General features: G+C 36.6%; 6 protein-coding genes across 9 annotated transcripts; 1 reads left to right on the top strand and 5 right to left on the bottom strand.

Annotated features, from left to right (window-relative positions):
- Positions 1 to 27,472: 27,472 nt before the first annotated feature.
- LOC131803112 (UPF0489 protein C5orf22-like) lies at positions 27,473 to 29,277 on the top strand. The gene has a single exon (XM_059124141.1). It carries the CDS (start codon positions 27,701 to 27,703, stop codon positions 29,000 to 29,002), a length of 1,302 nt encoding a protein of 433 aa, XP_058980124.1. The 5' UTR covers positions 27,473 to 27,700; the 3' UTR covers positions 29,003 to 29,277.
- Positions 29,278 to 30,200: 923 nt separating this feature from the next.
- On the bottom strand, positions 30,201 to 31,266 carry LOC131803088 (spermatogenesis associated 6-like protein). Its single transcript, XM_059124056.1, has 4 exons — positions 31,155 to 31,266; positions 30,757 to 31,098; positions 30,424 to 30,701; positions 30,201 to 30,354 (listed from the first exon to the last, which is right to left on the bottom strand). The coding sequence occupies exons 1-4, from the start codon at positions 31,200 to 31,202 to the stop codon at positions 30,291 to 30,293; spliced, it is 732 nt and encodes a 243-aa protein (XP_058980039.1). The 5' UTR covers positions 31,203 to 31,266; the 3' UTR covers positions 30,201 to 30,290.
- Positions 31,267 to 31,371: 105 nt separating this feature from the next.
- On the bottom strand, positions 31,372 to 32,344 carry LOC131803087 (protein Gemin2-like). Its single transcript, XM_059124055.1, has 2 exons — positions 32,070 to 32,344; positions 31,372 to 32,007 (listed from the first exon to the last, which is right to left on the bottom strand). Exons 1-2 carry the CDS (start codon positions 32,307 to 32,309, stop codon positions 31,432 to 31,434), a joined length of 816 nt encoding a protein of 271 aa, XP_058980038.1. The 5' UTR covers positions 32,310 to 32,344; the 3' UTR covers positions 31,372 to 31,431.
- A 7,573-nt stretch (positions 32,345 to 39,917) lies between these two features.
- LOC131803095 (uncharacterized protein DDB_G0271670-like) lies at positions 39,918 to 111,924 on the bottom strand. The gene is made up of 5 exons (XM_059124107.1): positions 111,256 to 111,924; positions 97,456 to 97,757; positions 51,664 to 51,769; positions 48,008 to 48,325; positions 39,918 to 44,730 (listed from the first exon to the last, which is right to left on the bottom strand). Exons 3-5 carry the CDS (start codon positions 51,667 to 51,669, stop codon positions 43,600 to 43,602), a joined length of 1,455 nt encoding a protein of 484 aa, XP_058980090.1. The 5' UTR covers positions 51,670 to 51,769; positions 97,456 to 97,757; positions 111,256 to 111,924; the 3' UTR covers positions 39,918 to 43,599.
- Positions 75,222 to 78,204, bottom strand: LOC131803137 (uncharacterized). Its single transcript, XM_059124212.1, has 2 exons — positions 75,994 to 78,204; positions 75,222 to 75,924 (listed from the first exon to the last, which is right to left on the bottom strand). The coding sequence occupies exons 1-2, from the start codon at positions 78,202 to 78,204 to the stop codon at positions 75,652 to 75,654; spliced, it is 2,484 nt and encodes an 827-aa protein (XP_058980195.1). The 3' UTR covers positions 75,222 to 75,651.
- A 12,448-nt stretch (positions 111,925 to 124,372) lies between the features above and the next one.
- Positions 124,373 to 132,860, bottom strand: LOC101893134 (plexin-B). 4 transcript variants are annotated; one of them, XM_011292951.3, is made up of 3 exons: positions 132,682 to 132,860; positions 124,856 to 131,456; positions 124,373 to 124,794 (listed from the first exon to the last, which is right to left on the bottom strand). In XM_011292951.3, the coding sequence occupies exon 2, from the start codon at positions 131,315 to 131,317 to the stop codon at positions 124,901 to 124,903; it is 6,417 nt and encodes a 2,138-aa protein (XP_011291253.1). In that variant the 5' UTR covers positions 131,318 to 131,456; positions 132,682 to 132,860; the 3' UTR covers positions 124,373 to 124,794; positions 124,856 to 124,900. The 4 variants fall into 4 exon arrangements, with proteins under 4 accessions (XP_011291253.1, XP_011291256.1, XP_011291254.1 ...); XM_011292954.3 differs by lacking the exon at positions 132,682 to 132,860 and adding an exon at positions 131,559 to 131,746; XM_011292952.3 differs by lacking the exon at positions 132,682 to 132,860 and adding an exon at positions 131,569 to 131,746.
- Positions 132,861 to 133,231: the final 371 nt, after the last annotated feature.

Genomic DNA, 133,231 nt, shown 5'->3' with positions numbered 1-133,231 from the left:
CAAAATGTTGCTGCTGCGTTGGGTTTCTTTTCTTTTGTGAGATTTTTACAAATTACTAAAAACGAGAGTAAATCTTTTATTTAATTCTTTTCCATTTGTTTTGTAATGCGGTTTTGTGTTAATTTATGCAAATTTATTTTATTATGATTTGTGTTTTGTATATTTTTTGGTATTGAATTAAAATTTTTGTTTTGTTCAAAGGCACACCACACCAGAGAGCGAGAGCTACCATACGTCGCGTAGAAAACAAACCATCAACGACTACAGCCACGATTGAAGTGATTTTTATCCAATTCAATCCAACACTTTGCATTGTGTGGTGCTGGCTGTGTTGTGTAGCCTGCCGCCGCAGCAGCAGAAGCAGCAGAGCGAACAAACGATTGAGCAGCAGAGCTCCACAAAGCAGAGAGTTGAGAATAACAACAAAAAAGAAATTACCAAAGGCACACTCACATAACACTGATACCCATAACAATGGCATGGAGAGATGCCATATGGGTTCAATGTGGAAATCATAAAAATGCCCAAAATATACCATTTTCAGGGGGGTAAATAGTCAGTCATAGTCAGTACTATACATGACGTTGTTTTTCGGAATAACTAAATTTTAAAAGGACAATTTTGGAAACAGAAGAGAAGTTTATGTTGGAGAAGAACAACTTTGATGTATATTCGCTTGGAGAGAAGCAATTTATCAGACAAATGTGGTCTTCGGCGATTAGAACCTTTTCTTCCAGAAGGTGTAAGAATCATTATGTTTAAGCAAAAACATCCCTAATCCCCTCATCCGACAGCTGTTAAAATTATTACAGCGACAGCTCATTATATGGTTTACAAATATCCTGGCTTCATATGTATAACCAACTTCAGACTGCAGTCATTTCTAACCCACTCGTCCTTCAGCTATCAAAATTATTCCAGCGACAGCTCCTTATATTGTTTATAAACGTACAAAAGCATTTTGGTGAGAATTTTCCAGAAAAAAAGTTATTCGTGATGGAATTGAAAACCACAGGTGGCCATCGTTAGAGCACTCCAGCATTTAAATTTGAATAAATCTTTTGTTACCGTGATACTGGTAGCGTAGCCTGACGTCAAGGAAGTGGACAGAAGAAAACAGCAACATTAGCAGAAATGGTTCAAAAAGTAAAGAAGCAACTTGATCGAAAACCGCGTCGCAGTGGCCGAAAATGCCTCCTGAGCTGCACATATCGCAATATTCCATTTGGCAAATATTTAAAAATGAGCTCGGGGTAAAGCCATTGACATTCCAAAAAGTGCAAGAACTTATACCGCAACAGAAAGAAAATAGACTCTAAAGAGCTCAAGAGTTGCTTCGCTTGGCCGAAAGTGGTGAACTGCCGAATTTTGTTTTCTCCGATGAGAAAACATTCGTTGTCCAGCAGTTTGTAAACTTACTATATGATCGTGTTTATTTGCCAAAGAGGTCACCTGAAAATGTGCACCTTCGGTTGGCCACCAGAATTCAAGCGCCGGCCATGGTGATGGTGTGGGCCGCCATAACAGCCAATGACCGCTCTCCGCTCGTATTAATCGACCGTGGCATCAAAATAAATGTCGAAATATTCTGAAGGGTGTATTAAAGCCTTGGCCACGCAAACATTTTGGCCGCAGACCTTGGACATTCTAACAGGACTCAGCACGCCCCACCCAAGAATGGTTACAAAATGAGGTTCCTGGCTTCATTTTCAGCGCAGAATGGCCACCATAATCTGGAGTATTTTGGAAAGCAAGGTTGTTACTAAAAAATACCAAAGTGTCGATCACCTCAAGCTAGCGTCCGGGAATGGGCCAAAATACCGCAGAGCAACATTCGGGCAGCGTGTGACGGTTTCATTGGCCGTTTGAAGGCCATAATTCGTGCCAAAAGTGACCAATTCCAACAAATCAAAAACTATTCTAAGATTTGATGCTATTTCCGACATTTTTTGCTTTCATTCAATAAAATTTAAAAAAAAAAAATGTAAAAAGTTGGCGTTTGGTTTTGTTCCAGATTTTCTTTATCTCGCCCTGTATGTTTTCTTGTTCCTGTCATTCCATTTTCATTGCCTAAAATTTGTCCATTTATCCTTCCAGTGTTAGACAAGAACAGTATTCGAATATTTCCTCTACGAGATGAGAATCATAAAAGGAATAGTTTCCTTCAGACATACAGGACGACTTGAACAATTTTTCTGTGAGATAAGGATTGGTTTTGTCGACTTTTTCATTTTTTCAATTACTTTGGCAGTTAGAATCTGGAATCAGGAATTTTCCAACATCGACCAATTTTGCTGGATTATTCGAACTAACATTCCCAATTTATACGGCAACGCTGTCACAGCCACCAACACCACAACATAAGTGGAATTGTGCTGGCGTTTGTGGGGGAAAACGTTACTTTGTGAGAAGCAGGTAGGTACGAGATATGCTTGAATTTTCCACAAGCCGTTTCCCGTCGCCACACGAAAACACACAACTCTTTTTTTCAACAGTTTGTTTTTACAGAGCAGCTGATGTAGCTACATCTCAACTTGTTACTCTCTTGCTTCGGCTAGAATCTGATTACAACGCTGCCATACACACAACTTGTGTCCGTATCGGCGGCGACAAGTAAAAGTCTCCACTTATCGGTGGGGGCAACAACAAAAAAGGCACAGCATTTGTTCACCAACAACAAAACGAATACAACAACATTCTTTTTCATTCATTCAATTCGTTGAGATTCGTTGTGTTTTATTTGTTGTGAGTGCGCACGTGAGTCAGTGTGTGTGTGTGTGTGAGCAAATGATTTTGGTTCCTGTCATTCCATGAGATACATCATCCAATGTTACTCACAACCACCGCAGCAAGTATCTACTCCGTTGTGTATCTCATTTACATGCAGATGCATGGATACATACGTGATTTCAGTGGGATTCTCAGAGCAAGTGGTAGAGATTGAGAGCCGTTTGTTCTGAGATTGCCTTTTCTGCTCGCTCTCTCTCTCTCTCTCCTTTTCGTTCTCTGGCTCTCCTCCGTTGTGTGTATTGTTTGCGTTTTTGTATAAGTTCATTGATATTTTTCCTTATTGTTTGTGGCATTGTGTATGCGGGTGTATGTGTGTGTGTGCATGTGTGTGACAATTCATTGAAATTTTTCAAATCATTACACACAGATACTCTTTTGTCCGCTGCCAAAGTAAAGCAGAGTCTGTCTCATCATAACAGGTTTATTGTATACAAAAAAGGCAATGCACTGGGGGTTGCCACCCGTTCACACCGTGCCAATTGAATGGGGTTAATGAGGGAGAATAGATTGGAGACAATAACACAATTTTAGCTTTGGTTATTTCAGTAAAGTAAGTGTTAGAATTGTCTGATTTAAAAATAACGAACATTTTATATAGAAATCTGAAAAGTGTCTTCCGAAATAAGCTGTAATGGACTTTCCGATTAAAAATGTATTTTAATGACCAATAACTACATACTTATTTAGGTATTTCCTGCTGTTCAAACTTATTTTTTCGTATATAAATTCTATTTTGTCCCTTGGGCCTCCAGAATATCTTTTCCCCGTTTTCTAGCTACGCAGATGCAATTTACTTGGCACATTTTGATAACTCCCTTAAAATAAATTCATGTCCATTTAAATATGCGGATATTCGTCTCTTTTTTCCAGGAGCCTAAAAAGGGTCACTTTTGCCATCAAAAATTGGGAGCATTTTTTTTTTAGAAAAGGACCAATCAGAAGTTTTTCTGTAAGGGTATTTTTCTCTCCGAAGATTATTTTCTGGCTTATGGCAAAAAATAAACAATAAACCAAATAACATTTAAACTCTTCGATAACAAAATGTCAATAAATCGATTGGTCAAAAGTCGACCTACATATCCCTATTATAAACTTCGTTTATACTAAATTCTCTTTCTGGACCATAGAAAGCTATTCTTCCAAGCGAAAATTTGTAGGAGTATGAGTCACTTACGTGGTTACTCCATAAGGACTTCATCCTGTATCCCTTAAGGTGAGATCACATAAATGGCTTTTTGAATGGCTTAAGTCATCGTCTGGCTGACTTACTTCGATTTTGGCCCTACGCTCCGTTTTTCTTTTTCGAAGAAGTCAGCTGATGACATAAGCCAGTCAAAAAAGTCTTTTATGCATTCTCACATTTATCTTCTCTCTCTTCAAAACACCGTCAAAAACTTCCATTTGAGCATATATAAATGTCTACTTCTCCTTGGGTGTAGCAAATTTTTTCAGATAATCCAAACGGAATACCCCTTGAACTTTTAACAAGTCTAGTCCGCCAGAACATTCCCACACTTCTTCTATTAAAAAACTAGGCTCAAGTTCTAGTTTCTTCTATAAAAAAAGACTAGCCTCTAGTTCTATAGAAGCAATCTCCCCTTCATTAAGTCCCCACTCTTCTTTCTCTCCTGGGGAGTCATTTAAAAAAAATTGTATTTTATTGAAATCTAGCCATTCTACACCAAATTTCCTAACCTACCCCACTTTTATGGTAGTTTAAGAAACACTCCTCACTAATTTATCATTTTTGCCTAACCAAGCATAGCGCCCGGGTTAATATCCATCCACTTTGGAAATGTACATTCACTTGAAAACTTGAAGTGGCTTTCTAAATTATGTTCACCCGTTTGCCGTCAACCCCAAGCACTATTATCAAATGGGTATCAGCTCTTAGGCTCCCTGTGCCGCAGCTCTGGCAAGAACCTCTCTCTTGCTGAGGGGATACCGTGTAATTTCTAAAGGGGGAGAAGGTGTTTTGTCACTTCCTTATACAACAAACACAGATTCTGTCTTCTATTGAGGCTGTCACGATTTCGCTTGGTGGGCAGGAAAGAAAAATGTATCCTTCAACTTAAGATTGGTTGTCTGAGCCGTGGAGTGGAGTTCGTGCAAGAAAGCTTCCTTAAACACAGCATTTAGGGGGCTGCTGCGCTATACTTTGTGGCAGAGAGTTTACTGCCTACTCTCGCAAAAGAAAAGAATAGCAAAAAAACAACTCTATTTTGTTTTTCCTTGACTTTCTCTATTTTGGAGACCCAAAAACAAATTTAAATTTATATCCATGACCCTGATACTTCAAAAGCAAGGCAGCAGAAGCAGCAGCAAAAGAAAAAACTTTATCTCCAGAGCTGCTGTCACTGCCAGGAAAGCCAACGACAGTAGAAGGCAAGCTGGAAGGCGGCGGGCATGCGGGCAGCCTGGCCGAGGCAGCAGTAGTCCACAAACAAGGTGAACTTATTTCAAGGATATCAAAAACAAATACACGCGCGTGCACAAGTCTACAAAATAAGCACAATTTTGCTGACTTCGTTGTGTTACTGTTCTTTCGCTCTCGCTCTCTCTCCCTCTCTCTTTTTTCACTTTGTCTCTTGAATGCCCCCACGAAAAATCTATAAGTATTTTACGGAATTGTTGCTGTTGTAAAGGCATGTGCACGAATTTCCACAAAACAGCAAAAAAGTTTGGCGCAGACGCTCTACGGCATATCCTTGTTGGCAGCACACAACTCTCCACTCACACAAACAAGCGGGTGTCAGCAGCCTGGCCATAGCGAAACGCAAAACATCGCTAGCCCAACTGGGGAGCCGGGCAAGAGTCAGAACTTCGAACGCCAAGGTGGGCAAACGTACAGTATATACATACGTTTGTTGTAGAGTAAAATGCGAACACATACCTACACACATACGTATGTATATATATATATCACAGCGGTTGTGTGTAACTACGAATGCCCGAGTATTGGCCAAGAGCAAGTAAACACGAATTCATGAATGAAAAACCCACGCAGGACTTAAAAATAACACAAAACTACGATGAAATGTGTGAGTGTATGTGGCACAGAAAAGCAAAAAAAAAAAAAAACAAATCAGCAGCAGAAACCCACTTGGACGACGACGTATAACTACGTTTTGAGTTGGACGGGAGGACGATATCGCGGAGAGTTCGGACGGGTATATTTTTGTACATGCGAATCACATGGACGGACACACGCACACACACACACACACACACACCGAAATTTTGGCGTGAGTTGTACAAGTCGGATTTTCAAAAATAAACCACTCGAACTTGGTCAACAACATAGCCGTACTTGGAAGACAACAATTTTTGTGTGGGAGCCGTTTTAGCCGTTTTCAATAATATTTAATTTCTCTTTAATAGCAGTAGGTTATGAATTTTGCAGTGAGCACATACATACCAAGGTATTTACATATTTTCAGTTATTTATACACATTTATAGATGTGCTGCAAACTTTTCTACGGATCTTCGGTAGAATAGAAAACTTTCTGTTGTTCGGATTTTATTGCTAAAAGATATTCCATAGATTACATCTGTAGCCATTTTAATACGACTTCTAAGGATCTGAAGATGTCTTGAGCGGATTTCTGTGGAATAAGGGGTCAGAAAAATGAATGGAAGATCTCTACTGAGTTCATCTTACAAATGGAACATATAGAGTAGGGATACCTAGGTCGACTTTCGTTTAATCGACATATGCAACGTATAAAATGTTTTTTTTTTTATTTTTTCTGGTCCTTTAAAAAATCGATCTGTTGACACAAAATCGAAAAATGATCTGAAAATGTCATTAGAGAAATTCAGTTGAATAAGTGGTCAAAAGAATGAATAGAAGATCTCTATAGACTTCAGCTTACATATAGAACATATGGAGTAGGGATACCTAGGCCGAATTTCGTTTAATCGACGTATGTAACGTATAAAATGTTTTTAGTTGTGTTTGTTTCTTAAAAATATCTATCTGTTGACGAAAACATCGAAAAACTGTAGAAAAGAAATCGACTTTTGGTCTGGAAAGTAAAAAATGGGTTTCTAGTCGATTGGACGAAAATGATTGATAGAAAAGTCGACTTTTTTGTTGAAGGCAAAAGTAAAGCCCTGTTAAACAGGATGTGTAAGCCGAATGAAAAACTACCTTTGGATCGAAAAAACGTCAAAATTTGACAAGAAATCAGCTGATCTTATCGAACAACGTAATAGATAGACCATAGCTAAAACCGAAAAGTCTTACAATCAACCCGTGTCCTCGTGGAAAATTTTATAAAAATTTCCTATTTAGAGGGAAAGTTGTCTGGAGGAGCCTTCTATAAAAGTCCTCTACAGAAGGTTTCCCCACATTTCCATTAAAATCCCCTTAATAGTCCTCCTATACTTCAGCAGGCATTATTTTCTATTTATTCCTTTAAGAGGACTTTGAATCCTTTCCATTCCATATATGCCCTTTACAGAGTGAGATGAAAAAACCGCAACCAAATTCAGACTGCTGTCATTTCCAAGCCACTCGTCCGACAGCTGTTAAAATTATTCTTGTGACAGCTTATATATTGTTTACAAGCGTACAAAAGCAAAAGAATTTTCCAAAAAAAAGTTATTCGTGACGCAATTCACGAAATTTGGCCGGTTTTCCGGCCAAAATGCCGGTTTTCCGGCCAAATGCTCGTTAGAGCATTCCAGCATTTAAATGTGAATAAATCTTTTGTGTCTACTACCATCGCTCGTTACCGTGATACTGGTAGCGTAGCCCGACGTCAAAAATGTGGACGGAAGAAAACAGCAACATCAGCAGAAATGGTTCGAAAAGTAAAGAAGCGAGTTGATCGAAACCCGCGTTGCAGTGGCCGAAAAATGGCTCGTGAGCTGAACATTTTGCAATATTCTATTCGGCAAATATTGAAAAATGAGGGGTGCAGCGGGGTGAAGCCATTGAAATTCCAAAATGGGCAAGAACTTACACCGCAACAGAAAGAAAATATATTCAAAAGTGCTTAAGAGTTGCTTCGCTTGGCCGATAGTGGTGAACTGCCGAATAATGTTCTCTCCGATGAGAAAACATTCGTTGTCCAGTACTTGCCAAAGAGGTCAGCTGAAAATGTGCACCTTCGGTTGGCCATGGTGAGGGTGTGGGCCGTCATAACAGCCGATGGTCGCTCTCGGCTCGTATTAATCGACCATTCGCATTAGAATAAATGCCGAATATTATCGCGAAAATATTCTGGAGGGTGTATTAAAGCCTTGGGCACCCAAACATTTTGGCCGTAGACCTCGAACATTCCAACAGGACTCAGCACCATCGCACTCAGCACGCGCCACCCAAAAATGGTTACAAAATTAGACTCCTCGTTTCATTTCTAACGCACAATAGACACCAAAATCTCCGGATCCCAATCCGTTGGACTATTGTGTCTGGAGTATTTTGGAAACAAGTTTGGCACTAAAAAATAAGTGAGTGTCGATCACCTCAAGCAAGCGCTTTGCCGGAAATGGGCCAAAATACAGCAGAGCAATATTCGGGCAGCGTGTGTTTGATTGGCCGTTTGAAGGCCACAATTCGTGTCAAATTTGACCAATTCCAACAAATATAAGCTTATTCTAAATTTTGATGCTATTTCCGACATTTTTTGGTTTCATTCAATAAAACTAAAACCAAAAATGTAAAAATTAGGGCGTTTGACTTTGTTGCAGTTTTTTGATCTCACCCTGTATAAAAGCCCTCTCCATAAGTCTCCCCTTCCATGGATGTTCCCTTTCCATGTAAATCCTCATAATTGTCCTCCTATGTTTCAGCAGGCATTATTTTCTATTTATTCCAAGTCCATTCCTTTCCATTCCATAGATCTCCTTCCATTCTATTATATTCCAGTGATTTTCAGTTAGGAGGGCTTTTATTATACAGAATTCCTCATCTGAAGAGGCCTATTGTTCTATGGAAGTCAGATCAGAGGGTCTTGTATTCTAGCAAATGATTTTGTGTTATTCTAAAGTCCTCTCAGGGGACTTTCTGTTGTGTGAAAGTTCTAACGAAATGTTTTCTATTCCAGAGAAGTCCTCTCAATAGACCTCCAATTTTTACAAGAGTAATTAAATCTACCTAAAAAAGTAGGGACCTCATGGAGAATTTTGGAAGGGTCTCTGAGAGGCATTTCTAGTTTTTGCCAGCCACTTAGTTCCCTTGATAGAAACGGTCTATATGGGTCTCCCTTAATATGATATATTTTTAACTTGATGGGTAGAATGTAAGTCCCCATTTTTGGTGTAGGGTACAAAAATTAATATTTTTCACTTCTTTTTTCTCATTTACACTAAGTTCAGATTTTCACTACTTCTTTGCTATATTTTCAAAACCTACAATCATTTTTAATCAAGGCTAATGTGTGTTGGGCGAAAAATACCAGGTGGCTAGTCAGCCACCCTGTCCTCTTCGCCCATTCATTGGCGCAGTGGAAAAAAGACATAAAAGTTATTGGTATCTGGAGTATATAAATAGTAGATATGTATTTATGTATATATATGTGAAAATGTATCTCAACTCAAACGTACAGTTTGCTTGGTGGCTGTTTATGAATGAAAGAGAACTTGGCGTAGGAAGGTGGAATGAGGGCTCGACGGACAGGAGATTTACAAGTTACTATCAATGTGTACACCAAATAAAACGGAGACAAAACAGGAAAGAAAATAAAGGATGGGGACACTGAATCTCTACAATAAGATTATATTTTTTCTGTTATATCAAACAGGGTTTGATAATAATACATGGTATAATAAAAGAAGAATCTAAAAGGAGCACTTCTGAAGGTTTGTCCTAAAAGGAGAGAGAGAGCCAGAAGTCATCAATCAGTTTTGGGTTCAAAACCTGATTATAAATCATCAAAGCATTCTCAAACATTAGGTTTAGACCCCACTGGTACCCTCGAAGCCATGAGGATATTTTCGGTCTAGTGTCATTGGCACGTGCCTAGGGTAAAATTTTGACTTTTGAATCTCTCACATGTTCAGGTGTTTAATTGAAAGAGTATTTTTAGACAAGTCAAACAGAAAAGAAAACCGAGGCAAGAGCTGCCTACACATATGCTACACAAAACAGTTATTTTTAAATTTTTCCTCTTGAACGCTGTGTTGAATATATATATATATATATATATATATATATATATATATATATATATATATATATATATATATATATATATATATATATATATATATATATATATATATATATATATATATGTGTGTGTGTGGGCGCTGAAAGGAAAGTGGCACACCTTCAAGAGCAACCATAGATTACCTGCAAATGAATGAAATAAATTACACGGGCCGTGGGTGTGTGTGTGTGACAGAGTGAGAGTCGTTCATTCGTCCTTTTCAAAAGCAAAGGCGAGTGATAGGTCGGCAACGGCAAGGAGGGAGGGTTAGGAAGCCTGTAGTTATAGTGATTGTAGTAAAACTAACACCAAATGCACCATTGCCTGGTTCGGTGGCGAAAGGGGGGGAGCCGCCTGTCTTTCCAATGTCCTTGACGTGCACAGTCAAATATGCAATGAAATGGCTTTCATTTCTGCAATAGTTCAAGTTCAACCACGCCGAGACCATGTGCTGTGCTACTCCCTCGTGCACAAGGTTGGCGTGTGAGTGTATCTGTATTCGGTCGATACAAATGTTATGGCTTTAATGGCAATAAGTTTTGATGTGGATCGTCTACTTTTGCGGGTATGTCTGGGGATACTTTTGAAGGTTGTCAAAGAAAAAAATCCCAAATGGACTCTACTTGGATAGATCTCCTCAGAAGGGAGACATGAGTTACAATTAAAGGGAAGTCCTTTATAGAATACCAGTTATTAAATAATGGAAAGATGTTCTGTGTTTTGGATTACCTTTCTAGGAGAGAAGTCCCGTAAAGGCACGTTCTGAGGAAATCCTCTCAAGAGAATATATATTCTATACTATAGAATCTATAGAAATCATCTCATAATAAATTCTTGGAAAAATCTCTCAAGATAATTTTTGTTGTGTAGATGATTTTTATTGTATAGAAATTCTTCCTAGGGGTTTTCTTTTCTACATAAATTTGTCCAGGAGGTTATTTAGTTCTATAAAACTCGTCTCAAGAGCCGTACTGTTCTAGAGAAGTTATCCCAAGTTCTTCTAAGTTCTCTTCTATTCTAGAGAAGTACTCTCGAAACTCTGGAGGCCTTATCTTGTAGAGAAAAAACATTTATCTTTTGTTCTGGAGAAGTTCTCTAAACTGGTCCCACGTGCTGAGAGGTCTTCAATAGGCGTTCTGTTCTAAAGAAGTTTTCTCTACAGGTCTCCTCTTCACGAGAATTGTTCTCAAGTGTTCTTCTCTTTTAGAGAAATTCTGTCTAGAGACTCTCTTCCAGATAAGAGCTCTTAATATGCCTTATTTTCTAAATAGCTCTTCTTTTCTAAAGAAGCGCTCTTTAATGACCGTTTATTCTAGGAAAGTGCTCTATAGAGGCTTACATTTCTTGAGAAGTGCTCTTAAAAAGCATTCCGTTTTTTGAAAAGTATTCTCTAAAGGCCTACTCTTCAAAAAAGTGCTCTCGAGGGTTCATCTCTTCTAGAGAAATTTTCACAAGGGGCCTTCTATTTTGGAAAGTTCTCTCTAGAAGCTTTCCCTTCTAGAGAAGAGCACTTAAGAAGCCTTCTCTTCTAAAGAAGTCATCTCAAGAGATCTTATATTCTAGAGAAACGCTTTTTATAGGACTTCTCTTCTAGAAATGTGTTCTCTAGAGACCAACTTACTTTGAGGAGTGTTCATAAGAGGCGTTCTCTTCTTTCATGAAGCCTTCTCTTTTGGAGAAGTCTTTTCAAGAGGTTATCTCTCCTAGAGAAGAGACCTTTTAAGATACATTTTGTTTTATAAAGGTCCTCTTATGGTAACTTAAATTCGAGCCTTTATAGAGGCCCTTTTAGGAAGGATGTCCATTTATAGCCTAAATCCTCTCAATAGTTCTCCTAAACTTCAACAGGCATTATATTCCTCTCAAGAGACCTTTTCATTCCATAGAAATCCCGAAAAGTCCTCTCAGGAGGCCTTCTATAATATGAAAACTCACCCTCTCTCTATATATATTTTCTATGGAATGCATCTCATTAGGTCTTTTGTTTCATTGAAGACATCTCAGTTTGCCTTTTATTCCATCATAAGATTTTGTATTCTTTATAAGTTCTCTCAGTCTCCTGTAGTTCTATTCTCTATATAGACCCCCAAATTCTCCCAACAGTAATTGAATTCTATAGGGCAATTTCAAGAAGTGCAAGAATTGCTCTCTGTAGGTCATGTATTCTATAGACGTTCTCTCCTTCTCTAAAAGTCCTCTCATGTGGCCCTCTATTCCATACATATTCAATTCTATTGACGTTCTCTATGGGGACGTTTTTCTATAGAAGTTTTCCCTCATCAATGAAAGTTCTCTGAAGAGTCCTTTCGTCACATAGAAGTCTTCTTCAAAGAATATGTATTTATAGAAGTCCTATCAGGCCTTCTATTTTATTACTCTTTTGCTGTGACCTAGAATACTCTTTCAACTTGTTTCCAATGTTTACCTCCGATTGTACCCATGTCTACTCTCCTCAAAATAGAATTCTATCGAAAGAATACCAACGATACCCAACCTGTATTGTCATCCCCTGCCTGCCTTCACATCATTTTGAATATTCGCTCTTAACAAAAAACAAATATGTATGTCATACATGGAGAGGCTAAAATTCGTATTTCAAAAAACAAGTGTAGGGTGGCTGGTTGGTGATGTTTTAAGCGATACTCAAGACCCACACACAAAATACAAAAATAATATCAAACCGCCAACAACACCGTTAATGATTTGGCTCAAAAATACGACGACAGCGGCGATGACAACAACATCCAACAAGTTTGGTGGTGGCGGCAAACATACTCTCGTTCGCAAATACCCGCCGCTTTTCTAATAAATCAATACGAAATTTGAATTTCTACACTTGCGACAAGATTTCGTCGTTTGGCAATTCTTTCGATTCGATTCGTTTCGTTCATTCATTCATGACTTGTTCCAAACAAACTACACGTGCCTGCCTGCCTGCCTACCCGCAGAAAAAACACTCACATTCATCTGTTCATACGCGTAATTATGAATAACAGCTCTGACTCGAGTCTGAACGGGGTGTATACGAGTATGTGTGTATGTATGTCATTCGCTGTGGTATTGGTGACATCAACATTTTTGCATACCCACCGCATGTCATGCAGAGCACATTTGCTGCCCATACTGTAAAATCCCGCCTGGCAAACATGCATCCCGCCACGGCAAAGTGGAGCTGACTTACTCACTTGGCGAGCAGGTCAGCCAGTCACTTTGTGTTGGGTGATTGAATGACTGTTTCAAACACTCAGCCTGGCTGACGGACTGACTGGCCATTCACTTAGGCTTATGTGTGTGGATTATGCCAACGCATCCACAGCCAACCCCATACATCCGACCGACCGACCTACCGACCAACATCCGTTTGATGTGTTCATCGTGCCATTCGTGATGTATTTGTTTGTAAGCCATGTAATGACGATAATTCCGACAACAGTGGTGACGAAGACGACCAGGGCGTTGATGATGACGAACGAAGTGCGTTTCGCTGGCTATTAACACCCAAGTAAATCCCAGTCCGCTGTTGTGTCTCACTCTCTGTCAGATTGTAAGTCAAGCCAACAATGAATGGTGGAACGTTTGCAAATACCCTGGTTTGTTTTCAATTTTTTTTTTGTTTTTGGTGCTGAGGTTTGCTGATAATTTTTCGCTTTTTTTCTCTGTTCTTTTTATGAATGAAACCGGACTGGTTAACTGAGGTTCGTTCGCTCATACGTTTTGGCGGCTTTTCTTGTATTGATATGCAAATTAATTTGATTAAAACGGAAGTTTTTGACATTTACACTCTCCTCTTGCATGCATTCATTCCGACCAACCAACCAGTCATTCATCCATCCAGACATGCTTTTGCAAAACAGACACCAAAAAAGCACTCAGTGCTCAACTAAAGCTACAACAACGAACCCACTGCCCAGCGCTCAGTACTCGAACTAGATACAAAGCCGGCAATTGATTCGCCTACAACTTCCGGTAGAATTCCAAATAAATGTCATTTTTAATGCCATAAATAAAGTCAAATTGTCAACGGCAACAACCACAGCAACAACAACAACAATGAGAGAGAAAAAATACTACTAAAGTACTTCTAAAATAAGTTGTAGCTGAACGCTAGTCACTGGGTTACACGGCCAATGAAGAGTCAGACGGACAGACAGATTGATGGACTATTATGGCTGGTATGTCCGGTCTATGGGTTACGGAGAGGGAGGCGTAGTTTCAAATGCAAATCACAAAACAACAAATGTCAGTTTTAAATTCCAGTTTCAACTAATTATGTCTTGTTGAGTTCTTAGATTCTGTTTTTGTGTGAAGAAATATTTTTGGTGAAATTTAGTTCCGGTCTTTCAGAGGTATTGGGTGATTCCTTGCCTATTAGCGATTTTGGAGAGTTTATAGAAATGCCATAAAAATACTAGAGGAAGACACATTAAAATCAGCGTTAACTTCGATGTCAATGTTAAATCACAAAATGGGCAAACATTTTAAATACAGGGTGAGATAAAAAAACTGCAACAAATTAAAACGCGATAATTTTTAATTTTTTTTTAATTTTATTGAATGAAAGCAAAACATGTCAGAAATAGCTTTAAATTTTAGGGTAAAGGTGGGAATACATAAAGCGCTTATCTGGATGACTTAAGTCATCGGCTGGTTTCTTCGGAAATGAACAAAGGAGCATAGGAACAAAATCGAACTAAGTCAACCTAAAACTCCTTTGTTCACCTACGAAGAAACCAGCCGATGACTTAAGCCAGACAGATAAGCGCTTTATGTATTCCCACCCTAAATTTAGATTTGTTCAAATTGATAACCTTTGCCGCGAATTATGGCCTTCAAACGGCCAATGAAACCGTCACACGCTGCCCGAATGTTGCTCTGCGGTATTTTAACCCATTCCCGGCGAAGCACTTGCTTGAGGTGATCGACACTTTGGTATTTTTAGTGCCAACCTTGCCTTCCAAAATACTCCAGACACAACAGTCCAACGGATTGGTATCCGCAGATTTTGGTGGCCATTGTGCGCAGGAAATGAAGCGAGGAACCTCATTTTGTAACTATTCTTGGGTGGCGCGTGCTGAGGGCGATGGTGCTGAGTCCTGTTGGAATGTCCAAGGTCTGCGGCCAAAATGTTTGCGTGCCCAAGGCTTAAATAACCCCTCCCGAATATTTTCGCAATAATATTCGGCACTTATTCTGATGCTACGGTCGATTAATACGAGCGGAGAGCGACCATCGGCTGTTATGGCGGCCCACATCATCACCATTGCCGGCACTTGAGTTCTGGTGGCCAACCGAAGGTGCACATTTTCAGCTGACCTCTTTGCCCTCGTATTTACGATCCTTTTGTTTGTTTACAAACTGCTGGACAACGAATGTTTTCTCAGCAGAGAAAAACTAAATTCGGCAGTTCACGACTTTCGGCCAAGCGAAGCAACTCTTTAGCTCTTTTAAGTCTATTTTCTTTCTGTGGCGGTATAAGTTCTTGCACTTTTTGGAATTTCAATGGCTTTATCCCGAGCTAATTTTTCAGTAATTGCCGAATGGAATATTGGGATATGTTCAGCTCACGAGCCATTTTCGGTCACAGCGACGCGGGTTTCGATCAAGTCGTTTCTTTACTTTTCGAACCATTTCTGCTGATGTTGCTGTTTTCTTCCGTCCACTTCCTTGACGTCGGGCTACGCCACCAGTATCACGGTAACGAGCTATGGTACGAGACACGAAAGATTTATTCACATTTAAATGCTGGAGTGCTCTGACGATAGCCACTTGTGGTTTTCCAGCCAAATATCACACTATAGCGCTTGAATTCCATCACGAATAAATTTTTTTCTGGAAAGTTCTCACCAAAATGCTTTGGACGCTTGTAAAGAATATAATGAGCTGTCACTGACAGCAGTCTGAAGTTTGTTGCAGTTTTTTTCATCTCATCTGTATTTGTTCTTTTATGAAAAAGCAAGCCAATGATTTATTTCAGAAAGAAAATCTTAAGGTGCAGATACATAGAAGTTTTTTTAATGGCTAAAATCATCACCTGTCTTCTTCTTAAAAGAACACAGGAGTTTCAGGTTGACTTCGATCAATTTCGCTTTATAATTTATACTGGGCCTCCATGCACTCCTTGGTTCTTTTACAAAGCTTTCATCAGCATAAATATTTGATTTCTATGTTCTCACCTAGAATAACTCTTCTCCATCTCTTAGTTAAACAACTGCCAAAGTTTCTCTCCTGCTACGCTCTTTTTTAATGGGCTTTTAAGTTAGCAGACAACATCCAGGGAAATTTGGCAACATCTGTTACCACCTTCACATTTATTTGGCTCGTATAAATATGAAAAGTCGACCGAAAATATATGATATCCAAAATCGATTACAAAAGTCGATAAATCAAAAGTCGACCTATATATCCCTAACCTGGAATTCAGCGTTATAGTACGTTTACAATTTACTCGATTTAGTAACTGAGATGATTTAAAGCTAAAACAGATCAAAGATTGAAATCGTGTACTCAACATGAAAATACAACACTGTTGCCACTTTTAGCTGACAACAGTGTTGTTTTTCACATTTCGTGCAAGCAATAATGGCAACATTGTTGTATTCTCAAGCCAAAAGCACGATTTGCGCTTTGATTTCTTTAAGTTTTTATCTCCTCTCTTAATATCAAAATGTATATTCATTAGTATATCTAATGTATATATGACAAATCGGAGATGGGAATCCGTTTCAAATTAAGTTTAAATCTGATAAGGTAAATTGTAGAAAATGCTGAGCTGGATATTATTATTATTTTTTTTTTTATTTTTTTTTTAATTAAAACAATTCCCCCCATATGTCAAATTACCAATTAAAACTACCCAATTGGAACTTGATTAATTCATAAAAATAGGCCAAATGGCCTCAATTTGTGAATTATGTCCATAGTTGCATTAATTTTACGACTCCCAATACAACAGCTAATCACGTGGTTTTTCCTGTGACGTTGTTGCCATCGCCGTCGTCCCATCATCATAGAAAAAAAGTATTCCCCATCGACCGGAAGTTTTCACAAAATTTACATATCCGCACGCACCAAGCGACAACATTCGACGAATGTACTCACTTACACATGTATGCTTGAGTGTGTGTGTGTGTATGCATGTTTAGTTTGACACACCGATCATTTGAACTTCCATTTATTATGACAGATCATAGGAATTCCAAAGAAATTCCAAACGCCCATAGGCACAGTCATTCTTAATATATCCAATATTGTAATCATTGGCCACAAATTTGTCGTTTATATAAACCCCAGCCCTCCGCATGCCAAACCAAGCGCACACACCTTTTCCAATTAAATTTATTCATAATTAAATGAAAACAATTGAATCAATTCCCCCCTCTCTGTAAAACCACAAAATATGTCGGTGTTGTTGCTATTGAGTCATAAACGGCAATTTGCATTGCCATCGTAATTTTGTGATTGGTGTGGGGTCATGACTTTAAATAGAAATTGTATTAATTTCTAGTAATTGGGACGCCAACTTCCCTTTTCTAATATTTGCTCTTTTTCCAAAAATATCATCTTTAACGGAAATTGTGGGTTTGAAATGGTAACTGAATTTTAATTCTAAATTTAGATCGCTCTCTCCCTCTCTGTTCCTCACACAAAAATTATTTTCATTTTTGGAGAATTGCAAATATTTGACCTTGATTCTACGGATTCAGTTCATAGTTCCCATAATATTAGTTGTTCGGTTTGTATTTTCACCTTTTATTTTTACGTTGAGCCTCCTCCCACACCGCATCGCTGTGATTCATTTGGCCCCCCGAGTCTGTGGTTCATGTTATCAACACCTTGCGGCCAGAAAAAGAAAAGAAACGAAATAAAAACAACAAAACCCCCAAAAGATGGCAAGAACTGAACGAATTGTGTTGGCTGGCGTCTAAAATATTGAAAAATTCAAAGAATTTCCATCTCGCCAGCTATTCGGCGAACAGGTGATGATGTTGCGTGCAATGGCAATACGCTATGTAGACTCTGTACCAGGTATGGTAGAGGTGAGATATGAGAGGATTATGAGGGGAAATAAAGTAAATTTTGAAAATGTATAAAACGTAAATAAATGTAGAACACAAAATTTAGGGTCCCCAAACTGAATACTGATTTATAATAGAATTGCTAACAGTACGTTTACACTACAGTTATTTTCCCTAATAGGGATTTATTTGACAAATATACAATGGAAATGGAATTGGTAAATTGTAAATGTTTTATTAAACTGGAGTATACTTATTTTGAATGTTGCATGGCTTACTTTTCATATGGCCAAATCATCATGTAAACCTACTATTACATTTTATCCGATTATAGGGTGAGAATACATAAAACCCTTTTTTGATTGGCTTAAGTCATCGGTTGACGTCTTCGGAAATGAGCAGGGACTCGTAGGGTAAACAAGCATAAATGATGAGCTAAAATCGAACTAAGACAACCTAAAACTTATTTGTTTCTTTACGAAGAAACCAGCCGATGACTTAAGGCAGTGTTTGATGTATTCTCACCTTTAGTTTTGAAGAGCATACAAAAATAACCTCATGTAATCATATGTTTTCAATTTTTTTCCAAAATTATACATTTGTCAAAATCTCACTGTCAAAATGTATATTTCTAAATCTACTGTTTATACACAAGTCAGGAAAGGTACTATTTTCTATGCAGTTGAATTCTACAAGGTAAATTTTTCAAAATGCAGAGCTGCATTCTCATATATTAAATAAGGTTATTTTGTTAATGCTACCCTGATGATAAAGCGTTCCAAGATGGATGAAATTGATTAAATCCCTTCTATTTTGGTCTCATATTAAATTTGATATTCCTCTATTCTCTAAAAAGTTTTTTGCATACCCATTTCTAGCAAATTCTCCATGCCAACGTCCAAATTGTACTTCCAAAGGCGTGAAAATTTCCAATCACTCTTTCCATTCTTTCCTCAGCTAAAAAATATAAATATAGATTATTGAACGATTGAAATTCTTCATAATTTCCAATTCAGTGGCCAGCCGCCGAAGTGAAACATAAACAAAATATCTGTGAGTGGCGCTATGTATCATTTGTTTCGTGTTAAACGATTCTCATTACAAATCATTAGCAAAAATTCAACGAAATCGTTTTGAGTGACTGAATATTATTTCACACGTTCCTCTGATGAGTGATACTTGGCCGGCAAATCTTTGTGCGGCGTAATTTCATCAATGTTGATGAGTTTCATTCTGAGAAATTAGTTCATGTCAGATTTTTTATCAGAGTAGAGCGACATTTGGTAATAAATACAAAGTAAAAAATTGGAGGCCAATAGGTGAAGATACCCTTAAGACGAGAATACATAAAACGCTTTTCTGACTTCTTCTTAGTGGAACAAAGGAGTTTTAGGTTGACTTAGTTCGATTTTGACCCAAGGCTCCTTTGTTCTCTTCCGAAGAAGCCTGCCGACAACTTAAGCCAGTCAGAAAAGCGTTTTATGTATTCTCACCTTAAATGTGAGGGTACATAAGCAGCATGTCATATTTTGTGACATACCGTAAAGGGATGCCAGCGCTGCATTCGAATCTTGCCGTCGTTTTTCCTTATAATTTGACATTAGTATGATGTCAAGCTTCTTTTGTACCCAGACCTTAAATATGTTGCGTCAGCATTGCTACGATTCATGGTAGAAGAATACAGGTAGATACAGAACGCTTGGAAACATTTATATGTCAAAAATTTTAAAATGTTTTAACAAAAATAAGTGGATTTATGATATGCATTTTTATACAAATTTTACAAATATCAATGATGTTTTATTCAACATTTTCAATTTGAAAATTGATTTGACAGTTCATTGTCCCAGCAGCTGTGTCGATGCGACTACCTGTATTCTTCTACCATGCTACGAACTTAAAGTTTAAGGCTAGTTCACACATTATAATTTTTTGTATTTATCTTTATGATTTGTGTATTATATTTTAAGGCGCTACTAACAATTTTCATGGCGAAACTACAAAGATAGGTTAGCTTCGAAAGACATAGGAAAAATGCAACTCTGAAGCAGAGACTTAAGGTGAGAACACCAAAATAGCTTTTTTCACTGGCTTAAGTCATCGGCTGGTTTTTTCGTAGAAGAACAAAGGAGTTGTATGTTTACATAGTTCAATTTACGATCCTTCGATTTTGGTCATACGTTTCTTTGTTCTTTTTCGATGAAGCCAGCCGACGACTTAAGTCAGCCAAAAAAAGGGTTTTATGTATTCTCGCCTTAAACGAGGCAACAATTGGCTTAATTTTACAAAACATGAATGTAATCGAGGTAGAATTAAGAAGGTAAAATTATATATACATATGTTTAATTTTTTTTAATAATTGATTTGATAACATCTCGCTGTCAAAATATATATTTGTAATCCAAATCCATAAAAATTGGTATATGTATGCCTAGAATAGAGTATCCATATTTTATTTAAGAGACACCTGTAATTGTGCTATGGGGATGCTATAATTATATTACACCTATATAATGTTATGTGTAAACTGGCGTTAAGCCTTAGGCTGGAAATACATAAAGCGCATATTTGGCTGGCCTTAGTCATCGGCTGGCTTCTTCGTAGGTGAACAAAGGAGTTTTAGGTTGATTTAGTTCGATTTTGACCCTAGACTCCTTTATTCATTTCCGAAGAAGCCAGCCGACGACTTAAGCCAGACAGATAAGTGCTTTATGTATTCCCACCTTTATACTCTCATATGTAAAACATTAAACCTACGTTTTCAAAAATACAACACATATTCAGGGGTGTTATAGCAAAAATTATGAATTATATGAAAAATGTCTATTTTAACGTACACACGGAAATGGGTAAAAAAGTTATTAAATATCTTCATCATTTTTTGGTGGGTTTAAGTTATTTCTGGTGGATTTAAATTGTCAATATTATTGCATATACATCAAATAAATCTTCATAACAGCAGGTTAACTCGTCAGAAGGCTTTAATGTAAACATACTATTAGTTTAAGTCTTTAAACTTATTAAGATCACGTTTAGACTACTATATTCGCTCGATTTCAAATGTCAATTACGTAGCGTATACGTCACGTAAATCATATTCATAAATCCAATGGATATTAATGGAATTGACATTTGATATATAATGGATTTCGCTAAATCTAAACGTACTTTAATCCCAATTTTCACTTTGCCACAAATACTTCAAAATAAACCCCTGTTCTCCAACCCCCAACCTAAATACTCTATACACCTTCGTTCACACCGCACCCTTTTTCATCGGAATTCCCTCAAAATTCCTATGCACCCTGGATATTTCGAAAAACAAAGCTGACCACTTTTCTCTTTGTTTCTTGTTTGCAGAAATCACTTGGTGTTTGTCCAACACCAGACCGACCCATAATTGAACTCAACCTCAAAGGGAAAAAGAATCAAAATACCCTTAATTTTGTGCAACTTTGAGTATTTCTCTCTATTGTCGAATGGCTCTACAATATTGTGTATATCTGTGTCCATATGTCTCTCCGTAGAGCATATTCGGTTGTAGTAACAACGAACATCAATGAATCAATGTTGGAGAAGTTGAAAGTCCTCTTCTCCCTTCTCTGTGCTCCTGCAATAAAACGACAAACGGCCATTGAAGGAATTAACCGACCAACAACAAATGAATGGTTGTCTGGCTGGCAAGTTGGGTGAATAACAAAAGTGTTGACTTTGGTTGATTGACCAGGGCTTCGATGTTGTTTGTTCGTTCATTGTTCGTCCATATTTTGTGAATGGTTGGCTCGCTCGGTCGGTCAATTCACTAGAATGTTGAATGAAACTAATTGTCCGGGGCTAACTAAGGTTAAATGCGGAACTATTTACAATCACAATTGGATAAATGCATAAAGTATCCGACGCGGCGACACTCGCTCACTTACCAATACGCCTCAACTTGATTTGCTCCCCAAACGTTTGTGTGGTGTTGCGATCATTCATATTCACCCGGAGGAACTCAAAGTACATTATTGTTGTTTGTAGGTTCCATACAACAATAAAAATGTCATCATTGTATTTATAACTGTTCCATAGTCCACGAGAATATCTCCTCTAAGATTGTAGGCATTGCCTTTGTTTTTTGTGCTGCCATCTGGGGTGGGGGAAAGTATTGTTGTGGTTGTTGTTCGATGACAACATTTTAGTTTCAATTAGCAATAGTTGAGTTGTAGTGGCGACCAGTGACAGGGTGATGGCGTATATGGTGTAATTTCCGGTATACCTACTTACAGTAGCCATATAAAGCTCAAAAACTTTAATTGAATCACTTAAAATTGATTTGAGCACAAAATAGCAGCTATTGATGACTCAATTTTTGTTTAAAGAAATCTTTTGATTCTTTTGGTTTTGGAAATTTGACAATGATATATTAATAGAGTGGTGAGCCCAATGAATTTGCGTAAAGGCAGCCGATTGTGAAGGGGGTTTTGCGTTTCAGCAATGTATCCTTTGTGACCAAAAATATATTCCTATTCCTTTTGATTTCGGGTGTGTGTGTGCGTGCTCAAAACGCCCACACACAAAATTTATTTATGTCATGTTTTGGAATCTGTCTATAAGCATCGTATTATGGTTATGGGTGAAAAAGAGCTAACTCACATTGGCGAAATGACCCCAAAATAATTTTTAAACTTAAAATTAAAGCTATTCTGTATTTTCCGTATAAAAAAGTGTAAACACATTGATTGCACGGATTTTCCTCATGGTAGAAGAATATAGGTAGATGCATCAACGCTTGGGAAAATTAATATGTCAAAACTTTTACAGTGTTTTGTCAAAAATAAGTAGATTTTTATACGTTTTCTTATATGACGCAAATCGAAGGTTACAATGACAAATATTTTTCAACAATTTTCACAAATTTCAATACTTTTTCACTCAAGATTTTCAATTCCAAAATCGGTTTGACAGTTCATTGTCCCAACAGCTGTCTCGATGCGACTACCTACCTACCTGGTTCTACAAGGTTTATACTTTAACCTTAAATGTTTTTTCTACCATGGGCCGACATCTAAATTAGAGCACGTTTAGACTTCTAAATCCAGTCGACTTTAAATGTCAACCCCATAGCGTATACGTCACGTAAATCGTATTCATAAAACCAGTGGATATCATTTGACGTATACTTTTTGGAAATTACATTTGAGGTGGGGTGGATTTCGTTAGTCTTATACGCGTTTTACGAATATTCGTCATTAATTTGGCGTATAACAAGGAAATGAAATAGGTGTGGTTTTATAACGCAAAAGTCCTGTAAATTAGAGCGAGTAAAGAGAGCATTTCTGACAGTTGAGTTACTGAGAGTTTGTTTTATAACTCATAATTGCTGTTACAAGGTTGATCTAACAGGTAACCGCATCGGCGAATTGCTACAACAAAGCAACTTTTGTGGTCCCCTCAAATGTCAAAATTGGCATCTAAGGCGAAAAACATAGATTCGCCATGACATTTAAAGGTTGCGGCAAATTTGTTTCAACCAATCAGAAACGAGGTGTTTGTTTACATTTTATTTTGTGTGCCTCTCGTCGTAAACGAACGTCGCAATAAAAGTTTTTATTGTAAAACAAATAAGAGTAAAATAAGTATTAATTGTAGTATTGCGATATTTTTAAACCAAGAAACTTATAATGACTATATTTTACTGGTTTAAACCGAAAGTTTTCCGGAACTGCAAATGACAAGAGTCGAATTCTTGCACTACTTCCCGTGATGTGCTTTGGGAATCTTAGATGTTGAGGCTAACTTAATTCTTAAAGCTGCACTCCATTCTAACCTCCTTCCTTCATTTTCTTTTAATTTTTTTTACTTGTTTCACTCTAAACTTGCTCTTAAATTATTTGAAATATTATAAAAAGGTACTTTTAGGGAAGACAACATAAACAAATTTGTTGTTGCATTCATTTAGGGCGAATTCTTCATTACAACAATTTGTTTTGACATTTAATGGTGCCGTCAGCTGGGCTGATGCGATTACCTAGTACATCTACCTTGTGCTGTTAATTAAAGCGAGTAATGAGAGCAAATTTTACAGTTGAGTTAAAAAGAGTTTGCAAAATCTACCTAAAAAAATTACTTAGTTAAGGTGAGAATACATAAAACTCTTTTTTAATGGCTTAAGTCATTGACTGGTTTCTTCGGGAAAGAGCAAAGGTGTTTAGGGCCAAAATCGAACTAATTTGGCCTAAAACTCCTTTGTTCCTATACGAAGAAGCCAGCCGATGACTTAAGTCAGACAAAAAAGTCTTTTATGTTTTCTAGTTCTAAAGGTGGGAATACATAAAGCGATTATCTGGCTGACTTAAGTCATCGGTTGGCTTCTTCGGGAAAGAGCAAAGGAGTTTAGGGTCAAAATCGAACTAAGTTAGCCTAAAACTCCTTTGTTCCTATACGAAGAAGCCAGCCGATGACTTAGGCTGACTTAGGTTGACTTAGTTCGATGTTGTCCCTAGGCTCTTTTGTTCATATCCGAAGAAGCCAATCGATGACTTAAGCCAGCCAAATGTATTCTCACCTTAAGTCATGGCTTCTTCGTAATTGAGCAAAGGAATTTTAGGTTGACTTAGGCGTATAATTTATATTTGGTCACCTTACGCTCCTTTGTTCTTTTGCGAAGAAGCAAGCCGATGACTTAAGCCAGACAAAAAAGCGTTTTATGTATTCTCACCTTAATCCATCAATTCTGAGAAACAGCTGTCTTCTTATCGCGAATACCTACTATTTATATTTTAGATATTTCCCCCATTCCGACTTAGTCTCTTTGGCAAAAATATATTGCCTTAAAATAGAATGGTTTTGCATAAAACAAAATTGCTTCATTCTGAAATTGTTTAAATCACAACAACACTCCATGACTGACAGCGGGCGGGTAGGCAACTAGGGTAGGTAGTCGGTAGGTTCTCACTCCGATTTTTCGAATCACAATACCTAATGAAATGGAAAACCCACGCAAATTTCAACTTGGATAGAAACTTTTGATGTGTATTTTTGTCTTGGGTAAACAACAGTTAGACAGACGGTTTGTCTGACATTGGCACAACAGTGTTGTGTGTGTGTGTAACACATTGAATGTGAGAGAGCGACGACGCTCCCCTTAACACCCAGCCCCTGAGATTCAAACACCTATTCATCCATCAAGAACTGTTCTCAAAGGTCGTCGCCAAGTTTTCGTTTCGTTTTGTGCCTACCCCAAAACTTTCTTTGAAGTCAAGTAAATGATTTGTTTACCCCATACCCAGCGGGTAAACAACCCACCCTGGCCCCCTCCGGGTTATTAACGACGTTCGGGCGATAGTAATCACAAACTTGAAATACAGTTAACAAATTCTGCAAACAAAACAAAAACGAAACAATAAAAGCAACAATCACAAAATGCGAAAATGAGTAAAGAGCAGCAGAGCGCTGCAAAAGTGGGTATTCCAAGCTGTTAGAATACTACAAGGCAATAACAACAACAACAGGGAACAGGGTATGTATTTCCAAATATATAACTACCCAAAGCTAGACTGTGGGTGTTAAGCCCGTTCAAAGTAGATATGTAGTGGGTATATACGCTCGTAAGTAACAACGTCAACGCTGGGCACAGTAGCATCGGGTAACGCTGCTGGCGCAACTGAATTATGAATGAAACTTGTCTTTAAGTTTGTACTACGTGCACGCATACATACGTATGTGTGTAGTGTGGATTCCAGAACACCTACGCTTTTTGCCATTGTCTGACTCTTTGAAGCGAATTAGGGGGCATGATTGTGCGAGAGAGGGAATTGGAGGGTTTGCTTTTATATACAGCAATTTCATTACGTTACATACCCTACACACAAACACCACGCACAGAGCCCACATAGAAGTCCACCTACACAAAAATTTCCGTCCCAGCTATTATTCTTCTTCATCATCAAAGTAAGTTATGGTGAGTAAGGTCTGGGTGAAAAAAACGCTGGGCTATGTATGTTTGGAAATCTGTATTACTGCCGTTACTGTCTCCGTGCTGGGCTCGTCGTCTCATCCTTATGAATGGAGTTTTTTTTTTTTTTTTTTTTGTGGTGGGTGTTGTATTGATTTTCCGCTCGTTCTCTTTGGTGCGTGTGTATCCATGGGACACGTGCTTTTTTCTTAATTTCTGAGTGAGACTTTTCACAGAAAATGAAGAAGAGCAGGTGGAGGAAGTTATCTTTGCTTGAAAGTATGAAGGATTTAAAATGGATGAAATATATAATTTATTGTGAGAACCTAGTAAGCAAATAATTTTTAATAAAAATTTACGATTAATTTTTTTCTGCAAACTAAAAGAACATATCTGCGGCTGTCAGATATCTGAAAATACAAAACAATCAGTCATTTTGATAAAGAATCTAAATAAAGACAGAAAAAAACTCAAAATAAACCGTCATTTAAGAATTCAAGAATCGAACATCATAGAGAGGGGAAGGAAAGTATGTAGCAATTGTACCTGAGGAGTTTCGATTGGAAGTTGATATTGACCATTGCAAGATGTTAAGTCCAACTGATTCAAGGTAAGTTAAATCTCTTGTCACATTTCAAATGAACCCATATGTGGTAGGCTTATTGTATCCCATAGATTTGTCGAATTTGGTTAGGACCCTCAAAATACCAATAATTTTAGTGATACTTTTTTGTATTGAGTCACTCTCGAGATCGGATTTTTATTCAATGAGAGTCAAAATTATATCCAGTTCTTTTGAATAATAGAGCTGAAGTCTTTAACTACCCTACATCAGAAGGTACTGCTTGTGGGTGCTGTACCAAATGCTCGACCTGCCCTTAATCAAGAAGTGCAGAATGCTTCTAAAACCTTCAAATATCTTTTTTTGTTTTGGCTTTATTTCATTATTCTTAAAATGAAAATTCTGGAGCTCTTCTTCAGATGGGCGTTTTTTTTATAAATTGCGCCTAAATTTAGGGTTTTACGAAGATTTGTCATAATGGGTTTAATGAAAACATATTCAATGTAAATAAGATGTAAATTCTATACATTTTTAATATATTTAAGCAGCATTTTCCCAGGAGCCCAAATCAAAATACAGCTACTTACAATAAAAATAGACAATGCGGGCTATTATAATAGTTTTAATCATCTTATCATTCCATTAGGACAACCTAGCTAAATTGAATATTAGTTTTATTACTCTTTACTATTTAAGTGCCATTATTTTACTTTACATATAATTCATAGAAATTGATTGCTTTTTATTTCACTTCATTTATACTCTTAATATCTCTTCCTTTTCCTATTTATTTATTCTTTCATATTATAATTTTTTTTTATTTTGTTTCAAATGTAAATTAAATTTAACTCCAATCTATTTATACAATTTAAATACCCCAATGTTTTTTAACGCTTTCATGAACACTGCCACATGATACTAAATGTCAGTGTTACCACTTCGTTGTGTTAAACGATGACATCAAATGTCAATGTCTCACAAGAATGGCAAGGCGCAAAAATTTAATGGCAACAACGGTGAGACGAGATTCACAGTAATGAGTTCGTTTACCTGTGTGTGTTTTTTCCATTATTTTTTGGCAATGGTTTCATTGTCTGGCGCTTTTTAAAGTAGAAAAAAGTGTAAAATAAGCGCGCAAGTTATTGAAACATTTTGCTCTGGATATTCTAGCAACTCTTGAGAATTGTTAACGAGAATTTCGGAAAGATATCATTTTAAAAAGTGGGCCAAAGTAATATGGATTCAGCAGCGTTAGAGGAGAACAAACAATTGGAGGGAGAGTCGTCGTCGGCGGCGTCGAACAATCCAAAAAGTGAAAGTTTTAATGAGGAGCCAGAAAGTTCGGAAGAACCCCTCCGAAAGCGTAAAAAATCAGCAGACGAATCACAACAGGATGCCTTGGTTACTTCGACGGTGGGTTTGAGGCGTTTCAAACGCATACCCATTTTCATTGTCGACTATCATAACGATGTATTGGAATTTATATACCGGTGTCTGGCCTCAAGGCATTTGCCATTGGAAAACAATACCCTGCTACATTTCGATTCCCACCCCGACATGGTTATTTCGCGTGAAATACCTGCCAGTTCAGCCTACGACAAGGAGACCATGTTGGCTGAATTGAGCATTGAAAACTGGATTATGCCTGCTTGTTATGCTGGGCATTTCAATCGGGTCATTTGGGTTAAGAATTCCTGGTGCCACCAAATGCCCGAAGGCAAATACAACTTCAAAGTGGGTCACAAAGAGGATAAAATCAGTGTGGACTGTTGCCTAGACTATTTCATATCGGAAGGCAATTACTGCCAAACATCTGAATTGGAACAGCCACGTGATATGGAGTTGCATGTAATCAACAATGACACCGAAACTGTGCCCGATCCCAAGCAACTGTTGTCTTCGGAAGATGCTTTAAATTATATACTAGATATTGATTTGGATTTCTTTAGTACTTCGAATCCGTTTTTGGAAATCTACAAACATGCCAATTGCTACGAACAATTGCGTCAAATATTCCATTTTGAAAGTGCCACAGAATCAACAGCCGTGGGCACCACCGAAAAGAGGAAACTTCAGCTGGAAGCCTTAAAGGGTGTCTTTGAATATTTGGAAGAGAAACGTTCATTTGAAGGCATTGAAATGCCCGATCCAGATATTGTCAGCAAGGAGGTATTCGATCGCATTGTTGCCTTGGCAGAATCTCTACAAAAGTGCTATGCCGATGATGAAATCGATTGGCTTTTGATATTCGATTCGGGCAGTACCACAGACACCAATGGTCTACCTCATCACATCAGTACAGAAGCTGAATTGGAAACATATTATGGCCAATTCAAAAAGTTCCTTACCCAATTGCCCCACCCACCAGTTCTCATTACCATGGCCTGTTCAGCGGAGGATGACTATTGTCCACGCAATCAAGTGTCGTGCATACAAGAGAAGGTTGTCCAAATACTGAAGGAGGTATTTGGTGACAAGGTCCATGATAAACCGATTTTACATTACATGGATGATGAGTGGGATGTAATGCAGTTGTAAGACTACGATAGCAATTGAAAAGAGAACAAAATAACATAGAGATGGGACAGCACGTAAAGTTAAACAGGACTCATGCAGTTTATTTAATTACTGGAGGCAGGCACAATGCCCGATTATTAAATCCAGGCGACTGCAGTATTGTCTATTTTATATTAACAATTAATATATTATTATTATTTTATTTAGCCCCTAAGTTATGTATTATAAGTTATAAAATTTATAAAATTTTATTATGATGTAGGAATCAAATAAAATTTGATTCATTTTTGATTGTAGCCAGTAAATGATTATGATTACCAACATATTGACAAGGACAATGAGACTTTGCATACTATACAGATAGACATCAAACACCAACCAGATGCAGATGAACTTGACATTCATTTATTAATAAAACACGCCGAGAAACGGATATTAAAAAAAAAATTATATTGTTTATTGTTGTGCTGCCTATGACGTGTGGACGGACAATCACCCGTAAAATGTTGAAGAAAGCATTGCAGTCAGTGTGTATTGGTTAAGCTAACAATATTAGATGTGATTCACACAAATTTAATACGCAAAACACACTTTTCGATTTCTTTGGAAGTTCATTGACCGTCTTTTTGTCTATATCTTAGATGATAACTGGGTAGGCTGGCAGGCAGACAAATGATAAGTGCAATGTTTTAACAATCAGACTATTGTTTGGAATCGGCACAGGGAGGAAAGGCATAAATATGGGCAATGGGTGGTGTATTCAAATCTAATTTTGAAAGGAAATATATTGGATCTAATCACATTTGAGTCGGTAATTGTTCGGTATTATATGATAAGCATGTTTAATTGGCTAACCTTTGAAATGCAGTATGAATGGGCTGTTAAAATGTTTAGTTAGCAGAGTTTAGATGGCGAGAAGCTTCATAACTCGCCCAGTTTTACTTAACTTTGATTCTCTAGCTTTCGTATAAGGTATAAGCTTTCCAAGCATTGATTTTCATTGAGAAATCTTGGAACAAAACAATACTTCTTTAAAAATGTTAGTTTTTTGCCTTTCCTCTGCAAGAACAATAAAACAATTATTCCATATAAAATTTTTATTAGTTGTCTTTCCTATCTTTTGAAAACTTCCTTATACTGACGACATAGTTCACAGCAATCACCAGTCCCGTGTTGGATGTTGGATATATCCATACTTTGATCTTGAGCCAGGTCATAAATTCCCGCCGAAGTTTGGGTATTATTTGAAGAGCAACTGAAATGAATAGGACTTATTTTTTGAAGGTCCACACATCCACACCATTTATACTTACGTAGAAACAATTGATACTCTCCTTGAATTTGTATTGAAAAGAGGTTCGAAGGGTTTTGTACTGAAAACAAAAAATAAATAAATTTATAAAATTAATAAATGAATATCAAATATTGTGGCATATTCCTACCTCTTGCCGGAAAAATCTCTTGCATGACAAACAGGTTTCTGTTTACGTGGTCCATAGCGATCTAATTCGTCATAGGGTTCAGCATTTATTATACAAGGCCTTTGATAACAATGAGATTTAATATTGCAATTATGTTTCGTCGATTTGGGTGGTATGGTCAGTGGTTTGCGAGGATGACATGTAAATGATTTCAATTCCTCATTAAGATTTCCAACATTGAACACCTTATCCTTCACGAAAAAGTCGGCCGTTAATTCAACTTTTGGTGCAATTATACCCTGGAAGAAAAACAAAAAAGTTATGGAATTTTATTTACATAAAAGACAAACTTACCGGGAACGCTGTTGTTGTCTTCATCAGTAATTGTTTGGTATTATTATGGGGACAATGTAATTTCGGTTCCGATATTTGTAATAGATCCATGAGACTCCCTCTATAATATGCCAATCTTCGCCCACTTTGCCACAGTGTAATCTCCAGGGGCTCAGTTTGCATTTGACTAATCAATGAAGCAATGGAGGGAGTGTTTTTAAAATAACCCTCCATTTTATAGGTGTCATGACACAACAAAGGAAAATATGGTTCCATGGCCCCCGTCCGAAAGAAGTAGCCCAAAGCTTTTATGGTTACTTCCAAATAACCATGGCTGCATAACCACACTCCAGGACACGTAACCTAAAAAACTCTGGTTGTAAATTTTGATTTTAAAATTTGCAATTGGAATTTCTTACGGCTTGTAATTTCAATTGGATCTTAATATGAAATCTTTGATTATTCATCGCGAATAGCTTTAGTTAACAAAAAATTTTTGTTTAATTTACAATAAATTCCTTTGTGTATATATCACTCTGCGTTTGTTGCTATGATTACACCATGTTGCTGGCCAACGTAAAAGTTGGACATGCGTTTAAGTTCCCTCTAATGGCATTTGAAAGGAAACCTGTTGCCTTTATTCTAATTTGTTATTTGTATTTATTATAACAATTTGCTTAAATTCTATGTGACAATTTATACAAATTCCATTAAATCTAACTGATCAAAGATTTTAGCAATGAGATATATGAACAAGTTATAAGGTATGGCTTTTTGAAATTCGTGAGATTTAAGGCGACTCCGCAAACGCATGGCGGTACGGGCAATGTCTCTTAACGTAAAATGTACATTCGGTTCCAGCGGCAGGTGCAAACAGCTTAAGACGGCATAAAGCCAAGAACCCAACCATTGTTCACTGTTGCTTAAATCTAAAACAGAGTGATTAGCAGCCGCAGAACTGGATGAACAGGCCACCTCTTCCATATGCTCGCCCTTGAGCCATTCTGAAATCATATTCAATAACTGTTCCAAGGTACGTTGATTCAAACGTAAAATCACACTAAGTTTGGGTGGGGTGTCACGACAGAATTTTAGCCAGGCTTCTTCGTCGCTTATCAAAGGTGGTTCCAGGTTATTGTCATAGTTGTGCGCTGACAAATGTTGGCGTAACATAAGAATTTTTGAACGTGTGCGCAGGAATTCTTGTGACTGAATATCCTTCCATTCCTTGGTGGGCAATAAATCTCGATCCACCGTTATATCAGGACTTAGCTGGGAGTACGAAAGGGACAATTAAGTCTTGGATAAAATAGTAATTTCTTTTGTTTACTTACCTCAAATTCCTCCAATTGATTCTTGACTCCATTCATCACCGGCTTCACTGGCTTTTTGGGCGGTTTAACTACCACTGCAGGACAACGTTTGCGTTCATACAGCATGTGCATGAGAAATTCCTCACCATTTTGTGGTGGTGCAGAAGGGTCGAAGTTATCCCCTGGCTGGCGTATCTCCAAAGCCTGTTGCTGAAAAGTTTCCAAATCATCGTCCACTTCCATGCTCAAAGACGCCACCATACACTAGCAGATTCCAAAGCTTATTGAAAAAAACTGGCGTCGGTGTGGAAAAGGAAGAGAGAATAATATGTGAATGAATGATAAAGATTGAAATCAAAACAAAACCATTTAAACCAAATAGGTTTCCAAAGATCGAAAACGGATAGCAGTAGGGCTTTAGAAATCTATTTTCGCCGAGAAAACCGTTGAATTGTTTTAAATCATATTAAAGGGATTAAAAGATGAACTGCTACTGTAGGCATTTATGGTTTATCTTAAGTAACACGCAGAACATTTTCTTTAGAAAGTTTTGCGTTCAGAAACGCAAATATCTTTCAAGAAAATAATTAAAAGTATTGCTTTGATAATGCCTTGTGGTGATTGCGTGTATAGGGTACACTAGTTTCTTTGCACATAATTGAAGTGAGTGACCCCTTGATTTTAACGGTACAGAGTACTTTGCGTAGCTTTAAGGATAGATGCAATTAATGGATAACGTGTTGTATGTGATTTAACAAAATTTTACGTTATATTGTTGATATTTTTGAAAATTAATGAAAGTTTCCACAATCTTCAATTAGTCTATCTTTGTAAATGCTCTCCAGCTGAGTTAAAAAAGGAAATATATTAGTTTTATTTAATTGAAATCTCTCTTACCAAATGGGTACTGTGTAAAAAATATTCACACGAAAGTTTTGTTGTTGAATAAAGTTCTAAAGTACAGTATCATCGTAGAGAAAATTTAAATGAATTCTTTAGTATAAAGACATACTTTCTGATGATGGCTGCCTGCTGATGTTAAATTTCACATTTTCACAAACTTTCGTGAGGAAGATTTTAATAATTAATCTTCGTGCATATAGCTGTTTTATACTTATACAAATTTTTGTACCAAAGGCATAAATTCGAAGCTATGTTTTCTAAATTCCCCTAATGAACCTAGGGTCAACTTGTTTTGCAACAAATGTTTATGCTTTGATTATACATTTGCTATAAATTTACCCTCTTCTATCATCCACCTCCCAATTGCGTGAATTCCATGAAGGTAAACAAAAACTAAGAGCAACTGTTTTACATGCCACTTAAACATGTTTACACCAATATTAATATATGGATTATTTTGATAGCGCACTGAAAATATTCAAAAGTATGCGCCAATGTGCGTATGTAGAGAAATAAAACACTTCATAATAAATTCATTTTAGGAAACTTGTTCGTTTGTTACTTAAATATGCACTAATCAGCTTGGATAATGTATATTTTCATGCTCATTTGTTGCCTGAAGGGGCAGGTGAGAATAGTTTGTTGTACAAAAACATACATGGATAATACACTGGCTGAATTACTTATACAATAGGGATGTCAGTTCTTGGATAGAAGGGAATAAGGAAAACTTTATTGGAGATTTGGAACTTGGGCGTCACTTTTAGACTACAATTGCGCTCTTTATAAAGTTTGAAATATCTTATTAATATGAAGAGGCCAATATAAACGAATGCCATACTTTATTTTGATGATTTTAACTTCAAAACTATTATTTTGAATTGGAATGCATCTGGACTGAGTAAAATAACAACGATAATTAATTCTTGTAGAAAAAACTAAAGGATTCTAAGGTAAGTTTAACCTGTTCTCAGAAATATTTTGCTCCTTAGTTCATATGTTGGGCGCCAAAAGTAACTTTAATTCAGAATTTTGCATGTAGATCTCAGTTTGGATTTTGGGATATTGGGAGCCAATCGCAACCATAAATAACCTAAATTCCGAATTCAGTATTTAAATCTTTAATTAGATTTAGATTTCTCTTTCAGCGATTTTTGATTTTTTTTTTGGTATTCGACATTTCTACACATGTAACCAAACATTGTGCCAAGCAGACAACTTACTACATACTATATACACACACGTTGACTTTCTTACGCTCCTCGTCAAACAAAAAGCAGGAGGCAAATTTTTACCTTAAAGTTACAAAACATTCCCTTACCATGGTTAACACACCTACAGTGGCGTTCTCACGTCCATGTCTGTCGTTTTATGGTTATTAACACACAGGAGACTCATTTGTTTTTGGATTTTCTGTTAAAGAATATAAAGAGAATGTTAACGCATTTCGAGCAAACTACTACTACTACCACTACTACACGCACTTAGCACAAATCCAACAACAAACGGCACACGTTCCAAAGTAAAAAAACAACATTCCATTATCTCCCAACAACCTGGCGGCTAATACCGAATGGTTGGCTATGTGGTTTTGACTTTGCCAGCCAGGTTAGGGGAGTGTTATGGGCGTGAATTTTTGTGTCATTTTTGAGAGGAAGAGGATATGTGAAATGCTCGTGCTTTTGTTTTGTTACCCTTTTGAATGCTTGGCTCGTTTATTTTCTTGTTATACAAAAAAACTACAAATTATATGGTAGAGCTTAGGCTTAAACAGATTAAATTAAATAGGGAATAATACATTATGTCGACTGAAAATTGCGGGGTGTGCAAAATGAGGAAATAGGTGATTAGTATCAGCTGCCCAAACAAAAAGAGGAAAGACAGGGTGAGATAAAAAAACTGCAACAAAGTCAAACACCTTAATTTTTACATTTTTAGTTTTATTGAATGAAAGCAAAAAATGTCGGAAATAGCATTAAATTTTGGAATAAGTTTAGATTTGTTCGAATTGGTCATCTATGGCACAATTTTGGTCTTTAAACGGCCAAGCAAAGCAACTTTTTAGTTCTTTTCAATCTATTTTTTTTTCTGTTGCGGTGTAAGTTCTTGCACTTTTTGAAATTCCAATGGCTTTACCCCGAGCTCATTTTTCAATATTTGCTGAATGGAATATTGCGATATGTTCAGCTCACAAGCCATTTTTCGGCCACTGCGACGCGGGTCTTGATCAAGTCGCTTCTTTACATTTCGAACCATTTCTGATGATGTTACTGTTTTCTTAGGTCCACTTCCTTGACGTCGGGGGCTACGCTACCAGTATCATGGTAATGAGCGATGGTAGGAGACACAAAAGATTTATTCACATTTAAATGGAGTGGAGTGCTCTAACGATAGCCACTTGGGGTTTTCCAGCCAAATATAAAGAAATCACACTATCACGCTTGAATTCCATCACGAATAACGGTTCTTCTTGAAAATTCTCACCAAAATGCTTTTGCACGCTTGTAAACGATATAATGAGCTGCCACTGGAATAATTTTAACAGCTGTCGAACGATTGGCTTAGAAATGACAGCAGTCTGAAATTGGTTGCAGTTTTTCATCTCTCCCTGTATATTGGCGTTATGTGTGGAACGATTTTAAACAATGTACCTCCTATCCCATATTCACCATGAGATGAATATATACGTAAAGAATAACTACTTTTCCGGTTTGCAAATCTTGTAAAATTTTCATGAAAGAAACTGAACTGTGTAAACTAATATCAAGTGGCGCCTAAGCGCAGCTTAAATAATGTAAATCCACTGAAATGGTTTTATATTGATTTGCTTTCAAAACTGTTAAAAGTTTCATTAAAATTAAAATGTATACGTGACTCTTCTTTGAAGTGTGCTGCTATTTTTTGTAAAAGAACACGTTTGGAGTAAAAAGTTGCAAAAGTTCAAGATCCTTCTGTTGAAGTTGCTTTGCTTCCTCAAAGTGGTATACTTGCATTCTTGAACCTATATTATACGTAGAATACTTTCCTCTCATTATTATACATAGAATACTTACCTCTGCCATAGGAATCCCAATGAATAATTAACACACATTATTTTTCAATATTCAAATATAATTTTATTGTATTTTTTTCTTTGGGTTTTATGCAAATATTTCTTGTTTTAGTTTTTGTTAAATTTAGAGCTATTTATTTTAAATAATACCTTTATTATTTTTCTTACATTAAGTATGTATGTTTGTGTTGCTTGCATGTTATACATTTTATTTTTTTTAATTTTTAGCAAATATTTTTATTTTTTAGTAATAATTCATATAAAGTAACTAATTATGTTTTTATTTTCTCAAATATGTATAAACAAAATAATATACATCTACCGATTACCATTTAAATTTAACTATAATATTGATGATGAATACAAAAAAAAATGTCCAATATTTTTCTTTTATAATTTATTTAAAATGCATTTGCATATTTCTTATAAGGACTAACCACGTCTGTTTAAACATAAATGATTAAAAGTAATTATCTGTTATTTGTTGTATATTTTTAAGAAATAAGTTTTCTTACATTTCAATATTTTTTTGGATAATAAGAAATACTAAAATTACCTTTTAATAATTTTTTAACACATTTCTTCAAGACAATATTTGAAAAATCTTTATTATGTTTGTTTATGTTTTCCTTAATTGATTCCATTATTGTATGGTTTATGACAGATCGGTAATAGCGCGTTTACACCAAACACTTGATATAATTTCATTGTGAGAAATACTTAAATTAACAACGTGACTTTATACCATGCAAGAAGAAGAATACAGGTAGATGCATTAACGCTTTGGAACATTGATATGTCAAAATTGTTTGAATAATTATTCAAAAAATAGCTAAATTTGTAAATTTTTCCTAAACGACGCCAATCGGAGGTTGTGTTGATATGAATTTTTTAACAATTTTTAAAAATTTGAATAATTGTTCATTCAAAAAATTTCAATTTAAAAATTGGTTTGACGGATCATTGTCCCAGCAGCTGTGCCAATGCTAGTACGCTTATTCTTCTACTATGCTTTTGAAATTGAAAATGTTCAATGAAAAATTATTTAAATTTGTTAAATTTGTTGAAAAATGCGATTTAAAAAAAAACTCTGAATGAGAAAACAATTAAAAATCTACTTATTTTTGTCGAAACATTTAAAATTTTTTTGACATATCAATGTTTCCAAGCATTGATGCATCTACCTGTATTCTTCTACCATAGATACTACTTTAAATCAACACAAACTTAAAGCCTTATTTACACCGAACGCGTTACAATAAAATGCGTTATTTAGATTGTCAATTCAATTATATGTCAGATAAATGACGAATCTTCTTAAAACGCGTAATTTAGGTGTGGATAGAATATTCAAGGCAATAATTTTAGAGAAAAATGGTGACAGAGTTATCAAAATGACTAGAAATGTTAATAACAATTAAAAGTGAGAATACATAAAACGCTTTTTTGACTGAAGTAAAGGTGGGAATACACAAAGCGTTTATTTGGCTGGCTTAAGTCATCGGCTAGCTTCTTCGTAGAGGAAAAAAGGAGTTTTATTTTGACTTAGTTCAATTTTGGCCCTGGGCTCCTATGTTCACTTCCGAAGAAGCCAGCCGATGACTTAAGCCAGCTAGATAAGCGCTTTATGTATTCCCACCTTAAGTCATCGACTGGCTTCTACGCAGAGGAAGAAAGGATTTTTAGGTTAACTTAGTTCGATTTTGGCCATATGCTCCTTTGTTCTATTTCGTAGAAGCCAGCTGATGACTTAAGCCAACCAAGAAAGCTTTTTATGCATTCTCACCTTAACTTTGTCATTTTTACATTTTGATATTCTCATTTTTATTGAATTTCCATTTTTATTTTCTATTCATTTTGGCAATCAGCTGATATCCAAGAAAACAATTTATAGAAAAAGATGTATTTTTGGTACTTTATGACAAGTTGTAACCAAACATGCAAAGTTGCATAAAATAGTATGGTAATTTCGTGTTTCGTTTAGAATTAATCGTCATTTATTTTTGTAATATAAAAGCGAAAAACTGCACTAGTTTTAGCAAATAAATGGCGCAACGGCTCTATATCCAGATTTAATTGGTGTAAACGTTCTATAATGTTCATGGGATTGTTCAAATTATTAGTTAGAGAATATTGCTTTGTTTGTGAAATGTATAGCAGGATATGTATGTGTGTGTACCTACCTTTTAACAACGAAGTCTTAAGAGAGGAAGAAATAGAAGAATTTTGTGAGTCAAACTTCTGAGAGAGTACGGTAGTGTTGTTCTCTTTAAAAAAAACTCTGAAAAGTAAACAAGCAATCAGCTGATTTGTTAAAACAAAACAATTTGTCCGCAATAAAAATTAATCAACCAAAAATTACAGAAGAGTCGAAAAACAAAACAATTAGGCTTGCGATATTCCTGATTGATATGTGTTGCTCAAATATATATCACCCAAAGGAGAAGAAAAAGAGTTACAAGTAATTGCAAGAAGAAATTTGTCCATCAAGAATTTGCAAACGCTCATTAAAATGACAGTCAAACTGTTTCTCTCTCGAATCGATTTTTTTTGTGTTAACAGCCGACTTCCAGTGACAATTTGCAACACAAATCAAAGGGTAACCAGACACATCTTATTTCAAGACTTCGTTTTTAATGTTTAAAAAAAGCATTTAATCTCTGTAAGTGATGCATATTCTGTATGTGTATTATCCGTTTTTTTCATTGATTTTTCTTTGAATTCCTATTGACTTTCCTTCTAAATTTTTTGATATTCTATGTTTATTTCATGTTCATATACTTATTTTTTATTATGAATAAAATATCAGCAATGCAGTAGTATTTAGTTTTTTGTTTCGGTTATTTGTTTCTTAGCAATTGAAGTTATTATTTTCTTTTGTTATCTAAACTTATCTAATCTCATTTAAGATGCATTTCAATAATAATTTCTAAACTAAATGGTTTTTGTTTTTGTGTTTTTATTTGGAAAGAAGATTCTATAAATTCGAAGCTTAGAGTAACTACAAATGTAAAAAATTGTTAAGATTGTTGTGTTCTTGTAATGTCCACATAGGTATGTATGTAAAAGTAATAAATATACAGGCACTTTAGTAGGTTAATTAGAAAACAAAGAGGGCAGAGTTACTAAAAAAGATATTATGTTATAAGTTTGACAAATATTTGCAGAAGGGTAAGGAGGGCGAGGAAAGCCAAAGCAAAAAAAAGATATTTTTTTATTATCCCTCAGAAAAATATACCCAATTCCTCATTCAAATGCAGCACTGCATTTGCAGGGAGACAAAAAAATGAAAATAAAAAAAAACAAATTGTTGCCAAATTTGTCTACTTGTCTCTTCTGAGTTACTCTCACAAGTGGCCATGGAATTTCTAAATAAAAGCATATTATGACACAAGTGTTGTTGCTGCCGTTGTCGTTGTGGGCCAGTAGACAATGCAACACCAGTGTTCTGTCAAATTAACTAGTCACTGACATTGTAGAACAGCTGTAATTCTAAACATGATAACATGCATATTGTATGTCTTCTTTATTGCACTCGACGACAATGCTCGCCCCTTTTGCAGTAGATCCTATGTCAAGTAGGAAGGAAACAACACGAGGGTAATAACGAAAGTTGTGTTGTGATCTGATGTCAGACAAATTGTCGATTATAAATTCTTGATAAAGAAAGAGAGCAGATCAATTAATTTTTGAATGATATGAAATCGATGGGAATGTAGCAACCAAAGTCAATGAGACCAAAAATTTTTAAAAAGTTTAAAATATTGTTAAGTTTGCGTTACGTTACGTTTTATTAAAACATGTTTGAAATAAATAAGACTTTACTTCTTTAAGAGAAAAACAACAAAAAACGACATCAGATATTCTATCTCAGTGAATGATATTCCCTGGAAGTATGGGAACAATAAACTAGTTTAAAATTTTAAAACTAGATTATAATACTATGTTTACATTAGAGTTTTTGTCAAAAATAAAACAGTAAAAAAAACAGTAAGTTCGGCTGGGCCGACATCCGTTGAAAATTCTGTTAAAATGTTAGAAATACCGAATATAACCGTTATATTGGATTCTATACGAAGACGTGGACCTGCATAGACAACTTTTGTCATAAGCCATTACAATATTCAAATACGTAAAAAAATCAAGTGAATGATATAACTAAAATCATCAAAATACCGAATATAGGTAGATACCGTTATATTGGGGCTATATACGACAATTTTATGTCACAGGCTGTAGTAGCTATTAGGAACTTCAAATACGAAATTTCAAACAATTTCGGTGAACATTGTACCAAAAATCGCCAAAATACCGAAATAGGTGCAGTTATGTGGAGGCAATACGAAGACGTGGGCCTGCTCACGCAATTTTTTTTGCCATAGGCTGTAGTACCCTTTACGAATTCTAAATACGAAATTTGATACAACTCTGGTGAATAATGTTCATAAAATCGTCAAAATATCGATATCGGAAGCTACCGTTGTATGTGAGCTATACGATATCATGAACCTACGAGTATATAGACATGCCTCTTCCAAGGTTGAAAGAGCTTCTAGTATGGATATTTAAACAATTTCATTATTTCAATATCGTGGATCTATATACAGAATACTCTTGCGGGAGGTAAAGTACTCAGAAGAAACTCCATTTGTGAATTTTCAAACAATTTCATTGAAAACATTTGGCTACAATCATCATAATACCGAATATCGGGGTTACCGATACATGGGGGGTATACGATATAGTTGACCGATATAGCCCATCTTCGAACTTGATCTGCCTGAAGACAAAAGACTGATCTGTGCAAAATTTTAGCTTCACACTTTTATCCGCTTTGACTCTAGCGTGATTATAACAGACGGTCAGACGGACAGGGTTAAATCGTTTTACACTGATCAAGAATATACTTTGTTAGGTCGAAAATTATTATTTCGATGAGTTACAAAAGAAATGACGAACTTAATATACCCTCCATACAATGGCACAATTACAGAAGGTAGAACAAAGCTACCTCCTAAATACATTTTTTTCTTTTGGTGCATTTTTTCTATTTGACATAATAAGACTCCAGTACAGTGTTGCATTTTTCTAGTTTCCTGGAAGTTGAGCAACCTTTCTTATTAAGCCATGCTCCATACTATGTATGGTGGAGGGTATTAAACTAATTTCGAAAAATATTAAATATTATTAAAAGGTTACCTTCTTTATTCTATCATGCTACTAATTTTACTCAGACAAATTGTGTCTTATGATAGACAGTAAAATTGGTTATTTTTATGCATTGAATGCAAATTACATTACTTTTTTCGAATTATGGGACAGTTCCTTGATGTCTAGGTCCAGAATAATATAGTTTAAATGAATAATTCACGGAAAAGAGCAGCTGAACTAAGTCCATGAAGATCTTTCATATTAGTTCACTAAAGATAACAGGACAGTACACGGTCTGCTGACACTTAAGCTTTACCGAAATAGTAAACATATAACAACCTGACTACCTCTGAGCTTTGATAAATGATGAATATCTGTCTTTCGCTCCATTATTCTTTTGTCCATCATTTCTTTTATGTTTCAGCAATATTCAATTGATTTCCATTTGTCGAAAATTATTGTTTTCTCAAAAGGATTAAAAAGGTAAAAATTGTGGGAAAAGTGTGTAAGGGATTGATTGATGACAACTCTGATTCAAGACAATTTGTCTTGTGTAAACCTCAGTTGAGTCTTTTGTTGTTGATCAGATACAAAGTCTAAACAACGCCTTTGTTGAAACTCTCGCGACTTCGGAGTGCGATTTTGTAAATAATTAACTATTGAGTTAGTTGCTTATACTTTCGGTATTTTACGAAATTTTCCTGAGAAATTAAAATTTTTTCCTGAAATCAAAGTCGTCGCTAAGACCAGACCTGCCGATAGGTAAAAATGTGGTAAAAATTTTGTGTGCGTCAAAGTTAGAGATTTCTGTCCTTAATGGCATAAACACTAGAGAATCTCACTATTGGTTCAATAAATCAGGATTAAGCAAAACAATCCTGATAATGAAGGCTAATATCCCAGCCAATTTCATTTCCCATTAGATCTTAACCTACCTCCTTTTATGTTTTCCTTTATGAGTTTTCTTAAGTTGCTTATTATTATCACTTCTTATGATGTGATAGCTATCGCTGTTGTTGTCTTGGCAACTAACATTACAAGCAATGCAATTATTTAAGTGTCATTGAAGCGATTGCCCGGGCACTTGAAGAGGATAAAAAGCGCTCTAGGAAAAAAAGTGTTTATTAATTAAGTTATCGTCTTTGAAAAATATAAACGGAGCAACAGACAGACAATAGACAACGAATTATTGTGGTGACAATAACCCGTAGCTAAGCCAACCAAGCAGCCACCCAGGAATTTGATTTTCTTTGCTGCCTTCCCAGAATCGTCCCGGGTGGTTTGGTTTGGTTTCATGGCTGCCAAGTTTTTCTGCGAAAACGGAGAGGATTGGCTGACAGCCATAAAAATTGCCTTAGCTTGTCTTGCATTGCTAGGGAATGGTTGGTCTTCTGAGGGGGTTTCCTTTTCTCGTTGCAAATGGCTGGCTAAGGAATTGGGTTATTTCTAACTGAGTTGCATTTATCAAGCGTTAGCAGATTCTTATAAATAATTCACAAAGAGCAGGGATTTCCTTAAAAATTGAGCATTTCTCATAAAAAATTGTTGTTTTTGTTTTTTTTAGTTATTCTTTTTGGGTTAATTTTTTGTTTTCTCTAAAAAGGAAACCTTGTTGTTTCTTCCTTATGGCTTAGGCTTTTAACTTAGCTTAGCTTAATTTACGTTGTTATTTTATTTTGTTTTTAATTAATACTACTTGACTAGATGCTAAAAAGAGAAGCAAACACATGATAGAGAGAAAGAGAGAAAGTAAAGTAAAGAGAAGAGCATATTGTTTGGCTTACTTGAAGAGGGAAATAAAGTGAGAGGATCAATTGAAAGTCAGAGCAGAAGAAGAAGAAGGAGACAGAGAAGTCAAGTTATTTGTTATAGGGCTGTAGTTGCAGAATTTTTGTTCCATTTCTAGGGATTGTTGTAGTTGCATTTTAGTTTGTAAAGATATGTTTAAATTGTCAGTTTCTTTTGGTTGATTATATGCATATGTTGTTTTAGTTGTTATTATTGTTGTTGTATAAGATTTATTTATTTTTTTTATATGTTTTGTATGTATAAATATGATGTTAACACATTCCAATTATTATTGATTTTGCATTTAGAATTAGATTTAATTAATTTTTTTTAAATTTATTCAATTTGTATTTGAATTTGTTTTTGTAATTTAAATTGTATCACATTTGAATATGTTTTAATGTTGTATTTTCTTATTTTTTGGTTTTCAATTTGTGCACTTTTTCTTTTATGTCTTCTTCTTTTTTCCTTTTTCGTTTTGTTTCAATCTCTTTCTTTGATACCCAACACTCTCCTGAACCCCGACAATGGTTTCAATGCACTGCTATTGTTTATTCCCGTTAGTGAAGTCGTTGCTGACGCCGACGCAGACGAGGAGGTCAGCGAATAGGCATTTTGATATGTGACGGGAAAATCTGTCGGGGCCAGGAGTAAACCTCACGTCCGTACAAACTTATACACTATGAGAAAGACCATAAAAGAGATTGCCACTAATATCACGGCGGTTACCACTTTGGCGCAGGTATTTAAACCGGATTCATTGGGATTCAGGGGACGCGAACTCATCCGTGTGGCCGAGCGTCGACGTTTGGAAGCCAAACCGCGTGCCAGCGCTGGAAACGCCAGTGATTGCGTAAAGGTCAGTTTGTGTATCGATTCACTCAACGAGTAGGGACCGACGGAACCGCGCGCCGCGGCACGCAGCAAGGCATACTCCAGATCGAGGGCATCGAAGAGCGAGTAACGCGTCACGGTCGATGATCGCCGACGCTCGTGGCGTGAATCACGTTCTCGATCTGATTGCGGCTGTAGCCACGGATCGGAGACTCGCTGCTGGGCCCCCGCACCGGCGGCAGCAGCCAGTGCTGCTGCAGCAGCAGAGGAGGATACTCCCCCGCCTAGGCTTACCGCAGCCACGGAGGTTAGCGACGAGGTCGTCGATGACGAGGCAGAACAGAGGCGCAAATTTGTTGCCAGACCATTGTCGTGAAACTCAGTCGCATCCTCAATGGATGTTTGATCGGGTGAAGTTTGGGCCCTCTCCAAGGCGGCGGCATGTTTCATGCGCAACGCAAACAGCCGGGCGTGATCGGGATGCAGTAGGGCACTGGATTTGCGGCGATAGTTTGGCGCGCCCACGCTAATGCTGGCCCTCGCACCCATGCGATTGCCGCGCAACGAGGGGTTGGGCGATCCTTGCGTGGGCGTGGTGGCAGGTGAAACATTGCAGGAACTTATCGTATCGGCCGAAGGATTGGCCATACCAATCAGAGTCACCCCCGGTGGCGGAGGCAATGCATTGGGTGAGGGTGATGCCTGAACAGAATCGATGCCTGAGTCGCCGGCATGCAAAGTATCACAGTAGAGTGAGTTGCGACGTTCGCCTGTGTTCAGAGTCAAATGATTGCCGGTGCTGTTGCTGCTGTTGCCCGATGTGCTGGTTAACAGAGTGGTGTTGCCACTGGTGGTGCTGCTGCTATTGCCGCCCCCACTGCTGCTGCTCGTACTGGTCTCGGCAATGGCAGGGAATATAAACGACTGGCCATCAGCTTCGCCTCGTGGCGAGTCCTAAAAATATAACAGGAAACGACAAAGATTTAATGGCAAAACAACAACAGCGGCAGCAACAATACAATGGTAATTTGCAATTTGCAGTAGAGAGTAAAAAAACTAGACTTGAGGAGGAGGAGGAGGGGGCGAAAAAATTAAGTGCTTAACGATCTGAATGGCAAAGTAGTCACTAGAAAACTGGTTCAAAAGAAATAGTCATTGCCATGGTGTAAGTGTTGTGAAATCGAGGGGTAACGGGGGGGGAGAGTTATACTTTGTGATGACTTGGAAAGGTGTGATTAAGAAAAAAACATGTTTAAAAAAAGTAATAAATATATACAAAAATGTGAGTGAGAGGAAAAAAAATACACTGAATAAGAGTAGTTGGGGGCAAAAAGGATACGAGCAGAAAGGGTCTTTTTTAGTTTAAATTTATACAAATTGGGGGCTTTCAATTTGCCAATTGCCACAAATTGAAAGTTACACGTTGCAGGAACTATTTGGGGGAGTAAATATTTGTTAAAAGTAGCTAAATTGTTTATTAAAAGTATTAAGAAAAAAACATGCAAGCTTTAAGAAGTAGAAAAAAGTTTAGTTTCGAGTAAAAAAAAGGAGAATTGATGTTCATTGAGTTGAACGCATACCCTTTGACCTTCAGGACCGCTGTTACGACGCAACTGTAAAAAACCTTCCTGTCTTAGCAGCGGCTTTAAAACCCAATGTACACGCACGCACGCACGCATACACCCACACGCGGCGACGAGATTTTGGTTTCGTTTTGTTTTTTATTGTTTCATTTTATGTGTGAATATTTGTTTTTGTTATGTTTTTTTTTTTTTTTTGACAAGGAATCCATTTAAAGCGTCCTCACAGTGACAGAGACACGACGAACAAGTAGTAAGAGAGAAATGTAGAGGGAAAGAGACGAGATAAGATATATATGTGGTAATGTGAGACGAGGCGAATGATAATCAACTCAACAAATGAAAGAAACAAAAAAAAAATATAACAAATCTACAACATATGTGACCAGGGATGGGAAACTTGATATGATTTTCAGCTGTTAACCCTCTTTTGTTATTGTAAAACGTTGAGATACAATACATTGGGCGCCAAATATGACTGGAAACACTTATTTTCTAATGTAAACATAAAATGAAAGGGGTTTGACATGTCAATTAGGCTAATTGTAAATCCAAAAAAATCAGGTACAGGTTATTAACGTTAGGCGCCAAATTTAATAATTTAAATTTAGTACTGTATAATTTCCCTCAAATGCACTACATAAAATAAATTTGTGGGGATAGATAAGCCCTACCTCTAGATCAGCTTTATAGGGAATACTCAAGTTGGGCGCCAAGGAGGACCAGCAATTTTTATATTTCTCATATTTGTTCTAATTTTTGGGTTTTACAATGGACTTTGTGTTCTGCTATGTGATAGGATGTATACCCTACCTCTAGATCAGCTTTATAGGGAATACCCTAGTTGGGCGCCAAGGAGAACCAGCAATTTTTATATTTTTGATATTTGCTCTAATTTTTGGGTGTTATACTGGACTTCTTTTTCTGCTATGTGATTGAATGTATATCCAGCTTTTTTCGCAATAAAAATTCGAAGGACACCAACATTGGGCGCCAAGTAGGCTATAATAGATTTCAATTTTTCATGCAGTGGTTGTATTACATAAAAACACTATCCCTGTCGATTTATAAGACGTTTTTAACTTTCCCCACGTTGGGCGCCATATGATATTTACTTTTGCATACAAATATTTTAAAACCTGCCATGGGAATTTTTCGATGCAGATTTCGCATCTTCTGTGAAGACATAATTAATTTATTCATATTAAAATTATGAGGACTACACAAGTTGGGCGCCAAAATGGTAGGGCACCTTTTAATGAAGAAATAGGAAAAAATTACAAAGAAATACTGTAAAAATGTTAAATTTTTTCTTGTTGCTATGCTGTGATAAAAATTCGGATGACTTCAACTTTGGGCGCCAACTAGGGTGTTCTAGATTGTGAGTTCGCATACGATAGTTGTTTTGTAAAAAAGCTATCCTTGGTAGTAAATTCTTAGGAAATTTCTAACTTGCCCCAAGTTGGGTGCCATATGAGGCATGCCTCTGCAAGAATCCTGTCCTGCTTTGTGAATATTTGAATACAGATTTCACATCTGTATGAAATAATATTCCTAGTGCCAGAATTTTAAGAAATTTCTATCTTGATCAAAGTTGGGCGCCATATTTAACATATCTGGACATACAAATTGTTTAAAGTCTGTGATGGGAATTTTGAATACTGATTTTACTTCTGTTTGTTGCTGTTTGTAGAGATATTATATTTTATATCGAAATTATAATAACTCTCGACGTTGGGCGCCAGAATGGTAGTTCTGCTGTTTAGACTACCCTTAAGGGTAAATAATTTGCGGCGGTGTAAATTCCACTTTTTCCTTCTAAAACATTTTTTTTAATAAAAAATCGAAGGACTCTTACGTTGGCGCCAACGTGGCTTTTATTATTTCACAATTGATAATTCCATTGTATGAATAAATATCACTGGTGCTAGAATTGTAGGAAATTTCTTACTTGACCCACGTTGGGCGCCATATAAAATATACTTTTGCATACAAACCATGTAAAACCTGGGATTGGGAATTCGGGCACTTCTTTCACATCTGTTGTAGAGATATAAAATTTATTGTCAAAATTATATGGGCTCCTCACGTTGGGCGCCACAATGGAAGTGCCGATTTCAGGCATGTAAAACCTGGGATTGGGAATTTGGGCACTTCTTTCACATCTGTTGTTGTTTATTATCAAACTTATATGGGCTCCCCACGTTGGGCGCCACAATGAAAGTTCCGATTTTCAGGCATCCTTTAAAGAAGACCTAAAGATTTTCCGACAAATAATGTAAATTAAAATTTTCCATCCCTGGATGAATGCACACAAACGACTGATGGGTTAACTATATTAAATATCAGTATGTATGAGTGTTAAGAATGTTTGAAATACAAATACAAAAAATAATATAATTAAAAAAACAAAAGAAATTATTTTTCGTATATTTTCAGATAATAAAAACAAAGAAAAGAAAACTCAAAAGCGTAACATTTTCAACGCTGTCATTGGCTGCTTTTGTTTTGTTTGTGGTGTTATCTTTTATCAAGACCATACAAATCTAAGCTTTACATGAACCTTCAGCCAAAAGGTCAGGTCTTGGGAAGTCACATTGTCTGTGTGTATGTGTATGTTTCTGTTGTTGTTTTTTGCATTTTATACCTACCTGACTTGGCCAAACTTGTAGTAATGGCAATGAACATGTGGGCTTATTGTTAAGCGAAGAGGAGCCACCATTGCCCAAGGATGTTTTATTTTTACTGCCAGCGCCGCCGACCCCGCCACCTTCGCTATCCGCCCCGCCATCGTACGTGGGAGCACTTTGAGCCAAACTGGTGTAGTGCAAGTGATTAAAACGCTGGACATCATTTGAGGAGCTCTTGGCTCGTGTTGGACTCTCGTATCCGGTTGAATCTTCGGATGAAGTGGTTTTTGGCGAACGCCAAAATCGTTTCAGACGCAGTTCGCGTCTTTTTTCTTGTTTCTGTTTGGTTTGCGGGAGAAGAATGGGAATACAAAAGAAATAGAGAGACAACGAAAAAGAAATGACAAATGATAAGATGTGACCAGGAAGAAAACAAATTATTTGAATATCTTTTGTTAAAGCTTAAAAGGTAAGTAATTTGACATTTATCTTGGAAAACAAAAGGGCAACAAGTTCCGTAAATGAGACAAGGCTTAAGAGAGATTTCCCTTTTGGCTTTCTTTTGGAAAATAGTTGTCAGCAAGTTCTTTTTTGTTTAAATTACAAATTGTTTCCTTTTCTATGTAAGTTTAGTTTCTTTTTTGACTTTGTTACTCTTGAGATTACAACTTATAATTTCTTCTGGTATTTTTTTGGTGTTCTGACCTCCCAACATGTCATGGAGGATGCAGAAATTGTGTGGCAACAGGAGATTCCGATTACATTGTACTCTTCTTATTTTTTACCATTTGAGGAGAAAAGACAAGGGAAATGCTTTGCAAAGAAAGTTAAAAACTTTAGTTCAGACAATTGTTAACTTTTCCTGTCGAGTATGACAAGGAAAGGAATATTTGTTTACTTTGCAAATTTGATTTGTTAACAGATCAGATAGAGAGAAATTAGGAAAAAAATAAAATGTCTCAAAGAAAATGGCAGGGGTCTGTAAATCGACTGTCTAGTAGGTATCAATGGAGATAGTAACAATAGAGATAATGTTAATACTCTACATTCTCTCCTAAAGTTGACTAAATGTTGTTCTTACTCTATTTATTTATTTTTTTGGTGAGAAAGAGAAAAATCTTTTTTACTCTCCTGACGAGAACTTAAATCAGGACCGGGCACAGAGTCGTACATTTATGTTCTCCCAATTTTGTTACTCTCTCTTTACATCGTTTTTAAGTGGCCCTGATTGTGAGTATGGAGAAAATTACGCATGCCTGCTCTTGTCTGGCCTGAATTAATGCCAACTTTGCTAAGATCATTTATTTGACGTACTGGGTGATATAAAAAAACTGCTACGAAGTCAAACGCCATAATTTTTACCTTTGGCACGAATTATGGCCTTTAAACGGCCAATGAAACCGTCACACACTGTCCGAATGTTGCTCTGCTGTATTTTGGCCCATTCCCGGCGAAGCGCTTGCTTACGGTGATCGACACTTCGGCATATTTTTAGTGCCAACCTTGCTTTTCAAAATTCTCCAGACACAATCGTCCAACAGATTGGTATCCGAAGATTTTGGTGACCATTGTGCACTGGAAATGAAGCGAGGAAGCTCATTTTGTAACCATTCTTGGATGGCGCGTGCTGAGTGCGATGTCCTGTTAGAATGTCCAAAGTCTGCGGCCATAATGTTTGCATGCCCAAGGCTTTAATACACCCTCCAGAATATTTTTGCGATAATATTCGGCATTTATTCTGATGCCACGGTCGATTAATACGAGCGGAGAGCGACCATCGGCTGTTATGACTTCCCACACCATCGCCATGGCCGGCGCTTGAGTTCTGGTGGCCAAACAAAGGTGCACAGTTTCAGCTGACCTCTTTGGCAAGTAAACACGATCATTTTGTTTGTTTACAAACTGCTGGACAACGAATGTTTTCTCATCGAAGATCGGAGAAAACCAAATTCGGCAGTTCAACACTTTCGGACAAGCGAAGCAACTCTTTAGCTCTTTTGAGTCTATTTTCTTTCCATTGCGGTGTAAGTTCTTGCACTTTTTGGAATTTCAATGGCTTTACCCCGAGCTCATTTTTCAATATTTGCCGATATGTTCAGTTCACTAGCAGTATATTCCCATTGCCCCACCCACTTACAATTTACAATAATTGAAATATAGATGGCGCTCCCTATAACATAGAGCAAATTTAAATAGATTTTTGAGATTATTAAGGCCATAACCTAAATCTGGCGGATGCTTCATTATGCGAGCCACATCAAGCCCTAAAAACTCAAAGATACCGCATTCTTACTTCACAGCTAACACATTTCAAAAGCGATTACTACAATTACTAAACATTCCAATAACACTCAAGTATTGCCAATAACAAATCATTATATCCTGATGCATTTCCTTTGCCGCAACAGCAAAACAAAAAAATCCCATTATCCTTTTTTCTCGTTTTTTTACAGGGCAGACTATACATTGCTCGATATTTAGATCCTTTTTTGCACAAAACAACTTCAGTCAATTTAATTCGAGTTTTTTTGCTCCTTCATTCAATGCATCTTCCCCTCTTGCCTGCCCCCCTCCTGCCGCTTCATGTGCTTCCCATAGAACATAACATTGATGGTTTTTGTGTTTGTGTGCCACAAATCGAGAACAATTGCTGCTTTTGCTCCACTAATGATGGTGGAGAATTTTTGCAAAACTGCAAGGACAAGAGTTATTTGTTGGGCGGGTGGGGGCCAGGAACAAGGAGGTAACATGTGAAAGGACAAAAAAAATATTGTTTAAAACTGGTTGGTTTTTTTTTTTTTTTTTTGTTCGAATGCAACAGCTGGCAACATTGAGCTAAATTGGACTTGCCAACAACAACATATTGGTTGGCCGGACCGGTCGAGTCCAGTCGGTTTGTCGATTGCATGCCATGCTCTCCTTTGTCCATTTGCCGAGTTGGGCGCCATCAATAATAGATTTCTGTTGGAATGTTGAAATCGACGACAAGCTGCAGACTTGCCACAAAAACGAACAAAAAAAAAGGAGAAAAATAAAAATCGGACACCCACCACTTTTGTGTGTTTTCTGTTCTTGTTGTTCGAAATAAACAATGGTGGCGGTTATGTTGAGGTATAACAGTTTTGACGGGTGCTTAAAAATGAAATACCAGACCAAATACAGCTTTGCCAGTGGTAGAGCAGATAAACCTGCCTGGATTTTCATATTGAATTGGATAGCTGGTCATCGATGAGCAGTTTTGAAATTTCATTTTCATTGAATGCAAAGGACATTGGGATTTTTAAATTTAATAAATTTTAAACAAAATATATATATTTTGATTGTAATTTCATCATTAAGCCTTGATTGTTGAGTCCTCTGATTATACGCCAAACAAATTACGAATCTTTGCAAAGCACATAATTAAGAGGTCGCTAAAGCAATCCCTACCCTATGTTATCCTTAAACGTTAAATATATTTAGCATTTAATTGCACGGAATTACTTCATTTTAACATTCCATTACCTCCATTTCGGGATAACAAATTTAAAACCTGGATCTCTGACAACCGCCACTGGCATTCAAACGGAATACCATATGTAAATGGAACATGTTTGTTTGTTTTCCGAAACCACTGCTCTCTCTCTCTCTCTCTCTCTCTCTCACTCACCCATCACGTTCTCATCCGGCTGTCTTACCTGCATATTTAAAAATCAAATCCTTTTTATTGTGGTTTTTCATCCCCAGTCTCTTTATTCCCGGTTGGCTATCAATTGGAAATGAGGAGCGCATACAAATATTTGACTGTAATTATAGAAGAGAAATTAATGGATTTTTATGTGTGTGTGTGTGTGTGTGTGTGGAGGATAAAATGTACAAAAACATCACGACGACGACAGCAACAACACAAATGATAAAGAAATACGAAACATAATTTGCATGTATCAGTGGGTGGGTGTATGAGTGGGTGTGTGTGTGACTTTTAATTACACATCAACGGGTCTCAAATGTAATGTTTGTTTTACATTTTTTTCTGTAAAATTGCATTGGAATTACGTGGGAGAAGGAACTTAAAGGATAAGTGGCAATGTATTAAATCGAACACATAGATAAAAAAACAAAAATAAATAAAAATAACAATGAATACATAAATGAAAACAATACATAAATGTTTATATATTTTGTTGTTTATTTATTTTGTTGGTTTACACCTTTTTTGTAGAAAACCGATCAATTTGGGTTCTTACTAAGTGATAAACATTAAAACTCTTGAAATCATTTGACATCCATTAGAGTTTGACAACCCCGTTCATTGAGTGGAACTATATTTGAAAAGGGAACTAGTTACCTCATATATTTCCTTAGTTAGATTCAGTTCACTTCTTAACATGTCCAAATAAAGTCTGTCTGGTTACGCTAACCAGTAAAATTTACTCAGAAAATACTTTTTAAGATAATTAAGGGGTGAATACATGAGGGGATTTTTTTCTAACATTAATCATTGATTGAATTTTTTGTAAAATAATAATAGTTTAGATTGGCATTGTTTAATTACGAAAACGGCAGTGTGTGACTTATGCCAGAATAAAACCCTCATAGGTATTCCTCTCATGGGATAATTCAAATGAAGATGGATATGAGAGGAATATGGATATGAGTGGAACTATATCAGAAAGGGGAACTAGTTATCTTACATAGTTTCTTAGTTAGATGTAGTTCACTTCTTTACATGTCCAAATAAAGTCTGTTTAGTTACACTAACCAGTAACATTTACTCGAAACTACATTTTGAGAATGGTAGAAGAATACAGGTAGATGCATCAACGATGCATTATACGACACCAATCGCAGGTTGTTATGATATGCATTTTTTTTAACAATTTTTACAAATTTGAATAATTTTTCATTTAAAAATATTATTACATAATTGGTTTGACACTTCATTGTCCCAGCAGCTGTGTCGATGCAAGTACCTGTATTCTTCTACCATGCTATGTGATAAAAACTAAAACTCTTCTTAGAAACCATATCACACCTATTAAGGTGAAGATACATAGAAGGCTTTTTTGATAGAAGATTTTTTGATCAGCTGGTTTCTTCGTAGAGGAACAAAGGAGTTTTAGGTTGACTTAGTTCGATTTTGGTCCCAGGCTCCTTTGTTCATTTACGAAGAAGCCAGCCGATGACTTAAGCCAGCCAAAAAGCGCTTTATGTATTCTCAATCTTAGAGTGTGACAACGTCGTTCATTGAGTGGAACTGTATTCGAAATGGAACTAGATACTTTATATAGTTCCTTAGTTAGATTTAGTTCACTTCTTTACATGTTTAAATAAAATCTGTCTGGTTACGCTAACCAGTAACATTTACTTGAAACTACATTTTGTAATAGTTAAAAGGATTTTTTTCTACCTTCGATTACCTTAAAGTCGTTTTACGAAAAAATCAGTGTGTGACTTATGGCAGAATAAAATCCTCATAGGAATATGTATGCTGAATATGGCAGTATACAGGATGAGATGAAAAACTGCAACCAACTTCAGACTGCTGTCATTTCTAAGCCACTCGTCCGACAGCTATTAAAATTATTCCAGTGACAGCTCATTATATTGTTTACAAGTGTACACAATTTTCCAGAAAAAGAGTTATTTGTGATGGAATTCAAGCGTGATAGTGTGATTTCTTTATATTTGGCTGGAAAACCACAAGTGGCTATCGTTAGAGCACTCCAGCATTTAAATGTGAATACATCTTTTGTGTCTCGTACCATCGCTCGTGACTGTGATACTGGTAGCGTAGTCCGACGTCAAGGGATTGGACGGAAGGAAACAGCAACATCAGCAGAAATGGTTCGAAAAGAAGAGAAGCGACTTGATCGAAACCCGCGTCGCAGTGGCCGAAAAATGGCTCGTGAGCTGAACATATCGCAATATACCATTCGGCAGATATTGAGAAATGAGTTCGGGGTAAAGTCATTGAAATTCCAAAAAGTGCAAGAACTTACACCGCATCAGAAAGAATATAGACTCAAAAGAGCTAAAGAATTGCTTCGCTTGGCCGAAAGTGGTGAAATGCCGAATATGGTTTTCTCCGATCTTCGATGAGAAAACATTCGTTGTCCAGCAGTTTGTAAAGCAAACAATATGAGCGTGTTTACTTGCCAAAGAGGTCAGCTGAAACTGTGCACCTTCGTTTGGCCACCAGAACTCAAGCGCCGGGCATGGTAATGGTGTGGGCGGCCATAACAGCCAATGGTCGCTCTCCGCTTGTTTTAATCGACCGTGGCATCAGAATAAATGCCGAATATTATGGCGAAAATATTCTGCAGGGTGTATAAAGCCTTGGACACGCAAACATTTTGGCCACATACCTTGGACATTCCAACAGGACTCAGCACCATCCACTCAGCACGCGCCACCCAATAATGGTTACAAAATGAGGTTTCTCGCTTCATTTCTAGAGCAAAACCTCCGAATACCAATCCGTTGGACTATTGTGTCTGGAGTATTTTGGAAAGCAAGGTTGGCACTAAAAAATACCAAAGTGTCGGTCACCTCAAGCAAGCGGTTCGCTGGGAATGGGCCAAAATAACGCAAAGCAACATTCGGGCAGTGTGTGACGGTTTCATTGGCCGTTTGAAGACCATAATTCGTGCCAAAGGTGACCAATTCGAACAAATCTAAACTTATTCTACAATTTGATGATATTTCCGACATTTTCTGCTTTCATTCAATAAAATTGAAAAAAAAAAATAAATAAAAATTATGGCATTTGATTTTGTTGCTGTTTTTATCTCACCCTGTATAATCTAATCAGAATCTACAAATGGCCACTTGGTTAAGAACAAGCTCGACACCTAAAGAGCTTGTTCTTAACCAAAGTCGTTATAACAAAAAGCGGAAAAAGCAAGTAAATTAATATATGAATATACTTGAAAAATTGTAATCTGTCCTTCACTCAATTGCGAAAAATTGGCAAATTTATGTTAAAAATGCATTCAGTGCCATTTTTATTCCTTTGAATGCCAAAAAGCAGGGGTATTTAAACAAAACATCATCATAAATCACAATATTGTGTCAATTTATATTTATTTTCTGTTCCATTCTTTGCATAACCATTCATTTAAGGGTAAAACAACATTTTTCAAAAAAATAGGGGGAAACACAGATGAATCGCTTTCCTTTTGCTATTGGGACTAATTGGAGTGAAAATACCAAAGGTCTGTAAAATATCAAACTACCATCGGTCATACCTGTCCAAGTGTACACAAAATGCCCAAAAAAAAAGAAAAACAATAATTAATTGGGAGCTTAATTTTATGGAAACAAACAAAAATGGAGTGAAGGAAAATATAAATGAATAATATTTTCAAATTAACGAACATGAAAGAGGTAGGAAGGGGAACCACTTGGTGAAAAAAGGTGTTCAATGAATAGATTTTAAGAATAGGTAACAAAACCGAAAAATAGGTTGGAAAAGAAGATAAAAAATATTGCCTTGACATTTATTAGTTTGTCTAGTTCCCAACTAATTACCGTCTAATTAGTTGCAAAGAGAAACAAAACAACTAACTTTTTTCCTCTCTCTCTCTCTCCCGTTTGTGGGAAGTAACAACATGACACTTTTTAATGTTAATGTAACAAGTTTACAACATGCGTAACTAATTTTTAATTTTTTTTCACTTTTTTAAATAGTTTTCCACTTTTTAACATGTGTGCCTAATTGTTGTTCTTTTCTATACTTTCACAAACGCTTACTTTTCCAATTACAACTAATTATCAAAGTGGCTCCAACCCTCGAATTTTCCAGTGTGTAGACATACCTTAGAACGTTGACTAGTTGCCTTTTAATTGCTTTCCTTGTAATTAATTTCTGTCGATAAGAAGGCGTGCCCATTGGCCCGCGTTCAGCTATAATTTAGCCGACCCACATATAACAGCAATAATAATTGCCTGGTAAACATAACTTTAAAACGGACAATTGAATGAAATACCAAGGCCAGCTCTCGTTGCTGGACAAAAATGCCTCATCCAAAAAAAAAAAGAAAAAAAATCACCTACCAAATACCAACAACAATATTTAGCAAACAAAGGAATCAAGTAAAGTTTTGCGTGTCATTGTTTAATAAAAATCCTCTGCCATACTCACACACACACACTCTCAAACACATATATATTTATTACACATATCCTGTATACAGGATATATTATCGCATTTTCTTATCAATGGCAAAGAGCTATTAAAACCATTCTCAGCTCAACAAATGAATGGCATTCCAAGTCGAAGGCAGTTTTTTGTTCCTTCAACCTGCCCATTATCCTTAAAAGGACAAAATTATTGGGAGCTATGGGAGGAGGCAGTTGGTCTGTTTTTTTTTTCTTTTCTTTTAATTTGAAATCTGTCAAAAGAAATTCAACAACTTGCCAGGGTTGTTTGGCATCACAAAGAGAATGTCTACAAGTCTGCTTCATTATTAATTGCCGTTGACGGTAGTTTTTTTTTTGTTGTTTTCAAAGAAATTAATAGCAAAAAAAGGAAGGTAAAGAAATCGTTTTTAAGCTGTATTTATTAAATCTGTTTATTGTGGTGAAAAGCTTGATTTATAAAAAAAGCAAAGAAAGAAGATTATGACAAAAAAGAAAGGGAATAAGACCTTGTTGAATGAGATTTAACAAGTAAAAAGCAGCAAAGTTCGGCCGGGCCGAACGTTTTATATCATCCACCATTTTGAAGAATCTTGAAATAGTGGAGGGTATAAAAAGAATTTGGCAGAGTTTTGAAGTGGTTAAGGGGCCATCTATATTTTAGTAAATGATGTCTTAAACCATGTTCCAACCAGCATCTGCATAATACTATATAACGTTTCAAATTCGCCACTAAAAGGTACCAAACATGTTATAAGAAGCGCCATCTAGACTCAGCTGTTGGTTAGTAAATAACCAACAAATAATGCACACAAAATTTTGTTTAATTTTGTTTATAAAATTAACACTAGGATGTGGATGGGAATGAAACAGAACCACAAGACGAGCTCACTTTTGTCTACTATATATGGTTGTCTTCCAGCAATACAGGGTGAGATAAAAAACTGCAACAAAGTCAAATGCCATAATTTTTACATTTTTTTAAATTTTATCGAATCTTGCTATTGCAAAAAATGTCGGAAATATGTTATTTCTGAATATGTTTAGACTTGTTTGAATTGGTCACCTTTGGCACGAATTATGGCCCTCAAACTGCCAATAAAACTGTCACACGCTGCCCGAATCTTGCTCTGCGGTATTTTGGCCCATTCCCATCGAAGCCATTGCTTGAGGTGATCGACACTTTGATATTTTTTAGTGTCAACCTTGTTTGCCCAAATACTCCAGACACAATAATCCAACGGATTGTTATCCGGAGATTTTGGTGGCCATTGTGCGCTGGAAATGAAGCGAGAAACCTCATTTTGTAACCATTCTTGGGTGGCACGTGCTGAGTGCGATGGTGCTGAATCCTGTTGGAATCTCCAAGGTCTGCGGCCAAATTTTTTGCGTGCACAATGCTTTATACACTCTCCAGAATATTTTCGCGTTTAATATTCGCATTAATTCTGATGCCACGGTCGATTAATACGAGCGGAGATTGACAAAGGGCTGTTGTGGCGGCCCACACCATCACCATGGTCTGCGCTTGAGTTCTGGTTGTCAACCGAAGGTGCACATTTTCAGCTGACCTCTTTGGCAAGTAAACACGAGAAAACCAATTTCGGCAGTTCACCACATTCGGCCAAGAGAAGCGACTCTTTAGCTCTTTTGAGTCTATTTTCTTTCTGTTGCGGTGTAAGTTCTTGCACTTTTTGGAATTTCAATGGCTTTACCCCGAACTCATTTTTCAATATTTGCCGAATGGAATATTGCGATATGTTTAGCTCACGGGCCATTTTTCGGCCACTGCGACGCGGGTTTCGATCAAGTCGCTTCTTTACTTTTCCAACCATTTCTGCTGATGTTGCTGTTTTCTTCCGTCCACTTCCTTAACGCCGGGCTACGCTACCAGTATCACGGTAACGAGCGATGGTACGAGACACAAAAGATTTATTCACATTTATATGCTGGAGTGCTCTAACCATAGCCACTTGTGGGTTTCTAGCCAAATATCAAAAAATAACACTATCACGCTTGAATTCCGTCTCGAATAACTTGTTTCTGGAAAATTCTCATCAAAATATGTTTGTGAACAATATAATGAACTGTCACTGGAATAATTTTAACAGCTGTCGGACGAGTGGCTTAGAAATTACAGCAATCTAAAGTTGGTTGCAGTTTTTTCATCTCGCCCGGTACAGGGAGATACTGATATATGGGGCCTATACGAAGACTTGGACATTACATGTGGGCTATACGATATCGTGGACCTATATGGTGATTTCTCTTCCATGGGGTAAAGTGCACTTATATAAACAATACTCTTCTAGGGAGGAAAGCACTCAGATGGAAGTCCTTTTGTTAATTTTCAGGCAATTTCATTGACAAATTTGGCGACAATCATCAAAATTCCGAATATTTGGAGATACCGTTATATAGGGGTTATACGATATGGTGAATATTACTCTGATCAAGAATATCTATATACTTTGTTATGTCTAAAAATATTATTTCGATGAGTTGCAAGCGGAATGGTAGAAGAATACGGGTAGACGCATCAACATAGCTGCTGAGACAATGAAGTGTCAAACCAATTTTGGAGTTGACAATTTTGAATGAAAAATTTTTCAAATTTGTAAACATTGTTGAAAAACTCATTTTATAATAAACTACGATTGACGACGTATAAGAAAACAAAGAAAAATATACTTGTATTAAAAAAAAAAAAACATTAAAACAATTTAAATATCAGTGTTCCCAAGCGTTGATGCATCTACCAGTATTCTTCTACCATAATACCCTCCATACTATGTATGGTGGAGGGTATAAAAATAAATTCATCATCTACTCTAGAATCGATGACATTTGAAGTCTTCTGCTTCATTTCATTTCATATTTTCTTTCGATTTCCATCTGCCATAAAACGACTTAATCGATTTCGATTATTGGTCATCAGTTATAAAACATGAGAGAATTACGGTAATTACCGCTGAGAACATATTTAATTTACACCGTAATTGATAAAGAGAGTATATTGTTGTTGTTGCTAGAGGAGTGTTGTTCTTGTCGTCATTCTCCTTGCATTTTCATTGCCATTGCATTGACTCAGAATGGTTTTGCTTTTAAACCTTGAATATCCTGAGTGCATTTTTATTGTATTTTTGCTGTCATTTTGTTGTTGTTGGTATTGTTAGTATTGGTCCTTTGTTAAACAAAACAAAAACACTGTCATTTAAAAATAATTGCCAGTACAAAACTGACGACGATGGGGATGGTGATGGTGAGGTAATGATGTTGGTGTGGGCTTTGATGATTGCTGGCTGGCTGTTGACATCCATTGTCAAGGCGTGTCATTTACGACAGCTATTTAATATGATTACCCTTTAAGTAGAACTCTGTGAAGGGGGCATTATCGCATTGCCCCCTAACTCTCTCCTCGGGCTCGGAGCCCTTTCTTGTGGTGTTTGTTTCTTTTTTTGCCAATGAAGGTCATTAAATGACAATCCGAAACGCGATAATGTAACGTGAGGAGCATTCGTAGAAGGATTTTCGTGCTGGGTAACTGGCTTGTGTGCCAAATGGCTCAAATGTGCACTCTGAATAGTTTATGTAACTGTTGCATTTAAGCGGTTTATATACCGCAAATCCTCTTCCCCTCCGCTCCCCTTAATCTTCCATTAAAATCCCTTGCTGTGCTCAATTTCACCAATGATTTTCACTTTTGGCCACCAGCGCTAGAAAGAATGAAATTAACTGACAATGACAAAATTAAAAATAAAAATAAAAGAAAATTGCCAACTAAGGTGCACCACTAAAAGCTCACCGTAATTTGGCTGAAAGTCATTTAAATTGTTTAAATAAATGTTGACAATGTTGTTTTTAGTTGCTGGCGGTGTTGTTGTTGTTATTGTGGCTTATTCGTGTACAACGCAGAGGCACCACACTCTGCCGCCGTGCCCAGGAATTAAGACATGTCGTGACCTTGGATTGCCAAGAAATACAACATGAACGGCGAACCTACCGCCCACCATAAAAACAACAACAGAAATGGCAACTGTTTTTTTAGACAGGATGGTGGTGTGCGACACACCCTTTGCCAGCCAGGCAGGCAGGCAGGCGGGTCACACATTCAAATTGTAACAAATTAATGAGATTGTTAACAATACGTTTCGGCATACACCCTTGGCAGAGATGGAAGGATGAGGAGAAGGAGGAAGAAGAAGCTATTCTAAAGCCTATCAAGTAATACAAAGGAACCTTCACGTTGTTGTTCTCTGCTACTTTTGTAATTATTTCTTGTAATAATTTTCAGCAATATTGTCAATATTTTATTCGTCTTAGGCTCCTTTTGAATTGTCCTCTCCAATTCTGAAGCAGGCGAATAAAATGAAGATTTTCATTAGAATGCCACGAACGAAGGAACACACAAAAAGTTCAGGGTCATCAGGTGTTGCTCTCCTCCGGATGAGTGAAATAAATGTAAACACGGTGAATAACAAACAACAAAAAATATTTGTTGTATTCCAACTCTTTCGCCATGGAGATATGGCTTAGGTGGTATTCTAGCTGTCAGATTTTGTTGAGCAACAAACTTTGTACAAATCTCTAGAAAACAAAGTTTGACAGCAACTAATTAGAAACAGTTAAAAGCAGACGAGGTCTAACATTTGACAGATGAGTTAGAAAGAGGGGGAGGGGTGTGCGGTCAGCCAGACATGTTGAGTCATTTATTTCAATTAAGAAGAAGGCATAAAATACCAGAGAAGAAGGAGCTTCAGATCAGTTGCTTAGAATGTCAAAGGATTGGTTTTTTATCAGAACTCTAATATGCTCCCTCAAAATTGCACCAATATGCTCTGCAACGAGCAAATTTGAGCTCTGTTTTTTTAGATAGAACCATGGTAGAAGAATACAGGTAGATTTTTATATGTTTTCTTATACCAAGTCATTCGGAGGTTATTATTTTCAACAATTTTTACATATTTAAATAATTTTTCATTCAACAATTTCAATTCCAAAATTGGTTCGACAGTTCATTGTCCCAGCAGCTGTGTCAATGCGTCTACCTATATTATTCTACCATGAATAGAACCTACCTTGCGTCATATGGCATTAAATACCCCTTTTTGAACAGATGGCGTTTATAATCATATTTTCAAGAATAGATGGCGCTCATAGTAATGTTCAGTGAAGTAGATAATATTTAGCATCAAGGAACAAACTCGCCATAACTCTCTTTTCAAATGTTAATATTAGGCGCAATTTTTTTTTTTCTATTGTATATTTATATATAACTGACATAAGGCTTTGTAATTTGCAAAACATTTGTGCGTAAGGACATCTCTGCGATAATATGTGGCTTTTAGGGTTAAATCTTCAAGTATAAATGGCGCTTACAGCAATTTATTATAAATTTAATCATTTTAATGATCAGACCGATTATTAATGTTTATTGTGGCATATTTTTTAAATGTATAGCACTGAGGCACATCTACAGAATATAAGTCAGTTAGAGTCATATCTTTAAGTATAGGTTGTGCTTGCAGTCATTTGTTTTTAATTACTAAAATCATTACTAATCCCTTGCATTCTTATGTATGGATGACACATAAAATCGATTTTAAAAATAGATGGAGCTTTGAGACGCGTCCTCCAAAATAGTTGTTAATTTCTTCAACTCTCGTTCCAAAATTTCAATATATCAGCAATGAAGTGGGCGTTGAAGACTTATAAGTTACAAAAGTGTATGATGTTTATATTCATATCTTCCCTTGTATGTATTCTCCATGACTTTCATTTGAAAAGTTTAAGAATCCTGTCTGTGATGTTTTTGTCAGTAACCAGACACTTTATTTAACTCTGGCGTTTCTTTATTCGGATAGAGATGGCACTATCACTAACTATATGCGAGGGGGATAACTTCTAAGGCGTAGGGTTTTAAAAGCGTAAATAATGTTTAATGGAGGTGTTATATTTTCAAAAATAGATGGTGTTAGAGTCATATTTTCGAAAATAAAAGTGTAATCAATCTTTGATCAGAGACATAAAACTATAAAGACTGGACAAAATGCATATGAGCTTTAATTTTTCTCTCATTCAATAGATGGCAGGCAACATAACAGATCAAAGTAAAGACATATAATATAATTAGATGGGACATTACATTGTTACTTTTATTCAATAGATGGCGTTGGTAGTGGAAAAATATGTTATGTCACGATATCGTGACATCATTATGTTATAATTTAACAGAGCTGACGCTTTTTAAGGGTTGTTGTTGATTTTATCGATTCAATGTACAAGGAAATGCTCTGGAATAGATTTTTGAGAGCATGTTTTTCGGCGATATTGGACTAACATATTTTTCTAAAATTTCCAATGCATTTCTGTTATGTTGCCTGCCATCTATTGTCTGAGAGAAAAATTAAAGCTCATATGCATTTTGTCCAGTCTTTATAGTTTTATATCTTTGCTTTGATTGAGGTGCCATATTTTCAAAAATAGATGGCGTTAGAATAATGCCTTCAAAAATAAATAGCTCGGATTTTTTCCACACTGTATGGTGCCTCGTCCAACAGGGGTTATGAGACATCTCACTGAGATTTTGTGGAGTAGAGTACAGGTGACGTTTGGAGTTCACGTTTCCAGAATGGATTCCATTTGAGTAATCTTTTGTGAAAATATGACCCACATGACTCTTTGTTGGGAAGATGATGATTAAGGCAAGTTTTTCAATAACAGAGGACACTGAAGTTTATCTTTAGAAGAATATATTTCGCTTGTAATAATGTCTTGAAATATAGATGTCGCTTAGGTCAGATTTTCTGAAATATACAACATATTTGATCATGTTTTGGGACTATAGATGGCGCTAAAGAATTTCTATATTAATAATATTTTAGAGCCACCTTTGTTTTGAATAAATAATTCTATTTACGTATATAATAAGAATTTGGATGTAGCTTATACCTTTTTCGTATATTTTACTTCCAAGTCGTCTGTTATATAACATAATGACGCTTAGGGTCATCTACAGGTTTTCAGATAAAATATAGGATAATTGTTAGAAAAAAAATACACGCAGGATGTTTCCCAAATTGAAATATGGCAAAAAATGAAGTATCAACTCTTTTCCACTTAAATTCAATAACGATAATCCAATATTGCTCATCACCCTCAATGGGTGATGTGTCAATTCCGTCGAAGACCCTTGCGTATACGTGACATCAAAGAGTCAATATTCAACATACGCCACATTGAACATCGATAATATCCCTTTAAGGAATACTAAGTGATCCAATGGCATACAATGTCTTTTCTAAATTAACCATGAAACATCCTTCCATTATCCTTTGAGCCGTTATCTCTGTGCTCTTGAGCTAGATAGATACATTTGAAGTTCATTGCGAGGAAAGTGTGTTTGTGTGTGTGTGTGTGCGTTTCTCTGACTTAACACGAGTGTACTCACTTAAAGTTAAGTGGATTGCTAACACAACAATCCAATGCGTGACCGGCCATTTGTGAAGACATATTTTTATTCATAAAGTTGTTGGCCAACAATTTAACTTTGGCTTCCAAAGGCCTGGAGGGGAGGGAAACCTTTTCCTACTGCCTATTAACCATGAAGAACATTTCTTTTCCATTTCTCGGTTTTTCTTAAAGAAAAAAAACTTTGAACCCAAACAAAAGACTTTCCGCTGAATTCAGATAGGAGCTGGAAGTCCTAAGAAAATATATCCACATTTTCCTTAGCAAATTGCATGTGATCCTATTCCATTAAACCGTTCCCATTTTTAAAAAGTCTGCAAACTTTTCACCAACTGGGTTTGGGTTTTTGTGGAAACTTTAACAAAGTTTGGTTTTTTTTTTACTTGGCTTGACTTCACTTTCTTTTTAGTTGGTGATGAATTGTTGTGGAATATTTTCTGCTGATTTCCGGCTTTTTTTTGCTGGTGTGGCCTTTCATTGCTGTTCATAGTCTGTGTCACGTTTATGCCATTAAATACAATAACAACAACGACAACAATGGGATAACTAAAGTAACCACACATACAAGGGTCTAGAAATTGTATAGGTGTGTGTTGACACACACACACATACCCACAAAAACACCATAGGGGGGACTTGCTTACATGTCCCTTTGTTAAGTGCTTTTCTACATTTTGCACACGTCTTTGCAAACAAATCGGGTTTTTGTGTCACATAGCAGCTGCCTGACTGGCTGGCTGGCCACGTTGTCCTCGTCCACAAACGAAGTAAATTGAAAATTCTCATATTTTTGGATTAAAAGAACATATTCGGCATATGTTATGGCTTAGGGCAAACATTGCAGTATGCTCCCAAGGATCTTGGTAGGTGGTGATGGGCAAAGACTGTGACAACTAGTAAATTTCCATAATAAGCTGAGAATTAATTATTAAAACCCAGGATTAATGAACTTTTAATAATAACAGGCCAGAAATGTCGCCCAGCAGAGCCATTGATTTATCATCCACCACCCCTCCTTTGCCCAGCAACAAAAAGGGAGACAGAGAAATCCAAAGACAAACAAACCAAAGGTAAACAACGTAGCCATGGCAGGCCCATTGACACGACCCAATAACCGTTCAATGAACCGATTGAACTGACAATTCACCTAAATTCCATGCCCAGACAATTAACATTCGGAAAGTGTCATTTTTATGAGGGATTTCATTCAATTCCCAACTCTGAGAATCTTTTGAATTATTCACGTCCTGAGGTGGGGGGAGAGTGTGAAAGTTTTCATGGCAACCACATGGGGTAAAGCGGAGCGAGCAGGTTGCTCCATATTAATTGTTTGGATGTGTCATTTGTATTTGTTGTTATAACAAACAACAAAACAAATGACCTGAGCAACAAGGTGTGATGTAGTTGTTTTTGTTGTTGGAAAACATGAATTGTCACCCAATTGTAACAACAACAATTAATAACAGGCCTAAGGTTATGTTCATTAAGGAAGTTGAGAAGATTGAAATGGAAATATTGAGCAGGACAAGGGTGTCCTAATTGTATTTTCTTAATTAGAATATTTAATGTTCCATGTGGCATTTTCGCCTGAAAGTATGCTTCACCATTTATGTTTCTCTGACAAAATTAATTTCTACCAATATTAGGTCTGTTTGGTTACTTTTCTTGCCCATCGCCTTCTTTTTCAGAGAGTCAAGGAGATTTATTCTCTGGTGTAAAAATTGTAGAAAGTAAAAGGACAGAGTCCCAGAATCAGCTGATGTGTCAAAAACAAAATGAATTGTACGACACAAAAAGAATGAAAACAATCAGAAAATCTTTAAAAATCGCATATGCTCTGTTCCAGAATCTGGTATTTTTTTTTTTTCGATATCATAAAGATGAAGTCGGTTATCGTAGTAAAAAAATTAAATTCCTGCTGTTCTGGAAAAGACCAATGATGAGATACATATTTGTGTAGTACTGTTGCGTATGAGTAACATGAATTGTTGTTTAATATGCATACGCCGCTGTGGACTGGGTATACAGGATGAGATAAAAAAACTGCAACAAAGTCCAACGCCATAATTTTTACATTCTTTAAGTTTTAATGAATGAAAGCAAAAAATGTCGGACATAGCATCAAATTTTAGAATAAGTTTACATTTGTTCGAATTGGTCGACTTTGGCACGAATTATGGCCTTCAAACGGCCAATGAAACCGTCACATGCTGGCCCATTTCCGGCGAAGCGCTTGCTTGAGGTGCCAACCTTGCTTTCCAAAATAATCCAGTCCAACGGATTGGTATCCGGAGATTTTGGTGGCCATTGTGCGCTGGAAATGAAACGAGGAACCTCCTTTTGTAACCATTCTTGGGTGCAATGGTCCTGTTGGAATGATCAAGGTCTGCGGCCAAAATGTTTGCGTGCCCAAGGCTTTAGTACACCTTCCAGAATATTTTCGCAATAATATTCGGCATTTATGTGTTTGTTTTTCTTTCGAGACGAGCTTAATGATCTGAAATTTGCAGTGAAAAGGAAGGTCAGATAGACACTGTCACACACTCATAACTATGCGACGCGTTTCGCCGTTGGTTAAGTGGCTCATCAGGCATATTTGGTGTGGATGATGGCTTACAAGGGCCGTTCTCTGGAAACTAGTATATATTTCGAACTTATTGCGAATTAGCATATGCAAATTAAACACTAGAAACTACTACACTAGAATTGATGCCACGGTCGATTAATACGAGCGGAGAGCGACCATCGGCTGTTATGGCGGCCCACACCATCAGCATGGTCGGCGCTTGAGTTCTAGTAGCCAACCGAAAGTGCACATTTTCAGCTGACCTCTTTGGCAAGTAAACACGCTCAACTTTTTAACATTTTTGAGTCTATTTTCTTTCTGTTGCGGTGTAAGTTCTTACACTTTTTGGAATTTCAATGGCTTTACCCGAGCTCATTTTTCAATATTTGCCGAATGGAATATTGCGATGTGCGATGATGCGACGCGGGTTTCGAGCAAGCCGCTTCTTTATTTTCGAGCCATTTCTGCTGATGTTGCTGTTTTCTTTCGTCCACTTCCTTGACGTCGGGCTACGCTACCAATATCACGGTCACGAGCGATGGTACGAGACACAATTATTCATATTTGAATGCTGGAGTGCTCTAACGATAGTCACTTGTGGTTTTCCAGCTAAATATCGAGAAATCATACTATCACGCTTGAATTCAATCACAAATAACTTTTTTTTCTGGAAAATTCTCACCAATTCGTCACTGGAATAATTCTGACAGCTGTCGGACGAGTGGCTTAGAAATGACAGCAGTCTGAAGTTGGTTGCAGTTTTATTTCATCTCACCTTGTATTTGAGTTGTACTGTTGCGTATGAGTAACATTAATTGTTTCTCAGTATGTGTACACCGACTGGGGCTGCGTATAGGTTTCCGGTTTTTGAAAATAAAATAATTTTTTTTCGAACAAAAACATCTATCATCCCTTTTTCTTAGAAAACATAAAAAAGTACCAAAGCAAAAAGAAAAGCTTTTACAATAATTGCCTGGCCACAGAGTTGATGAAAAAGTAAAGAAATTTATTTTAAGAATTTTCTGGAATTGTTGTGGTCAATACCACAGAAATCGCTCAATGGCCTAATGGCAATTCATATTTTATAAATTTCTCTACTTTCTACATAGACTTTTGGCTCATTCGAAAAAGAAAAACAACTATAATTTCTAATCCCATAATTTAAATAATTGACATGTTAATGAGTTTAAATGGGGAATAACCTTTCGAAAGGTACTCAATTCCCACTGGGTTAAGTAGAAATTTTCGTGTTAGTGTCCCATAAAAAAAGAGGAGAAACCAACAACAAAATTTTTCTGGGTTAACAATTCCTGGTCATTGGCCAAAATACATAGACCACAAATTGCCAAGGGAAGCCGCCCAACCCTTGGCGCAGATGACAAAAATACAGGGAAGCCAGCACAACAAATGAATGAGAACCACTGACACACACACAAACCCACACAGATGCTTTTGGGAACATAAAATGATAATATTAGTCAAATAAAGTGGAAAATGTTGATAAATGTGGATGTGTGTGTGCGTGTCTTAGGTTTCCATTTACTTTTCATTTCCTTTTTTTCCTGCCTTCTTTAAGGGCATTTGTGTTTTTGAAAAGAGTAATATGAAGAAAAATCAATATGTAACGAAATAGGAAACCTAAAAGCAGAGTACACCATATTTTTTAATATTACCAATGTGTGTGTGAGTGTGCTGTTTTTTGATTTTCGGAATTTCTCAATTTTCAACTAAATTATCTATAATCTGAATTTTCCGTTTCTCCGTTGTTTAACTCCTTATCAAAAAAATTAAATGTAGATCTACTTTTTGGTAATTCCTTTCAAAATTCTATCAATTTAATACCAATTTCCAACTTAATCAGCTGTTATTTGTCATTTTCGTTTCTCATATCCATCGAGTAATCGAAAAGTCAAAAGTCGACTTACATATCCCTATTATTGTACACACGGATTTCGCCCACGGTAGAAGAATATAGGTAGAAAATAGATAGTCAAACCAATTTTGAAATTGAAAATTTTGAATGAAAAATTATTTAAATTTGTAAAAATTGTCGAAAAACGCGAATTATAATAGCCTCCGATTGACGTAGTATAAGAAAACATATAAAAATCTACTTATATTTGAAAAAAAACATTTAAATTTTTTTGACATATCAATGCTCCCGAGCGTTGATGCATCTATCTGTATTCTTCTGCCATGGATTTCGCCCAAACAGACATGACAACTAAGCTCTTATTTTGCTCTGTAGCCATAAGGTTTGGAACCCTGGTAATAATTTTTTGACGTTTGTTTCTTTTTAAGGCTCACAGCATTATTTTTTGGTGTTTACAATGTAATATATTAGAATGGAGATCGCTAATTGAGTGATTTATTTCAGTTCAAGACTGTGGCCGTTTTATTAATTCTAGACTTATTACTAACAAAGGTTCAATGGCTTAAACCTAATTATACTATAACTAAACATGCTTTTATACAACACCAACTTTACATATTATGGCTTAAGGCTACAGCTAAAATTATATCCCGAAAAAGAGAATTATTCAAAAAAGAACTATGAAAAACTTACGAACTAGATAAGAAAAATTAAACTAAATATTTACAATACACTTAAAACTACTTAACCAAACTTAATTAAGCTGGGCTGTGTTGTACACCAGAGTGATTTATTTCAATTTATTCTTTCTTAGCTTACATTTTTGAGAAGTGAGATTGGCGTCTAGAACAGAGTTATTCAATAACGTAATAGCAAAGGTGTTTATAATAGATCAATACAACGAGTTGTTCCCGGCTACATATATTCTCTTATTCCGATTTGTAAGCTTTGAAATATCTACAGTTTTAATTAATCTACTTTTCGTTTGACATACCATTTTGACATTCCGTGTGTGTGTGGTCTTAATGTAATTTCGCCGAATCCCATACATAACTGTCAGTCAATTTGATTGATCCACATTTAAATGTTATTTGATATAATATGCCCATTACAATCATTTAATTGGCAAGCTTTTAAAATATATATATATGTATATATAGCCCTCAACTAATTATTCTTAGTTTTTCAAATGAAATTTGCAATTAAATGTTTCGCTTTAAATGGTATTAATGTCAAATGCATACATATGTATACGTACATACATTTCTCTATAGATTTCTTTGTTTAATAAAATAGCTTCAATTCAATTTTCAGAAAACTATTATCTTCTTCAAAGAAATGTATTTTTGATGAAAAAATTCTACTCTCAATTTTGCTAAAAATGAGTTTAATGCTCTTTTAAGAGTTTTTTGCTTCATAGACAAAACAAGTTTTGAAAAAACATTTCTGGATTTTATAAGCCAAAAAATAATCTTAGAAATGACTAAATAAATTAAATTAGCTCAATTGTCAAAGATTTACAGCCCAATCATGAAAATCCACTAGGAATTCTATTCCCTCTGAGAGCATTTTCGATTCCTCAAATCTTGAATAATTCAGGGGAAATTATTTGCTAAGATGGCAACGACAAAAGGTTTTTTTCGTAATTTGTGTACCCTACTTGTTTTGCAAATTGGTACAAATATGAAGTGCTTTGTTTTTTGTATAAAAAATAAGCAATTTTAATAAATAAATGTACAATATTAAGATTAGAAACAGTATGTTTTATGTTGAAAAGGCTGTGCAGCATCAGATAAGTTGAAAAATACAAGCCTTAATGGCAACTTTCAGCAATGTTTCCAAGTTGATTTTATCATGCATTGTTGGAATAAATTAAAAAACATAATATATATTTTTAAAAAATATTTGAAAATAAGCATGAAATATATAAGGTCGGCCGGTTAGCCTATCTGACATTTCACAATAGTGCTAACATTGTTATGTTTATAGGCAAAAGTAGTTCATCTTTTTTAAAAATGAAAAGACTAAATTACCTAGTTTAACAAAAGGTTCCATGTGAACTAGTTCCGACCTCCCTTTCACGGAGTATTTTGTTTAAACCATGATAAAAGAATATAGGTAGAAGCGTCAACGCCTGGGTCAATATTTTTAAAACTTGTTTTCAGAAATAAGTAGATTTTTATATGTTTTCTTATGCGATACCAAATCGGGTTTTGTTTTGATACGCATTTTTCAACAATTTTAACTAATTTGAATATTTTTTATTCAAATTTTTCAATTTCAATATTAGTTTGACAGTTCATTGTCCCAGTTGCGAATACCTGTAATCTTCTACCATTGTTTAAATTATTCCCTTCCTGAACGATACAACTCTTATACTGAATTTTGCGATATTCTATTGGCATTCCCCAAACCACACAGTCTTGTTCCTTGTCAGTATATATCATGTTTTGTTTTTTTTCCAATATCTATTAATTTTTATTCCATTATACACCTTTAGCGATCCATCACAATCGATTAAATAATTCCAGCTTCTGATATGGTTGCTTAAAAATAAATTTAATTAATTGACAGCTTAGCTCATTAAACGATTTGGGGAGTGCGGAGGAGGTCGTACCAATTATCCGCCATTATCAACAACAAGAACAACAACACCAGTTTTTCATGAATACTGAAACAGCATTTTTTCCGCTCATGAATGTTAACTAAAATCAAATTTGAATTGACTTCATGTTCATCCATCCAAGCGACCATCTACCACGCCATGAATATGAACAGCAGCAGCAACAACACCAATAAAACCAACAAGAAGAACATTATCGAAACCGTTAGGTCAGTACATCCAGCCAAAGTCATGATGGCTGGGGAAAAAATGAAATTAAATTTAAAATAACAACGTTGGCACAAAAAAAAAATCCACTTAATTTGGGGTACTACAGCAACAACAGCAACCCGCCAAGTCTGGGCACTAACCTAGTCGGTACTGCATTCTGACTGCTGCAAATGTTGATGGCCTGGTTAACGTTTTTTTTTTTTTTTTTTGCTACGTTAGGATATTGCAAACAAACACACATGCAAATAAAGAGGAACGAAAATGTGGGGTGGATTGGAGAATGTTGTTCATTCCAATTCGAAATCCAGGGAGTAGTAATGCTCTGATTCAGAACCTGCAAAAATCTACTACTTTTGCAATTTTTTTCGATATTATAATGTGAAAATGGGTTGTCGCAGTAAAAACTTTTACATTTTTGCAGTTCTGGAACAGATCATAAGTTCACAATTTTCCATTTTTTGAATGATTTTTAGCATAGATGTTTGTTATAGTCCGGATATCTTTGGTATTGAAAAAGGGATTTATAGGTCCACAAATGGTAACAGATCAACGCTTGGGAACATTTATATGTCAAAAAATTTAAAATGTTCTTTCAAATATAAGTAGATTTTTATATGTTTTCTTATACGACGTCATTCGGAGGCTATTATAATTTGTGTTTTTCAACAATTTTTAGAAATTAAAATAGTTTTTCATTCAACATATTCAATTCTTGACAGTTCATTGTTCCAGCAGCTGTGTCGATGCGTCTACCTATATTCTTCTACCATGGGTCCACACTTGGATATAGCCCCCATATAAAGATTCCCCCTGAAGAAAATGACAACCTGCGTCCACTTTGTTATAGTTTCCAAACAATTTCCAACTAAATCATCTGTATGTGACATTTCGGTTTCTCAGTGGGTTGTTTAAATCTTCATCAACAATTTTAAGTCACTTTTTGGTTTATTCCCAATATAAATCTATCCATTTAATACCAATTTCCACATTAATTAGCTGTAATTTGTCATTTAGGTTTCTCAATTCCATCGATTAATCGAAAAGTCAAAAGTCGACTTACGTATCCCTATTATTGTGGGCACCAGCCACACACGGATTTCGTTCGTGCGAAATGACAACTAAACTCTTATTTTGCTTTGTAGCCATGAGGTTCGCAACCCCTGTAATATTTTAGAAAAAATAAGAAGCCCTATTAAAATATTAGCTCTTCACCCCACCCTATTACATCATTTTAAACTAAGTGAAAAAAGACTTTTTTTCTCATTTCGATATGGACATGATTTACTTCTTTCAGTAGATTGGAGTTTATAAAATGCAAAGGTGTATGTGGAGGCACATGCCGTTACCCACACATACATATGACGGAGTGAATGAAAACCTCATATAGGGATTACGTGATGGTGAATAAAATTTTTCATGAACAATTTAAGCCAATGGAGTTAAGGTTTATATAACAACAACAATTCGGTTCTCTCTCTTTGAACTTTCACTGAATAGTAGGCCAAGCATGCATGGATGTGTTACAAAAAAATTACAAACTTTTTTCGCCTTTGTTATGCGGTAACTTCTCTGCTTGATTATTTTGTGGGAGATGTGGATGAGGGTAATAAAGCCCCCCCCCCATCACCCTGCCCACTCCGACCAACATCAGCATTGGCAAACCATGATCCCCATTGTAGCCAAAGAGGAAAAAATAAACCCCGAACCACATTTAAATAAAAGTGAGCGGAAGTTTGTCTTGTGGCTGGGGGCAGAGGATGCGGTGTGTGTGTGGCCAGGGGTTGCAAGTGTTGGAATGACATGCAAAATGGGACATGTATTTTTAAAGAGGCCCAACATTGGCAACATCGAGGCAAATGAATGGCTTGGGATCGCCGCTACTAAATATTGCAAAAAACTGCAAGACTCCATGCCGCAGACATTTGCCTATGACGATGAGAATGACGTCGGTCGGAGTCTTGCACTCGGGAACAAGAATAACTAGTTGACTTAGGATTTTCTTACTTTTTCTCTTCTACCGGAGTTCATATAATTTATGCAAAACGTTTTACAACTGCAATCTACTCGACAAACACGTTAGGGGTTCTCGACACAAAATTGCTGCAACAGTTCACCTTACTAATGTCGTTGGCAAAAGCAACAGCAACTGCAAAAAATGAAAATGGATGGAAGGATATATGGATGAGTGAATAAGTAAGTAGCTATGGTACTTAAACATCAACTTGGGTGCAAACCGAGCACCGAAACGACGAAAGAAATCCTTCAGAGATACAAAGGGGCTACGTGCCAAGGCGAGAGGTGTTGCAGCTAAGTTTTCGAGTATTATTGGCTAAATTTGGTTATTTTTTTCTTAGCGTGAGTTTGCTGTTGTTGTTGCAAACAGTTTTGTTACATAAATTTCTTGTTAATTTTGCTGCATCTAGATTTGGGCAGAATTTTTTTCTTCTTCTTTGACAAAAGCCATAAATTACGACAAATTGGAATTAAATAGAGAGAGGAGAGAGAGAGTGAAGGCAACAAAAGTAGAAACCGTTCCAAGGGAGTGTGGCCAGTAATTCAATGGTGCATTGTAATTGCAGTTATATTTAAATATTTGCATAATAACAATTTAAGGATACTAGACAAATTGGAGGTTTAATTTGAGACTAGAAAAATATTATTTGGAAAAATAATCATATTTTTGAATTTCTTCTACAATATGGAAACCCGTATCAGATGTATTGAGACAAAAAAAGAGATTTTGTTTTTGAACATTCAAATAAATAACTTAAAACGACTTTAGGTTCGCCTTGCTCGAACTTATTATAAAAGTCATATCGAACACAGCAGTATGAATTTCTACAACAACTACAACAACGAAGCACTAACATATAAAGACTAGATTATTATTTCGGGGCAGATCCAAGAGTGCCAAAAGTGCGTGATTCTCTCCACACACAATCAGAATCATTTACAAACAGTGTTATCAGAGGGTAAGAAATTTGGGAGAATATAAACACCTTCTGCCCGACCCTGATTTAGGGTAAAATAGGGATTTGACCATGGCGCAATTATTAGGTTCCCCATCCAAGCCAGCTGACTACACAAATTCAATTTTAAAATGCAGTTTTGTGATTGAAATCAGATCAAAGAGAAACATTAGTCAAAAGTGTAAACATTGAAATTTAATCTGGGTTTGGAAATTTGCAAGTACACCTTGTTATTGCGTAATGGATTCGACAATACATTCACTCACTTTCTACCAAATTTCAGCATCTTACTTTTACGATTTCGTTAAATTGCTATATTTGCCATTTGAATATGTTATTTAATTAAAGCCTAATACTGCACACAAACATCGTCACATGTACCTGATCAATACGTCTAAACACTGTTTACCTTTAATTAATGTTTACATAAACTACTGAAATTCATAACTTTTCCAATTTAATTGAATTTTGATCCAATATTATGGCCTTAATGAATTTACAATTACCTTCACAGCGAGGCTTACTTGGCGCTTCATCTTTTTTTCGAAAACAACAAATAAATCCAGGGGACTTAACGGAAAATGACGTCATTGCATATTTATGACAATGTTTTAATGAAAAAAGAGACAACAAACAACAACACTCACACTCTTTTTTTCCACAACGGGAATTTCAACACAACTCTCGAGGCTGGCTAGATGACAATCTAATTATAGAAAAAAAAACGAAACAACCGCTGAGCGTTTAAGCCAACACGTAAAATATGAAAAAAAATCTATTATTAATAAATGCCGCTTACAATGGCCGATTGGCGGCAAACGATAAAAACAATAACAATTTTCCTTGTAATCGTAATCTGTAACAACATCATTATGGATGACATCGTTTTTATGGCCAACGAATGAACGGGCGAGTAAGAGAGAGAGAGAGAGAGCGAATGCAAAAATGATAGCAAGCACTGGCAAAGTTGCGAACAGAAAAAAACATATAGCAAGCACAAAAACAAATTCAATCAGAGGATAAGAGATTTTAATCGCCGGATAATAGTATTACAGAAATTAATGAAACGCTGGATGGCAGGGAGAAAAGGCAAGCTACTGGAAGAGGACCTCTCAGCAAACTCTGTTATGATTTGGATATGTTTGCTTTATTGATATAAATTACAAGTGGCGGATATAATTTATTGCACGTAATTAAATCATATTTTTGTATTGTACATATTATTAATTTGACACCATCGCAAACAATACCATGCAATTGCTATTTTTATGTGCCATTGATAAATGTTTAAAATATGCAAATATTTATCATGCAAATTCCAGCTGATGAATAAAATATATACTTTATGATATTAAATATATTAATATACGATAAGTGTTAGCGGGAGAATCAAATTCTAGAACTTGTTTGTTCGTTTGTCAGTTTAATTCTAATTTTATTGAACAAAATGTATTACTTAAGTGCTAGTACACAACAGAAATCTTAGGGGGGTTTAATCTTATGCATCTACTTAAGGCTACAAACACTTGACATTTCTAATTCTATGCATAGGCCTAATGCAACACACAATTGCTGTGATCTATATTTACTCCCCAGCTGAGCGCATGTTTATGGGAGAATATTCTTTATTATCAATGCGTCTCCAGCAGCATGAAGTGTTATCATCCCTTATGCTCTTATCTTTCATGCACACACATTTACAAGTACTCTAGAATGTTGGGTTAAAAATACATAAACATTTTATAGCCTAAATCACTTAACGATCTAATTTATTGCAGCAGTCTTTCATGTTCATAGTTTTATGAACATTTTCCCGGGCGGCAAATAATTTATTTAGACATCCTGGCCTCGGGGAAATTGAATTTCGGTTATGCGTTTTAATTTTTTCTGTCTTCTTATAAATAAAATAATTAGAATTATTATTACTATAATTACTAAAATAAAAGCTACGTGTGATGAGATGTGATGGAACTTCAAGCCTCGCAATTCCACATTTTCTTTCTTTAACTTGTCCACGAATTTCTTTAGCTCGTCAATTTCTTGATGATGATTGATAAGTATATTTCCAAGGGGTTTGATTGATTCTTTTTCGTCCGGACTTACATCCTTCAAAAGAAACGAATGGAATTCTGTGCTTATCTCGTTATGAACTCTATGCACAGCTACCAACGTTACTTTACCGATCCTCGCTGTACAGTCTGCATCCAGCGTGAGAATTCCTTGCTTTGGAAGTTCCATAATCCAATATTTTCGTCTTAGTATATTTTCCATAAGTCGATTTCCTCCATGCATCGTTTGAATATGACAATTTCGAATGATATTTCCCGCTAATCTTGACTTTTGAATAATTATTGGATGCTTTTGGTTATAGTTCAGCTCTGACAAAGCAAGTCTTCCACCAACCCGCATTATGCCATTTCGATCCAACTGTGGATGTAGTGAAGCTATTTTACTTTGATGATCCACCGTTCCCAATGTCTTCAATTTCCTTAGTTCCACTGGCCATTCTCTTTCTTGATGTAGTTTTATTATCTCCATCTCTGCTTCTTCCAACTCTTTTGCCGTCAAATGCTCATTTACTGCTCGCTTCTTTTTTAGCCCTTTTATAAAACGCAGTAGATAAGCCATTACACGTATCTGTTTCTTAAATGACGAATACTTCATCATACTTTCATATAAGTGGTTTTCAGTCGAAAACTTTACTGTTGTTGCTACTGTTTGATTTATGTTGCTTTTTGGCCAATCTTGTTCATCTTTTTTCAGCCATTCGGGGCCTTCCCACCACAATGTATTGTTTGTCAAAGTCTCCGGTGGGACACCCCTTGAACCCATATCTGCTGGATTCTCCTTTGACTTGACGTAGCCCCATTTCGCTTCGGGTATTCTCTCCAAAATATCCATCACCCTTGTTTTTATGAACTTATCCTTGTTTTTGGAGTTGTGAATCCATGCCAAGGAAATCATGGAATCACTCCAAGCAAAAGTTGGTGTTGCTGACTTCAATACTCCTTTGATCTTCTGTAGTAGTTTAGCCAATAGATGTGTTGCACAAAGTTCCAGCTTTGGAAGCGTCTTCCTATTTTTTACTGGATTTACCTTACTTTTTGCAGCCACTATGGTCACCTGCGAATTTACCTTAAGGTATACGACTGCTGCATAAGCCTTCTCGGAAGCATCTGCAAACCCATGTAACTGTGCAGTTTTGTCTTCCAATATTCCAAACCATCTTGGAATCCTTAAATTTTCTAAAGCAGGCAGACTGTATGTAAACTGCCGCCAATCTCCACTCAATTTCTCCTCCAATGGCACATCCCATTCTATTTGTTGTATCCATAACTGCTGTATAAATAGTTTTGCTGTTACCGTGACTGGCGTCAGCCAACCTAATGGATCGAATATTTGTGCCAGTCTTGACAATGCTATTCGTTTTGTCAACTTGTCTTCTTTTTTAATTTGCATACTAAATGTAAAGCAATCGATCTGTGGATTCCATTGTAATCCCAATGTTTTCAAGCATTCATCTTCTTCTATTCTCAGCACTTCATTTTCTTCATTCAATTTCACCGCACTCAATACTTCAGGAGAGTTTGATATCCATTTTCTTAAATGAAACCCATAATCCTCCAGTTGCAGCGTTATCTTCTTCTGCACCTCCCTGCATTCTTGTTTTGTATTCGCTCCTGTTAAAAGGTCGTCCATGTAGAAATCTTCTTTGATCCTCTGAGCGATTTCTTGATTCTGGCACCTATTTCCAATTTCTATGAGCGATCTTACAGCCAGAAATGGTGCTGATGCAGTGCCATATGTTACCGTAGTAAGTTTATATTGTTGGATAGGCTCCGACGGATTACTCCTCCACAACACATGTTGGTATTCCTGGTCTTCTTTTTCAACTTTAATCTGACGAAACATTTTCTCCACATCAGCTGAGATGACAAACTTCCACGATCTCCACTTTGTTACAATGTCAAATATATCTTTTTGAAGCCTTGGTCCCACGTGAAGTATGTCATTCAGCGACTTCCCATTTGAAGTTGTCGATGAAGCATCAAATACCACTCTAACTTTTGTGGTTAGACTTGTTTCACGTACCACTGCTTGGTGCGGCATATAATACAAAGCCTTCTTACTTGGATCCACCTTTACCATTTGGCCCATGGATATGAGCTCGTTCATTGTTTTCTCGTACTCTGACTTTAATTCCGCATTATTTTCTAATCTTTTTTCCAAGTTTATAAACCTCGCCATGGCTCTTTTATATGAATCTCCCAAATCTTTTTCTTCAATTAACGGCAAACGCACGACAAATCTTCCTGAATTGTCTCGGCGTGTTGTGTCTTCATATAACTTAAGGCAGTATTCGTCTTCTTCGGTCGTTTTTTTCATCTTCTATTTCCTCTATTTCCCAGAACCTCTCAATTGTTGTTGTTGCTGCCGATTTCTTTATGTTCAATCCAGGATTTACTACTACTGTTCCAGATAAAATCCAACCCAACTTCGTATTTTGTCCCACAATTTGCTCATCGTGGCGAACTCCTTCTTCCAATATTTGTGAGTAAAGATCGGCTCCAATGACTAAATCGATTCTTTCCGGGCTGTTGAAATTTGGATCTGCCAAATTTACATTTCTCCATTTATCCACGTCATATTGAAACCTTCTGTCGGGATGTGCTGATGCAAGTGCTGGAAGGACTAGTGCTTCTGCCTTAATCATTTTGTTGCTCAAAAATCTGGGTCGTAGTTCCAGTGCAACTTTAGATTTCGCCACGCCAACTAGGGTCTCTCCTAGACCTTGTAACCTCACTTCTGTCTTCTTCCTTGGTAGCTGCAACAGTTGAGCCGCGTCCTCTGATATGGATGTAATTTGTGATCCTTGGTCTATCAGCGCTTTGACTGTTACAAATTCTCCATGCAGTGATTTTATACGAACTTGGGCTGTTGCTAGCAGAACATTTGTTGTTGTATTGGTGGTCATTGCTTTCGTATGTCCTCTTCGCTCTAAATGCATCACTGTGATGTGATTCATTCCACACTTCTGGCATTTAATTTCATTGTAACATTTTTTATCCTTGTTGTGGCTTAAGCATCTGAGGCAGACCTGTGCTGATCTTGCCCAATTGTATCTTTCATTCGAAGATAACGCCGAAAATTTTCTGCACCATGCGATATCATGTCCGCTCATTTTACAGAACTTACATTGTTTTAATTCCGCTACCACTGCTGATTTTTCTTGGAGTTTGTACAGTCCTATGTTATTGTGTTTTCTGCCTACTGAAGCTTCCAAGGCTTGAAACTGCTGCTCCAGGAAGTCCATCACATCCTCAAGTTTTTGGATGTCCTTGGATTTCTTTACATTCTGCTCATAAAGAATAAGCCCATCCTTATCCAGTTTCCGTATAATTATTCGGGCTAAAATGGGATCCGCTTGCTCTAGGGGAATATCCATTGCTTTCAACGCCTGAATACTTTCATTTACATTGTCCAGCAAATTTCTTATGCTTATTGCTGACAGGCTGTTGATGTTTTGATGGTCCAGTATTCTATCTACCAATTTAGTGAATAAAATTCTCCTGTTGCCATATCTTTTTTCCAGTAATTCCCATGCTGCTTCATAATTTGCCTCGGTCACTTGAAGATGTTGCACCAAGCGAAATGCCTCTCCTTTTAGATTTGTCTTGAGGTAGTACAGTTTTTGAACTTTTGATAATTTGGAGTTTTCATCAATCATCTTTTTAAATAAATCGTGAAATGAACTCCACTCTTCCACATGACCACTAAAGGATGGTATTTGAACTCTTTTTAGTTCTACTTCCAGTGACTCCTCTTTAAGACCATCTATCCTTCTTATCATATCCTGCATTTTGCTCTCAAACTTTTCTTCAATTTCTTCAAATTCGAGATCTACCTCTTCCATTCCATGCACCGTTGAGAGCTCGAGATGCAATTTCCTAATTTCATCCATATGCTTCTCCCACGATGACTTCATGTACTCCAAAGCATATTTTGATAGTCCAGCTAAATCGCTTTCAACGGCATCGGCGAGTTTGTTTACTTTTTTCCTGAATTGGTAGATGATTGCGCTTACTTTTATATTCGCCTGATTGCCCATTGGTGATGATTCTATATGGGTTTGTCTTTCTTCCTCATTTTCTCTTTTATTCTTCTCGAACATCAACATAAATTGTTGCATTTGTTGTTGCATCTGTTGTTGCATTTCCTCTTGGAAGGCCTTTAACTGTTGATCGAGCATTAGCCCATGCACTTCGGGCTCTGCTTCTTTTATTACCCTTTGCGGTTCTCGCTCGACCTCTTCTTCCAAACTCGCTAGGAGTTCCTTTGCTTTTCCATAGTTCAAGTTGATGAGATCCCAAACATTTTCTTTGAAATAGGGATCAGTGTTTTCGCCATGCACTCTCAGCATTTCGTGGTTCGTAGTGGCTTCCTTCATTTTGCTTTCCAGGGATCGTAGTGTGTCACCCATGGCTGCTTTCCGAACCATGCCTGCTTGCAGTTTTTCCTTAATCCCAATTACTTCTTTAAGGAGTAGGCTTTGGAGCTTATACAAGTTATGTCTCGACGCCATTTTTCCTTGTTTTGTGAAGCAAGTAAAATTTGTAGTTTTAGCTTCTTTTCTTTTAATGCCCCTGTGGCTTTTTTCAAAATTATTCTGTTTTATTTTTTTGCTTTTGTTGCCCCTATGGCTTTTTTTGATTTTTTTCTTTGCCCCTATGGCTTTTTTTGTTTTTTCTTTGCCCCTATGGCTTTTTTTTTTTGTTTTTTATTTGCCCCTATGGCTTTTTTTTTTGTTTTGCCCCTATGGCTTTTTTTTTTTGTTTTTTTTTTTTTACAAAAATATAATTCTCTTTTTTTTTTTTGAAATATATTTTTGTGGCCGCTGGTTTTTTTTGTCGAAGGACCAATGTTAGCGGGAGAATCAAATTCTAGAACTTGTTTGTTCGTTTGTCAGTTTAATTCTAATTTTATTGAACAAAATGTATTACTTAAGTGCTAGTACACAACAGAAATCTTAGGGGGGTTTAATCTTATGCATCTACTTAAGGCTACAAACACTTGACATTTCTAATTCTATGCATAGGCCTAATGCAACACACAATTGCTGTGATCTATATTTACTCCCCAGCTGAGCGCATGTTTATGGGAGAATATTCTTTATTATCAATGCGTCTCCAGCAGCATGAAGTGTTATCATCCCTTATGCTCTTATCTTTCATGCACACACATTTACAAGTACTCTAGAATGTTGGGTTAAAAATACATAAACATTTTATAGCCTAAATCACTTAACGATCTAATTTATTGCAGCAGTCTTTCATGTTCATAGTTTTATGAACAATAAGTATTTCGCCTGAAAAAAACATTTTACGTATGACTCTAACATTATGTGTAAACTAGTCTTCAATCACACCATCACTGTTGGGTCGCTTCCGTGTTTATATCCCACTAATTTTATTTGTTTAAAAAAAAAAAATCAAAACCATTTCAATTGACACACACGACCAGCTAACGTAAATGTTTCTGACACAAATGCCACTAAAAATATTGTCAGAAATATTTTCAAAGTTATTATTTATAAACAATCACATATGTGTGATATATATATGTATGTGTTCATTCGAATTCAAGTACATTTATTTGTATTGATGTTCATTTCCTGCTGTTTGCAGCCCTTTCATGGTTGAAAGTCTATTTTCACTAGGCTGCTTTGTGTGAGTGAGCGAGCGAGTGTGTTTGTGTCTGTGTGTGTATAACGAAAAGGAAATTATAATTTGCATAACGTTTATTTATGTAGTTGACATGCATATGGGTATGTTTCACTTGGTCGGATGGTTGGCAGCGTTTTGCAGGAAAGCCATTGGTACCAAAGAGGAAAAAAATTGTGAATTTGATTTAATTTTTGAGCAACTGAAATAAAATTGTTGTTGTTGCGAAATATTTCAATTGAGCACGAAAAAAAATCCTCTTAAAATATTAAGCATACTTTTGAGCATAGTTAAATTTCCAAAAAAAGAGAAAAAAAACTACTGCATACTTTGTGGATGTGAAAATGATGATAGCTGTTTGCCCGAACTATGGCTGCCAACAGTTTTGCTGTATTACGTTTGAGAAATAAATCTGTCACATCTAGAACTTTTTTTATACCCTCAGCCATATGGCTACAGAGGGTATATATCATTTGATACGGCCAAAACGTGCCTAGTCGAAATAACGGTTTTAGACCCTAGGTCTCTTTGGACCAAATCCGTTTCAGAACATTTGGAGTCGATCTAGCGATGTCCGTCCGTCCGTCCGTCCGTCCGTCTGTCTGTCTGTCTGTCTGTCTGGCTGGCTGGTGCGCACGATAACTCTCGAAGGGAGTATCCAATTTGGTCCAAACTTGGTACATCGTAATATTTTTATCAAACTTAGATCGAGTTCGGAGATGGGCAATATCGGTCCACTCCTTCTGGTACCTCCCCCACAAAAGTTCGAAATTTTCAAAAAATTTAATTTTTGCACAGAAAGAGAAATTATAGTCCGATTTTGCTCCAACTTTGCAAATCTTAATATTTGCGTCAGTGTGAGGTCGGGTGTGAAAATGGAAAATATCGGCCCACTCCATCAAGTACCTCCCCCACAAATGGTAAAAATTTTGAATAATTACAACTCTCATAAAATGTGATGTAAGTGTCCGATTGTCTTAAAATTTTACACATCCCAATATTTACATTAACCCAAGGTCTGGTGTTAAGATGGAATATATCGGTCCACTCCTTCTGGTACCTCCCCCACAAAAGGTCGAAATTTTCAAAAAAAAAAAAAATATTTTTTTTTTGCACAGAAAGAGAAAGAATAATTCGATTATTCTGCTACTTTGCAAATCCTAATATTTGCACCATTGCTAGGTCTGGTGCGAAAATGGAGAATATCGGTCCACTCCTTCTGGTACCTCCCCCACAAAGGGTCAAAACTTTAAATAATCACAATTCTCATAAAATGTGATGTAAGAGTCTGATTGTTTTGAAATTTCACACATCCCAATATTTATATTAACCCAAGATCTGATGTTAAGATGGAATATATCGGTCCACTCCTTCTGGTACCTCCCCCACAAAAGGTCGAAATTTGCAAAAAATATATTTTTTGCACAAAAAGAGAAAGGATAATCCGATTTTGCTCTCACTTTGCAAATCCTAATATTTGCATTAGTTCTACGTTAGGTGTAAAAATGGACAATATCGGTTCACTCCTTCAATTACGTCCCCCACAAATGGTCAAAATTTTGAATAATTACAACTCTCATAAAATGTGATGTATGAGTCCGATTGTCTTCGAATGGCGCACATCCCAATATTTATATTAACCCAAGCTCTGGTGTTAAGATGAAGTATATCGGTCCACATCTTATGGTACCTCCCCCACAAATGGTCGAAAATTTGAGATATATATTTTCTGCACAGAAAGGAAGCAATAATCTAATTTTGAAAAACATAACGCTCAAAGAAAGTGAAATAAGGATTCAACTTTTTTCAAATTTCACACATACAAATTATTTTTGCTAACACCAGATCTGTTTTGAAGATGATCCTATATATCTGCGAACACCTTGTGGTACCTCACCCACAAAGAGACACATTTTTCAATATTTTTATCTGTCATAAATTGCGAAACAACTCAGTGATTCCTTACAATTGCTATATCCATTTGCTATAATAATATTTATATCATATTTATGTAGGTCCGATACGAAATTGACAATATTGACCCATTCTTTAAAAACCCACTCCATAGAGGGTGAAGAGGGTTGAGGGTATACATCTGTCGGCAAAACCGACCGATACTTTTTTACTTGTTCTTTTTGGTTTTTAGTGCCATGACATTTTGATTTATTACTGAGGAGTGCGTTTACACATTAGGAGTATTCAGTCAAAATATAAAAAAATACATCAAAATTAGTTGCATTCCTCTGGCCACAAATTCGATGAAAATGGCTATAAGGAGAAAAATGAAGCCTGGAATTCGGTGGGGATAAATAAAAGAAGAATAAGTTTTTTGGAAGAAATATCTCATTTATATACTTTGAAAATTGTCCTACTGTTTCCAAAAGAATCCCCATGACTGTTAAAAGGGTTAAGTTACCCTATATTGCTCTGTGGCCAAAACTGTTCATATTTTTCCAATATTTATTTTCCCCATTTTGTGGAGAGCATGTGTTTGATTTCCATCACACACATACATACGCACATACATATGTTTGTGGACATGTGTTTTTATGGTCTACCAGCCACACGACTATATTTGCAAAATGTGCCAGCATGAATTGTGGAAATCCGCATTGTGCATTCACGCACACACACACCACTTCCATATTTTTTCTGGTCCTGGTTACGTTGTAATAAAAACATTGTGTGCCCGACTTGTGTGGACAACCAGCCAGCCAACCAAGCCATGGTGTTTTAAATAAATGACAACCTATTTTTTTTTTCGGTGCAAAACTCTTTTTTTTCGATTAATGCAACAGGCAGTGGTCGTCCACTTACAAAACAGGGAGGGGAGAAAGCGATAGGGGAAATAAGCCAACAGCAAAGGCAAGGCGTTAATAATGTAACATGTTTAAACTCATTTCAAGCTACGTGTGTTATGTGGTCTCAGTCATTATTAACACAAAATGTTCTACACTCACACAGATACACACACACAGATGCCCACCAATATCTTGCACACAGGTCGAACTTCTACTCTGGCATTCCCAACAAAAAAAAAAAAAAAAAAAAACCGTTCGCAAAAATTTGTATGCAGTAACGTTAAGTTTTTATCACCATCAACCTACAAAAGTTTTGGGGTAGAATTTAAATGAACTAAACCAAAAAGAGTTTTTGTTTTCAGTTCGGTGTGTTTTTCTTTTTTGCGATTCCACAAAAAAACGAAGAGGAAAACTTTTGAACTTCAACTGAAATTTTAATTGAGTTTTAGTGTTGCATGGTGCAAATAAACACAGACAGACAGACACTCACACACACACAGACTCGCACACAGTTAACAACAGCAGTTGTTGAAAAGCAACAGAATACTAAAAATAGAAATGTATTATGCATCCTAAAAGTATGCAACAATATAAATAAAATGTCTAATGAAAGGTTATAGTTATGGAGATGGCGATGGGATTTTTTTGTTTCGTTTGAAAAGTGAAATCTTTTAATAGAATTAAATTTCAAATTGAGTTACCTGGAATAAAAATGTACTGAGTAATAATTGTGCGGGGGAGATAGTATGGCACTCGAAGTACAAAAATAGTAGATGTTATTAGGAAAAATGTACTAATTCAATTTGGCAACAAATTGAAATATTTGCCTGATACGCCATAGAATATATATTCATTATCAGCATAGAACTTTTGGCCAATAAAAGGTTTGTTTACACATCATGTTAGAGTCATATGTACGGTGAAATTTTGCTCATTTGTATCTAGCATTGTTATACCCTACACCGTACATAGTATGCAAGGTATATTAAGTTCGTCATTCCATTTGTAACTCATCGAACATTTAAAAGATGAAAGACGATTAAGCCCTTTCCGCCGCCCATCTCTCCGTCTGTTGTAATCACGCTAGACTCAAAACGGATAAAGATAGGAAGCTAAAATTTTGCAACGATCTGTTTTTTGTCTGCAGAAAGGTCAAGTTAGAAGATGGGCATTATCGGTCCACGATATCGTGTAGCCCCAAATATAACTGTACCCTCCGATATTCGGTATTTTGATGATTATAGCCAAATGTGTTAATTGAATCGTCTTAAAATCCACACAAGGAGTTCCTTCTGAGTACTTTACCCCCTGAAAGAGAATTGTCTATATAGGTCCACGATATCGTATATATCGGTACCCCCCACCCCCCCCCCCAATATTCGGTATTTTGGGAATTTTAGGGTTATTATTCACCGGACTAGTCTGAAAATCCACACAAGAAGTTCTTCTAAGCACTTTACCCTCTCCAAGAGAAATGTCTACATGGGTCCACGATATCATATAGCCCCCATACAGCGGTACGCCCCGATATTCGGTATTTTGATTTTAGGGACATTATTCACAGGAGTTGTTTCAAATTTCGTATTTAGAGTTCGTAATTGGTACTACAGCCTATGCCAGAAAATAGCGTGTGCAGGCTCACGTCTTCGTATAGTCTCCATATAACAGTACCTCCCAATATTCCGTATTTTGACGATTATTCACCGAAACTGTTTCAAAGTTTGTATTTAGAGTTCGTAATGGGAAATACAGGGTTGCCCATATTCGACGGACCCATGACTTTTTGGGCTCATTCCAATCGACGAGGCTTGTTCGCAGGCAACATTCTTTGCGTCAATTGAATTTTGTACGGGAACAAATGCAAATCAATGCGAATAATCCGTTGTAAAGTGGACCGAGCCATGCCCAACTGCTTAGAACGGCGTTTTTGGGATGTTCTTGGGGACCTCTCAACACTGGCTCGTACGGCTCTTCGGATCAGAAAGAGCCTTACCAGTCGAAAATTTTTCGTATAAACGCTTAATGAAGTGTTTTTTTAATGTTTTAAAAGCACGTTGGGTTTTCACAATTGACTTCTTCTGTTGAATGTAAATTTCAGAGCGCTCGCGTGGCGTGTATTGGTTCATGGTAAAAATCTGCTTGGACTGACGCTTCAAACGCGGTATGTCATTAAGCGATGTGACATCGCTGTCAAAAGTTATGGCGTTGCCAGATGGGTCCGTCGAACATGGACAACCCTGTAAAGTCTATGCCAGAACATTGTCTATGCAGGTCCAGGTCTTCGTATAGCCCCCATAAACAGTACCTTCCTATGTTCCGTATTTTGTTGATTCTAGCGACATTATTCACCGGAATTGTTTCAAATTTAAAGTTCGAACTGGATACTACAGCCTATGACAGAAAATTGTCTGTGCAGGTCCACGTTTTGGTGAGCCCCATATAATGGTACCTCCCTATTTTCGGTATTTTAATGATTTTAGCTACATTATTCACCGAATTTCTGTTTTTCAAGTTTCGCATTTGAATATTGTAATGGCTTATGACAAAAGTTGCCTATGCAGGTCCACTTTGTCGTATGGACCCCAAAATAACGGCTACATTCGTTATTTTTAAGATTTTTAACAGAATGTTTAACGGATTTTATTATTTTTTTTTTTCAAAATTTCCAAAGTCTTTCCTAATGGTAGAAGGTATTGAAAGATCGGCGCGGCCGAACTTACAGCTTTTTTACTTGTATTTATTCAACACCAATTATTCTATCTGCCAAAGAATCTCAACACATCGGTTTGACTACAATTTTAGATCCCCAGGCATTCAATTATTTTCTTATTGACATCTTTAAAAACTTATTTTCGAAATTTCTTACCACATTTCAAATTTCCTTTGCTGCTGCAATCTAACCTCTACTTCAGGATGTCATTGCCGCATAGTTTTTTCTTTGTTTTTTCAAAAGAATTTCCCCGTGTCTCGATGCGATTCTTTTGACAACATTGTCGTTGACATTTTCAACTTTTAATTAATAAAGAATTCACATTTGTTTGCAATGCAACGACCTGCCTCCCACTCTGGGTCGTCTGCTGCACGAACAGCTTCACACGCCAAGTTGTAGTTATTTCACCTCCATTCCATTCCATTCTCCTCCCTCGCCTTCCCCTAACAATGTTTTATAATTTATCACATAAATAAAAATAGAATAAAAGAAAAACAACGAAAGTATTCAAATAGGCGCACTGACACTTTGACAGAATGGCTACCATATAATGTGTTTCTTTTTTCATGCAACAACATACATACAGACATATGTATATATGTACGTAACGTCAAAAGCCATGGAACTTTTGGCGATTTCAAAGCAAATTGCAAATGCACCGAATATTTGACACGTCATAGCTGTACACTGGGTCGTTTCGTGGCAGGGAGTCCAAAATTTATGACTTCCAAGGAGCTCCAGGTGGTATTATTTGTCACCAATTTTAATGGGGATTTTTCGAAGGATTTTTTACTGTTTGTTATTAAGCCATTCTAATATTTTATAATTTTTTACCTTATTTTTTCTTGAAATCAAGAAAATTTCTCGTTTTATTTTCCAAATGCATTTTGCCAAAGAGCAAAGCTCGTTAGTTATTTACAAATGTACTCAAGTCATACTAATACCATGTTCCAACAGCACAATTTGTATGGGTAAATGTCAACTAAATTTCATTTGGCAACACTATACAATTTCTGAGTATGAAAAAATGTGACTTAATGCAGTTGTAGTTCTTGTTGTAGCATTTGTTTGTTGTTTTAAGTATCTAAATATTGCTAAGTATGGTTTTAGCTGGCATGTTTGCTTCTTTAGAGAGACACAGACGCATGAAGCCAAACACACACACACCTACACAGTAGCATTTCTAACGACTTTAACAACTGTTCTAACAACCAACCGAAACAAGTACATGCATTTACATGTTTCTATGTATGTATGTGTGTGTGCGTGTACATAAGCATTTAGGTTCGCAGTCGTTAAGCCCCGTTATAAGAATTTTATCTTTTTTCTAAGGTGCATACCAAGTACTTCAACCAAGAACTTTGTGTTTTTTTGTTTTGTTACCTTCTTCTTCTTTGCTCAAACGTTATCATCTTATAAATGTTTACATATATATCTTTAGATAAAATGGCAAATGGGTTATGTGATCTATAACGAATAGAGAAATAACGGCCAGTTTACATCATAATGTTAGAGTTGTGTGTGAGGAGCGTTTTTCGTACTTATATTTACCATTTTGATAGCATATTTTTGGGTGCTGTGAAAATTGTTAACCAAAACAAGTAAAAAAGCAGTAAGTTCGACCGGGCCGAACTTTGAATACCCTCCACCATTTGGAACAAACTAGGAAATTTTCAAAAAAAAAAAAAATAAATAAATAAATAAATAAATAAATAAATAAAATCCATTAAAAATTCGGTTAAAATCTTAAAAATACCGAATATCGTAAGGTGCCAATATATTGGGGGGATATACGATATTGTGGACCTATATAGACAAATCTATGTCTGGTGGTAAAGTATTCACAATGAACTTCTCATGTGGAATTTCAGACAATTCCATTGAGAATTGTGGTTAAAATCATCAAAGTACCGAATATCGGGGGGTACCGTTATATGGAGGCTATACGATATCGTTGACCTATGTAGACAATTCTCTTTAAGGGGGTAAAGTGCTCACAAAGAACTCCTTGTGTAGAATTTCAAACAATTCCATTGAAAAATGTGGCTAAAAACATGAAAATACCGAATATCGGTGGGTACCGTTATATGGGAGCTATACGATATCGTGGACCGATATAGCCCATCATCGACAAAAGACGGATTTGTGCAAAATTTTATACTATACTATACTACTATGCTATACTATACTATACTATACTATACTACTATGCTATACTATACTATACTATACTATACTATACAATACTATACTATACTATACTATGATGACCTATGAAGCCCCAGGCTAATGACTGAATTAAAAAAATAGGTATTTGACATTAGGGTCACTAGGAGGTTAAAAAATGGTACAACCCAACTGAGCTAGATATTTATGGTTTTATATGAGGCTCATCATGAAACATGAAGGGATTTTTGTAGAATCGTACTTACGTACCCCTACAAAAGTAGTAAAAGGTGCAAATTGGAATGGTACTGACATCAAGCGAAAACTGTGAACTTAAATATGAGGGTCTCCATCTTTGGGAATGTATGAAATTAGGATGAATTTTTGGATGTTCGTATTTTAAGGATGTACAAAGTACCAAAAAGGTACAAAATGGTACGGAACTATTATGAAGCGAAAAATTAGAGCTATATGTGTGAACTTAAGATTGAAGGTCACCTCTTTGTTAAAATATGAATTATTGAAGTAATTGGGACAAATCGTACTTAAAGGGTACAAAAAGTACGAAAAGGTACAAACTAGTAAGGTGTTAATAAAAAGCCACAAATAAGAGCTACAACTTTGATGGAAAGGTGGGATTTTTGGATGTTCGTACTTTAAGGCGATGAACATTATTAAACGGTACAAAATAGTACGGCTCTGCTATCAAGCAAAGTGTACGAACTAGATATGTTTTGCGGAAGTATGAAATGAGGAAGGATTTTTGAAAATTCGTAATTCGTTGGGCACAAATAATAATAACTGGTACAGAATAATGCGGGGCTGATTTAAATCGGAAATTAATAATTACAAGCATAAGCTTTAAGCATTATGAGGGCCACCATCCTTGCGGATGTGTAAGATAGAATTTTGGAAAATTCGTACTTTCAAGAGTATGGAAAGTACTATTAAGTATAAAATGATACAGGTCTGTTTTTGAACGTACAAAAGGAGCTATAACCCTTAACATACCTATGAGGGTCATCATTTATGCAGTAGTATTAAATAAAGAAGATTTTTGAAAATTCGTACTTAAAGAGTACAAAAAGAACTAAAAAGAATTCCAAAAACGCAAAGCCATTATTAGTAATCGGTAGGATTTGGGACCAACAAGAAGATCAGCCTTGAAGGGAAGGGACATACGGAAGTTCGTTCATTTATAGTACAAACAAGTAAAAAAGCAGCTAAGTTCCGTCGGGCGGAACTTTAATACCCATTCGGAAGGGACTTGAAAAAATTAAAAAAAAAATTTCCAGAAACTACCACTTAAATGGAAATTGTTATATGGAGACTATACGAAGACGTGGACTGCTTACGAAATTATTTGTCATGGGCTGTAGTACCCGTTACGAACATCAAGTACCAAATTTGAGACAATTCCGGTGAATAATGTCGCACAAATCATAAAAATACCGAGTATTGGGAGGTATCGTTGTATGGGGGCTATACGAAATCGTGGACCGACATGGCCCATTTACGAACTTAACCTGCCTTCTGGTAAACTATGCATGAATGCAAAATTTTAGGCTTCTATCTCAATTCGTTCGTGGTTACAACAGATATAAAAGACTAGTGGAGGGTATAAAAGAACTAAGCAGTACGGGTTTTGAACTACATCGGATACTCCCTATGGCCTAGCCTTTCTAACCCTATTTCTGTTTCTTAAAAAAAAAAAAAAACTGTTACTTAGTCCATTTTGCATTTCCCCGAAATATGCCCGCAAGAATAAGAACAACAAAAAATCATAACTCACTTCACTTTTAGTTCTTGTCCTCTAGAGCCTTTGAATTTAATTGATTTTCCTTTTTGTTCGTTGCTTCGCTAACAATTTCAACAACAACAACAACTACTACTACAACAACGATGAAGATGAAGATGAAAAACAGGCCCGGATTTATGCTAAAAAATTCATTTTTCAGTCATTTGCTGTTAAATGCAAATTAATACACTTCCACTTTTTTATGCTCACCTTCAGGATCCTTTTTGTTTCGCTGTTTTCTGCTGCTTTTTCGAGTGGCTTTTGGGTCTCTTGAGGCCAACATTTAACCAAGTACTTGGCGTTGTAAAAATTCTTCAGTGTAATTAATAAACATTAAACACTGCATCCATCAGACCGGCCATCCAACCGTCCATTGGCTGTTAAGGTGAACGATTATGGCCATTGTTAAATTTAATGACGTTTTAATGTTGGCTTTCATTCCTTCCCCACCGCTACTCATTATTTTCTTCTTTTGTTCGGTTTTTTTTCTTCACAACCCAAAATTAAAAGGCTAAGCTGGAAATCATTTGCCCAGCAAAAAGGTCAAGAAGACAATTACCTTTCAATACATCAGGGCAAAAAAACGAAGCGAGAACGAAAGAAAATGTCTGATTGCAAAGATGGTTTTAAGTTTCGTTTTAAAGTCAATGGGCCGTGGCAATGTCAGACAAACGCACTCACTCTCTCGCTCGCTCTCCCGCTCGCACTCACTCACTCACCTGTGTATAAATCAATTAAATTAAATATTTAACAATTGATTACTGGCCTGTTTAAACTTTCAACAAATATTTGTGCAGCAAAATGCCACTGGCCGTGGGAATGGCAGCAACGAAAAACAAAAATCAGGTGAGGGGGAGAGTCGGGGATGCCAAAAGCCAATGCTCCCTTAACACAATAGACAACAGGCAACAACTGCCACTGTTAAACTTTTGCACGCAAACAGCCTTAAGGTATGCTTTGGATTTTTGTAGCAAAAATATGCAGGATTCTTGTACAACAGTTTTGCCTTGAATTACAATTCCATTTTCAGGCTCCCTCTCTCTCTCTCTCGCCCCTCTCTTGATGTTGCTTATTAAAGATTTATGCAGGTCTGTGTTGTTGTTATTATTCAAATTGTGCGTGAGAATAGCTCCCCAGGAAATTATGATGGGCTCAATTTGAAGTATGCCTTTTCTTGTTTTTATGGCTGCTTGTTTTCTTTTTCGCTGGCATTGTCTTGAATTTCGTGGGGTTTTTTTTTAGAGCTTTGCTGCGCATTAGTCATGTCTTAAAGTTGCAGGGTCACTGGCTCCCCTTACTTGTTTTTGTTTTTTGAAATAATAACAACAAAATTATTGCTGAAGAAACATAAAGCATATTCTGAAAATTGCGTGTTTTCCTATTTGGGCTTTTTACAGAATTCAAGGTCTATGTAATGTGGCCCAAAATGGCGCTAAGATAAATATTTAGAGAGAAAATTAACAATTTGACGCATGTGGAAAGGTGGAAGACTTGGTTTTTTTTTTTTTTTTTAATGGGGTATAACATTGGTTATATACCCACAAATGTATCACTATTGCGTTATGGCTCTAAGTAGACTCTATGGTAGATGTCCTCCGACAACATCTACTCTATGGTAGATGTTCTCCGACGACATCTACTCTATGGTAGATGTCCTCCGACGACATCTACTCTATAGTAGATGTCCTCCGACGACATCTACTCTATGGTAGATGCCCTCCGACGACATCTACTCTATGGAAGATGTCCTCCGACGACATCTACTCTATGGTAGATGTCCTCCGACGACATCTACTCTATGGTAGATGTCCTCCGACGACATCTACTCTATGGTAGATGTCCTCCGACGACATCTACTCTATGGTAGATGTCTTCCGACGACATCTACTCTATGGTAGATGTCCTCCGACGACATCTACTCTATGGTAGATGTCTTCCGACGACATCTACTCTATGGTAGATGTCCTCCGACGACATCTACTCTATCGAAGATGTCCTCCGACGACATCTACTCTATCGAAGATGTCCTCCGACAATATCTACTCTATGGTAGATGTCCTCCGACGACATCTACACTACGGCAGATTTCTGCTGGCGGCATCTGCTCTACAGTAGATGTCCTCTGGGGACATAAACTCTACAGTAGATGTCTTCTGGCGACATCAACTCTACAGTAGATGTCCTCTGGCAATTTCCCATAAATCTACTGATTCCACTTCTCACAGAAATTCAATTCCATGCCACAAATTATGCTCTCTCTTCCACTCGCCTAATAGTATGCACTGTTTGACAAATTTTCCCCTGTGTTATTATTTTCCCAGGGATTTTCATATTGAATTGAATTCTCTCCATCCTGTGATGCGACATAAGCCCCATTTTATCTTTGTGTCGAATTTTCTATGAAAATATTTGAATTGTATTTCTGTGTGTGTGTGTGTTTTTCGTTTTGTTAAGCTCGTTTAAGACCATGTTTACATTTCTTTACGTATTTGTGTTCCGAAACAATGCAGGACATTTTCGAGAGATGTTTTCTTAGATCAATGAATGTAAATATTTCGCAGAAGAAAGATATTTAGGAGAATTATTTTAGTATTTGGTAAACATGTTGCATTATTCTAAGGGGAGATATTTATTCGAGAGAGAGAGAGGGAGAGACAGAGAATGTTTTCAGTTCATTATGACATATTTTTGGAGGTTATGGGAGAAACAGAGAATTGTTAAACAAAATTAAATTATTTAATTGAATATTTTGGGGCCAGGCTCATGATATTCAATTATTCATTTGATGAAATGACCTGCATAAATCTAACAGAATCTTTTACACAGAAACCCGTTGTGATAAGGTATTTTATATCGTCTATTATTACAGCTGATTACCATCAAATATTCCCTTAATGGCTTTGTTTTTCCATTTCCTTCTTATGGCCTTTTTGCTCCTCCCATCCGCTTCAATATGTGTCTTTCAGTTCTGGAGATTAATTTCTTAATAAAACATTAATTACTTACGGCTCCGGCTTGTGTGAATGCATGTTAAGTAGCTTTTATGTGATGGTACCTGTTGTTGGAGCATTTACCCGTCCCATACCCGCCTCATAATTCCACGTTTTTTCCTTTTGTGACTTTTTTTGCTCTTCTTTATTTGTCATGCCATAAAATTTTATTTCAGATTTATTTTTGTTGTTGTCTCTTCCTCAAATGGAATATGAAAAGAGGCAGCATAATTAAAAGAGATTATGTGGAACATATCAACAACACGAGCTGTTGTTGCTGCTCCTGCTGCCTCTGCCGTACCTTAAAACGAATCCTTAATGTATTCTGTACATATTTATGAATTTTCACTTTGTGCCTAAAAGTATGCCACTTTATAAGGTTATTTACTTAGAAACAAAGCAGACACATTCTCTCGGGCAACTCATCCCATTCGCGCGTGATGCGCTCTCACTTTTTACTTCTTCGGGACGGTCTTTCGGCCACCTGAGACTGATAAGAGTTGGGGAGTTTTTTTGTTGTTGTGCAAGTTGTTTTTGGGGAATTTATGACAGGTTAATATACTTTTACGGCCCCCACCTGGCTCATGTCAGTCAGTCAGTCAGTCGGCCAAGTTATTTGGTTATGGTCCAAGGAATGTGTTTAAAGCTTATTTCGAAACTAAGTTTGGGGTCGGGCCTAAGTATTTTCCACTCTCAGGTGTGTGTGTGTGTGCTTGTGTGGGCAGGGATGCATGTGAGCACCGTTGGCTTTTGTTTTGTTTCTTTCGGTTTTCCTGGCCAGTTATTTACTTATTAATGTACGGAGCTGAAATAATCCATTTGCCTGGAATCGTTAGTCCAAAGGAGTGCCAGTGCCAGGAATGTGCGTGTATGTGGGAGCAAATGTGAGTCGTTAAAAGAATCGCAACAACAACAAGAACACCGACCAACCGACCGCCTCAATAAAAACCTGTTTGTTGGCCTATGACCTTTTGTATGCACACAAAAGATAAATACGTCCGAATTTTTGGCATTCAAAAAGGCCAAACAGAGATTCCAACGGCCACACTTGGCTACCAGGAAATCTAAGTGCCACCATTAAAAATGAAGAATGTTGTGGCAGTGATTCAGTTCTAAAAACGTGAAAATATCTTTAAATTAAGGATACGTTTTGGGAATTTTCGAAAGTTTCTGGAAGGCTGAAATTAACTAGTCTATTTTAAAAAAATGGCGAATTGACCTCGGAGGTGCTGGGAACTTCAAAGTAAATTTTGTCAATTAATAATCGAGAATTCTACATTAAATATGTCTAGTAGGAAATCGCTGATTATAGATTTGATATTGAGACGGTGTAGGATTCGTGGACAATCGGAAAGATTTGAGGGTGATAGGGTAATTGTGGGCAACCGTCGGATATCGACATGTGAGGAAGACCAGGAACTGTGATATTTGTGTTCGGCGTGACGCTGACATTCGGAATGATAACGATTTGGAGGTAATCGGGAACTTGTAGATGGTGGCCAGATGTTATTGTTGTGCAGGAGTTCAGGAATTACGTTGTTTTTGGCAGAATGTTGACTATTTAAAATTCATCGAAAACTTCAATGATGTCGCCATCGGATTGAGGATTGGTAGATTATCAGGGATTACGATGTAGGTGGTTGGCATGTTGATGTTCAGGTCTTCGGAGAGGGGTTGGGGACTTGTAATATAATCGTTTGGGGACGGCAGTTCACTGTGTCGTCTTAGGTTGTACGGATACGGCAGCTTACAGGTGGTATATTCGGAAGAAGCTGTCCAAGCCTTCTTAGATGGATCAGTATTCATTGGAGTTCGGCAACTCACTGTAGTTATGTTCAAGAGCAAATGTGTAGGCTTTCGCTGATAGATCAGAACTCGTTAGGGTTCGACAACTCACTGTGGTTATGCTCGGAAGCCAACGTTTATACTTCCGCAGATGGATTGCAACTCGTTCGGGCTCTTATGTTCGGATATAGCTGTTTGGTTCGCCTATAATTGCTAGGAAACTGCTTTAGGTAGATCTACGATTTATGCCTAATTCTAATTAGCCATCAATGTTTCGGTAAAACTAAGAAAAGCTCCCGTGGACAGCTTGCCGAAGCTCCGGTGAAACAGCGAGCCGAAACTCCTGAAGAATAGTGAGTCAAAACTCCGACGGAACCGCGAGCCGAAGCCCCAGTGTACATGAATTACAGGCAACTCAAGTTAATGGGAGCCATATCCAAAAAGGTAAAACAGATCACAGAAAATGATTCGGAAAATCAATTCCCTTCGGCAAGTCCCCTGTAGTAACAAGCCTGTCTCATCTTAACTCAAACCGAACACTATATGTGACTGGCCAAGTGAATGAGAATTATTTGCCTTATGCGGTAAACGGCATGTTGCCGAAAGCTAAATTGTCCATTGGGTGGTTGATTGACGCTATTATCGTCGCAAACAACTATTTTTTTTAAATTTTTTCTGACATTAAAATATGAATATGTTCGATATTTTCGGAGCTAAAACCGTACATTTTTTCTAATACTTTTCCGAACCAAAAGTGCAGGTTTTTTTTTCAAAGAAAATTCTGGACATTTAAATTTTATCAATTTGTCTAAACTACTATCGCAAACTACATCCAAGTCTCCTAAGTTTATTAAAATTTTCGAAAGACTATTGGAGTATTTTCCTATATTTTGAGATTGAAGCCTTAAATAAAATGTTCCTGACAAAATATTTTAGTTACTTGTAGTTGTCGTTATAGAGTATTGAAGTTACAATATTTTAGAAAAGTATAAAGATATTAATATAAGTATTGGATGTGGAAGATTATAAGAGATAAACACTTCGATTATTGTCAAGATATTTTTAAAGGACTTTTGAAACTTTAGTTTAACCTTCTTAAATTATATTTAAATAGCCTTTAAAGCTTCATATCCATATTTTCTTAAAAACAATCTATTTCCAAACCAATTGAACTTGAAATCAAAATTGCAATGGCTTAAAGCAAACATATAATACTCTCAACCACATGGCGGTTATAGAAAGAGTACCACCAAACCAAGCAGAAAAATCAAAAAAAAAAACCAAAGCAAACAAAATAAACGAGCAAAATTGGCAAACACAATTGTGTGGACAAAACATGGAAGTACCGAAAATATCAAATAGAACGAAGTGTAATTAAATTAAAAAGGTCAACATTGATGGGGCAATGGAATAACAAAGACAAACAAAAGTGTTCGGCACAAAGAGATGATAGAGAGAGAGAGGGAGATGAGGTACAGAGAATGAATGGAGATGACACAAACTGTTGTTGCAATTCAAAGTGACTACACACAGCCATACACACACAGCCCAAAGTGTTAATTAAATGTCACATGCCCAAAAAATAGCAACAATGGATGAAAATCTAAAATTCTAAAAACAGCAGCAACAACAAAGAGAAGGAAGCTTGAATAACCAAAATACTTACCAACACCAACGTTCAACATGATAATCCTTTTGTTGCTTTTGTAAATTGTTTTGGAAATTTGTCCTTTCCTGTTTCCCCTTTCGTTTTTGCAGTCACAGCTACTGCCACTTTTGCTGCCGGAAACTGCTGCTGCAATGGGTTTTGGTTTCAGGATCTTTGGGGTTTTTTGTAGGTTGATTTTTTGGAAGTTTTGTTTTTTCTTTTTTTTTTGTTAATTTTATGGATACTTTTAAGCCATCAATTCTGAGTCGTTAAATTTTATGTCAAGTTGTTGTTTGATATGGGGATTTTTGTTATTTTCTCTAAAATGCATGAGAGGAAGATTCTTAAGATTATTCACAAATTTATTTGAGATCGAGAAAGTAATGTCAATTTCCGTAAATTTTCCCCGTTTGATCATATGTTTAAGAGCTAACTCTTTAACAAAATACATGTTATTATAAACAGCGGTGCTCAAAACCGTGTTCTAGAACATGAAGAGAAAAAAGATATAATTTAAAGATAATTAAAATTCTGTTTTTCTTCATATTTTACGGTTCTATTTAATTGTTTTTAAACACGAATGTTTGCCAAAATAATTTATAAAGCAAATGGATAAAAAATATTTGTATAAATAATGACTTAACACTGTTTTGTTCTTGATTTAAATAAGCAAAGAGAAATTTGACTGAAAAGAGGTATTTTTTCTTGAGCACCGCTGCTTTAACATAAGAGCAAATGAGTGAAACAATGGGAATGTGAGCAGTAAGTTTCTCAGAGAGTAAGGAATTATGAACTAAAGAAATTGGATTATAGCAGAGTTGTTTAAAAAGGTTTTTTTAAAAAAAAAATAATAATATAAATAAATAATATAAAAGAGTAATAAATAATAGTGACTTCAGTATGGTAGTGACAATATAGTATGATCTTGGCATTCAATTGAAATTCAAACTGTCACCTATGCAACCCCACACATAACCCACTACCCATTAACATTTATTGAAAAGCAAGTGCATAATAAAACTTAAAGATATTTTCTATTCGTTTTTGTGATATGTAGATAAACAAAGAAAAAAGCAGTAAATTTGAATGGGCCGAATTCTAAATGCCCTTCACAATTTGAAAAAAATTAAATCCGTTAAAAAATTCGGTTAAAATCTTAAAATTACCAAATATGGCCGTTTTATTGGGGTCTATATAAAGACGTGGACCTGTATAGGCAATTTTTGTCATAAGCCATTACAATATTCAAATACGAAACTTGAAAAAATCCGGTGAATAATGTAGCTAAAATCTAAAAAAATACCGCATATAGGTAGAGGTACCGATATATTGGGGTTATACGAAGACATGGACCTGCATAGATAATTTTCTGTCACTAGATGTAGTACCTATTAGATACTTCAAATATGAAATTTCGCACAATTTCGACGAATATTGTACCTAAAATCATCAAAATACCGAATATGGGGAGGTACAGATATATGGGGCCTATAGGAAGACCTGGACCTGCATAGACAATATTCTGGGATAGGCTGTAGTACCCATTACGAAAATTGAAACAACAATAATGTGGCGAAAATCATCAAAATACCGAATATGAGGAGGTACCGATATATGGAGCCTATAGGAAGACGTGGACCTTCATAGACAATTTTATGTCATAGACTGTAGTTCCCGTTACCAACTCTAAATACGAAATTTGAAACAACTCCGATGAATAATGTCCATTAAATCGTCCAAAATACCCAATATCGGAGGGTACCGTTGTATGTGGGCTATACGATATCGTGGACCTATATAGACTTTTCTCTTCCAGGGTGTAACGTGCTTAGAAAGAACTCATAGTATGGATTTTTAGGCAATTCCATTGAAAAATGTAGCTAAAATCATCAAAAAAAAAAAAAAAACCGAATATAGGCAGGTACCATTATATGCGAGATATACGATATAGTGGACCTATATAGACAATACTCTTCCAGGGGGTAAAGTACTCAGAAGGAACAACTTTTGTGGATTTTTAGACAATTTCTTTGAAAAACTTGGCTACAATCATCAATCATACCGAATATCGGGGGGTTCCGTTATATGGAGGCTATACGATATCGTGGACCGATATAGCGCATCTTCGAACTTAAACTGCCTGCAGACAAAAGACTGATCTGTGCAAAATTTTAGCTTCCTCTCTTTATTCGTTTTGACTCTAGCATGATTGCAACAAACGGACGGACGGGTGGACGGACAGGGCAAAATCGTCTTAAAATGTTATGCTAATCGAGAATACATATACTTTGTTAGGTCTAAAATCATTATTCCGATGAGTTACAAACGGAATGATGAACTAAATATACCCTCCATCCATGTATGGTGGAGGGCATAAAAACTAGGGAATATGTGCAGGCTCAAAGTCTTAAAACGATAAGCGTTATGTTACGCTTTTTATGGGACAGGTAAGGCATCTAGAGTGGCTTTGAGAAATACTGACGTTGTTACAAACTCTGTTGCTGAGTTGCTTTTATGTTTTATTTTATTGCATTTCAATGTGTTAGTTTTATGAATGTGTCAATGTACATATGTGTGTGGGAGTGTGGTGTGGTGAAAGCATCAGTGTGGTTTAAATAATTCCTTTGCAACAAAACAAAGGCAGAGCAGCAAGTCATTCTGTCAGCCTAACACACTTTGCATAAACTGCTCTCTCTTCTCCTCCTCCTCTTCCTCGTCCGCTCTCCCTACTTCACTCTCACACCATTAGAGTTTGACTCGATTTGTGTGACACAGTTCACTGGCTATAAGTACATGGCTTTTGTGTCATAAGTGTGGCAACAGAGGTGAGGGACTTGGGCTACACCTCGACTAGAGTTCCACGCATAAATGTCATAACCTCAAAGTTCCTTTTGGTAGCGACGTGCCGTTATGCTGTTGTTTATATCTTCGGAAAGATACTCTTAGACTTTTTGATAAATTATATTTTCTTTTTTGATGTTTGGGTTCGTTGCTTGTTGTTTGGTGTTTTGTGTTTGCGAGGTAGTCAGGCAGGCAGACAGTAAGTCAGTCAGCCATCCAGTTAGTTGGCTGGCTGGTTGATGATCTCCTTTCTCACCCATCAGCGCCAGCTTTTTTTCTGTGTGTTTATTTCATAAAGCGCAGGGAATCAAGTGACAAGCTCTCACTGTTGCTGGTTTTGTCAAATTGTCATTGTTGTCACCAGAAACTCCCAAAGTGTGTTGATGGGTGTGTGTGTGCGTGTGTTTGAGTGTGTGCGAGTGTGTTCGTGCGTGCAGTGTTGTGTTGTGTTTAACCGTATTGTCATTTACAATGATTTTTCCGCATGACAAATTACACGTGCTTTGCATGAAGAAGCGCTCTTCTTCCTCCATAGCCTCCTTTTTTAGATGTTTGTTTGTGTGTGTGTGTGTCGCTTTCGTTCGCTGTGGTGTAAATAATGCGATTTAAATCATTACGCTTTCGTTTTTCCCCAACTGATTTGTCGCACAAAACTTCCATCTCTCTCTCAGACAGACAGACAGACATCGAAATTGATCAAATTTTTGTTTGTAATTGAATAAAATGCCGACACGACATGGAGATGTATCACTGCCGGATGAATTGAACGGCGGAATCCCCAGGTATGAATGATAAGTGTTTGCTTTCTTTTTTCTCGTTTGATTGGTTTTATTTAAACACATCTTTTGGGGGTAGGTATTAAAAATAATTCACTTGAATGTTCTTGATAAAGAACACGTCGTAATGATGCGAAGTGTCTTAGTTAAAGACTGGCAAATAAAAGAGATTATTTCGTGTGAAAATAAGGCTATTTCAAATAAACCTAGTGAAATTAGGGAGTGCAGGAGTGGAATAACCCCTTAAAACGTAAAGTAAAAAAATACCTTCTTCATGACTAGTAATGAGAATTTTCACTGGATATTGGTTCTAATTTGATGAATTAGGTAGGCTCCAGATGTCGTTAAAAGGATGTCCTAAAAAGGACTAAATCGACTCCAGATGTCGTTAAAATAATTTATTCAAAAAATTCAAGTTCAAGGTAGTTCTTTGTTATATAAATGAATTTGCCTTAATGTTATAAGGAGTGTTATATTGGGGTTAAGTAGAAGAGAATTTATAAAAAATAAGTAAATGTAGGTCAATGTTGTGGTATAGACAAAATCATACAATATGATCAGATAACAGACATTCTGAAAAATAAAATTTATTTTGGAACAACAAGCGATCATCTCAGAAAAGTTTATGACCTGAGCGCCATCTATACGTCGTATCGTTTCAATCTTGTCCGATTTTTCCCACTGCACCAAAGAGGTCATATACTGTACAAGGTAAGATGAAAAAACTGCAACCAACTTCAGACTGCAGTCATTTCTGAACCAACAGCTGTTAAAATTATTCCAGTGACAGCTCATTATATTTTTTACAAATGCACAAAAGCGTTTTGGTGAGAAAAAAAAAAAAAAGTTATTCGTGATGGAATTCAAGCGTGATAGTGTGATTTCTCTATATTTGCTGGAAAACCACAAGTGGCTATCGTTAGAGCACTCCAGCATTTAAATGTGAATAAATCATTTGTGTCTCGCACCATCGCTCGTTACCGTGATACTGGTAGCGTTGTCCGACGTCAAGGAAGTGGATGGAAGAAAACAGCAACATCAGCAGAAATGGTTCGAAAAGTAAAAAAGCGACTTGGTCGAAACCCGCCTCGCAGTGGCCGCCAAAAAATGGCTTGTGAGCTGAACATATCGCAATATTCCATTCGGTAAATATTGAAAAATGAGCTCGGGGTAAAGCCATTGAAATTCCAAAAAGTGCAAGAACTTACACCGCAACAAAAAGAAAATAGACTCAAAAGAGCTAAAGAGTTGCTTCGCTTGGCCGAAAGTGGTGAACTACCGAATTTGGTTTCTCCGATCTCTGATGAGAAAACATTCGTTGTACAGCAGTTTGTAAACAAACAAACTGATCGGATTTAGTTGCCAAAGAGGTCAGCTGAAAATGTGCACCTTCGGTTGGCCACCAGAACTCAAGCGCCGACCATGGTGTAGTCATAGTGTGGGCCGCCATAAAAGCCAGTACTCGCTGTCCGCTCGTATTAGTCGACCGTTGCATCAGAATAAATGCCGAATATCATAGCGAACATATTCTGGAGGGTGTATTAAAGCATTGGGCACGTAAACATTTTGGCCGCAGACCTTGGAAATTCCAACAGGACTCAGCACCATCGCACTCAGCACGCGCCACCGAAAAATGGTTTCAAAATTAGGTTCCTCGCTACAATTCCAGCGCACAATGGCCACCAAAATCTCCGGATACCAATCCGCCGGGAATGGGTAAAAATACCGCAGAGCAACATTCGGGCAGCGTGTGACGGTTTCAATGGCCTTTTAAATGCTTATTCCATGCCAAAGGTGACCAATTCGAACAAATCTAAACTTATTCCAAAATTTGATGTTATGTCCGAAATTATTTGTTTTCATTCAATTAAATTTTAAAAAGAAATGTAAAAATTATGGCTTTTTCACCCTGCATATAATTTTTAGGGTCTACCACGAATATTTCGAGGAGCTACAAACGGAATGACAAAGCTAATATATCTTCCATAGAATAGTGGAGGGTATAAAAACAACGCTTCGGTTATTCAATTGGAATCACTATCACCAATTTAAATGATAGCCTGAAGCAATTTTAACAGGCTGTAATATTTTGAATGTTCCCTACATACCTCATATAATTTACCTTAATCGGAAGGAGTGTAGAGTGTTTTCAAATCACAAATTATTGAAACAACAATTGAAATCTAATTAGAAATCATGAAACCATTCCAACTCCTTGCACTTATGTTCAAAAGCCTTTCATACATCAATGCACCCGAACATCTATCTCTTCAATTCTTGACGTCATGCAAATTTAATTAGGAACTCATCATCATCATCATCGTCATTGCTATCAAAGATTAGCTACAGTTTTCAATCAATCATCCGTAGGAATGTCTCTTCTATAAATGACCCATAAATGTCAAACACTCCAGCCGGTCCGTCAGTCGTTCATCCATCCAGCCATCCATTCATTCCTTTATTCATTTTCCCGCATTCATCTGAGTGACTTTTCCGCTTTCGTTTGCGGAAGGCAAGATGAAAAGTCAACTGGTCGGTTGCATGCCATGATAATCCATCCTTTCATCCCACCACCATTCATCCCACGATCCACTCATCCCGCCTTATCAATTCATAATGGCAGGTCGGAGATAATTTTTTGTAAAATATTTCATTGAAATGAAAATTTCATTTGATGCCGTTGTGTGAAAAGTTTTCCCTTGGCCAAGAGAGGGAGAGGAAGGCGAAGAAGGGGAATGGGTTGATTCGATGATTGCAGTTCAGGTCGCAAGAGCGAGAACGAGAGACGGTGTGGTATAAATAACTGCAGTGAAAACTATAAATATTTGCTTTATTTTTGTTGCTATTGTTGTTTGATGAACGGGCAAGTTTGAGTGTGTGTCTGTGTGTTTCTTTTGTGAGCTTCACGCTTGCCATTGGTTCGTTCGTTCGCTTGTGCATTCCTTACCTATGACCCTGAGAGTTTTTCAGTAATCCAGCATCAAAGTTGAAGCGATGACGACGGCAACGACGACGATGAGGATGAGGATACATATTTAAAAGGACATGGCTATTAGCATTGTGTATAAATATATACATTTGAGTGTGTGTTTGTGTCTGTGTGTGTAGCTGTTTGTCTCCTGGCCACCGAATCTCGGTTATAATGGCATGGTTAACATAGTTTCATGCTCGTTAGCACTTGTCCAAAACTTGTCAAATCCTAGAATGATGTCCCCCCGCCATTCCCACTCCCATTGCCATTTATTTCGTTTATGCATTTTCTGTGTTGCCTGTTTCGTAGGTATGGCGACCATGTTGTCGCATGGTCACATCGTTGGACATCATGAAGCGAATACAATGGCCAAGAATCATGGTCATAATGTATGTTGGAGAATTTCAGGAGCTTCACAACATCACAGTGTTGCTAATTTTGGGGAAAATGAGTTTTGAAGTCTAATAAATGAGGAGAGAAAAATTTAAGGCGATTCAGGGGAGTTCTTTCTAAAATGGTTGGGTAATTGTGACAGGATAATTTGGAAATATAAAACTAGGGTATAAAACACTTGTGCTTTCCAATATTAATTTATCTTCAAACAAGGCCATGTTATGAAAATAAATGTTCGATTTTGAGCTCCGAAATTTTAAAACTATTTAATCCTTAAGAGCTTTTTCCGAACATTTCTCTGCTTTTTTGTTTTCTTTTCTCTAACTTTTCTCCGCAGGCATCATATTGCGAATACGTATTGTGTTCAAAGTTATTCACTTCCTTGTGACCCCTTCGATAAGTAGGCTTTACATTGTAATATACACACACAGACACACATATAAAGGTGTAATTCTTTGTACCGGGGTATGTAACATTCACAGGTTTACAATGTAAAGATGGCAAGCGGTTTAACCCCCATTGAGTTCACTATTCAAACTTCTGTATGTTTGAAAATTGCAGAATCAGTTATTGATTGGAAATTTTGTGGAATTTGCGCGAAGTTTTCGAAAAATTGCTGGGGATAAAGAAAATTAACGCAGCTGGAGAGAACTGAAAGAACTTTTGGTCTCCTGTGAGAAAGCACTAGGACTTCTATGAAAAGACCTTTCGCTATTGATATTTTATCGGTAGAGCACTTCTATGAGAAGACCATCTGTTCTTCTGTGAGAAGATCATCTGCTCTTCTATGAGAAGACCATTTGGTCTGCTATGAAAAAACCATCTGCTCTCTTCTATTAGAATTCCATTTGCTCTCTTCTACGAGAAAACCATCTGCTCTCTTCTTTGAGAAGACCATCTGTTTTTTCTATGAGAAAAGCGTCTGATCTCTTCTATAAGAAGTCCATTTGCTCTCTTCTATGAGAAAACCATCTGCTCTTCTATTAGAAGTCTTCTTAGTCTCCTATGTGAATGTCATCTGCTCTCTTCTCTGAAAATACCTTATGTTCTTTTCTATGAGAAAAGCATCTTCTATAAGAAGTCAATTTGCTCTCTTCTATAAGAAGACAATTTGCTCTCTTCTATAAGAAGTCCATTTGCTCTCTTCTATGCGAAAACCATCAGCTCTCTTCTATGAGAAGATCATCTCCTCTTTTATGAGAATACCATTTGCTTTTCTATTGGAAGTTTTCCTACTCTCCCATGAGAAGATCAACTGCTCTCTTCTATGAGAAGACCATCTGCTCTTTTCTATGAACATCCGCTCTTCTATGAGAGGACCATCCGGTCTTCTATGAAAAGACCATCTGCTCTCTTCTATTAGAACAGCATTTTCTCTCTTCTATGAGATAACCAACTGCTCTCTTCTATGAGGATAGCATCTGCTCTCTCCTATGAGAAGACCATTTGTTCTCTTCTATGAGAAGACCTCCTGGACTTCTAAGAGAAGACCACTTGATTTCATCTTCTATAAAAAAAACACTTCCTCTCTAAGAAAAGATCTCAGAGATACACTTGATATCCATGAAGAGAAGTCTATTTCTGCTTTAAGAAGATGGCTTAAAATCAATACTTCTACACCCATTCACACATATGTAATTAAGCTGTTTTATTAATCTTCCCCTTCTTCTTCCTGCAACATGTCGCAATTCATTTAAAACATAATATTCTTTTTAAAAGCGTAATTAAGCTACCGCAACTGTCGCTGCCACTGCCACAGCTCCTTCCACTTTGTTTATTTTAATTTTTCCAACTTGACGACGAACAATTTGTATGGTTTGTCTTAAAAATGGAATACTCAAAGCGACAGCCAGAGACAAAAAGAAGTGGAAACAAAACGAAGTGAAAAAGGAAAACGACGACTTAAATGACATGTGATGTGATCTCCTGAGACGTGTTGTGTGTTTTTTTGCGAGCATTATGCAGATGTAACCTTTTAAATGTCCCAGTGGAGTACAGCGAACGAAATGGGGTAATTTGCTGGAAGCAAATAAAAAATGAAATAGAACTTTAAATAACAACAGCAGCAACAACAAGAATGCAGTCATTTTCATTTTGTGGCCAAAATTGTACCTTAAAACTCACAAAAATGTTGCCAGCTTCTGGCGTCATTTCCATTCACCTGCATTAAAAGCTCTCAGAAGCAATTTCATGCTTGCCTTCTTGGCATGGGCCTCGGGGAAAATCAATCAACACACAAAACAGATTCATGTGAATTTCTTTCCATTATTAAATGGAAATTCGCATGGCTTTCATTTAAATAAAGATTTTTGTATTTGAGTTAGTTCTGTTTTTGGCTCAGATCTGCCTGGGGGTAACTGAGTTGGGTTTAATTATGGGAATTATGAAGCCACAAGGACAATTTATTTCTGGACTTTTTTTGGAAATTACCTTTTGCAATAAAAGCTGAAAAAAAAATATTTTTGTGAAGAGAAAATTGGGAATATCTTTTAAGAAAACTATATGCGAAGTATTTGGAAAAAATAATATTTAAAAATTATTTCAGTCGGTTGTCTCAAAGGCAATGTAAACAAATTATATGGAAAACGTATTTTGAATGTTGACTGTCAGGTTTTTTTTACATGTGTGTGGGAGTTTAGTAGAATTGGTGCAGTATGACAAACTTCGAGACGATTTTACAACATTTTCCAATATTATTTTAGGCTACATACTGTTATATGCCTTTTTAACAATAGCTTAGAACTCCCACACAATAAGTCTGCCCACATACGGCCTAACAATAACTTTCAAGGGACATCCTAACTTACCCCATAATCTCATCATTTATTTCAATGTTAATGTCCGATTTCTCCAACAACCCAAAAGACTCATCAATTATTTAAAGAAAAATATCTATGAAAAGAAGAATTCATGCGAAATCATGCTTAAAATGTTCGAAAATTCTATTTACGACAAAAAATAAATAAAACTAAAAATAAAAAAACCCTTTCATGATTTGCAATTTAATTTGAAAGAAAATAACAAGCCTCTGCATGTGTTTCTTCGGATGCGAAAGGTCAAAGGGGAAAAACAAAAACACACATTTTGTATTTTCTTTTAAAGAAAAATAAAACCCGAATCCTATGCAATCAATGTCCTTCTTTGTATTTCTTGTCAAAATGCTAATTGACATGAATGATATTGCTTTTTGCACAATATTGATATATAATTCCATAAATACAGCATCACTCTTTGATGCCTTCTAAATGTTTAGGATTTCAAAACAAACAATAAATTTGTCAATCACTGTGACAGACAATATTTATTGAGAATTTTTATATATTTATAATTTTTTTATGATACTTTGTATAAATTCAATACTTAATAAAATATATCAATATTAAAAAATATATATATATTCATTGAACAAATTAAGGAAAAGGGATGATTCCATTCAATGAACCCAATATTTATGTTTTTGCGTCTTCAAACTGTCTATAAGGAGAAAAACAATTTCAAACATATTTCGAACTCATATTCGAATCGAAACCACAACCCTCGCTTCTGTTTTGCTTCATATAATATTCAATGGAAGTTGGCCAACAGTGCGTATACACAACACGCCGTTGAAAGATTCATTTAACACGTATACGCCAACATGTCCATCATCAGAGTGATGAACAGCAACACGACAGCATAATGGGGTGGAGAATAAGGAGATTCTTTGTGAATTCTTTAAAAAGGGTTAAAGAAAAATGTTGATATATTTTTAACAATTTTTTTTTAAATCTTAATATTGTTTGCGTTCAGCAAATACTGCAAAGCAGTCAGTTTTATTTTGGAAATTGTTGTTCTCTTCAATAGAGAGTAATATGTGGTTATGACAATGGGGGAATGTTTGGGGTATTAAGCAAACATATTTTTGACAATTTTAACAGTTTTAAATAGGAAAACACATCAAATACTATTTTTTGTTGGTTTTAAGTTCTAAATGCCAATCATTAAATGGGCGATATACCAGCACCTTCATTAGTATTTGACATTTTTTCGAGATAGGGATAAAAAGCGACCTCTAAAACCGTTCTATTATAGGTTTTTGAGATTGAAGCTGTATTAAAAGATTTTCGCCATTGACCAATTAATACCATCATATCATAAGAAAGAACCTTTCGCTGATAATTATGGCTAGAAATATGAATAAGTAAGAAGTTGCATCATTTTTGACCAATATGCTATTGAGAAACCATTATAATGAGAGTTTTTTTTATATATTTCTTTATTGATATTGAAATATATGTGGCCTTCGACGTTATAATTGTAATCTCTTATTTGGTTTAATCTTTCAGGTCAGAAGGTCAGAATGCTATTTTAGAAGGTTAGATTGCCTTACAATCAAAGGTCTTAGAAAGAAGACCAAAAATTCTCCATACATAATGCAAGGAAGTTTTATTGAAAAACTCAAGAAAGTCTTTCTATTAAATCCAGAAACTTTTCGCAAAGAAGATTTGGAGGCCTTCCTTTAAAAAATGTAGAAAATCAGAATATATTCCAATACGTCACCAACTTTTTCTACAGATTACAATTTATCAATAAAGGAAAAAAAGTCTTCTTACAAGAGTTCGGCAAAACAACATTCTTGTAAAGGATCAGAATGTCTCTTCAAAGAATATCAGAGGTTTTCTTGTAGAGAATTAATATTTTCTTTCCGTAAAATCTAACACTAAATGACCAGAAAATCTCCTTGGAGAAGTTCAAAATGTCCTCTTATTTATTGCGAAAAGTTATAGACCAAACTACTTTTTTCAAAAGCCAAACTTCTTCTGATAGAGGGGGAAAATGTCTTCTTAACGGGCATTAAAGGGATCTCTTTTAAAATATACCAAAAAGGTCGGAATATATACTAATATAAGAGGTAATACCAAAAATTCTCTTTATGGGTGATCAGAAAGATGCCTTATAGAAACATGAGCAAAACGATCCCTTGCTGAAGACCAAAATGTTTTCTTGGTGGAGATCAAGAGACCCTTCCGTAAAGGGGACCAAAAGAGTTTAGTTTGAGAAACCTAGGACTGCAAATGTCTTTATAAAGGACATTTTCACGTTAAGAAATCAAAAAAAAATGTCTTTTTAAAATAGATTAAAAAGTATTCTTTTAAAATCCCAGGAGTTACTTTAAAAGGATCAATGGTCGGCTAAATGAGCAGTTCTTTGTTTTAATAGAGTCTCTTGTTTGTCCAAAACCACTTGAATTTGTATCATATTTCACATTTAATTTCCTAACTTTAGGTTGGATGCAAGATTTTGTCAATTTCTACGTTAAGGCACTTAAAATGATACAAATCGATTTAAGGAATTCGAAATTTAAACAAGTGGGAGCGCGTATGCTACAAAATTTAAAAACTGAAAATCTCCTCTACGAGAGAATGAAAGCGTTTGAATATATGTACTCAATTTGGGTGAAGGACAGGCTCAAACCTTCAAATCTCAGAATTTAGGAGATGTATGAAGTGAGTAACCCACTTAATTGCAATCAATAGGTTGGCATGTCTCTGTAAAAGTAATGGAAAAGTAGGTATATTTATAATTAGTGAAAATTTCCAATTAATGGTTAAGAAAATTTTCCCTTCAGTTCAATTGGCATATTCTATGAGTAACCCCAATATCATATAACTGTTAATTCGGTTGCAAAATGTGCTCAAAGCCTTCGCAGTACCTAATATTGATGGGTACCATCTATATAAAAGCGTGGAACTATTCAGTCCCGAAAAAATAGCAGACCTAATATAAATAAGTAGATCTCTGCAATTTAAACTAATATATACACCCTACAGGGATCTTAAATTAATATTTTGATGAGTTACAAACGGAATAGGAAAGGTTCATAACAGAGTGAAGAGTATAAAAAATATATGGTGTTTCGCCGCATAAACTGTCGGTATATGGAAAATTCGATAAAAATTATTTTCCAAAATAGATTAATATTTTATAAAAAACTCAATTGTTTATCAAATTCGAACATATAATTGAATTTCCAATCACTTTCCAAGTATCCTCAATTTACAACTTTATCTTATATTATAAATTCCAATTCATTTCGAAGAAGGAAGTTGGTTAATGATTTGAAATTCGAATTTGATTAATTATTTCAAATTTCTCGCTACTAGTGTTGTTTTTTTTTTCCTTTGTTTTGGAAAATCCATATAATTTGTCACTCAAATTCAGTTGAATTGATTGTTGTTGCCGTTTTTTTGTTGTTGCCAACAACAACGGAGTTCATTAGTTTACCATCGAAGCGAGTACACCTGTTTGTGCCGTGGCTAATTAATTGATATTTTTTATTAGATTTGTTTAACTGTTATTTTCAAGGCATTTATTCCAAATTGACGAGTTGCGCCTTTCTGGGATGAGACTTGTCAATATTTATTGACTCATTTTTATGCCTTTTTACATATTTTGTTGATGGGGTTCTTTTTATTTATTTATCGTGTTGTTTTTTTTTCGATTGTGATGTTCGATGAATGATTAGCTGTAATTTGTTGTTTGTTTGTTATTGTTGTACTTATATTTGATTATTGTAATTCACGTTTTATTTTCTTGTTGGCACTTTTTGTTATTACTGCTGCTGTTGTAGTTGTTGTTTTTGTGGTTTTTGTTGTTAGTATTATTTAGCCAAACAACTCTATTGAGTTTTAGCAGAACTGCTTTCAACAATTCAATTTATTGGATTAACACTCATGCTGGCACACACACACATAGGGGTAATCACAAATACCATTAGAATTAGAATACAATAAAGAGACCCAGCAACAACAATAATAAACACCACACCGTAATTCAATGGCCGTTATACTCACTTACGCATTCAAATAATAATTACACTACAATCAGTTGTGCAGGCACACGCACGCACGCACGCACACTCACTGTTGCACACATACTCAGGGTTTCCTTTGGTTTTATTCTCGTTTCTACAAACACACACAGCTACATATATTCTGACATATAGTATGTGTTGATATGTTCTTTGTTGTGGTACATTTATATATGTATTACGATTTATATGCCGTTTTTTATTATATTTTCCCCGCTCGCATTTCACAAACTAAGAAGCAGCACTCTCCACTCTGCTCCACACGCACTATTAAATGCCAGAACTTCTTTACGACATTTTAGTTTTCAGCACTTTTTTCTCAAACGCATCAAATGCGGCATGAAGCCCATTTTTAGCACTTGGTTTTTCATATTTCTCCTCTTTTTTTGAATTCCGTTTTTTGTTTTTGTTTCCTGTAGTTTTGGCTTTAATTTGATGTGCTTTCTCACTTCTTAAGTGCCGCCATTCAACCAGAAAGAAAATCGAAACCAAAGAAAATAAATTCAAAATAGAAGGCCTGAATTTTTGTATGTCACTGGGCTGGAGATTTTCATTTGACCATTAGTTTGTTTGTTTCATTTCTTTTTTTTATTGGTAACCGTGGTTAGTTGGTTTGGTTCGGTTTTTAGACCAAGACTCTAGCGATGTATCCACGTTCGAACAACACGTCTACAAGACAGGAACATAAGCAACAAACTGTTGTCACTGACCGAAGTCTTTCCTGACTAGAGTCCCCAACAAAGTTCTCTTCGGCAGCAAAAGCAACAAAAAAAACAAGGCAAACCATGATTAAGCTCCGTCGTCTGCCTCAACGATTGTTGCTCCGGGTCTGGTGTCACAAACGAGCACAAAAAAGCTTTTTTCTACTGTTCAGTTCGTTAAAAGGGAAAACCTAACAACATCACAACAAGCAGCAGCAGGATTGTGTTTGACTTAAGGAAGGTTAGTTATAAAAACCAAGAGAAATGAGAGAAACAAATAGAGAGAGGGAGAGGAAATTAAAAAATTATAGGAAACCCAATGGGTACAATGAGAGAGCATATACAGCAGTATAAGAGTTTTAGTCAGGGTTGCTGCTTTGGGTTTTTAGTAAAAAAAAACGCAAATTTGATTTATATTTGAATTTTGAACAATTTTATTAAGGGTTTGAAAATTATTTTGCAGAGAAAATCAAAATTCTGGAACAGGCCTTTGACTACGATAAAATATAATTATTTCCTAGCCATTTAAGGTCTTTTGAGATGCTTACAAGAGCTGTAGGATCTGAGCAGTTGAAGTGGGAAATATAATATATCTTAAAAGCGACGAACATCCTCTGTCCCGTTATTGAAAGTTGGAGGGGGGTCACGAGATGCTTAATATTTTCTAACATATTTCAGAAAAGATTAATATTTTATCTAATAAAATTTCCAGAAGTCTTTCCCCTGAAGTCCAAGATGACTTCTAATTGATGTCTAAGAGTATTTCTTACAAATGACGAAGACTTCATCTAATAGAAGATTAACAGGCCTTCTAATAGAAGACGATAAGTTCCATTAATAGAAGATCCGGAGGTTTTTTATGAGATAATCTCTTTCTATGGAAATATTTTATTGTCTTTGAGACCATTTAGGAGAGGAACTTTAGGTTTAAGATCTTTAATAGGATAACCTATAGATTTTTCTTTGACGGCCAATAGATCGTCTGTTTAAAGACAAACAGATTTTCTCTTTGAATGCCAATAGGTCTTCCCTTTAAAGGCCAAAAGGCCTTCTCTTTTGAAGATAAAGAGATTCACCTATTGAAAACGAAGAAGTCCTATCAAAACATAACTTATCGACCTTGTCAATAGTTTTCAAGACAGGTCTTCATTTCTTAACATCCCTGGATTTGATTGAAAAACACTTGGGCGCCTCACTCACGTACACTAAATACACTACAGATGGCGCTAAGTTTGTATGAATATGACTCTCTTCACACGAATATCCTTCTCTTCACTAAAATCTGTTTCCTCCTCAATCTTCGCGCTGTCCGTGAAAATGACAGGTCCTTCAAGGATTTTGAAAGCCCAATTGACTTCTCATTGAGGACTAAGAGTGTTTCTTTCATTTGACGAAGACTTCATTTAATAGAAGACCCGGAGGACTTTTATGAGATGATCTCTTGATTTTCTATTGAAAAATCTTATGGTCATCCGAGTGAAAAGCACTTGGTCATTCAACAGAAGATCTGTAGAACTTTAGGTCTTCTATACGACAACTTTTTGGGCTTCCACAAGAAAAGGTTTTCTCCTTGAAGACCAATAGATCGTCTCTTTAAAGACAAACAGATTTTCTCTTTGAATGCCAATAGGTCTTCCCTTTAAAGACCAAAAGGCCTTCTCTTTGAAGTTAAAGAGATTCTCATATTGAAAACGAAGAAGTCCTATCAGTAAAACTCAACAGAAATTAACGACCTTGCAATTAGTTTTCAAGACAGGTCTGTATTTCTTAACATCCCTAGATTTTATTGAAAAACACTTGGGCGCCTCACTCATGTACACAAAATGCACTACAGATGGCGCTAAGTCTGTATGAATATGCTTCTCTTCACATCTCTCCATCTTCGCGCTGTCCGTGAAAATAACAGGGAATTCAAGCGTTTTGAAGGCATAATTGACTTCTCATTGGGGACTAAGAGTGTTCCTTACAGTTAACGAAGACTTAATCTAATAGAAGACCTGGAGGTCTTTTATGAGATAATCTCCTGACTTTCTATGGAAAGATCTTATGGTCTTCTGAGTGAAAAGCACTTGGTCATTCAACAGAAGATCTGTAGAACTTTAGGTCTTCTATACGACAACCTTTTGGGCTTCCGTAAGGGAAGATTTTCTCCTTGAAGACCAATAGATCTTCTTTTCGAAGACAAATACGTCTTCTCTTTGAAAGATAATGGGTTTTTATTTTAAATACCGAAAGACCTTTGAAGATAAAGAGATTTTCCTATTGAAAATGATAAAGAGATTTTCCTCTCAGTAAAACTCAACAGAACTTTGCAAACTTGCCAACACTTTTTAAAAAAGGTCTGTATTTCTTAACATCCCTGGATTTGATTGATAACACTTGGGCGCCTCAAGAGTAGTAGCTGTATAGACCGTGACCATTACACTTACAATAAATATAATACAGATGGCGCTAAGTTTGTGTGAATATCTGATCTCCATCTCTTCACAAAAAAACTGAAAAATAGAGCGTGGAAGCCGGGCAAATCATTACCTGTAGACCCTGTCATTTTCAGGGACAGGGCGAAGATTGAGGTGGAAATAAATATAATACAGATGGCGCTAAATTTGTGTGAATATCTGATCTCCATCTCTCACAAAAAAAGAGCATTACCAATGATTTGTCCGGCTTCCACGCTCTTTTTTCAGGAATGAAAATTCAACTGAACTATAGTCTAGGTTAGGAGAGATAAATGGGCCAGATTGTCCACCTTTCCCTTGTAGGCACTTTGAATATTCCCGCCAAATTTTTGAATATAATTAACCGAAATTTGTAGTTCTTAGTAGGTATCTATCCATCCATCTATATGTCTCTCCCTGTATATTTGTACCCATCGACCTATCTTTAAAAATATCCGATGAGATACGGTGTGGAGATATAGCACAAATATACTCCAAATTGGGTATTTTTAGGTTGAAAAATGTGTAAGCGCCTAAAAGTATGCTTAAAATGAATAAATAAATATGAATATAAAAAGTCGATTTATATATGGATCTAACATGAAATATGCTCTAGCCTTTAGAAGCAGAATCGTGAACTTTGAGTTTAGAAACTCGTGAGAGCGTCTAAAAGTATGCTTTGAAAATGCTGAGGGAAGAAGTTGAAAATGTCACCTTCTAACATTTGACATCTGATCTTTTTTTATATCATTGTTCTAGGTTAATTTTTTTGTTTTGCATAAAGTATTAAACTAAAACGGCAACTCTGACATCTTCATCATCACTGCACTATAAACAACAACAATAAAAATTTCTCAGATTAAAAATTCAACAGTTTAAAGTGATTGCATTAAAACTTCAACCTTATACCTGGTTTGCAGCAGCAACAAAAAAAACAAATGCCTTAACATGTGCCACTATTCTTTTATAATACACCCCCCTCCACCCACACCCCTCCCAATTTGCACTCTGTTGCTGCACATTAATGCCGCAGGCGCCTTGGAAGCAAGTGAAAGCACGTTTTATGAAAATGTTTAGGTTCATGGATTTATGGCCACTATCATGGCAAGCCAAGGCAAGGCAACGCAAAGCCACCATCAACTGGCAATTGTTGCTTGCCTGCTTTGCTATTTTCGGACATCGTCATCCACATCATCATCATCATCACGACATCGTCGTCCTGGCTGCCACAGACTCCCAAATATCAAATTACCATTGATATGAGGATGGGTGTGTGTGTACGTACGTATGTATGTGTGTTTTTCTTGTGAATTTCTTCCTTCTTCTTTTTTTGTTTTGAGGGGCAGATGCATGGCCAATGGGAAAACAGATGTTTTCATTTTTTCCCCATCTCCAGTTTGGCTTTTTGGTTGTAGCCAGCCAGTCATTGGTAACATGTGTTGGTTGGCTTTAGCGTAGCTACGTGTTTGTCATAACAATAATCACAAAGGAGGCAGCCACTCCTCGTCGTCCTGGAGACAGCAAAAAAAAGCTCATTAAAATTATGGTCTTGTGTAATGGCCATAAGTATTTATTCCGTTTGCTCCGAACGAAGTTTTGTTGGTCCTTAGAACTGCAATTGAATCATTACTAGGCAAACACAAGTACTCTCACATCTACCTAGAATTCCACTCCACACTTATCCAGAATTGATTTCGATTTCCCCCTAATTTCACAAACATAGAAATGTATTTCCGTTGTGGGTTCGTTCGCCTTTCAAGGTGTGGGGTTTCAAAGTAATTCTGCTTATTTTAATGCTAGTTTCGCTGTAATTGCGTTAAGTTTGTCCCCTTTTGGGTTATTTGAGGGGAAAAGTAATCAAGACACTAGCTAGGAGGCCAAGGCAAAACAGGATGTGTTCTTAATGTCCAACAATTATTCCCAAAAATTTTTGTAATTATTACCAAAATATATTACCGGGATTTTGTTGATTTTTTGCTGTAATAAAGGGAATATTTCCAAAAAAAAAGTTACTTGGGAAGATTGTTTTTCACCAGAATTTAGGTATCCCTTAAACGGAGCCTTAGGGACATACCCTTCTTTGATTTATGAATAGATTTTATTTATGGATTCGAAATAAATTCATATGAATCTAAATATAAAACTTTAGATAATACGTAACTGAACTCCTGGGGAGCTGGCATCATGAAATTATACAAGAATCGATTTCTCAGAAAGTTCAATAAACTGCAATGCAGATACTTTGTACTGAACTATATTTTATATAAGAAGTGCCATCTTTATTTAGATTTCAAAATAACGAGTAGTCTTTTTAGAAATAAAATAATGAGTACACTTTTAGGATGGAAAAAAAAATTCAAAAGCGGGATTTTTGACGATTTTTTCTTCTTAAATTAATGAATAGATAGTTGTAGTTTCTAGTTTTCAGAGGAAATCTGTAATACGAGACTGAAACCTTGGGAAGATGGCATCTTAAATTCTAACACGACAATCAACTGAGGTATAGATGTCGTTGTAGAAGCCTTACTGTATTTCTCTCAACAATAAAGAAAGGTAAGCATACTCTTAGGCTGGAAATACATAAAGAGCATATTTGGCAGGCTTAAGTCACTGGCTGGCTTCTTCGTAGATGAACAAAGGAGTTTTAGGTTGACTTTGTTCGATTTTGGGCCTAGGCTCCTTTGTTCATTTCCGAAGAAGCCAGCCGATGACTTAAGCCAGCCAAATACGCTCTTTATGTATTTCCAGCCTGAGGATGGTTCGACAAAATTTAAACATAAAGTATTAAAAGAACAGTGCTGACATGTTTGTTCGGGATACAGTAGTATTTTGTTGTTGCAATATAGTCAGGCTTAATCCTATTACTGTTGTTTTTATAAAAACAACGTTTTTTTTTTTTTGTTTTTTGGAGGAAGATGGTAATCTTTTTCAGGAGGTAAGGCAGGGAATACCTAGGTTTGGTAAAGAGCCACCAATCCTCATCAGTTCCCTTGTTTTTTGCCTGGGATATTTTCTCCAGGAGTGTTTAAAAAAAATAACTCCTATGACAATTTTTTTTTTACCCCAGTAACGCGATCGTGAGCTCAATAGAAGAGGGACCAAAGAATTAAATTAAACTAAAATTCTTTTGGAAAATCTTCTAAATCTTACAACCGTACTTATATATAAACTTTAAAAAAGTGGGAGTTTTTAGGAATTTACTATTCCTCCATTTATAAATAAATTTTGTTTTCAGGAGAAATTTTTAACTTTATTAATTTATTTAATTAACCTAAATTAGGTAATACAGCCTTGAGACCTAGCATTTGACAGAATTTATTGAATAGCACTACTTTTTTTAAAAAATCGTAAAAAGCTTATTCAAAAATTCGTGGCATTGTACAGGGTGACATAAAAAAACTGCAACAAAGTCAAACGCCATAATTTTTCCTTTTTTTAAATTTTATTGAATAAAATCAAAAATGTCGGAAATAGCATCAAATTTTAGAATAAGTTTAGATTTTTTCGAATTGGACACCTTTGGCACGATTTATGGCCTTTAAACGGCCAATGAAACCGTCAGACGCTGGCCGAATATTGCTCTGTGGTATTTTGGCCCATTCCCGGCGAAGCGCTTGCTTGAGGTGATCGACACTTTGGTATTTCTTAGTGCCAACCTTGCTTTCCAAAATTACTCCAGACACAATAGTCCAACGGATTGGTATCCGGGGATTTTGGTGGCCATTGTATGCTGGAAATGAAGCGGGGAACCTCATTTTGTAACCATTCTTGGGTGGCGCGTGCTGAGTGCGATGGTGCTGAGTCATGTTGGAATGTCCAAGCTCTGCGGCCAAAATGTTTGCGTGCCCAAAGCCTTAATACACCCTCCAGAATACTTTCGCGATAACATTCAGCATATATTCTGATGCCACGGTCGATTAATACGAGCGGAAAGTGACCATCGGTTGTTATGGCGGACCACACCATCACCATGGCAGGCGTTTGAGTTCTGGTGGCCAACCGAAGGTACACATTTTCAGCTGACCTCTTTGGCAAGTAAACACGATCATTTTGTTTGTTTACAAACTGCTGGACAACGAATGTTTTCTCATCGGAGGTGGGAGAAAACCAAATTCGGCTGTTCCCCACTTTCGGCCAAGCGAAACAACTCTTTAGCTCTTTTGAATCTATTTTCTTTCTGTTGCGAAGTAAGTTCTTGCACTTTTTGGAATTTACCCCGAGCACATTTTTTATTATTTGCCGAATGGAATATTGCGATATGTTCAGCTCACAAGCCATTTCTCACCAAAATTCTTTTGTACGCTTGTAAACTATATAGTGAGCTGTCACTGGAATAATTTTACCAGCTTTCGGACGAGTGCCTTAGAAATGACAGCAGTCTGAAGTTGGTTGCAGTTTTTTCATCTCACCCTGTTACTATCCTATGATTATTCCCCTGGTAGAATTAAGAAGGTAATCTCATGAATTAATTTTTTACTTAAAATATTGTTGGGAGTGCCTAAAAGTATGTTATATTTTTGTAATTAAATGTAGAACCAATGCGAAGTAATCATAAACTAACCTAAAGGAAGTATCCAGATACACCAAAAAAATATTGTTTGAACAGAACTATCGCCTAAAAGCTAGATTACACATTCTGTGAGAGTCACATGTAAAGAGATTTTTTTCGCATTTACCTTAAACGTTTTCATGGCATACTTTTAGGAGTAACCAACAATAAAACTAAAAAGAGGTGCAAAACATCTGCAGAAGAAGTATCTTCTTTGGAGTGTAGCTGGAAAATAATCCTTAATTCAAAGTTAATATTTTTTTGTGTTTAATATTTAATAATCAAATCAATATTTCATTTCCTCATTTAACAAAAAAAACATGAACGTTGTAATAACGTAGTAGCCAACGTTGCAAAAAAGCCTACGCTGAAGTCCTTCATTCCACTTTGTCGAAAAAAATAACGGCTCACCTCTTATCCAAGCAATTACTTTGCCAAAAAATTGTATTTAAATTTTGTTTATATCAGCTATTCAATCTCTTTGTGTTCTTTCTTGTTTTTTTTTTTTTTTGGTTCCCATATCCAATGTTACCTTATCTCAGTAATACCAAAAAGCAAGTGTTTTTACCTTATCCTGGGTAGAAACAGAACAAGACTCAAGTGTATTGAAATATTTTTTTTGTTTGCCAGAGACGGAAGTCTATCTCCTTCCACCAGGGTTGTCCTCTACATGGCATGTAAAAATCGAGACCCCCAAAGACTTTAAATCGAAATGCAAAATAAAGGAGAAGGCAAAAAAAAAGTTCCGCTTTTTTGCGACCTTAAATCTACACATACCCTGCTGCCATACAATCGCATATCGGAAGAAATTTATTATTATTAGTGTTGGAATTTTTGCTATTTTGTGTTCTGCAAAGTTCTGCTGTGTTGTAATGTAACACAGCCATCATTCTCGTCGTCGTCGTCGTCTTCCTTCGCTGCTGCCGACACCGCGCCGCCCCGTTCTGCCACTATCACCTCACCTTGGTCCTAAGTCGTTGTCGTCGTAAAGTATGTAGAACAATTTTCAATTATCAAGTGCAAGGTAACGGTTATAAAAAAATAACGGTGTCCTTGTTCGTAGGAAAAAGGAATTCATTGTTTGTTTATGAGAGAGTGAATTTATGTGTGTCTGTCTGTGTGTGAGTGTGTGTGAGTAAGCGAGAGTGTGGAATCTAAAATAAAATATTGCCATAGCCGGATATCAGGTCCAAGTTTATGAATATACATGTCTTTGAGTGTGTGTGTGTGTTCCTCCTTGCGTTGTGTTAAGCAAGTTGCAATATTTTCAATTTAAGTATCGAAGAAAAGATATACATTTCTTGCTAAACTTCCGTGGTGTTATAAAGTTCACACAAGTGTTTGTGTGTGTGTATATATGCAACATGTCATGATCAAGGATAATTTCGCAATGAAACCAATTTAAGGAATCTCATCACACATACATGCACACACACACACGTATTCAATTGACAGGCAACAGGCTAAGGACATTTAAAAATACTTTTATCCTCCAAACACTCAAACAATTTCGTTGAAGATTTGAAGTATTGACATCCGTAGCAAGGCCAAGGATGTAATTGAAGCATTGATTTTCTTAGTCATAGATTAAATCTTAATGATAGAAATTAAAGTTTTGCAAGGAAATTTTAAAGGAGAATAAATATTGAAATGAAATTAAAAAAAGTAAATTAAAAATATCGTCATTTTTACTTATATTATTTTTTATACCCTCCACCATACATAGTATGAAGGGTATATCAGGTTCATCATTCCGTTTGTAACTCATCGTAATAATAATTTTAAAAATTACAAAGTATATATTCTTGGTCAGGGTAAAATTCTAAGACGATTTAGCCCTATCCGTCAGTCAAAACGAATACATATAGGAAGCTAAAATTTTCCACAGATCTGTCAAGGTTAAGTTCAAAGATCGGCTGTATCGGTCCACGATATCGTATAGCCCCCATGTAACAGCACCTTCTTCTATTCCGCATTTTGCTCTTTCTAAGCACTCTATGGCTTTATAGGTCCACGATAACTTATAGCACATATATAACGGTAACCCCGATATTCGATATTTTGCCATTTAAGGAACATTATTCACCGGAGTTGTTTCAAATTTCGTATTTAGAATTCGTAATGTGTGCCTATGACAAAAAATTGCGTATGCAGGTCCAGATCTTCGTATAGGCCCCATATATCAGTACCTCCCTTTGACGATTTTATCTAAAATATTCACCGGATTTTTTTTAAGTTTCGGACATAAATATTGCAATGGCTTATGACAAAAATTGTCTATGCAGGTCCAGGTCTTCGTATAGACCCCAATAGAACGGCTATATTCGGTATTTTTAACATTTTACAGAATTTTTAACGGATCTTATTTTTTTAAAAAAATTTTAAATTGGTGGAGGTTATTCAAAGTTCTTCCCGACCGAACTTACTGCTTTTTACTTGTTAAAGTTAATAAATTTGGAGTCTTTGTATAGCAGCACAACTTCCATTCAATAACGGATGATCCACAGGCTATTTTGTTTTAGCAGTTCGTACTGCTGTGTTCGTTCTGACTATGTATCTTCTATAATCTGGCTGTGCTTCTACCTCCAAGTACAAAAAGGAAGCAACCTGTGTTGTTTGGGTCCATAGCGATACAGGAGTTAGGTGACTAGGTTTGGCTGGGTAGTTCAGAGGTTCAGCGCGCCATGGGGACCTGTGCCACAGGCTCGCCAGGTGTTCTACGCATTGCTGTCAATTCAAGACCATTATGAATAGAGGCCATCCAAACTTCATAATTACTAGTATTCTGCTATAATTGCTGTAACCGCATCAGAGTGTATTATATTCAGTTCTGCTTGAGAGGCCTGTTGATCTAGAGCCTCTTACTGATATCTCCGTGCCCCTATCTCAAAATTATAAAGGTCTTTTCTTACGTTGGCGGACCACATAGTTTAACGTAGACCGGCCTATCGCTTTGTAAGAGGTCAACAAGGTGTCTTTATCAACTTCTGTTCTTACTGCCTACCCTCCCTCATCTCCTTATTTTTATTTGTTTTGTGACTTATCTTTGTTCATTCATAACCGGGCAATTTAATGATTGGAAATTCTCTACAAGCGAACATTTTGTTATATAGAGAATCTGCTACTTCTGATCTGATATCACGTCTTTTTAACGCTAATATTCTGTAAATAATTTTGGTCTGTAAAATTCAGACCCAATTTATTTTGAATCCGTGTTACATATCTGTTAACTCTCCACACTTCTTAGAGATGCCGCTTAAAGGAAATCACATTTGCTGTTTGTCGCAATTTTCTTGCTTTAAATACCATCCCATAGAAACATACATACACGCATTCATGTATGTAAATGTATCGCCCAAACATTCCAACAGCTGAGATCCTTTAGAAATTGGTATTGTTTGCCTCCTCTTCATGTGCCACCATTAGTAAGGTGTCGTTGCCTCGGATTTTGTTGCTTGCTGCCAAAGCAATCTACATTCTATATTATTCTCCTCTTGATGTGTTTTCATTCCCTCCCATAATGATATCTCAGTTGTTGAGGCCGTTTGTCCGCACACACACACACAATAAAAATGACTGCGATGGATTCTTCTTCCACATTCATTTGCCGGTCGTATGTAATCTACTTGTTTTTTTTTACAAATGAGTTGTAGGATTTTGTGCCTCCGTCATTTATGCCTCTGAGAAATATGCCAGCAAGCATTTATATCTACATAAAATCACAGTTGTTAGTATTGCTGTTCCACATTACATTGGGGGGCCAATATACACCAACCTGGTGATTGTGTAGATGCGTGAATATAAGCATATCTTAAGCCCGTCGCCGGGGTGCCTCAAGTTATTTAGTTTATGTGTGATGATAATTATAAATAATAAGCAAGCAAATCATGATGAATATATAATAAAGAGAATAATGAAATAATAATTCAAATTTATCTTTTTGCTAGACGTGGATAAAATAAATTTCTCTGCTGGACTTTAATTTTCATTAGGCGAGGAAAATGTTTCCATTATATTGTAGACAGATTAACAGAGAAAAACAGATGTATTTTTGTAATCCAAATCATAAACTGTGATTCAAAGTTGCTGTTAGCCTAGAAACTAAAAAAATATAAGACAAAAATAAGTCATAAATTGTCTGATCTATTAATAAGAATTATAAATACCTGTTGGGTTTTCGGCAACTCCCCCACAATGCCGTCGGCACCAATTCAAATTTTCCATAGCGTTTATTAAATAATTTTTCCATACCAGTGTTGGCATGTTTGTTCGGGATTCCGTAGTATTTTGTTGTTGCAAAATTGTCAGGCTCCCATATTGTTGTTTTTTATAAAAATAACCTTTGTTTATTACTATCAACGCACCAAGAATCTTAATTAAGATTAAGACTGATTAAGACTAATTATTTACAGTATGTAGTTCATAAATGATTACCCTTAACCTAAGGTTTCTTAGTTCTTCATCCGGTCTACAATGTCCCATAGTAACATAATTCCAAACTACTTCTAAGAAACAAACTTTTGGGAGTAATCCTTTTTAGGGTCTTAGTCATTGGACCCTTTCATTTGGAACTGGAGAATGTTTCCAGGGTTTCTTCCCACAGGAAACCACTCTAATATTTTACAATTACAAGGAGAGTATCCTACGTACATATGTTAAAACATATTACACACATGTAAAGGTATCCCTTTCATCTCCCACACCAATAAAGGAATCTTAGACCGGAGTAGGTTTCATTGCAAGAAACGAAAAAAATATATAATCGCCTTAGGCATATGAAACATACACAATATACATTTACGTATGCTCCTTTGCCATGTTCGAGCCATATGCATATGTCACGTGTCTAGTTGTGACAAAAACACCCTCGTGTTTTATTACATAACTTCTGTGGGGATATTCACTTCTGTGTGTCATTGTTGTCTAGGGTTATGTGTGTAAATATTTCTCACAAAAATAGGGGAAAATAAATATGACAAATGGAGGAGGAGTAGGTGGGGGTGAAATCCGTTGGAGTCCATTATGCCGTGCAGTTCATTGCCACGAGTTACTTGACTTGTAAATATTAAAACAAAAAAAGGTAGAAATGAAAAGTAGCATTCTCTATGGATAAACTCCATGCAAGGGATTTCTCTCTAATGGAAAACAGAAAAAGTTAATATGTTCATAAGACTTTAAAGGCATTTATGTAAATACTTAATACCTTACCTTGACTTTTGTCGCACATAAAATTCCTACAGTTTAGCAATTCTTGCAAAATATCCAATACTTAGAACCGTGTTAGCATTTACTTGTTTTCCAACATTCATAAAAATGTATTTAATTATTTGAAATATTCCCCAAGTTGTTCTTCAATACTCTACCGTCCATCTTCCACATAAAGAAACACCATCGGCAGCAGTAATCATACCAAAAATCAATTGCACAAATACATTTTTATTTGAAAAGTCATTTTATGCAGTCTATAAGTTTGGCGAACTGAAAAAATAAATGTAATTTTGTTTTTGTGTTTGTTTGTGTGTGTGTTTTTTTGTTGTTGTTGTGTATTTCCTAAAATATTCATAGGAAGTCGACTACTGTAAATACATAATGGCTTGTTTTATGTTTCAATTGTTTTTTGTTTTGTTTTGTGTGTTTCTTTCTCTTAATCTTATTCAACTTCGACTTTTTTCATTTTTGTTTTAAGATTCATTTTGTAAAATTCATGCTGACTCGCACTATACTCCTGCTCCTTGCTCCTTCTTCTCATACATTATTATGTTTTTCCCTTCTTCCGGTTCTCCCATCCATTGCATACATTGAACATCAAATGCTTGGGATTTTGGAAAGTCACATCACCTAAAATACAAAAATGATTACTCCATATTTAAAATATCAATTGCATTCTCCATGAACTTACATTCCATAATTTATTTAATATCAAGTCCGTATCCTCCAGCGAGTGTCAGCAAGCTGATGTCTCATCACCATCCAGGGTAAATGCAACATTCTTCAGTTTGTGGGCCAGATACATTTTCTTACAATTAATATCATTTTCTAAGGCATCCGTTATCTGTTCATTATATTTGGTAACGTATATGTACAGTTCCTTGAGCGCCGCTATGGTGTCAAACTCATCGTTCTGCTGTATGGACAGATGATGCATGGCGGCGCTCATTTCCATGTCGCTGATTTGCGGCAGGCGAGCCACGTCGCTGTAAAACTGCTTGACCATTTTCCGATACTGTGGTATATCCTTAGCAAATAATAATTTATTGGAGGGTGAATCCTTGCCCAGACGATGTTCCGTGGTGGAGCAGGCATCCATAAAGGCCTGCGCAATGCCGCTGAGACTCGCATCTACGGTTACGGTTTTATTTACATCGAATATGAAATCGGGGTTTTTGATGAAATTAACCCAAAACCGCAATGGCAGACTATTCGATTTCCAGGCATGCACAATGTCCGGATCGTAGATGTCGTGACGGCGCGCCGCCTCATCCAGCAAATCGAATAACCACTTCACTGCCGGCGGCAGTTCTTCGTTAACTGTCAGAATGGTGGCAAAGAAATCGTCCACAAACTTTTGTACTGTGCCTTTAGCTGCCAACAGACGGGTCAAATAGACCTCGGGTATTGTCTTGTGTATGGGCTCTCCATTGGCCGAGCCATTGCCACCCGATATGGCGGAGTTTTTGATATTCATATAATGATCGGGCAGCAGGGGCTTAACTAAGTGATAGACGCGCGGCTGTTGAAGGCCCGACTCAATATCATTGTTCATGATAATGTGGGACTGTGAATTGTTGATGAAGTAGAAATTGTTGTAGGGCGGCTGATACTGTTTGCCATAGGCCATGTTGTTGCAATCATTTTGGCGAGCCACTAAACTCATCACGGCCGATTCTTTGACGCCATAGTGCGCCAGGGTGTTCAACCGCTTCCAGCCATTAATGGTTTTCGTTGTTAGGTCTTCATCTTGCAATATCAGGTGGCCATCACGGCCATGACGCCATTCCAAATCCACCTCGTGCACGGAGGGTCTCATCGAGAAGGGTGTATTTTTGAAGAGGGCATCCAAGATTTTCGATTTCACCTGGGTTATTGTGTCCCAGTCGAGTACCTTGCATTGCACCTTCTCGTCCAAATCATCCTGAATGATGTTAAGTACCACCACATTGTGTGGTATTTGTTCGTGCAGCAGCTTCTCCTTGGACAGCGAATAACGGGCATCATGTGTGATGGCATCCACCAGACCTTTTTCGATTTGATGTTTTATGGCCTTGAAGAGCAAGAAGAGACTCGAGCCGGCGTATTCCTTCAAGTAGTCATACATGCAAATGGCCATAAAGTTGGTAAGCATCTTCTCCACCACACTCTCGGTGCGGCGCAACATCAGTTGGGGATATTTGTTGCACACCGACTTGTCCACCAGCCGTAGCAGCAGACATTTAAGGATTTCCGTGGCATATTCCATTTTGTTCATCAACACAATCATCAGCAACGAGGCCACGTTCACCTTATCGCGTATGTTGAACGACTTCTGGGCTTCCAGTGTCTCGATGAAGGTCAGTACAAAATACTTATTGCTAATCAGTTGTTCGAATTGAATCATGGCAGTGTCATAGTTCGTATGGAAGTTGTTCATACGCATTTTGGGCGAGTTGAGTATCGGATGATCGGTGACACCGGGGAAGAAGACCTTCATAATGTAATTGACGTGATCCAGAGTGGGTATACCGGTGGTCTCCAGATCGGCAGTGAGGTCGCTCATATCAGTTTGCAGTTCAGCAAATGCCTGCTTGCATTCGGAGCGTACATTGCTCTCCAGCGTTATCATTTGGATTTGTATGCGTTTATACTCCCGCTCGGCCTGAGTGGATTTACGACGGTATATAAAGAAGGCTGCGATCAGCAAAATAAGTACAATTAGAATGGTGAAGATGATCACCCACATGGCATGCGAAAAGGTAAAGGGCTTAAGTATATCGTATTTGATGTGTCCTATGACAAAGCGTAGGTTGCGTCCGACGGTCACCACCACCAATGGCAAGTCATTGGATTGAGCCACATTGTTCTCATCAGTGCCGGCAGGTTGTTTCTCTGGTGGCGTACACAGCAGCTGCGTCATTGTCAGACTGGTTATGTTGCATTGGGCGGTGCCTATGGTGACATTCACATCCGATTCATCGGCTGCAATATTCAGCAACTCTCCTTCGATCACCAATGTATCGCCTTTGTAGAGCTTCAAATTATCGGGGAATGCATGGTACTTGGGATCTTGGAAGTAAACAATGGTGCTACGTAAACTGGGGAAATATTTACTCAGATCGCGAACACACTGCACATTATCCATGTTGAAACCCAACTGCAGATTTAGCTGCGTCTCTCTTATCTTGACGAACGCGGCAACATCCTGCGCTTGATACAGTTTACTTTCGTGATAACGACTGTTGGTGCTAATGGTGCTGTAGATGTCTGAAGTATCGCTGCCAAACGGATAGTTGTTTCGTTTTCGTATCAAATGATATCCTGTTGATGTGGACGATGCAGCTGCTGGGGCCTGATTGTAGTCTTGGTCTCTTTGCTGCTCCAGCATAAGTTTGTACTCAAGAAATTGTTTGGACACAGCCGGCGAGGGACATTCCATTTGACTGGAGTTTATTACCACACAGGATGTTTTGTTTAGTCGTTCATTTTCATAGTAAACCTCCAGTTCCGGCTTCTGTATGGAATCCAAATACATGCCGTGGACGGTTAGAAGACGGCCGCCACCAGCGAAGCTAATCAGTGGCTTTATCTCCATAATAGTTGGATCCTGAGTGTAATTAAAGATGGAACAGGGCCTGGTCAATGAGGGCAATAAATAATTGTAGTTGTTGTGGAATGAATCGTACACCGAACTAAATGGTTGCCTTTGTGGCTGTTGCTGGTGGTGAGGTGGATTCTGGCAAGTATAGGTTCGATTTGCCCCATCAACAATGAGACGTAACATGCGTATGGGTTCTGGTTGTGTCGCTTCGGAGGTAATGCAAGTTAGGCGGGACGAGGACACTTGTGTAATGTTAATATGACATTCATACTCATCCAAGTAAGCCTTTATATTCGAGCCTATGTTCAAATACTTTCCAATAAGGGAAATCTGCGTGCCACCAGACTTGGGGCCTCTGGTCGGCGTCAAGCCTGTCAACTGTATATCTTTGAATTGGAACTGCACACTTGATTCGGTGAACCCGGCTTCGTTGAATACCTTCACCGGCGCCGTCAATTCATGGCTTACCGCTCCTGTGCGGCACTCAATTTTAACGGAGATTTCATAATTGACCAACTCACAGGGGACAGATCCTATGGATATTTTGCCTCTGACATCTTCTTCTCGTATACCCAAATTACTGCCTTCTATTGTGATGAGTGTTCCGCCCTCTATGGGTCCAAACAAAGGCTTGATCATGTCGATTCGTGGTTTTGGACAATCTGTGAACTTGTGATAGCCCAAACCATGACTGGGTGAGGTCAGGAGAGACGATAATGTCGAGGTGGCCGATGAACTGGAATCATGGTCTAGCGAGGATGGGGGACAGGTCTCATTGTAGGCACAGGTATTACCACACCAGGTACACTGATATTTGGGATCTCTGGTCACGCACAAGCTGCAGTCGGCGTGTTCCCGATGTGAACCCAGTACATCACATTTGTAGAGCGTTACATAGGCAGTATCTATGTAATGTTGTCTGTTCCAGGTGATATCAACTCGGGCTTGATATTCGATTGTGTTGGCCTCATAGAAGTAGGGCGTCTTCTCGCACACCACAATCCGATTGGATTCAATGCGTGCCGGCAACATCATCTGGGCCGCCTCTATTTGTACTGTGCACAGGAAGCCAAAGGCGGCATTCTTCGGCTTGGGCAAGTTCTCGATTTCAAAACGTATTTCCTTGGGTACTTTTACCGGCAGCAGGATCGGTTCTCGCAGACGACGCATGTGGGGACATTCGTTCTCCCTGGTTATAACCTTTTCTAGACTGCGACACTTCTGCATTTTGTGCATGCACTTGTTGTCATAGATGCACCAATTACAATCCCACGGACTATGGACGCAAGTCTGGCAGGTGTTGTGGCGCGTACAATCGAAAAAGGTGAATGACCTGGAAACGAAATCTTTATTTGTCTCCGAGCTTCGCACTGACAATGGCACTGAGACATGATCCATGTTTGGAGGTATTAATGGGCGTTCTTCTGGTGGCGGTGTCATACAAGCCAAGCCATTCTCCAATACCTCGGCATCAATGGGTGTAGAATTACCGAAAACACATCGGTATTTACCACTGTAGTGTTCTGGCAGAGTTCGGATCACCAACTGGACCTGAATTACCTCCGTTATTGGTATTTTGTCTGGCAATATGGACTCAAAGTCTATGCATTGCTGCCCACTACCCAGGGAGAGCCAACGTTCTGCGGAGGTATCCTTCTGACAAGTCGACCTCACCGTACAATGTTTTTCCAAAGAACACCAACCACAGAATGGATCTCTCGACTCTAAACAAGATGTACAATTTGTGTACTGTGAACAGTGCTCCATGCGCATTTTTGTCACCTTATTCTTGGACAAGACATAGATGAAATCCTTGTTGGGCGAGAGTATGGTATCTTGTAAGATACGATTGCCAGGATCCACCATAATTTCATCATATTCTCCGGGATGGTTTCCCGACAGTAATACCTTCTTTATTGAGCCGTCTTCTGTACCCAAAAATGCCAAAGAATGGGGACCTGTTGTGGTTGTCGATACAGATGTTACGGAGACATTGTCGAAATGGAATAGGGCATGAGCAGCTATGGGTGCAACACCGCTTATCTTTAGCCCAACGTTGCAAAAACTGTATACATTGCCCGAAGCTCTTGGGCATCGCCCATCGTCTATGGTACCCGAGATGTAGCCCAGATTTCGATCCTTAACAGTACCATTAAAGCAGAGGTGGATGTTTTCATTAAATGCTTCCTCGATTTCCTTTAAACTATAAATGCACAATGCTGATCTGTCATCAGGCTGATTTGTTATGTCTTTTGAGGGTGAGAATGCAGCCACTAAAACGTGATCACCGCGTTTGATGCCCATCTGCTGGGCCAATTTCTGTCCAGCCGCCGTTATCTTGGCATCCCGTAGAATATTGTAATCCTCATTGTCCTGTGTAGCCAAACATTGGATGGTTATTTCTGTGTAGCTGTCGTAGTTGGAGTCTGTTATACAAATGCGTGCCAAACGCGTCACATATCCCGCCTCCTCCGCCAGGTGTGAGCGCTTCTGTACAATGGCAAAATAAACATACTCCGATGAGTTGAACCCATAAATATAATTGACCAAAAAGTGATCCCGATACTTGACTTCTATGTTGATGATCGACTGTTTTATCTCGAATTCGGCGTAGTTCAAATCGGCCAGTCGTCGCGACGAAATGGCTGGCACATCGTGCCGATAGTCACCTACATTGGTGAACGTGGTGCCAACATACAAAATGTCCTCCTTCTTCCAGGAGTATTCTGAGGGACCTATGAAGGCGTATGTGGAGGCAAATTCATCATTGGCTGCCAGGGGAATATCGATGAATCGTGGATTGTTGGGGAAATGATTTAAATTGTAAATATCACAGGCTCCTTGTCTTACACTGCCACAGGCAATCAATATACCGCCTTGGGCGTAACTGACAATAAGTATTTTGTTATGATTATTCACCAATGACGTCTCAACGTCTTCTGAACAACCACTGGCGTGGCACTGGGGAGAGTCACGCTGAGGGCCGGTGACGGCCTGCTTGAGAACCCTCAGATTTTCATTGAGTTGGAGAATTTTATTTGTGGCTCCGGCATAGAAGACATTCTGCTTTGTATCGTAGGCCAAGTGGGTGAAGTAATTCTTCGAGGCGCCCTTCGTGGCCGGAGTCGAAGCCAGTGTGGCATTCTTAAAGTTGGTGGCTGCCGTTGGAGACTGGGTCATTGAATGAAAATTATTCGTTGTTGCTTGCGGCAATGTGAACTGCGCCACAATATCCGCATGAGAATACTGTTGTTGATTTTGTTGAGTATTTGTTGTATTCGAGTTTGAGCTCTTCGACAAAGCTGATGTCGATGCAGATGATGAGGGGCTAGCTGCACCCACCACCCCAATTGCATGCTGGAATGGCCTCAGGCACAGCAGGCAAACGGCATAGAGTAATAAACGGATGGGAAGCGATTTTCGTTTTCGCTTGCGATGATGTCTTTTGATGGCATTGTGTTCGTTCTTGACGGACGCTGCTGCTACTGGTGAAGATGAATTCTTCCTGCTGCCGAAGTGTGTATTTGTGTTATTCAAATGTGACACATTGGGATGGACGGCCACCATCATGTTATGTTGTATGTTGCGATGTCGAATCCAAAGCTTACGATGATGCTGCTGCTGCTGCTTTTGTTGTTGCTGATGTTGATGATGATGTTGGTCGATGGGGATGCAGACAAACTTCTTTTGGAGTCACATCACACATCATCTAAAAATAAAATATGTACACATAAATTGAACTGACTGACTGCGAGCACCACAAACGAGAACATTGAACAACTTTTTACAGGAGCAAATTCTTTGCACACACTTTCAATTACCACTTGTATTTATCGCTGTGCATTTTGTTTATGTTTGTGTGTATTTGCCGAATTGAATTGTTGTTAATACTATTGTTTTGTTTTTTATTAATATAAATTAAAAAATATTTCTCTTATTTGCACCACGAATTGTTTCCTTCTCACTTTGTGTGTGTAACTTGTTCTCTAAACGACCAGAGAGTGTGTGCGTGTGTGTTTGCCTTAGCGTAAAGGGGGATAGTGAGAGAGATGAGAGTAACCGAATAAGTAACCTATTAGAAAATGAAGTAACCACTGTGGGAGAGAAGAGAGACTTTGTTGGCTGATGTTATGTTATTGACGCCGGCAAAAGTTTTATTTACATTTACTTTTTTTTTATTGGAGTAATAAATAAAATTAATTTTTTTGTTAAGAAAAATTTAAATATGTATTGTATTGCTTCTAGCAATAGCTTTTTTCGTTTGTTTGCAAGTTATAACAGGTTTATATCACTTATAACAATTGACAGCGTTTGTCCGTTCATTTTTCTATTATGACTTTGTACTCTTCTCACTAGCAGGTTTGTTTACATCTGCATGTATAATTATCAATATTGAAATTGTTTATAAGCAAATAATGCGAAATTCATATTGGGAGCGGTTTACTGATATGAATTTAATTTCAGTTTTTATTCTTTCTTTCATTTATTTTAATAATGAATCATTGGCAAATTTTGTAACACATTTGGCTCCGATAATCTTTTGTCTTTTTTACCTGCTCTGCACACAAGTATCCAATTTCATCATTTACAAGTAAAAAATTCTTTCCACACAATGAAATAAGAAACCAATTATTGGCCACAAACACAAAAAACTTAAGGTTTTATTGGCGGCGCTACACACTCTCACACAAACTGAACAACATCAATTAATTACGATACACACAAATGGATCACATCTCCATATCAATTAACAAAATATAATATTTGGCAGAATACAAAAAAGATCCCATCTTACAAATGGGAAAAGATACTTTGTTGTATGGACAGGCAGGCTGGCAGGCACAGTTGTAAGTTGTAGAAACACACACATACGCATACACACATCAAAGAAAATTATTTTTTCTTCACCAATCAATCCCCACTTGAAAACTTACACAAACTTTGTTTAATTACACACGCGCCTACTTGTGCTGATGTTTATTATTCGTTTTTCATTAGAAAAATATGTATAAAAAGTTTTCAACTAAAATAATTAATATTTTCTTAAAAAATACTTGTTAGTGTTCTCAAAAAGAATCTAGAATTAAAAAGTACTAAGTCGTCGTATGGCAGAACTGAGAAAAAGAGATGGCCAGCTTTATTGAGAAGCGGTCCATGTGAGATAGTCGATAAATGAGGGTAAAAAGTGTTGCCATATGAGAATACTTATTTACCGACTGGGACACGGTACTACCGATATTATATTTATCTTGTGTATTATTATCGACAAACCTTGTAGGATGCGTTAGAATTAAACTAAATTTTGGAATTTATGTTTTAAAATTGATCCAGGAAGATGAAAGCGCCGTTCATTTATGTAATAAAATACAGGTTTAAGAAATTAGCTGCAGTTATCGACATTAAATTAGGATTATTTTTATTTCAACCCTTAAAAGTGTAAATACTTGAAAAAGGAAATGAATGAGATAATAAATTAAAAACTAC

The sequence above is a fragment of the Musca domestica genome, unplaced genomic scaffold (genome assembly GCF_030504385.1).
Source record: "Musca domestica strain aabys unplaced genomic scaffold, Musca_domestica.polishedcontigs.V.1.1 27, whole genome shotgun sequence".
NCBI classification, from domain to species: Eukaryota; Metazoa; Arthropoda; class Insecta; order Diptera; family Muscidae; genus Musca; species Musca domestica.
This window is presented reverse-complemented; position numbering and strand designations above follow the sequence as displayed.

Coding starts and splice junctions, on each gene's coding strand:
- LOC131803112 (XM_059124141.1), top strand. CDS start 27,701: ATGGATTCAGCAGCGTTAGAGGAGAACAAACAATTGGAGGGAGAGTCG.
- LOC131803088 (XM_059124056.1), bottom strand. CDS start 31,202: ATGAATAATCAAAGATTTCATATTAAGATCCAATTGAAATTACAAGCC. Junction 30,702..30,756: donor AGACAACAACAGCGTTCCCG/GTAAGTTTGTCT, acceptor TTTTTCTTCCAG/GGTATAATTGCACCAAAAGT. Junction 30,355..30,423: donor AGAGATTTTTCCGGCAAGAG/GTAGGAATATGC, acceptor TTTTGTTTTCAG/TACAAAACCCTTCGAACCTC.
- LOC131803087 (XM_059124055.1), bottom strand. CDS start 32,309: ATGGTGGCGTCTTTGAGCATGGAAGTGGACGATGATTTGGAAACTTTT. Junction 32,008..32,069: donor ATCAATTGGAGGAATTTGAG/GTAAGTAAACAA, acceptor TCGTACTCCCAG/CTAAGTCCTGATATAACGGT.
- LOC131803095 (XM_059124107.1), bottom strand. Junction 44,731..48,007: donor TACAAGTTTGGCCAAGTCAG/GTAGGTATAAAA, acceptor TTATATTTTTAG/GACTCGCCACGAGGCGAAGC.
- LOC131803137 (XM_059124212.1), bottom strand. CDS start 78,204: ATGAAAAAAACGACCGAAGAAGACGAATACTGCCTTAAGTTATATGAA. Junction 75,925..75,993: donor GTACAGCGAGGATCGGTAAA/GTAACGTTGGTA, acceptor TTTCTTTTGAAG/GATGTAAGTCCGGACGAAAA.
- LOC101893134 (XM_011292951.3), bottom strand. CDS start 131,317: ATGATGGTGGCCGTCCATCCCAATGTGTCACATTTGAATAACACAAAT.